Source organism: Sorghum bicolor, chromosome 10, assembly GCF_000003195.3.
Source record: "Sorghum bicolor cultivar BTx623 chromosome 10, Sorghum_bicolor_NCBIv3, whole genome shotgun sequence".
Lineage (NCBI taxonomy): Eukaryota > Viridiplantae > Streptophyta > Magnoliopsida > Poales > Poaceae > Sorghum > Sorghum bicolor.
The window spans coordinates 54184369-54323831 of NC_012879.2; the positions used below are offsets into that span (position 1 = coordinate 54184369).

At 43.3% G+C, this 139463-nt stretch overlaps 16 protein-coding genes across 20 annotated transcripts; 8 read left to right on the plus strand and 8 right to left on the minus strand.

Annotated features, from left to right (window-relative positions):
- On the plus strand, positions 2736-3604 carry LOC8067678 (protein GLUTAMINE DUMPER 6). The gene is made up of 2 exons (XM_002437272.2): positions 2736-2917; positions 3008-3604. The coding sequence occupies exon 2, from the start codon at positions 3067-3069 to the stop codon at positions 3433-3435; it is 369 nt and encodes a 122-aa protein (XP_002437317.1). The 5' UTR covers positions 2736-2917; positions 3008-3066; the 3' UTR covers positions 3436-3604.
- On the plus strand, positions 6924-7727 carry LOC8083486 (protein GLUTAMINE DUMPER 5). The gene has a single exon (XM_002437273.2). It carries the CDS (start codon positions 7036-7038, stop codon positions 7387-7389), a length of 354 nt encoding a protein of 117 aa, XP_002437318.1. The 5' UTR covers positions 6924-7035; the 3' UTR covers positions 7390-7727.
- On the minus strand, positions 20185-21979 carry LOC8083487 (phytosulfokines 1). The gene is made up of 2 exons (XM_002438662.2): positions 21693-21979; positions 20185-20554 (listed from the first exon to the last, which is right to left on the minus strand). Exons 1-2 carry the CDS (start codon positions 21870-21872, stop codon positions 20423-20425), a joined length of 312 nt encoding a protein of 103 aa, XP_002438707.2. The 5' UTR covers positions 21873-21979; the 3' UTR covers positions 20185-20422.
- LOC8067679 (transcription factor RF2b) lies at positions 42913-43964 on the plus strand. The gene has a single exon (XM_002437274.2). It carries the CDS (start codon positions 43082-43084, stop codon positions 43676-43678), a length of 597 nt encoding a protein of 198 aa, XP_002437319.2. The 5' UTR covers positions 42913-43081; the 3' UTR covers positions 43679-43964.
- LOC8083488 lies at positions 46731-48160 on the minus strand. Its single transcript, XM_002438663.2, has one exon. The coding sequence runs from the start codon at positions 47977-47979 to the stop codon at positions 47068-47070; it is 912 nt and encodes a 303-aa protein (XP_002438708.1). The 5' UTR covers positions 47980-48160; the 3' UTR covers positions 46731-47067.
- On the plus strand, positions 48284-51626 carry LOC8067680 (sodium-coupled neutral amino acid transporter 1). The gene is made up of 6 exons (XM_002437275.2): positions 48284-48569; positions 49215-49650; positions 50050-50202; positions 50300-50503; positions 50585-51050; positions 51140-51626. Exons 2-6 carry the CDS (start codon positions 49227-49229, stop codon positions 51270-51272), a joined length of 1380 nt encoding a protein of 459 aa, XP_002437320.1. The 5' UTR covers positions 48284-48569; positions 49215-49226; the 3' UTR covers positions 51273-51626.
- LOC8083489 (protein ABHD17C) lies at positions 56579-61252 on the plus strand. Its single transcript, XM_002437276.2, has 6 exons — positions 56579-57163; positions 59114-59150; positions 59276-59512; positions 59583-59630; positions 60160-60593; positions 60705-61252. Exons 1-6 carry the CDS (start codon positions 56835-56837, stop codon positions 60772-60774), a joined length of 1155 nt encoding a protein of 384 aa, XP_002437321.1. The 5' UTR covers positions 56579-56834; the 3' UTR covers positions 60775-61252.
- On the plus strand, positions 67310-69666 carry LOC110430961. Its single transcript, XM_021449259.1, has 5 exons — positions 67310-67721; positions 67870-67916; positions 68003-68135; positions 68678-68727; positions 69165-69666. Exons 1-5 carry the CDS (start codon positions 67595-67597, stop codon positions 69450-69452), a joined length of 645 nt encoding a protein of 214 aa, XP_021304934.1. The 5' UTR covers positions 67310-67594; the 3' UTR covers positions 69453-69666.
- On the minus strand, positions 70685-73889 carry LOC8083490. 2 transcript variants are annotated; one of them, XM_021449255.1, is made up of 3 exons: positions 73316-73889; positions 71489-73219; positions 70685-71404 (listed from the first exon to the last, which is right to left on the minus strand). In XM_021449255.1, the coding sequence occupies exons 1-3, from the start codon at positions 73386-73388 to the stop codon at positions 70866-70868; spliced, it is 2343 nt and encodes a 780-aa protein (XP_021304930.1). In that variant the 5' UTR covers positions 73389-73889; the 3' UTR covers positions 70685-70865. The 2 variants fall into 2 exon arrangements, with proteins under 2 accessions (XP_021304930.1, XP_021304929.1); XM_021449254.1 differs by having other exon boundaries at positions 70685-73219.
- Positions 74218-78493, minus strand: LOC8067681 (nudix hydrolase 2). Of its 4 annotated transcripts, none has more exons than XM_021449256.1 (9): positions 78132-78490; positions 76526-76755; positions 76047-76112; positions 75580-75717; positions 75326-75403; positions 75187-75237; positions 75043-75077; positions 74626-74734; positions 74218-74496 (listed from the first exon to the last, which is right to left on the minus strand). In XM_021449256.1, the coding sequence occupies exons 1-9, from the start codon at positions 78352-78354 to the stop codon at positions 74299-74301; spliced, it is 1128 nt and encodes a 375-aa protein (XP_021304931.1). In that variant the 5' UTR covers positions 78355-78490; the 3' UTR covers positions 74218-74298. The 4 variants fall into 4 exon arrangements, with proteins under 4 accessions (XP_021304931.1, XP_002438710.2, XP_021304933.1 ...); XM_002438665.2 differs by having other exon boundaries at positions 76526-76746; positions 78132-78489; XM_021449258.1 differs by lacking the exon at positions 78132-78490 and adding an exon at positions 76812-76839 and having other exon boundaries at positions 76526-76746.
- LOC110430757 (protein STRUBBELIG-RECEPTOR FAMILY 8-like) lies at positions 80850-87192 on the minus strand. The gene is made up of 16 exons (XM_021448671.1): positions 86490-87192; positions 86239-86371; positions 85459-85530; positions 85309-85374; positions 85165-85236; positions 85003-85074; positions 84186-84257; positions 84045-84110; positions 83883-83948; positions 83481-83794; positions 82909-83168; positions 82357-82631; positions 82123-82258; positions 81883-82022; positions 81585-81741; positions 80850-81340 (listed from the first exon to the last, which is right to left on the minus strand). The coding sequence occupies exons 1-16, from the start codon at positions 86581-86583 to the stop codon at positions 81197-81199; spliced, it is 2139 nt and encodes a 712-aa protein (XP_021304346.1). The 5' UTR covers positions 86584-87192; the 3' UTR covers positions 80850-81196.
- LOC8067682 (plant UBX domain-containing protein 4) lies at positions 89245-93576 on the minus strand. Its single transcript, XM_002438666.2, has 4 exons — positions 92905-93576; positions 91003-91291; positions 89935-90030; positions 89245-89845 (listed from the first exon to the last, which is right to left on the minus strand). Exons 1-4 carry the CDS (start codon positions 93495-93497, stop codon positions 89486-89488), a joined length of 1338 nt encoding a protein of 445 aa, XP_002438711.1. The 5' UTR covers positions 93498-93576; the 3' UTR covers positions 89245-89485.
- LOC8067683 lies at positions 95990-99183 on the minus strand. The gene is made up of 3 exons (XM_002438667.2): positions 98106-99183; positions 96741-97041; positions 95990-96640 (listed from the first exon to the last, which is right to left on the minus strand). The coding sequence occupies exons 1-3, from the start codon at positions 99003-99005 to the stop codon at positions 96504-96506; spliced, it is 1338 nt and encodes a 445-aa protein (XP_002438712.1). The 5' UTR covers positions 99006-99183; the 3' UTR covers positions 95990-96503.
- On the minus strand, positions 107386-109679 carry LOC8067684 (triacylglycerol lipase 2). Its single transcript, XM_002438668.2, has 8 exons — positions 109200-109679; positions 108972-109112; positions 108773-108886; positions 108512-108655; positions 108373-108413; positions 108164-108243; positions 107938-108033; positions 107386-107816 (listed from the first exon to the last, which is right to left on the minus strand). Exons 1-8 carry the CDS (start codon positions 109512-109514, stop codon positions 107494-107496), a joined length of 1254 nt encoding a protein of 417 aa, XP_002438713.1. The 5' UTR covers positions 109515-109679; the 3' UTR covers positions 107386-107493.
- Positions 128681-130408, plus strand: LOC110430700 (ethylene-responsive transcription factor ERF037-like). Its single transcript, XM_021448523.1, has 3 exons — positions 128681-128872; positions 129336-129556; positions 129605-130408. Exons 1-3 carry the CDS (start codon positions 128776-128778, stop codon positions 130169-130171), a joined length of 885 nt encoding a protein of 294 aa, XP_021304198.1. The 5' UTR covers positions 128681-128775; the 3' UTR covers positions 130172-130408.
- Positions 136507-137073, plus strand: LOC8067685 (ethylene-responsive transcription factor 12). The gene has a single exon (XM_002437277.2). The coding sequence runs from the start codon at positions 136507-136509 to the stop codon at positions 137071-137073; it is 567 nt and encodes a 188-aa protein (XP_002437322.2).

Sequence of the window (139463 nt, forward strand, 5' to 3'; positions counted from 1 at the left end):
CATAGATCCCTCGTGAGCCATAAACACATAAATCCCAATGCTAACCTAGCCTGCAAACCCTAATAACCCACATATGCCATGATTTCGAGAAGAGGAAGAGGAAGAGGAAAAGGAGGAGGAGGACCCAACTTGTTACTGGTAGCCACTAAAACTCAAGTGCATGAATTGAATAAGGAGAAGAGAGAGCTACACAAGGAAGAAGAAGCCTCACTTGCATTTGGGAGGATAAGGCTAGGAGCAAAGAGTATCTCTAAAAGTCTTTGTTACCCTTTCTATAGAAATCCTTATGTAGAGTGTCATTTGAATAAAAAACGCTTTTTATATCTTTTCGCCATCCAACAACTTCTCTATATGTTGTGCACACTTTGGAGAGCCATTCTCGCTCTCTATCTTTGACTAGCGAGGAACCAGGAATATACAGTGGTAATATTTGGATATCTAAAATTGAAGAAGTTGTTGGATGGCTTTTTTGACCAAAATCTCTATTCCTATCAATATAGAAGGATATAAAAAGACTTGTACAATTGCTCTAGTGTGGACGTGAGATACCATTTGTTCCTAATGATGAAACATTCCTAGCCTCCAAGGTTTGATCGCCATTGCCAGACGTAGGGCATGTCATTTCTAAACACAAAACATTTGCCAAGCTGGTCAAATTGTTTTTTGAGGTGATTTTTGGAACAGTCTCTACTCAAGGAACTCCAGAAATCATTGTCTAGAGATAGGTGTGCAACCACCTCTAGAAATTAGTTTCTAGAGGCAATTCTAAAAATTAAATTATTTAGGGATGGACCCAATGATTATTTGTCAACAACGAGGGCATATACCAACACTTAGAATTGCTACGTCCCTTCCTATTTGGCATTTTGGGCATTATATAGTCTGTTGAAAATGAATCTAGCCCCATCGTAGGTTTTGGTGGATTAATGACACAATCAAAGGACTAATATGTTGACAAAGTGATTGAGTAGGTTTTAGAATTGTCTATACTAGGCTTTGTGTTACTAATCATGAAGGCAGTACACAAAGCTTCCCTCTTCTCTCCCTTTCTCTCTCTATGTCTATGGAGCTTGGTTTCTACGAAGACACCTATAACATGCTAGCCACTTATTATAAAAATGGTTACCTTCATTAGGGCATTATGAAAAGTCATTTTATAGCCTGAATCATGCCAATTGTCTAAAAATGAAACAATCTCTAAAGGTGATTTTATATCAAGGTAAATACTTTCTTTCCAAAAGTGTGCAGAGTTGCTTCGACATGCATGCACTAGAAGACAAAAAATGAAACTCATCATACCTAGAGACGACTAACTTGGAAACGTAGACCTTTACTATGTAAGGGTTTAGGGCTTTGGAGGAGGGAAGAGGGGGTTCTATGGTTGCGAGCTAGCTTAGAAGAGGGCTTCATGGAGTGTGGCCACTCAACTGGCGATGGTGGTGGGCGAGAAGGCGGCAGAGGGTGGGATAGCAGTGTCGCTACCCAATGAGCGGTAGGGGAGATCAGTTGTGCGGTGCAGGTGGTTAGGATGGCCGGAGAAGAAGTAGAGGATGAGGACTGGAATTAGTGGCGGTGGCAAAGAAGGGGGTGGAGGAGGAGGTTGGTTGCGAAGGCGACAATGTGCTAATGGAGCCAACAAGAGGTGGTGGAGGTAGGGGTGCTCTGCCTAGAAAGAAGATGCAAGATCAATTTAGTGATAACGACGGTAGAGAGCAGTGGTGTGAGCACCTCCAAAGCCATGGGGTGAGGGTGGTAGCAGGGAAGATAGATCTCAGAGGGAAGAAGATAGTAATGGAAGGAGGGTAGCAGTTGAGTACACAACTGAGGGTTTAAGTGCATGCACACTCTTTAGTAAAGTGCTTTATTTATTCAACACTAATGGAAAAAAGTTAGCATATGTGAAAATCATTTCTGTGTATAGGCTTCCACACGAAGAACTGGCGGCATCATGAGATTTCTCCAACCACCCACCCCACCCTGAGGCCGACACATAGCATAATATATAGCGTGACGTGAGACTGAATCTAAGGGTGTGCTTGGTAGCTTTGCCAAGCTCATCTTACCTTGCTCCGTTCGACTTAGCAAAGATAAGCACATCTAGAAATGCCCATCGGTTTGGATCCCTTTCGCTTGTCGGTTTCCTAGTCTCTTTTATTCTCTCTCAAGTAGCTAGAGTTCGATTCATTGAAGGGGAGGATCGATTTGTGAAGCAAGGACTCAGATTTAGCCCCAGCGCACAACGTTTAGAAGAGGAGCCACACAACGCACAAACGAATCTTGCTCGTGCAGGAGATAGCCTCCATGTGGGCAAGGATTTTCTTGCTCAGCCAGACGAGTTTGCTAGGCGAAGCAAGCTTCTCCAGTGCCACAATTATTGTGGAATATCTACTTGTAACATCTCACCGCATCCATAGTCGCATCCATAGTCGTAGGACTGCAGGCAAGTACACTTCTCTATACAACAGTTACTGCTCAAGTTAGTATATAAAAAAAGCTATATAGCTTGATGATATAACATGGATGTTATAATCTATCGTCATAAGTACTTTCATTAAATATAAAACCCTTTCTTTATACTTCTTCAAAAAAATACGCGTTCGCTATCACTATTGGTATTGTTAATTAATTATCTAAATAGACATATCAGGGTAGTACTTCCATAAATTTTGTTTATAACCAGACAAAGTACTTGTTCAGAATCAGGAGTGCTCCTGCAGAACGAAGTACGCCACCCACTCCATACATTTCCCCGGCCGGTTTCATGGCATCGTAGCTGCCCTCCCCTCTCCTGTCTTCCGTCCGGCAACTTGGCTACCGCCACCGCAGCATCACCACAGCTCCTGAATCCTGACGATGATGGCCTGACAAGGAGAGGCAGCAGGCGAAGCAAGCAGATCGTCGTCGTGGTTTCTCTCCGGTATACCTCCGATCCCCTCTTCTAGATCTCTCCGGTCTCCAACTCCATTCGCAGACTTGCATTGCTAACAAAGAAACCGTGTTTCCACAGCGCTGACATCGAAGCAAAGTCACAAGGAGATCGAGAGGAAGGTAGAGGCCTAGAGAGAGATGAGTTTGGAGGGAGCTGCAGGTGTGCCGCAGGCGATGAGCCTGTGGAGGACGCCGACCCCGTACATCTTGCTGGTCATCGGGTCCATGATGTTCCTCATCGCGCTTGTGCTGCTCGTGCTCATCTGCGCGCGAAACAGTCGTCGCTCCTCGCGGCGGCGCGGGTCGTCGGACGACGACGACGAGGAGGCGCCCAGCTCCGCGCGGATGCCGGTGCTCAAGCCGCTCGACAGGGAGCCCAAGGTCGCCGTCATCATGGCCGGCGAACGCGCGCCGTCATTCCTCGCCAGCGCCAAGCCGCTCCCGCTCGCCTGGGGCGCTGACGAGGCTGGCGGCGGCGGCGGCGCAGGCGCCGTACCGTACGTGTAGCCGGCCGGGCGCTGGACGACGCGAGCGAATCTGGTGGTGACGTGGAGCACTTAAGTCACCTTGTCGGGAGATACTGTTTCTTTTTTTTTTCCTCATTTCATCGGAGTTTCCGCGGTGTGTGTGCCCGTCGAACGCACCTGTTTCACTGTTAATTTGTAGTATCGGCAACTGTTTTCAGGTGTTTTTTTGGGTGCAGTGTCACAAGTTATCATCAAGCAACTTCACCGTACCTTCTCTTTTCTATTGCGTCTTCTAGAGAATATTTTATACAAGAAAAATACCTTAAAATCAATCTATATATAGTGCATATACAAACAGTGTTAAAATGAGCTCTTACGTCCTTTACGAACTGGAATCCCTAGCCTATGACCGATTCAACCTTGGTGACCTTGATTTTCCGTTTTATGGAGAAGAAGATTGCACAGTGTAATAAAAGATCTCTCGGCAGAACGGGTACCAACGTGCCGGCTGGCCCGACCCAAACGGATTCATCGTGATATATTCTACAAAAGTTGTCTCGGCAAATCATCAAGCATGATCTCGTTTAAGCACTTATATGTATTCTCTAATCTAAGAGCATATATATCCAATAGTCTTTTTAAAACTCATCCTCTAATTCATCACTTGGAGAGCTATGTGCATAAAATAGTTTTTTTTTTATATCTCAGTTTTTCTATATCTATGTACTTGTTCTCGTTTTCTATCTTTGATTAGCTAGTGAAAATTTTGAAATAGAAGACGACTACACTTAGATAACCATTTAAAAACTGTTGGAGGGTATTTTTTTTCACTAAAATATATATTTCTATCAATTAGGTAGTATCTAGAGAGTCCCTTAAAGTTGCTCTACTTAAGAACTTTCAGAATTCACTCTCATAAATGAAACAAATACAGTGTATGAACTTTCAGAATGCATCGGGCATGTTGTGGCACATCCATAGTCAGAACGGTCAAGCCAAAGGTCCAACGAATGCATACTTTGATAGATTAGCGAATTTGCCGGCAAGAGGGTGCAGGAACTAGGAACGACGACGCCCAATATAAAATAGTATCTTCAAATAACTAGCGATATAGAAAATAGTACCAAATACTTGTATCTTCAAATAAGTTTCTTATGAAACTACATTCCAACCTCGATCTACTAATATTTATTACGTATTATAAATATTCATTTATATTTGTCAAACTATAAAATATTTGATTGTTCAAGAAAGCAGAAGACATGTGTGTTTATTTTGGGATGAATAATGAGGGGCTGCTTTTCGCTACGTACCGTCGTGGAACGGATGACGGATCGGATATGCATGGATCAGTACCGTTTCCCAGTTGTGGCTTGGCCGGCCGGTATGGGCACTAGGAAACTGCGGGCGAGTATATATCCGTGTATCACCTGTTTATACAGACCGAGGCGATACATGGCACGCGAAACGCGTGAATAAATAAACGACGCACGTGTCAGTGTGACAGTCGAAATCAGAGCAAAACGGAACGACATGGAGCACCATATACACATGATGAATGGATGATGCACGTCAAACTGGCTGGGCCGGCATGGGGGTTTGGCCCATTTAAGCACGGTGTACTACTCCTACACGATTGCTACCGTGGGCCCATGACGGCTCGGCACGAAGCAATGGTGGGTTTCATGATGTTATTTCAAGACTGCTATATCATACGAAATAAAATAAAATTGGAATGAGACATACGCTCCATAATTTGCAACACAAATTTTTTTAAACCTAGTTAGTCTATAGTTGGATAATAATTATTAAATATAAATAAAAAATACTAAGATGTTCAAATATAAAAAGTTTACTCCCTCCGTCCTCCAAATAAATGCATTTTTTTACTCCTACGATTCATGTTTGACTATTCGTCTTATTTAATTTTTTTTTATACAAATAATAAAATAAATAAATTATTATAAAAATATATTTAACATCAAAATAAGTTATGAAAAAATAAATAATATTTATTAAATTTTTTTTGAATAAAATAAATAGTCAAATATAAATTATATAAGTCAAAGAAATGTAGTTATTTGTGGAACGGATGAAGTAGTATTGACCGCAGTGTCATAACGCATCCGGCCAGCCAGAGGTAGGCGCGCATCGCGCCGGCGTCCGCCGCACGCACTCCTATCTCTGCAGAATGCAGGCTTCCACGCACGTGCCAGACCAGACCCCAGCGTACAGCCTGCTCTCCGCCGCTACAAGGTTTCCACACGGAGCACAGCAACAAGGGCATGTCATGTGGCCGCGTGGGGAGGAATCGAATGCCGGGTGCGTTCGTGACGCAGCGACTCGGAAACGCCACACGCGACCGCAGCTGCCGGACAGTGCAAGCCAGTTCCATCCATCAGTCCGAGTGACGCATGGCTCGCCTCCTCTCCTCACGTACACTACTTTGCTAGTGCTACTCCCTGGTCTACTGAGTACCTCCTTAGACCTCGTTCAGTTTGCAAAAACTTTTGTTTTTTTTTGCTACTGTAGTATTTTGTTTTTATTCGACAAACATTGTCCAATCACGGAGTAACTAGACTCAAAATATTCATCTCACAAATTACAGGTAAACTGTACAGTTAGTTTTTATTTTTATCTATATTTAATGCTCCATACATGCGACCAAAGATTCGATGTGATAGGGAATCTTGAAAATTTTTACGAAGCCCTCGAGTAGAGAAGCATCGATATCTTTCGATCTGCATACTGTGGCCTTGTTTAGTTCCAAAATATTTTGCAAAATAAACATTGTAACTCTTTCGTTTGTATTTGACAAATATTGTCCAATCATGGACTAACTAGACTCAAAAGATTCGTCTCGTCAATTTCGACCAAACTGTGTAATTAGTTTTTATTTTTGTATATATTTAATACTTTATGCATATGTCTAAAGATTCGATGTGACGGGGAATCTAAAAAATTTTGCAAAATTTTTTGGGAACTAAACAAGGCCTGTGTTTATACAACTGTGTAACTTTTTAAAAATGAAAACAATTCTTTTCTTAGAAGGGAAGTCGCAAGGTTGTCTTGGTTCACTGGTTTCTAGTCGATCGAATGTTGGTTAAAAAAAATGTATAAATTAAAGCCATACACGGACATATACACAAATATACAGGCACACACAAAAAAAAGGTCGCCAGAACCAGAAAACGTGAAAAATATTTGGAATTGCATTTATAAAGTCAGTACAATAAAATATTTTTCCTAAAAAAAATTTCTACGAGCTGACCGCCCTCTCCTTGTGCCGTCCGTGCGTGTGCATGCGGCAGCTGGCCTCCAGCATGACGTGAGACGGTGCGAGAAAAAACAAAGCGCGCACGCACCCAGCCCAGCCGCCGCACCATCACACCCCACCTGAGCAGCAACGACAGCAAGCAGCAGCACTTGTTGGTGGGGGAGGCACGCAAGGCAACGCTTCTTCTCCCCCGTGCTCTTCCCCCTCTCCCTCTCCCCGCGGCCGGCCGGCCGGCCTATATATACCCTCCCCGCCCCGCCTCCTCCCACCTTCAGTCGCAGCTAGCCAGGCAAAGGCAATCTAGAGCAGGGAGAGCTGCGAGAGGGCAGCGAGCGAGCTAGAGAAAGATATATAGAGAGAGAAATGAGGCCGATGGAGAGAGTTGAAGGTGTGGCGGCGCCGGTAATGGCTGGCGGCGGCGCGCGGGCGCCGAGCCTGTGGAGGACGCCGACGCCGTACCTCTTCCTGGGGTTCGCGGTGATGATGGGGCTCATCGTGGTGGCGCTGCTCGTGCTCGTCTGCACGCGCCGCAAGCCGGCGGCGGCCGACGACGAGAAGGCGGCGACGGTGCGCGGGGTGCTGGTGCCGCTGGACCGGGAGCCCAAGGTCGTGGTCATCATGGCCGGCGACGCCCTCCCGTCCTTCATCGCCGTCGCCAGCGCCAAGATGCCGCTCGCCTTCGCCACGCCGTCCGCCGGTGCCGAGGAGGCCGTGTAGCACGCCCAAGCCCAACGGCGCGCGCGCGCGCAGGCGGCCGAGGAGCCGAGAGAACCCCGCGCGTCGCGACAGCTCGCGACGACGACGACGACGACGCTCGCGGGGGCCAATTTTGTCGAGAGGTTCTTTTTTTGCTTTGGAGTTCGGTGGCGTGTGACCACGTGAACCGTGAGGCCACCCAACCCCAGCCGCCGCCGCCGCCGCCGGCGGCAGCGGCAGAGGCAGAGGCAGCAGCTGGTTGTTTGGGCTGTTTCGGGGAAAAAAAAAAAAGGCTTGCTTCCAGCTTGAATAAACGCGCAGGGCCGGCTTTGTTTTGGCTGGAGTTCAGCTGGATCTCATCGATTTGCCTTCTTTTTTTCACGCGAATTCGTGCTGTTCCTGCTGCGTGCGTCGTCGTCGTCGCCGATCATGCTTCTTTCGACCAACACTATCGATCTCGTGCGTCGTCCAAGTCCATGATGACAAGGCGAGATCGTGTACGTCGTCCCGCCACCACGATGACGACGAGGCTCTCGCTCTGTTTTCCTCTGACTCATGGCCACCCCTGTCTGGAAAAAACAAATGCAATCTGACGCGCGTGTGCGGTGTGAGTGTGACCACCATCATCGAAAAAGCACCGTACCATTATTTCTGCAATTTCGTGAGGAACTTGCCGTAAAAGTTCCCGTGAGATGACTGAAGCGCCCACAAGGCTACATACAGCCACTGACCGGTTGGCCGGCTAGTTATCAAATTTTTAGAAAAAAAAAATGTTAAAATTTATAATATCAAATTAATACTATTAGATTTATCATAAAGTATATTTTCACAAGTTCCGTATTCTTTTCTATAAAGTTAGTTAAATTTAAAAAATTTGATTACATGTATTTAGGAGTTAAAACTTTGGAACAGAGGGAGGGAGTACTTACGAAGGGCAGGTGCTCGGCAAGTATCCCTCTCTCAATTCTAGTGTTCGAACCAAATTTAAGTTTTTAAAATATGACTAAATACATGAAAATTAGTATCAATATTCATATCTTAAATAGGCAAGTCACTAAAGAGACGTTTCCTTTGTAGTCCGGCAGACAAGGGCCAGCCCAACACAGGGATCATAGCCCCATGCATGCATTCAAAATCGGACTCATGGGAGCTCTTCTAATTCTAGTGTTTGGCAACTTTGCCAGAAATATAAACAAACAGACTTGTTTGGAACCCTGGTAAAGCTGCCTAGTACACAGGCAGTAGATCCAAGTAGTCAATTTCGCCCGCTTGGAGCGTGCACCATACAAAGCCGGTACCATATAAACATGCCTTAGCTAGCAAACAAACATGCCTTAGCCTGCACCATACAAAGCCACCATAGACGACAGTTCAGATTGTTGCTTGGCCCAAGCCACCATACAAACATGCCTTAGAGCTTGCTTGAAGACGACCTACAAGGTGAATGGCGGGCAGACCCTCACGTGGTGAACCAATCAGCTCTAACTTCTTACCCAAAAAAAAAAAGATCTAAGTGAAGCAGAAAACGAAGTCCAACTTTCTAACTAGGGCCTTGTTTAGTTCTGAAAACTGAAAAGTTTTCGGTACTGTAACACTTTCGTTTGTTTGTGACAGATATTATCCAATCATAAACTAACTAGGATCAAAAGATTCGTCTCGTGATTTACAGCTAAACTGTGTAATTAGTTTTTATTTTCGTCTATATTTAATGTTTTATGCATGTGCCACAAGATTCGATGTGACAGGGAATCTTGAAAACTTTTTGGTTTTCAGGGTGAACTAAACAAGGCCTAGAGTCAGTATACTTTGAGTACAAAAGGTTGAGTCCCTTAAAAACATGGAAACATGATGGATACTCTTGCTATTTGCTTTGTAAGACTGGCCACAATGTGTGTGTGTGTGTGAGAGAGAGAGGCATCGGGTAGACATATTGTTGTTGTCGATGTTTGCTTCTAAATCACATGACTCGAAGCATGTAGGTTCACCAGAGCTTGGAAGGTTAAACAATTATATCTCAGACATAGACAATCATCGAAAAGCAAGGGGGTGGTATTGTGTGTCGATGCTTGCTTCTAAATCACATGACCCGAAGCATATAGGTTCACCAGAGCTTGGAAGGTTAAAAAATTATATCTCAGACATAGACAAGCATCGAAAAGCAAGGGGATGGTATTGTGATCGGGGTCCACACACATGCAAGTATTGGTGCCAACACTGTGAGGATGGAAGAGCTCAGGCATCGGTGCTCGATGTTAGGTATAATTTTTTTCCGCATCGCTATGCTGTGGACAGTCTAATGTGAATTAGTAGCTCCCCTATTAATGTGTCTTGTACTAAATAAAACGTGATTACATCTCTTGCCAGCATTCATTTCTATAAGCTACAGCCTGTTCGCTTGAGCTTATTTGCCGAATATGTCAACCATTCAGTAATGTTTTCCCCTCATAACAAATCAGCGAACAATACTTTTATCCATAACTTTTCAGCCAAGCGTATATTTGATGTCATCTTTTGTACTTACAAGTATAGGCTACATGAGCACTCTTTTTTCATGTGCGAATACGTTGAACAGGTGATAATCGATTGCCAACTTGCATTGCGCGCTATCTTGTTCATGCAAACAGCTCGATCGATCACCTTCTTCATCATCAACACTCCGAAAGAAAAATGTTTATTTGTAGGACGCTGTCTCTTCATTCAGATTAGAACAACAAAGGCATATGCACACGTACAATTCCCATTTGCATTATTTATCATTCTTTAATATCATTGTATTGTATTATGGCACTAACTAATAGCTTTGGCCCCTCAGAAAAGAGACGTCGTATTCCCCTAAACAAAAAGAAAAGGAACGAAGAGACATTCGCTGAAGAAAAAGGGACGTACGTTTTCACGTAGCGAATGCCATGCAGCCGTGGACAAATGACGAGTCCACATGCCGTGTCGCAAGCAAATATGCGACACGTACGCTTGCATAGAATATGTGCAGCATTTTTATGCATCGTGCTAATTAATACTTCACCAAAACAAGGGCCCATAAACTTTAGCTGGCAATTAGGGTTTTTTTTTTCAGAAAAGGTCGATCGCCGTTAGATTTTGTTTAAGTGCACAAGAGTTTTTAAGGTCAAATTAATGCAAATAAAGTTTGCGACTTTTCCTCCACTTGTACGGTCAACAAGTGCAACCATTTATTTGTACTCTGCTGCCCCTGCAGCATTCTTTAATTTCATTTTTGTGTCCAAAAGTATTTTTCTTTTTGGTTACTACTTATCCGCTTGTACTTGTCGGTTCTTGTTGCAACTGATTTCTTGCTAAATTCGGTGGCTCAGTGTGGCAGCCTGGCAGGTCAGATCAGTCACTCAAATCCATAAAGAATTTCGGCGAGACTGTATGCATATGGCATCGATGCGTTAAAAACAAAGAGGCTAAATAATTAAGTGTTAGAAAATTTTGAAAAAACAGACACATATAATCTGTTGCTAATTAACAAGGTGATGAATTAATTGAAGCCATGTAAATACTATAATTCAAGCTTAGCTGATCGTGAGATAAGAAATAAAATAAACAAGTTTTTTGTGGCGCGCGCACACAAATCATTGCGTCCTCCTTATATATGTAATTCTTATCCACAAGTATAGCTATAGCTAGAGCGCTTTAGCAAAGGTGCTTTGACGACGACATTGTGTTTTCTTTGATTTGATGAACACCAAATATTTATTCCTCAGGATAATTCGGCAGATGAGTTTACAATAAAGCGACAGATCAGGATTCGTTCTCACTGATCGATGAATGAGTTCTTCCTTCCCCTGGCCTATGTAGTCTTTTCCCGGCCTTCAAGAGCTAGCTAGCTAGTGAACAAAATCCTTCTTTATCAGAAAAAGAAAAGGGAAATATATATGTATATGTAAGAAACTAAAGTGGGGGGGAATAATTGAGAGGCCTAAGATTAATATAGCAGTGGTGGCAATATGATAATGCGAGTCCATCAACAAAAATCCACGCACGTGGGGCCGGCCTGCCCGGCCGCTACTTTCCAAAAGGAGGCGCTCTCGGTGCGCCTAGCCTGGACTGGACCTGGAAGCGGCGCCTCGAGCGCGCAGAGGGCCGACGTCGTCATCACGCTAGCATATATAGCTTTTGTCGTCGGAAAAGACCGTCCTCTCCTCTCCATCAATCCTAGTTCAGTAGTCACACCATGCATGTACGTATATGTTCTCGCCTAGAAAGCCAACACGTACGTACGTAGACGTAGACATATACTACCTCCGTCTATTTTTTAATTGTCGCTTGCGTTTTCCCAAAAATAACTGCTGATAATTATATATTAAAAAATATTAATATTTATAATATATAATTAATATCATTTGAAAGATCTATGAATCCACTAGTTTTTTAACAAATTTATTTAAAGATATAAATATTGCAAGTATTTTCTACAAATTGAATTAAACTTGTGGCACGTATACCAACAACGGCAATTAAAATGGAACAGAGTGAGTATGTTTGCTAAGGCAGCTTCAACAATTGACTCTTAAGTTAGCTCTAAGCAATTTTTCTTATATTTTATAGAAGAGAGAAACATTAGCTCTTGGTCAAGAACCAAACTTTTGCACATATTTTAAGGTTATGTGTGAGTGTCATGTAGGACTAAAGTCGACATTATTGGAGAAGTTAGCTTAGAGCTAGTAACTAGCTCTAACCATTAGTGCTCTTATCACCAAATAAAAAAAGTATGCATAGTGACTACACATGAGCTTTAATTTTGTTTCGAATGTGAAATTTTATTTGATTAGCGTGTCTCAAGCAAGATATGTATACTTACAAAATCATGCATGCAATACATGCTAGTATTTTCTTTGTTCAGGTGCAATACTCTTTTTTTATATATAAAAATCTTGCACTTTTCCTAATGGTTACATGCCTGAGTTCTCAAACGATATGGTATCCACTCCTATATATCTTGATTTTTCCTCTATCTAGCTAAATCTTAGCTTCATATGCTCATGAGCCAACGGTGAAAATCGTTACTTGAAAACATACTAATATTTTAGGCACCTAAAATATTATAGCATGGTTCTTCTTAACCTATAGGACTGGATAAAATAACATGCATTGTACGACTCTCGTACGTCGCAAAACTTGTACAGCAATCTAGCAAAGTTATAGCATGGCAGATAAGCTTGTTTGACACAACTCAACTAGTAAATCTGTTTTTTTTTTAAAAAAAAATAGCTTCATGAGCAACTTTTTAGATGAAGTCGAGCTGTTTTGAAAAAAGTGTTTGATAAAATAGCTTCACCAACTACTTCATACATAGATGAGAGAGAGAAATGAGGGAGAGAGCTGCAGTAAGCTACTTTTTTTCAGCTTCATCCCAACTCATGTCTTTGTGAGAGGAGAAGAAAAACAGCTTCACCTCTTAAACTGTTTTAGAAATAAGTGTTTAGTAAAAATAATAGCTCATAATAACTCATAAAGTTATTGTAAGCTGTACCAAATACGTCGATTATATTTGCTAGTGGAAGCGGCGCAGCGTGAGTGCGCGCGACAACTTCAGGGAGAAGTCTACGACGACGACGACGACGAGCTTTGTGTTTGCGTGGGCGGAGCTTTTTAGGAGTTGGGGGCCGAGTCACGAACCAGAAGGCGCGCGGCAGCAGAGGGAGGAAGCAGCATCAGCCATGGCCATGATTGCCTCCACCAAAGCACTATATATATATATATATATATATATATATATATATATATGCACCACCAAAACCTTGGCTTTTCCCTTTGCCTTTTTATTCCTTCCTCCGATCCACTGCCGTGTGCTCGTGCAGAATATCCTGGAGCATATGACTTCCCCATGGCTGATGATGCTCCGTCACCCGTCAGATAAATCATCCTGCATAAGTGTGTCAACACTCAACAGCTAGCTAGGTCAGCAAGAGCTAGCTACCCCAAGGCCGGCCGGCTTTCTATATGGAAATTTGGCTAAGCTGCGCTCTATGTGATCTCGGCTTAAAAATATATTCTCCAAATATGTACCACACGCACTTGCTTCTTCCATTTTTTTAGAGTTATAGGGCCGCCCCCTAGTCTTTAATTTAACCATGCATAGGCAAAAGACTCCTTCCAAATTATAAGTTATTCTGATTTTCTTAGCTATATATAATTTTTAATCTGTAATATGTAACATAGCTAGGATTTGTAATAAGACTGGTTTTAATCTTTGATAACAGTCAGTCACTTGGCTCGTTGGAGAGCCCATTTTTAGGCTGCACTCACAGTTCTAGAACTGCATTGAATTGTGGCTAATACATCAAACTGTACCACCATGTCGTTCACGCGCTCGTGAGTGCAGTGCCAGTGATCGATGTTTTAATTTGCATCAGAAAGGTGGCGAGTCGACGCAAAAAAAAAGAAAGAAAATAAAGACAATGGTGACCGTCTGACCGGTGAGGATCACATATGACAAGGTATATGGCCTCCACAGTACCGGCTCTGAGTTTTTAGAGGCCTGGGGCGAAAGAAAAATTCGGAGCCCTTTATACATATAGGTAAGTCTTATTTAGTTAGGACTTGTTTATTTCATCCTAAAAGCCAAAAATTTTATAAGATTTTTGGTCACATCGAATCTTACGGCACATGAAGTACTAAATGTAGGCAAATCGCGAGATGATTTTTTTTGAGCCTAGTTAATTCATGATTGGACAATAATTGTCAACTAAAAACGAAAGTGTTTCAGTACTTAAAACAAAAAAAATTTGGGAACTAAACAAGGCCTAAGGAATTTTTTTGGTTTTGGCTATTGTAGCACTTCTGTTGTATTTGGCAATTATTGTCCAATTATAGACTAACCAGGCTCAAAAGATTCGTCTCACAAATTACAGGTAAACTGTGTAATTACTCCCTCCGTCCACGAAAGAGTCAATTTCTAGAGTTGTCCTAAGTCAAACTTTTTAAACTTTGACCAAATTTCTAGAAAAAAATAATAAGATTTATGGTATCAATTTAGTATCATTAAATTCATCATAGGATATATTTTCATATGATGTGTATTTTATGTCATAGATGTTGTTACTCTTTTTTATAAAGTTAGTCAAAGTTAAAAAAAATTGACTGGCACGGATTCTAGGAATTGACTCTTTCGTGGACGGAGGGAGTAGTTATTTATTTTATCTATATTTAATGCTCCATGCATGCGTCTAAAAATTTAATGTCACGAGAAATCTTAAAAAAAATTAGGAACTAACAAGGCTGTAGTTGTTGTTATTCTAGAATAAGGGTCTGATTGGTTCCTCTTGCTAAATTTTAGTCACTTTAGTAGCTAAACTTCCAAACACACTGACTAAAAAAGAGCTAAAATAGTTTAGTTACACTAGTCACCAAAGAGTAGCTAAAATAGTTTTAACTGGCTAAAATTTAGCAGGAGAAACCAAATAGGGCCTAAATATTCTACATCGTAAGCCAAAACTAAGTAGAAAAATGCTGAATAGTACTGAACAACATGGAATATCATTCAGTACTACACCCAGAATAAAAAAAACTGAACAATACTGAAACACAAATACTGAACGATATTGAATTTTGTCAGTATAACAATTCGGATGTGTAGAATAGTACTTGTATATATATATATACTCATAAATACTTAACTCTACATACAAAAGCAATATTCATATACAATAATTTTAATTCATATAAATGTATAAATACCTTAAAAATCATTGCATGGTTTATTGGTTTGCATACTTGGGGTGGGGCCTGTCTGGTTGGGGGCCCAGGGCGGCCGCCCCGCTTGCCCGCCTCCAGGGCCGGGCCTGGGCCTCCACCGTAGGTACCTTATAATTTGTTGCAGCATGCATGCATCGTCGTCTCCTTTGCGTCCTGGCTTTTTTCTCTCCACGGCTTTTGTTACGTCGATCGCCACTATGAATCGAGTCATGGATCTTTTATTGTTAGTGTAGTTGTGCCATATCTTAATTGTTTCTATTTGTCCTTGCCACTGCTCTGGCCTTTGTTTAGATACACTGAAAAACATTTTCTTTTAAGATTCTATGTCATATCTTTTTTTATGGCATATGCATAGAACATTAAATACAGATAAAAAATAATTTGTGAGATAAATCTTTTAAGTCTACTTAGTTAATGGTTGACCAATAATTATCAAATACTCCAAATTCAAAAAGTTTTTAGATTTAAACAAGGCCTCCGTCTATGTGTCCCCGCAAATTTGCCGAATTTTCAAATAAAACCCACTGGCATTATTGGTTAAGAAAAGGTTAATCAAAGCACGAACACTACTCCATGGCATGTGACTGTGTGAGTAGCTAGGGCTCCATTTAAGTGGCCTGGACTGATGCCTGTGTGGCCTCTCTGGTGTTTGGGAACTTGGAAGGATTATGCCCACGAATATTCCGGTCCGTTTTGGAGCCTTCGCTCAGCAAAGAACAAACAGTATTTGCTGTAGCCGGGTCTACGACTAGAGGAGGCCGGCTAGTAGGAACACAGTTGGCTAGCTAGTTGCCAGTTGGTGACCCTTCCAATGGCACCATGGCAGAGCTACGATGCTTGTTGCTATGCGCTCTAGCCGTACGTGGATCCATCGAGAGGATGAGAACGGTGACGAGGAGGTGTATGTAGTACGTACTAATAACCCTACTCGATGGTTTCATGCATGTATATGTATGGTGGTGTCCGGTCACCGGCAGCCTTTTTCCGCGCTTTTGTCCGAAATGCAATCGTAAAAGAGCAGCTAGCCACTGTCTCTGCTGGTCCTTCTCCTCCGTCGGCTCCTCCTGTTACTATTAGTACAGTAGAATAGGCTTTTCCTGGAGCAGCAGCAGAAGGGTGGCAATGTGCCATGACCCACACTCGATGGCACCACCATGTCGACACAAGCACGTTATACCCGGCGTGCCGGCGGCGACACCGCTCGGCCGTCCGTGTGCGTTCCACTCTCACCAGTCACCACCCGGGTGCGCGTGCGCGCGGCGACCGGCCGCAGCAGCGCTGCAGTGCACTACAGCAGACAGCACTGGATCATATGCCCGAGTGCGAGTGCGAGTGCCGAGTGGAGCGGCGGCCGCCGATTCGACCTTCCCGGATCGTTCGTCAGAGCGGAAGAACAGTGGGAAAATGAAAGAAAAACTTAGCCTTGTAGTGGGCCTGTTTTTTGGGCTGAAATGATACCCCACCAACTGGGTCTTGCCGGCCTGTCTTAGGCCTATTCATCATCACTGTAGTATATACTACACGGGCCCTGAATGGTTTTCCTCAGAAAAGTAAGAAGAAACAAGTTATTATTATATGACCTAAAATTCTGCTAAAAAGAAACTTATGACCTCAACTGTCGCGCTATCATCAAACGAGAAATCAAATAAAAGTAGCAAGACAGATCGAACTATATTTTTTGAGGAGGAAAAACAAAAATAAATGTGAGACTGTGACTATGTGAGTAATACTCTCAAAGCATCACTATTCTTTTTCTTGCTTTCTTATACATGGGTTAAGGTAAACTAGCCAACATAAAGGATCTGGTGCTAGCCACCAACAAGAAGGGTCATGTGACCTCCGCGATGTGGGTCAAAGGGCTTGCAGTGTCGAACACCGACAACGAAGATGCCTCTGAAAGGTGGTCACCGGTGCACAATCTGTATCATGCTTGAGCAAGAAGAAGGTTAGAGAATTTCCCCCTCTGGTAGATTAGGGTTTTAGGGTTCATCATATATGTTCGCTTCACTGTTTAACGTAGAGCTCTACTCTTCTTTAAAGGAGGTTCATGAAGATCTAGAAAAATAGACTAGATTTTGTGGGTTCTCATGCAACTAAAAAAAGAATGGGATGTGAGTAAGGTGTTGATGACCTAAGAATAGGTGGCCTACAGAGATGCTAGTTTATCATATTAAGCTCTAACAAAAGGTTTATAATTAAACTCATGCATTTTCCATGTGCAAGCATATACTTATATATTGCTTTTTTTTACTAAAGTTGCTTATGGTTGTCACTTTGTTGCAGTCACAGAATGAGGGAGAGCATGTTTGGTGTTATTGATTAGTTTGCATACATAGTTTGGGACGAACATATTGTTGTACGTGAATGAAAGATTAGTAATATAATAACTTATCACATTAAACTAATGTTGGATAAGCGCATGTGTTTCCAATGGCAAACATTTAATCTTATTAGACTTAAAATGGTATATGCATTACATAGACAGCCACTTGATTTGTTAGTCTTTATAGTATTGTGCATAGAATAGATGATTAGTTATAGTCTGGACAACTATACCTGGAGGTTTATGTATCTATGGACCTTCATATGATATGAGGATGGTAAAACGGGTTCATCAAGGAGTTAGATAGTCTTCTTGAAAATTGGTCTGGTCCCACTTATATTAGGGGTGATGAGCTGGTGTTGATTGGATTCGTCTCTTTAAAGATTAGGTTAATTTGTGTTGCTTGAAAATCTATGTCATTTAGGTTTGAAAAAGTAGTGGCATGGAAGAGATGAAAGCTAGACAGTGTCTCTTATTTGCTTTTCAATGGTTGCTGATATTTTTAGTAGGATGCTTATAAAAGCTGATTGAAATGACTTAATTTCATGTCTACTGCCTTAGATAGTAGAAAGTGGCATTATCAATCTTTAGTAGGATGGCTTGTAAAAGCTGGTAGAAATGAATTAATATCAGGTTCTATAATGTGTCAATTAGCATTAGAATTTATGCTAAGTGGAGGATGCCATTATATTAGTTGGATGAAGCATTTCCTGCTAAGTGGACCCTAAGTGGATTAAGCATTTCCTGCTAAGTGGATTAGGTGGGTTCAGCATGCCATTGTATTTGCTATCTTGCATTATATTTTCTAAATGTGTCAGTTAGCTTCAACCATGGCCTGCTCTAGTTGCTTACATTGCTATGTCTTGAATATGGATTGAGCGGGCAAATTTTGGTTGAACAATAAAAGGAATGGAGTGATTAACGTAACATGATTACGTCAACTACTTTGTGAACTATTTGGAAACTTATGAATGATATATGTTCTTTATCATATATTTTTTCTAATAAAGGTACCTGCTGAGAGTTAAGATGAGGAGGATTTCAATGACTTCAAAGAGAAGAATTCTAATGACTTTGAAAAGGAGGTTTCTGATGACTCTGGCCAAGAGGAGCATGATGGCTTAAGAGATGTCCGCTAGAGGATCTTGCTAGCGAAGAATGATATGAATGACCTCTTTGATCACAATTGCAAGGAGATAAAACACCATGCATGTAGGAGCTTCTTGAGCAGCTGTACAACTACATCGCTGAGAACATGAAGGTAGAGAGGAAGTACTACAAAGAAAAGAAGGGCCCATCCTACAAGAAATGTAGCAACAGTGAATGTTTGGTTGTTCTTTTGCCTATACAATGCAAGTAGTGACTACATGTTGTTGAACCTTTAGTGATAAGCCTAAAACATGCTAGGGGTCGATTGTGGAACTTGTTAGTGTGGAAGGATGCATGTCTGGAACTTGAAACCTGTAGGTGGCAACTAACAATGCCATCTATTAACTGTTTATATCGAACTTGATGTTGATGGCAGCTATCATGTCATCTATTACTTGTTTAACCGTTTATCTATGTGTATGTTTTTAGAATGGATCTGTTAGTGGCTATATGCCAAAAATATATAATAGAGACATACGTGGTTTACAGTCATCTCTATAAAACTTATGTGTAGAGGTGGTTGTTGTTCTTAGCAACCTCTACAAATCTAATTATTAATATGGCTAGGCACCTGTCTCTACAGATAGCCAATTTGTAGAGGTGGAAGAGTAGAGGCGGCTAGGACAACCGCCTATATAGAGGTATCCTAGCTACCTCTACAACAAAAAACTATAGTAGTAACTAGTATTTCAAATTATTAGTTCATTGGTTGATAACAACTTGCAATGTACTCCAAGTGATATCCTTCTCCTCTGCCACCGCTTAATGCGCCCTCACCGCCAAGAAGAGATCTGTCTCCTCCTGCTCCTATGTCGTAGATGCCACCACAACTAAAGGTAACTGCCAGGACAAAGGCGACACATCAAGGTCTACTAGATTAAAGAAATGTCTAACTCCTTGGTAAATCAAGCTCCCAAAACTCATGGGAAAACAAAGTAGATGGGTGGGAGCATAACTAGCCTAACGAAAAAGCCAGGTCACCAGGAGACACTTACGAAGGAAGAAAATCACTGCTTATTGAAAAGGTTAGGGAAACCCCGAAAGAAATATATATATCCATCAAACTACCACCGACAACACGTGAAAGCATCCAACAAAGCAAAAGGTTGACAGGTACATATCAAGAAATAGATAAAAAGGTGGAAATTAGGCCTTGTTTAGATCCAAAATTTTTTGGGATTTTGATACTGTAGCACTTTCGTTTTTATTTGACAAACATTGTCCAATCATGGAGTAACTAGGCTTAAAAGATTTGTCTCGTGATTTACAGGCAAACTGTGTAATTATTTTTTATTTTTATCTATATTTAATGTTTCATGCATGCGCCGCAAGGTTCGATGTGACGGGAAATTTTGAAAAGTTTTTAGTTTTTAGAGTGAACTAAACAAGGCCTTAGTCTGAAGAAATGTGCAGGACAGAGGAAGAGTTGCTACTATTAGAGCATGGAAATTTTGATTTGAAATTGGCAACTATTGCATACTAGTACGAGCATGGCAAAGATCTATTTGGGCCACAAAGAAACAGATCGATGAATTGTTGACAAGTATGCATGTGTCAACTAGATGAATGGAACAAAATGTAGAGCATTCTGAAGGACCAAACAATGTTTAGAATCCCACCAGAGATATTTCATCATAATATAAAGAAGACACGATATTTGGGTACCGAGGGAGTAGTCACTTCGGTGGCCCCTATAATTAGCACAAGGACGAAAAGCTTGATACCGGTACCATTTCATTTAGCGTACACTTAAGTTACTGACTGGCTAGCTAATTAATTATACACCCATACCACTGAACGCATAACGCCTACAAACAAAACTAATGTTCAGAAACTTAACACACGAGCTAACTAGCTAACAATTCATGGTTGCTTGACGTCTTGGGTGTATATGTAATCCGTGTGCATTTCTGTCCATTTTGACGTATCATCACACGGCAGTTCGCCCTTGTCTGCATTTCCTGTACCACCTCCCATAACGTCACTGCACGGTTCCTGCAGATTATTCAGTAAATAGCACACCAGTTATATTTTACATATTCTGCATATAATATATATACTTAATTATCTGGACTTGTGGTTGTGGATTAGCATGGATATATGAACATATATATACTACTACTGATAACAAGGTAATCCCCCCCCATCAAGTTGGTAATATATACTTGTGTCATCCAATCGCATGTCAAAACGTGGTCAGAGTATGCAAGTGCTTGGATCATGTGTAGTGTAGATAAGCATGTGAATATGTATCGGTAGCATCAAGAATGGTGCTGATAGATATCTGGGGCTGCTTCACATGCTATTGCCCTCCAAACTCTCAGCGCACAATGCAATCAAAAGTAAAATAACAGCAGCAGCCAGAATGATGCACTCTTCTTAATACTCAAGGGAAGCGTGCGTATATATATACTAGCAGGCAGCAACTCTCAGGGCTTATTTGGTACAGCTCAACTTCACTAGTAAAGTTGTTTTTTTAGAAAATAGCTTCATCAGTGACTTTCTATATGAAGCTGAGCTGTTTTGGAGAAAGTGTTTGGCAAAATAGCTTCACCAACTACTTTATGCATAGTTGAGAGAGAGAAATGACGGAGAAGCTGCAATAAGCTATTTTTTTCCAGCTTCATCCAACTTATGTCTTTGTGAGAGGAGAGGAAAAACAGCTTCACCCATGAAGCTGTTTTAGAAATAAGTGTTTGGCAAAAAAAAACAACTCACAACAGCTCATGAAGCTGTTGTGAGCTGTACCAAACATGCCCTCAGTCTTGAAGGAAGACCATGCCCTCAGTCTTGAAGGAAGACAAGAATATACGTACTGGCGTACTGCAGTACTGTATGTCTACGCGCAACATCCTAATTTCTCTGAACATGCGATGCACATGTAACTGAATGAGTACTTTCCCTGGATGAAAATCAGGATTCATGCATATAATATTACATACCCGTCGAACTTGAGCACAATTTTATATATAGTAAGGCAAGATTCGGATGAACCGACCAAAATATTTCACGCGAAAATATAACGCGCATGCGTATATTCGCTTTGCTGCAGTGGTGAAGTTTCAGTCTCAGAGAGGTATTTAGCATAGCAGTACGTACAGTAGCTACGAAGATTCAGAGAGACGACGCTTACCAGGGTGGTGCTTCGTCCAGCAGCAGCGCCATGGTTGCCAAGGCCACCATGTGTAATTTCCTTCTTCTCCTGCTCCGTCCACAGTAGCTTCCTGGACTGAACATCCTGGACTAGCAGCAGAGCCACCACCATGCACAGAAGGCAGGCCACTGCCATGGCGGTTCTCCTCCCGTGCATCATTGTGCCTTGACCAGAAACGAGAGACTATATGTATGCTCTGGTCTGATTTGATCTCCGTCCTTCCTTTGGTACAGCTTTCTTTAGTTCCTTCTCTCGGTCACTGCTGCTTTTTGCTACCATGGCCAAACAGAAGCAGCTGGAAGAACATATATATAGGCAAGCAATGGAGGTTGTAGACGACGAAGGTCGATGGACGTGTACGTACGTGCGTGGTTTATTTCTTGGGAAAATATCATAGGTGCCAGTGCGCATGCGCTAGCATCTCCGATGTGTGATGGTAGTAAAACCAAAAAATTGGTACGTGTGCCTCAGCTCGGCGCACACCGCATTGTTCATATTTGACTTTTGCAACTTTTGCATGCACCGAGTATCTTGCCAGAACACGAGGCCACCTTGTACGTCCGATCGAGGCCATGCACAAACCAACGCAAAATGTTAATGTGGTACGTTGACCAAGTGGAGGAATAAAGCCAGGGAGACACGAGCAAGGAAGACTGAGAAGACGAAGTAAATGGCATTGGGCGAAGCGAGTGATACACTAGTAGCAGATGTGCTCAAAGACAGCGATGAAACATAATTTTTTTATAGACGGTTTTAATTAAAGAACGACTGTGGAAAAAAATTGGTTTACCCGACTACAAAACTGTCTATGAAAATTAATTTTTACAGGCTAGAAATCATATATTTCTACAGGCGGATTTTTTAAGAAACCGCCTATAGAAATCATATGAACTTGAATTTTTTGAGCTTTTTAAATGACCTTGTTTAAAAAAACTGTCAAAATGAAAGCTGTAGATCTTAAATAGTTATGAAACTTTGTAGTTGATAATTTTTTCATTTAAAATCATCTTGTCATCGAAAACTACGTTTGAATTTCTCAAATTTGAAATTCAAATTTTGTAAATGACCTCGGATGAAGGAACTACCAATATAAAAGTTGTAGATCTTAAAAAGTTGTAAAACTTTATAGTTGACGATTTTTCTATTTGAATCCGTTTAGGACCTCAAATAATCAATTTATGCTTGGTTTATGATAGTATGCGGAGAACTAAACTCTAATACAGACACAACTGAGTGATAGGTGGAGTGACAGAGGAGGATACGCATGAGGGCGAGGTCTCAAGTTCGAATCCCACAGACCGCGTAGCACGTGATTTTACGTGAAAAAATGTGCAACTTGCGACTTCCCTGATATTAAAATATTTGTAGAAATGCATTTCCACAGGCAGTTCTCAGTTACCCGCCTGTGGAAAAAATTATTTCCACAGGCCACCAACACAGGCGATTCGTCAAACCGCCTGTATAATACCTCTGTGTACTAGTGATAGTTTCTAAAAAAATTTGCAAAATTTTTCTGATTTTCCATCACATCAAATCTTACGGCATATGCATGAAACATTAAATATAGATAAAAGAAATAACTAATTGCACAGTTTACCCGTAATTTGCGAGACGAATCTTTTGAACCTAGTTAGTCTATGGTTGGACAATATTTGTCAAATACAAACCAAACAAAAATTTTTGGAACTAAATAAGGCTTCAATGCTAGAAACCACACGTAGTTTCTATACCTATTAATTTTCATAGACACTACATATAAAAACCATAGCCTCGATAGATAGTTTTTATATAATATTTTTTTATCCAATCACATGCATTCTCTCTTCATTCTCTACCAATCACATCATTTATTGTCTTGGTTCTAGTGTAGACATGGTTTCTAACTTAGGCCATGTTTGGTTCGGAGAGTTAAACTTTAACTCCCATCACATCAAATGTTTGAACACATGCATGGAGTACTAAATATATGTAGACTATTTACGAAACTAAAAACACAACTATAGAGTAATTTGCGAAACGAGTCTTTTAAGCCTAATTTTTCTATAATTGGACAATAATTGCCAAATAAAACGAAAATGCTACAGTATCCGTTAAACTTTAACACCTCTAATCAAACACCCCCTTAGACCTGGTTTCTATGATTTTAACTCTCTCTTCAATAATTACCTTGCTACGTCAGCAAAACGCTTATGTGACAGTACAATTAATGTCCATAAAAACTATGATGGTTTCTGCATTGGAAATGCCTTAGTTTGTGAATATTTTTGCGTTTAGCTACCATAATATTTTTGTTTGTATTTGTTAATTATTGTTCAATCATAGACTAACTAGACTTAAAAGATTCATACAGTAAATTAGAGACAAATCATGCAATTAGTTATTTTTTTAATCTATACTTAATGCTCTATATATGCGTCTAAAGATTTGATATGAATATGACGGGGAATCTTCGAAAGTTTTGATAATAAGGCCAGTTTCAATAGAGGTTTCATGCACGCTAATGCAACACTATACTGATGAAGAGAAAGATGATGAAAGTTTCATAGAAGTAGAAATTGTTTGATGAAGATAAAACTTTTCTACATTGTTTTTCAAAATACAAGTATTTTAAAAATTAGACCATAAAATCCTATCGAGGCTGGCCTAAACGTGGCGGAGGAGACCTCTGCATCGGGAGGAGCACGATGAGTGGGAGGCCTAATTAATGGATTCCGATCCAAAGTCAAATCTCAAATCAGGTGCAGACCATGCGCAAAGCTTCCATCCCCTTCCCGGGTTGGCAGAGGCTGGACAACGATGCCTTTATTTTTCCACAGAAACCAAACTAGCCCACGTCTATACATTCACACGTGTGATCATGGTTTAAGGGTACTAACTGACTTCTGTTTAGAACAAGTATAATAATTAACTGTACTAAATGGCCTTTTACTGAGGAAGAGAAGACAAAGAATAGAAAAGAGAACTGAGTTGTAAGACCAGACTCTAGCTCCTCTAGAGAAGTCCCGCCAAACCTTTTTTTGGAGAAGCTGTTTTTAAGTAAAAATCAAAGGAGCCGGAGTCATTTTGGCGAAGCCACAAATTATGGCTTCTCCAAAATGGCTTTGGCTCCTCTAAAGGAGCCCCTCGTAAAAAGCCTTGCCAAACAGACCCAATCTAGTCAAGTTTCATCCTCATAAAACTGATCATTTCATCCCATTAAATTTTTGTAACCTCTCTCTTCATTTATATTATATCATATCAGCTTATTAATGTCTATAAAACCCTCACTAATGAGACTAGCCTAATTAAGTTTACAACTAATGCACGGGCTCTAAGAAAACTGTGACAAAAGTGGGTCATGTATTAATAATAAATTACTACAAAGTTCCAATGAGATTTTAAAAGACTTTGTTTCTCATTTAATATAGTGGCACATGGGAAAACTAGCTAAGTTGGCAACGTATTGATGAAGAGAGAGAGGAACATGGTTTCATTAGGATGAAACCTGACCTGCACCAATATCCGAGCGATGAAACCCCCACTGAGGGCATCGAGTTTCATTTCAAGGTGCTCGGTTCGATCTCCCATGCCAAGTTGCCAGCGACGCTCACGGTTTTCCTCTCTCAGTGTTGCCACCCGCCTTCCTTCCTTTTTTGCACCAACTCCAGACCTAGCCCACCTCCCTACAAGTGAGTGGCTTCTCAGCAGTGAGCAGTGGGAATTCATTGACAATCCACAGGGGTAGAGCAACCTCAGCAAACAACAACCTAGTAGGCTAGTTCCTTGGGGGCAATGTCAGCAAATTTTGGGGAATCCATAAGCGGAATGACGAGGGGCGACATGACAGGTGACAGGGCGGTGCCTGTATCATGCCATGAGAAGAAGGGCGCCAAAAACTCCATTTAGTCTCCCTCTTCTCCGTGAGCTCCACGGCCTCCGTCGGCTATGCCACTTCAAGCAGGATTTCTCTTCCCCTACAACTACTACTGCCATCAATTAATTCTTTCTAGCCTAGATCCAACAACATCTATGAAGCAGGTCACTCACCACAAGGAAATCAATTTTGCAAATATGTGATAATCTCACATGTCCTATTCGAATTAATTCCTATATGACTAGATTAGAAATCACAACTCATTGTTTAATGAGATGCATTAGCACATTATTAGCACCCTCATGTATAGTTCATGATTGGTCAGTGTTCCTATATGAGTAGAAACTCATCGTTTAATGAAATGCAATAGCGAATATGCTTTGTATGTTCATGATTTCTCATTGTTTAATGAAATGTAGTAGAAAATGTGTTTTGAGTACCTAGTTCCATATTGTTGAATTAACCATAGAGCATGAATTTCAATCGTTGCACTCTAGTCCAAGGCCCTCTTTCAATCTTATATATCATTTAGGTGACATAGTCTAAGGCTACATATATGGACTATATGGAGGTTCACTCAACTGTGGTGGAAACTATTACCTATTGCTTAGAGTGTGGAGTCAATGGTGTCAATAAATTCTTAGGAAAGGTGTATCTCAACTTTCTCAGGATATTGAACCTATGTGCTTAACAACTTAAGTTCTAGCCTAGGGGCTTGATGTTTTCCAACATGTTAGATCATTATGCTGAAGCCTAGTGTCTACATGAAGATAAACCCTACAAGCCCCTCTTTGGATGAGAGTGTCTTCAAAAAAATCTTACTAGTTTCTAGAAAATCTGGCTGAGAATTCTAATGTGAAAACCAATTTGCATGTAGTGTTAAGAATGATAATTTTGGTGTGAAAACCTAATGCCTTTCTTTCGCCTTATGTGTATATATTGGAGAGCGCATCTGTTCTGACCTTACTTTCATGTATGAGGCAACCATTCCCATTCACAACACATGGCATCCTCCACCATGAAATATCTTAGATGATTTCATCGCTGAGGATGACATCCTAGATAACTTACTAAAGCCATGGTGGTTCTAAAGGCTAGCATGAAAGCTCTTAAAAAAGAGGCAGATGATTACTTTACTCGCGCGGCCTTCTGATTACTTCACTCAAAGATTGTATGCGGCTAATTAGCAAGGGTTTACTCCATTACAGAAATGTACTGTGGCTATTCGCAAATTGGCTAATGGTAGCATCATGGATCATATCTCAATGATTATCTAAAGGTTAGAGAAATTACTACAACAGAGGCAATGGAGAATTTTGTGTAGCTATATTTATTGAATGATATTTGGTGTGCCCCACTATGGAGGATACTAAGCATCTACTCAAAATTGGTGAGAAACGAGAATTTCTTCGTATATCCAACAACATTGATTGTATGCATTGGCATTGTGAAAGATGCCTAACTGTGTAACACCCGAAATTTGAATTTCAATTAATAGAATTTAATTGGATTTATTTAAATATTTTTTTATGGGCATTGAATTTAGCAAATCAAATATTTTGTGGAGAATAAAATTCATCATAAGACCAACAACATGCTTTTGCATTCATGCTGAGAATAGCATTTATTTTGTGCTGCTGATATTTGTTGAAATTTATTTGCTCTCAAATTCTATTCAAAAAGCCTTTTTGGAATTTGTCTTGGAAAAAGAAAACAGAAAAAAAAAAACCCCCCAGCCGAACTTCCCCCCCTCTCACTCCTCGGCCCAGTCTCTCTGGCCTGCTTACTCCCCCACCCTGGCCCGCTAGCGCGGCCCACCAGGCGGCCAGGCCGGCCCGCGCGCACTCCCTCCTTTTTTTTTCCTTCCGCCGACAGCTTGGCCCCACGCGTCAGCCTCCTCTCTCACCTTCCCTTCTTCTTCCCAGCCGTGACGCGAGCAGGGGAAGCTTCCTTCCCGAGCCAAGACCGTAATCCCGCGATCCCTTGCCTTTTTCGAAGAATCAAACCTCTATAAAGTTCCTAAGCACCCCGAGGGACCCCTTTCGCACCCACGGAGTTCTATCCGAGCCCTAGCCGTCGCGTTCGTGGGGTTTTGGATCTCGCCGAAAGCCGCCACCGCGACCCGACATCCTCGCCCTCTCCCGGCTCGAGTTAACCACCTAGGTGGGTTCGCCTCCTCCCCCTCGATCTCCCGGAGCTTTTCTTTCGCGTTTTGGTGCTCGGGAGCGAGAGAACCGCGAGCTCCGACGTGCCCTCCCATGGCGCCGCCGCGGGGAGGCTCAACGCCGGCCGGTCCGCCGCCGCCGAAGCCCTGGAAGAGCCCTCAGCCACAGGATGGAGGATCAACGGCCCACGTTTGAAGAAAACGGTTCGGCGTATATTTTGCTAAAGAGTCCCTGGGACTTTCCAGGAATCCACCCGCAGCCCTTAGCGCCTTTGATGGAGTACGCTTTCTGAGTTTGAAAGCGTATTCAGGATCGGTTCAGCTCAGATTATGTTTCTAATATTTACAGTTTTGCCACTGAATTTATAATTCTTATAAAATGATCATTTTAACTCCGTTTTTGTCCATTCAAATTGCGTTAGCTTCGTATTTACGATCTCTACATGTTAGAAATATTGGTTTACTGTTTTGAAACTTTTTAATTCTGCAGTAGCATTTAATTAATTATTTCTCTATAGGAAATCTTAGAAAATTCATATCTTTCACGTTTTAATTCCGATTTTCGTGAACTTTACGTTTATGTGATCGTAGCGCTGCGTAGAATACTTTGATAAACTTTTATATTTGTTTTACCACTGTTTGGTGTATTGTTCTAATTATATCTTGTTTGCTTCGTGTATGATTGTCTACATTGGATTGCGTGTTGTTAATTGATGATTGGGATTAGACGGTGAGCCGTACGTTGGTGCTCAAGATCAAGTATTTGAAGACCAGCAGGCTCAGGAGAGCTTTGATCAAGGCAAGTTTAACTTGGGATCATCCTTGTTACCTATTCACTTATAACTACACATATATATCATATGCATGCTATCACCTTGTCGACCTTAGCAAAATCATAGATGATTGTTACATGGATTCCTTGTTACCTACTTGATATGCATTTGGTATAGATGTGCTAGTGCTTGATATAATCCATGATCTTGTAAGATGATTAATAGCTATGCAATGAACATAAAAGAATGACACATAACTGTATGAGATCTTGTCTGTACGTGATCACCCGGGATAACAGTGCAACCATGAGGGCTATAATGGCTCTGGCTTTAGCTCAGTATGGAGACCTTTTCTAGCTTGTTAGAGGTTACCCGAAAGGGCGGAGGGGCTGAACCGACACGGGTATAGTGCGAGCCCCTGTCCCTATGTGTATAGGCTGCGCGTCATTGTGCCATTCGGAAGGGGGGTATCTATATCTGCTCGCAAAGGAAACCTTGCGGCCCTAACTTGTTAGACGAACTTTTGAAAGGCTTCATAGTGATCCCTGCCGACCTCCCTAGGAAGGGGGTTAAGAGATTAGCTACCTCGGGCGAAAGGGTAAATCATGACTCATGGGTAAAGATGTACAATCTCTGCAGAGTGTAAAACTGGTATACTAGCCGAGCTCACGGTCAGGAGCGGCCTTGGGGACATCTACATTAAGATGATGAGCTTGTTATGTTATTATGTTCATTTGATTATTGTTTATGCTATGAGTTAATTATGCTTACATTTGATCATGGGATTAATGGATTGTTTAAGCTTCCTTGACAATTGCTCATTAATTATGAACATGCTATCCACTATTAAAAGCTAATTGCAGTCAAACCAGTGTCAGCTATTTGAGCCTCATGAACCCCTGGTTATACTTGTTGAGTACGAAATGTGCTCACTCTTGCAATTTCCCAACACCTCAGGATATGATAATGAAGATGACTGGAATGAGGATTATCGTTATGAGTACTAGGTTTGGAGTCAACCAGTCAACAGTGTCCCTGTGTGGAGCTTCCGTCGAGAGCGTTGTTTACTTTATGCTATCATTTTTGTATGAGACTATGTGATTCAATATATATTCCTCTATGTAATAAACACTGCAATGGTACATTTGAGATTTGTCTACTTATGTGTGCGACTGTTTCTGGGGCACATATGAGTCTTTTATGCATCCTATTTTGTTCTTAAAATATGGGTGTGACAAATTGGTATCAAAGCTTTGTTGACTGTAGGACGCAAACCTAGTTAGCAAATGGTCGAAAACTTAGGTCCTTATTTTACTTACTTCATGCTTCCCACTATGGCCTTGTTATTTGTTAAAAGTTTATGCTTCTCTATCTTGCTCTATTGTGAAATTATTGCATCCATCTGATCTATGTCTAAAAACTTTTTGTAGATGCCGCCCCGCACCCGTAGTGCTGCACGCATGGCTGCTGAGGAGTACCGTGCCATGTTCAACCTAGGCGGACAGCATGTGGATGGAGTTCCTGAGCTGGAAGATGAGGAATCAAGGGTGGAAGCTCAGGAAGAAGTGCCTGAGGATGAGGAGATGCAAGATCTACCTCCACCACAGTCTGCTAATGCAAGGATGGGATGGACTACTGAGCTGTGGATTCCAGAGGCAGATCCCAAGGATTTCTTCCATGAGAATTTGGTGCTGACATTGAAACACCATTACCCGGATTTGCAAGCCACACTGGAGTATAACTGCACTGAGCACAAACACCCGCTGAGGAGATCACTTTGGGTTGCAGAGCTGATAGTCAAGACACTGGATGCCACCAAGGGGATTCGAAAGGTGGAATCCAAACACATCGCTCGAATCAGCCGGGACACGATGAGAGAGAGCATGGCAGATGCAGCTTACCAGGCCTTGATCTTTTACCGGGGTAGACGCTTTGAGGATGTTCAGTACAATGCAACATACCACTATCCTCGCTTTGTACCAGAGAAGATGACTTGGACCATAGAAGTTGCAGATGCTTCACAACCAAAGCTTCAAGCACAAGTGGAGTTGACTTATGAGCTGACACTCAAGGTGATAGAGTTGGAGAATGAACTGCACCGTGAGAGGAAACTGATGGAGAAAGAGCGACGGGAAGCAGATGACCTTCGAGCGGAGTTAGGCCGTCCCAAACTTCATAAGAGGCTGCATGTTGAACCCATCTTGAAGGATGCTGCACCCGAGGAATAGAAAAGAACCCATATGTAATAGGAACGTTAGTAGTTTACGAGTTATTTCGAGTCTTTTGCTATTGTGGCGTGAACTTGGTGTGCTTGCTGATTTGTTATTATGAATATGTGTGATTTGGATTTTTTGTAATGAGTGCTGGGACTTTGTGGGCATGTCCACAAGTTCCCTAGTTAAGAACCTTAAGTAAGAATATGAATAAATAGTGGGTTGGGGTCATATCCTGTTTCTGTCTTTTGCTGTTTTCTGGAGCAGTCTGCAATGATTCTGGAATAAATCAAATTCTGCTCGTGCAATTTTCATCAAATTTTTCTGGGAAAAAGTAGACTTTCATATATTTCCAATGCCGCAAGAATGACCATATTATCTATTATGAGCTGTGAGTTATGACTGTTTAAAGTTGAGGTTTCTGCGCAGTCTGGAATTCTGGAACAGTTTCGGTTGTACCCAGTTTTTGGTTAACCTCACGTTGGAATCTGGTAATATGATCTAAATGAAAGTGGTAGACAATTTCTTTATCTTTCCAACGGTGTACAGCATGTATCCTTTTGAATTCTGGAACTCGAGATATTACTGATTTTCTGATCTGCTGATGTTGGATGTTACCCAGAAAATTTCAGATTCGGTTAACTCTTGTAATTGTCATGTTGGACATTACTAAGATGTGTTTATATACCTTGGAATGCAGATGGCAGCAAGGGGAAGAGGCAGAGGCAGAGGCCGTGGCAATGGCAATGACAATGGCAATGGTGGCAATGCTCCAATCACCGTGGAGGAACTCATGCAAACCCAAAATCAGATGATGCACGTTTTCATGCAGCACCTGCAGCAACAACCTCCACCAACACCACCGCCTGTTCATGTGAGGGACAAGCGTGGAGAGTTTATGAAGGGAAGACCTCCGGTATTTACACACTCAGCTGATCCCATGGAGGCAGATGATTGGTTACGTGCTGTGGAGAGGCAGCTAAACATAGCACAGTGCAATGACTTGGAGAAGGTGTTGTATGCTTCTGGACAGCTTCAAGGTGCAGCTCAGACATGGTGGGAGTCGTATCAAGCTGCTCGCCCCAACAATGCTTCTCCTGTCACATGGCTGGAATTCTGTAGGGACTTCAGAGCTCGACATATAAATGAAGGAGTGATGGAGCTCAAACAAGAAGAATTCAGATCACTCAGGATGGGCTCCATGACTGTAGCAGAATATCATGACACATTTGAACAGTTGGCTCGCTATGCTCCAAATGATGTCAGGGAAGATGCTGATAAGCAGCGTCTATTCATGAAGGGCTTGTACTATGAACTCAGGTTGCAGTTGGCAGGAAACACTTATCCTACCTTTCAAGCTCTTGTGAATCGTGCTATCGTGCTTGATAATATGCGGAAGAGTCAGGATAAGAAGAGAAGGATGCTGGTACAAGGATCTGGGAGCAACAACCGTCAGCGTTTTAGTTCCCATCAAGGCCATCAGCAGAGGTTCCAGGGACCAGTTAGTCAATGGAACCGTAACCAGCAACCCCAGCGTTTCCAGAATCAGTCACAGAGTGGGAACCAACGTCCTCCATTCCAACAACGTAACCATAATCAACAGCAGCATGGTCAGCAGACACCTCGCTCAGGGAACTCAAATGCCAACTCTACAAAAAGGAGTGCTTCTAACAATCCTACCAGGTGTTTCCGTTGTGGGAAGGAAGGGCATATGTCCTATGATTGCCCAGAGAAGTTTAATCCGCAGTACAACGACCGGAGATCCACTCCTAATTCAGCAAAGGTGAACAACGTGGCAGCAGAAACTGTTCAGGAGGGACCAGAAATCATGATGGGTACGTTCAGCATCAACTCTATCCCTGCTACAGTTTTATTTGATTCTGGAGCTTCACATACTTTCATATCGCAAGCATTTGTTAGAGTTCATAGCCTTCCTCTTGTTGCAATGAACACCCCTATGTTAGTTAATTCACCGGGTGGGACTATACCAGTTTCTTTACGTTGCCCCTCAGCAAGTCTTTCTTTAAGGGGGGTAGATTTTCCTATCAGTCCCATGGTTATGAGAACTTCAGGCATAGATGTGATCTTGGGTTTGGATTGGATGAAGCAACATGCGACAAATATTAACTGCAAAGAGAGAGTAGTGGTTCTGACAACACCAAAGGGAGAAAGAATCAGTGTTGATGTAACAATGCAAGCACCACTCACAGCTAAAGTGAACCAACTGACTGATGATGTTGATCCTCAGAATTTGGTAGTGGATGAGTTTCCGGATGTCTTTCCAGACGAATTGCCAGGTATGCCACCTGACCGAGACATTGAATTTATTATTGAATTACTACCTGGTACTGCACCCATAGCTAAAAGACCATATAGGATGGGGGTTAAGGAACTAGAAGAACTTAAGAAACAAATTAAGGAATTGCAAGATAAAGGGTTCATTCGTCCTAGTTCCTCACCATGGGGTGCACCAGTTATCTTTGTTGATAAGAAGGATGGTAGTCAGAGGATGTGTGTTGATTATCGGTCACTTAATGAGGTCACTATCAAGAATAAATATCCATTGCCTAGGATTGATGACTTATTTGATCAGCTAAGAGGTGCTTGTGTGTTCTCTAAGATTGATTTGCGTTCTGGTTATCATCAATTGAAGATTCGGAATTCAGATATACCAAAGACAGCTTTCACAACAAGGTATGGGTTATATGAGTATACAGTTATGTCTTTTGGTTTGACCAATGCACCAGCTTACTTTATGTACATGATGAATAAAGTATTTATGGAGTATCTGGATAAGTTTGTGGTGGTCTTTATTGATGATATTCTGGTATTCTCTAAAACCAAGGAAGAACATGCTGAACATCTGAGATTGGTCTTACAGAAACTTAGAGAACATAAGTTGTATGCTAAGCGTAGTAAGTGTGAGTTTTGGTTGGAGGAAGTTTCTTTTCTTGGTCATGTTGTCTCAAATGGTGGTATTGCAGTGGATCCTAGTAAGGTGAAAGATGTGTTGAATTGGAAACCACCTACCGATGTAAGTGAAATTCGCAGTTTTCTTGGTCTAGCTGGTTACTATCGTAGATTCATTGAAGGGTTCTCAAAACTTGCAAAGCCTATGACTGCTCTATTAGAGAAGAATGCTAAGTTTGTGTGGTCTGACAAGTGTCAAGCTAGTTTTGAGGAGTTCAAGAAGAGATTGACTACTGCACCTGTGTTGGTTTTGCCAGATCTGAGTAAGAGTTTCTCTATCTATTGTGATGCTTCCCGTCTGGGTTTGGGTTGTGTTCTGATGCAAGAAGGTAGAGTTGTTGCTTATGCATCTAGACAGTTGAGGAAACATGAACTGAATTATCCTACTCATGATTTGGAGTTAGCAGCTGTGGTTCATGCATTGAAGATTTGGAGACACTATTTGATTGGGCATAAGAGTGACATATACACTGATCATAAGAGTTTGAAGTACATCTTCACTCAGACAGATCTGAATTTGAGGCAACGAAGATGGTTGGAACTGATAAAGGATTATGACTTGGAAGTGCATTATCATCCTGGAAAGGCGAACGTCGTAGCTGATGCACTTAGCAGAAAGAAATATGCTAATGAGCTTCAGGCGACACCTGAATCTGAGGAGTTGTGTGCTGAATTTGCATATTTGAACTTGGGAATGGTAGTAAATGCTACGGAAATTGAGATCACTCCTACCCTAGAGGAAGAGATATTGAAAGGACAATTGGAAGATGAGAAACTAAAGGAGATAGCACAGAATGTGGCATTAGGCAAAGCACCAGGATTCAGAATAGATGACAATGGTGTATTGTGGTTTGGAAAAAGGATATGTGTTCCGGAAGTGAAGGCTATTCGTGATACGATTCTGAGAGAGGCTCATGAGTCAGCATATTCCATTCACCCTGGGAGCACTAAGATGTATCTAGATCTAAGACAGAAGTACTGGTGGTATGGTTTAAAGAGAGATGTAGCTGAGTATGTTGCTGTGTGTGATACTTGTCAGCGAGTGAAAGCTGAACATCAGAGGCCAGCTGGACTGTTGCAACCAATGAAGATTCCGGAATGGAAGTGGGAAGAAGTGGGTATGGATTTCATAGTGGGTTTACCACGAACACAGAGAGGGTATGACTCAATATGGGTGATAGTGGATCGTTTGACTAAAGTGGCTCATTTCATACCTGTTAAAACTAAGTACACTGGAGAACGCCTAGCTGAGCTGTATATGGAGAGAATTGTTTGTTTGCATGGGGTACCTAAGAAGATTGTGTCAGATAGGGGTACTCAATTCACATCTCACTTTTGGAAAGCAGTGCATGATTCATTGGGAACCAAGTTGAATTTCAGCACAGCATATCATCCACAGACAGATGGACAGACTGAGAGGATCAATCAGATATTGGAGGATATGTTGAGAGCTTGTGCTTTGCAGTATGGGGCTAGTTGGGACAAGAGTTTGCCATATGCAGAATTCTCCTACAACAACAGCTATCAGCAAAGTCTTAAGATGGCACCGTTCGAGGCCCTATATGGTCGGAAGTGTAGGACACCTTTGTTTTGGAATCAGACGGGAGAAACTCAGGTGTTTGGGACAGATGTGCTTAGACATGCAGAACAACAAGTGCGGACTATTCGGGATAACTTGAGAATTGCTCAATCTCGTCAGAAAAGCTATGCAGATACGCGTAGGAGAGAGTTGGCTTTTGAAGTGGGTGATTATGTCTATCTGAAAGTGTCACCTATGCGGAGTGTGAAGAGGTTTAATATGAAGGGAAAGCTAGCTCCAAGGTATGTTGGTCCGTTTAAAGTTTTAGAAAGGCGTGGAGAAGTAGCATATCGGTTAGAATTGCCGGAAAGTTTATCTGGTGTGCACGATGTGTTCCATGTGTCACAACTTAAGAAGTGTTTGCGTGTACCGGAGGAGCAACTACCATTGGAAGAACTTTCCGTTAAAGGTGACCTCACCTATGAAGAGTATCCGGTCAAAATATTGGAGACAGCAGAGAGGGTCACCAGAAGTCGGGTCATCAGAATGTGCAAAGTGCAGTGGAATCGGCATTCGGAAGCAGAGGCAACTTGGGAAAGAGAGGATGACCTGAGAAAATCATATTCATATTTATTTGAGTAAGTTCTGCTCAATCTCGAGGACGAGATTCTTTTAAGGGGGGTAGAGTTTGTAACACCCGAAATTTGAATTTCAATTAATAGAATTTAATTGGATTTATTTAAATATTTTTTTATGGGCATTGAATTTAGCAAATCAAATATTTTGTGGAGAATAAAATTCATCATAAGACCAACAACATGCTTTTGCATTCATGCTGAGAATAGCATTTATTTTGTGCTGCTGATATTTGTTGAAATTTATTTGCTCTCAAATTCTATTCAAAAAGCCTTTTTGGAATTTGTCTTGGAAAAAGAAAACAGAAAAAAAAAAAACCCAGCCGAACTTCCCCCCCTCTCACTCCTCGGCCCAGTCTCTCTGGCCTGCTTACTCCCCCACCCTGGCCCGCTAGCGCGGCCCACCAGGCGGCCAGGCCGGCCCGCGCGCACTCCCTCCTTTTTTTTTCCTTCCGCCGACAGCTTGGCCCCACGCGTCAGCCTCCTCTCTCACCTTCCCTTCTTCTTCCCAGCCGTGACGCGAGCAGGGGAAGCTTCCTTCCCGAGCCAAGACCGTAATCCCGCGATCCCTTGCCTTTTTCGAAGAATCAAACCTCTATAAAGTTCCTAAGCACCCCGAGGGACCCCTTTCGCACCCACGGAGTTCTATCCGAGCCCTAGCCGTCGCGTTCGTGGGGTTTTGGATCTCGCCGAAAGCCGCCACCGCGACCCGACATCCTCGCCCTCTCCCGGCTCGAGTTAACCACCTAGGTGGGTTCGCCTCCTCCCCCTCGATCTCCCGGAGCTTTTCTTTCGCGTTTTGGTGCTCGGGAGCGAGAGAACCGCGAGCTCCGACGTGCCCTCCCATGGCGCCGCCGCGGGGAGGCTCAACGCCGGCCGGTCCGCCGCCGCCGAAGCCCTGGAAGAGCCCTCAGCCACAGGATGGAGGATCAACGGCCCACGTTTGAAGAAAACGGTTCGGCGTATATTTTGCTAAAGAGTCCCTGGGACTTTCCAGGAATCCACCCGCAGCCCTTAGCGCCTTTGATGGAGTACGCTTTCTGAGTTTGAAAGCGTATTCAGGATCGGTTCAGCTCAGATTATGTTTCTAATATTTACAGTTTTGCCACTGAATTTATAATTCTTATAAAATGATCATTTTAACTCCGTTTTTGTCCATTCAAATTGCGTTAGCTTCGTATTTACGATCTCTACATGTTAGAAATATTGGTTTACTGTTTTGAAACTTTTTAATTCTGCAGTAGCATTTAATTAATTATTTCTCTATAGGAAATCTTAGAAAATTCATATCTTTCACGTTTTAATTCCGATTTTCGTGAACTTTACGTTTATGTGATCGTAGCGCTGCGTAGAATACTTTGATAAACTTTTATATTTGTTTTACCACTGTTTGGTGTATTGTTCTAATTATATCTTGTTTGCTTCGTGTATGATTGTCTACATTGGATTGCGTGTTGTTAATTGATGATTGGGATTAGACGGTGAGCCGTACGTTGGTGCTCAAGATCAAGTATTTGAAGACCAGCAGGCTCAGGAGAGCTTTGATCAAGGCAAGTTTAACTTGGGATCATCCTTGTTACCTATTCACTTATAACTACACATATATATCATATGCATGCTATCACCTTGTCGACCTTAGCAAAATCATAGATGATTGTTACATGGATTCCTTGTTACCTACTTGATATGCATTTGGTATAGATGTGCTAGTGCTTGATATAATCCATGATCTTGTAAGATGATTAATAGCTATGCAATGAACATAAAAGAATGACACATAACTGTATGAGATCTTGTCTGTACGTGATCACCCGGGATAACAGTGCAACCATGAGGGCTATAATGGCTCTGGCTTTAGCTCAGTATGGAGACCTTTTCTAGCTTGTTAGAGGTTACCCGAAAGGGCGGAGGGGCTGAACCGACACGGGTATAGTGCGAGCCCCTGTCCCTATGTGTATAGGCTGCGCGTCATTGTGCCATTCGGAAGGGGGGTATCTATATCTGCTCGCAAAGGAAACCTTGCGGCCCTAACTTGTTAGACGAACTTTTGAAAGGCTTCATAGTGATCCCTGCCGACCTCCCTAGGAAGGGGGTTAAGAGATTAGCTACCTCGGGCGAAAGGGTAAATCATGACTCATGGGTAAAGATGTACAATCTCTGCAGAGTGTAAAACTGGTATACTAGCCGAGCTCACGGTCAGGAGCGGCCTTGGGGACATCTACATTAAGATGATGAGCTTGTTATGTTATTATGTTCATTTGATTATTGTTTATGCTATGAGTTAATTATGCTTACATTTGATCATGGGATTAATGGATTGTTTAAGCTTCCTTGACAATTGCTCATTAATTATGAACATGCTATCCACTATTAAAAGCTAATTGCAGTCAAACCAGTGTCAGCTATTTGAGCCTCATGAACCCCTGGTTATACTTGTTGAGTACGAAATGTGCTCACTCTTGCAATTTCCCAACACCTCAGGATATGATAATGAAGATGACTGGAATGAGGATTATCGTTATGAGTACTAGGTTTGGAGTCAACCAGTCAACAGTGTCCCTGTGTGGAGCTTCCGTCGAGAGCGTTGTTTACTTTATGCTATCATTTTTGTATGAGACTATGTGATTCAATATATATTCCTCTATGTAATAAACACTGCAATGGTACATTTGAGATTTGTCTACTTATGTGTGCGACTGTTTCTGGGGCACATATGAGTCTTTTATGCATCCTATTTTGTTCTTAAAATATGGGTGTGACAAACTGCATGGGAGTAATTTACTCGAAGTGGTCAGAAAGTGCCAACAATAATTCTCAAGGCCATAACATCACATGATCTCTGGATTTGGCATGTGTTCATTCTACTATATTTATCAAGGAGCTAAAGGGACAAGCTCTAAATTCCAACACATGGTTAAAGGGAATCAGCACAACATAGGGTACTATCTTGCTGATGAAATACACTCAGATTGTATTTGTGAAGTCAATATCAATGTCTATCTCCATAAGGATAAGTTATATGCACACGAACAAGAAGAGGCAAGAAATGATATTGATCGAGCATTGATATATTGCATCATCGATTTTGCATTTTGAAACATCCAGTACCAATTTTATTTTGGCGATCGTTCATTGGATGGGAATCGAGTGAACGGTCAGACCACGTGTACAGCTCCCCTCCCGCTTTTTGCATGCGTTGACATCAGCGTTGATGTAGGCGAAAAACAAAGTATTTATTTTAAATTGTTATAACTTTTCAACCATGTATTCATTTAAAATTTGCTTGCAGTGGTGTGTTGTACGCGACGAGACGAATAAAATAGACCCCACTTGAATATGTTTCGAAGAATTTTTTTCTAGTATAATTTATATGTATTAATTTATGACATATAGCTTATACCATAAAACTTATAAATCTAAGTTGTACATAATTATAATTCTTGTACCTTCCTAAATAATTATATCGATAAGTTTATTTTGCAAAATATTATACATAAAAATTATATGCATAATTTTGTCACTTAGTAAGTTATATGTATAAGTCATCTGTGTAACTTCGTCATGTTGAAGGTACGTTGAACTTATTGCGTATAGATTCTATATAAAAATTATGTGTATAAGTTGTTCGTAGAAGTTATTCGGATAAATATGTAATGATTTTTTCTAAAAATGGAAAACTTTTAAAAAAGAAAGTTGCAGATTTTTTATACCAAAAATAGAAAGTCGTGGGTTGTCTAGGAATGGTTCGTTGGATTAAGCTGGAGTAAACGTTCGCTAATTAGTGGCGTCCTCGGAATCAACTCCATAATGTTGTGCTAGCTTGTATCATTCTACACAATATGATAGTTGAAGATGAAAATAAAGATGATCTGGAGAAGAGTATTTGAATGAGGTTCCAAGTATAGTGATAGTGATTGTTGAAGAACCATAATTCTCTCATAACAAATATGTTATGTTTGAAAAAGTTTTAAAAAAAGATGGTGATATTCGAGATAGATCAGTGCATTAACGGTTGAAGAAGGATTTGGTAGAAGATATTTTATCTTGAGATATATCTTGAGTTTGAGATATACAAAATGCAATCCCTTTAATATATATAATCATTTTAACATATGTGTATGCACCATGAATATTCAATTATTTTATATATTTTAATTTGGATGGCCATTTTATTTGTCGGCATGAGATATATTATAGTTATCAAGGTGACTATGTTTAGTTTATATATATAATTCCTAATGACTACATATTTAAAAGACACATTGGATCATAACATCATGCATACATTAACTCTTGTAGCTTGTCTTAGAAACAGCAAAATGAAACCCCACTGCAATTTTATTTCTTAAACTTAGTCTACAAAGCCGACGTGATAGTTTAAGAAATAGTGAAATAAAACCTACCATGAAGTTGTGATACCTCATGAAGTTGAGAAGCTACTCACTATTGCCACTCATTACACGGAATACTAATTTGATTTGTTTCTTTTCTTTCTATTCTTCTTCCTTGATGTGCTCGTAGCCCCACTGCCTGGCAGCGCTGGCTATGCCTGCCAAGCGTGGCCGTGCTAGCCTTTGAGTTTTTTTTTTTTTCAATTTATTCATTAGGAGAAAGAAGAAGAAGCAACACTGATTTGCAGGCCTAGGAGGAGGTCTTAGTGATGGGCTTTGGTTGGCTATTGCTGGGCCTTAGTTGACTGGCTGTTGGGCTAGCCGGCCTGACGGATCCACCATGGAGCCCTCACAAACGGTTTTTTGAGCACTAGTGGACTGCTAAGCTCTATAACCTTCCTTCTCATAGCTAATGGACTGCTAGCTTTAACTCCCCACGCTAGCTTATCAGGTATGCTACAATGGGATTGCCCATCGCAATCCTAGATAGGTCACTTATACTTTTGTTTCCCTTGTTAGTAATCTTATATGGTGCAAAAACATTCTCAATTTTGCCACGAGATTCCTTTTTCTAGGTGATGACGTTTGCGCCATATATTGTTTTCATCTTGCAAACGTAACAAAGAGAACAAGGGTGTACTGAAAGCTGAAGCCACTAACAATTGTTGATAACAAAAGGCATATGGATCGCTAAGCGCTAACCGCGCATCCATATCTTGTCCCATTTCTATATCAAAAGGTTTGGCAAGTAGATGGAAAAAACCGGCCATTTACGTCACTGAAAACTGTTTGTCAGCCAAAACCAAGGCAACTTGGGTAACAGGAAGGTTAGGTTTTACTTTCAGCAGTTGTTTTAGCATGGTAAACTGCACACATTGTCAACTGATGTAGAAGATTAACTGAATGTCTTAGACATCAATTGCCATTATTCCTGAATACTACCTGTGTCTACCTGGATAATCAGATAGAAGTGCTTCTAGATGGCATGGCAATAAAAACAGGATGGTGGTCTGAAAAGTGCTAAAGCAAATTAAAGTTTGGCTAAAACAGTAACCTGTTGTTGAGCTGATGGTGGTTGTTGAGAAAATTGGAAGACAATGCCTGGTGTTTTAAAAGTTGACGGTCAGCAAGAGTCACCATAAACAAGTTTTTGCCGTCAGATCAGATTAGTAAGCCCTGTTGTCTTACTAATTAAACCCCTATGGTACTCGTCAATTCCGCATATACATTTTGCTTTTAGACATGTCCCGTTGTCTTATAAGTATCACACACCAAACTGGTACAATTATTGCTGCTAATGGCACTGGTAGGTAAGCAAATCAAAACTGATGATATGCAAACTAAGCCTACAAAGCCTACAATCCTAAAGAACATTATCATATACATACGCTTAGATGTCGGTCGTTAACACAAAAAAAATATTCATAGATGAACACAAGACGTACATCAGCATGTGACAAACAAAAGTCTCCTACTGTGTTCAGAACTTCAGATCATGTTTGCAGCCATCATCACTTGTCAATCTGCTGATGTACATGGGGGTGTTTGGATGCTTTATATACCACTCCTTGCCTAACCTTGCAAAAATATTAGAATATAGAGCACTACAAACATTTGGTTTGCAAGGAAGGTTTTCTCGGATTCTGTACATGTTCTTGTTGGGTGCAGTGAGCCAATTCGGCTCACCTGACTTAGCTTGGCAAGGCGAGGCTAGCTCACACGAGCAAAGCAAGGTAAATCTAGGCTTGGAAACTGAACAACCTCCATGTGTTAAGGTATTCACATATGCTACCCATTCGGCCATGTATTGTTGCTAAAACTAGCTATTTGAATACAGTACATCGGATAAAATTAAGGGTCCATTTGAAGCGCAGGAATTGCATAGAAATTTCAAATAAATCAATTTATTTTTAGAGAAAACGTAGAAACAAGAAAAAAGAATTCTCGCATTCCAAAGGCCCCCCAAAAGTCTCTATATAGAAGGCCAAAGGATTGCCCAACAGTACCAGAAACCTCACAACCACATGTAACCCAAGGAAGTGCACGAAATAGTTGGGTACTGCTGGCATTATTTGTGGCGTCACTATACATAAACATCTTGCTATCATATCTTGCACACAAAAAAAAGGCGTGAAAGGGCAATGCCGTCGTCACTTTGTCACGCAATGAAAAGACTTGCTGCTAAATAAAGTACCTCGTGGACAAGTAAACTATTCTTGTCCTCACGCGTTCTTGAGCAAAAATAAAACCTTTAACATGATAGTAAGCTCACATAAAAAGAAAAGACGCGAAATTTCTCAAACAACGCTTCAAACACCAAAGCCCTCTGCTGCGTGCAAATTTCCAATGAAAGTAGTGGGCAGGAATTGCAGCGACTTCGTTCATGGCATGATTTTCCACGCGAGAAGACGACTATTTCTGAATAAAGGCCTATCTCCTCGCCATCACCCTACGATGATTGACGTGTACGGCTACGGCTTGGCAAACAAAATTTTGCAGTCGGATCCCAAAAATCGACAGGATAATCCTGCATGAAGACGCAACAGGACGCAAAAAGGAAGGTTCGCTCTCAGTCTCTCAGCACGATGCCAGAAACTTTAGGGCTCTCTGTGTCTGTGTGCAGTTTAAAGGAACTCACTCACCTCACCTCGATCGGTATATGTCTGTGTGTGTGTGTGTGTGTGTGTATATATATATACGTCGTCGTCATCTCCTCCCTAGCTCGGTCCCTCCATTGATCGGAGAAGACGACTCCTCCGATCCTTTAAATACGACAACCGCTAGCTTCCAATCATCTCCTCGTCATTGCAACTTTGCCGAGAGCTACCCTGCAACAGCTAGCTTCCAGTCATGCAGAGAGACGACATCGCGACGTTGGTGTGCCAGTGCCACACGCTCGGTGCAGCTGCAGCTGCAGCGGACTTCGCGAGCTTCTACATGCTGCAGCACGGGCACGGATCGCTCGCCCACGAGCCGTCCTACTCCTACCCGCCGGGCACCGCGGACGGTTCTTGGTGCGCGTACGGCGGCGCCGGCCACGGCACTGGCGCCAGCGCCGGCGCCGGCGCGAGCATGGGTGGCGCGGGCGAGCAGCTGGAGCAGCAGCAGGCGGGCGCGGCGCGCGACGAGCGGAAGGCGAGGCGGCAGGCGTCGAACCGCGAGTCGGCGCGGCGCGCGCGCGCCCGGCGGAGGGGGCAGCTCGACGAGCTGTCGTCGCGCGTGGCCGCGCTCCGCGCCGCGAACGCGCGGCTGGCCGTGGAGCTGAACCGCGTGGCGGCCGCGCGCGCGCGGGAGGCGCGGGAGAACGCGCGGCTCAGCGCGGAGGCTGGCGCACTGCGGGAGAGGCTCGCGGCCGCCGAGGCCGCCGCTGCTGTGGCAGCGGGGGCCAGGGACGCGGCGGAGAAGGGCGATGAGGAAGCGGCAACGCCGGCGGCCGAGCTAAGATGACATAGTAATTCACTGCTAGGACAAGAAGGATTTGAGGGAGACGACCAATTGCATGCCTTTGTGCATGGCTGGTTGTCGTGTGTTCGTAAATCGTAAGTATGTAGTCGTGGAGCTCTGAGATTTGCTCATTCCGAATCTCCCAACACTCTGCAAGGTACGTACAGTAGGATACTCGATCTGGCGATCGGATCGTCCACAAAGGTCGAGATTTTCATATACGACTGATGATTTTGGAATCTAATACAGTTACGAGGCCCTGTTTTTACTATAGAACTGAGTTCATTCATGTGCAATTAGCATAGCCATTGCATACTGGTAAAAGGGTGGTTGTATACTCCGATGTGAGATAGCCGCCGGCGAGCAGCACCGCCGCCGGCCCAAGCTTCCACTTCCACAGCATGTAGGCGAAAACTCAACAAATTATGGGCCTGGACATCATTCGGTAGGCTCAAAAGGGCCCAGTATATGCAGAACAGGAGAGTGGCAACGTCCATGGCAGTGGCATCGCGGGGAAGTAAAATTTGCACATGTCCTCAGAGCCACATGATTTGTTTTGAGATTCGTGCCTAGTAGATAATTTCTGTTAGGCATGAATCTCAGAGTAAATCCTATGGTTCACAATGCGAGGACATGTACTCTTAAGAAACTGTGTTCCATCGCATCGCCGCCTCATCTGTTTTGGGACACCTCCCAAGGACAGTACCAAAGCTGTGGGACTATGGAACCTACAAACGTCACCAGTGGCCAGAACCTACAATGCAAGGGGATCTAGAGCCGTGGCATATTTTGCAGTTCAAAGAAAACCACTGGGTGCCAACCACCACGAGGAACACCTGCCGAATAGCAAAATCTCGAGTCATATCATATCCAACCCAACTAGCACAGGTACAATGCATCCAAATCAGAACTCCTCGCTGACCATCGCGCTCACCTTTTCTCAGGACATGATCACATGAACGACATGATACTTCGCCTGAACACCAATGGCCACCAAAGGGAGTGCAAAAGCTACGTCCGTTCGCTGCATATTCAAAGCCATTGCGGCTGCAGGGATGCCAAAAGAGCTGCAGGCAGCTGCAGACTGAAGCCACAACAGACAGGCTAGCATATGGTCTCAGGATTCATAACTATGGTTCATTCAGTATTTCAGTGTAACTATGGTTCATTCAGTATTCCAGAAACACATTGAAAGATACAAACACAAATAGTTGGCACTCGCAATTCAAAGTCTTTCGGGTTATTTATTTCATGGCAGTCTATCGTATCTGACATAAGCATGAAACATATATCAGTTACTTGATTATACTCATACCTCACAGAAATCACATCAGTCTCATAAATAGTGGTGAAAGATACCATCACTCACAGGCCTTTGAGCAGTAGCAAAATACGGAAAACCTTCATATAATATACCTCAACCCAGGGGCGAAGCCACGTTGTGTTACCGTGGTGCGCTGGCACCAGGGTGCACCAAAAATTTGTTAGTAAATTCACTAATACTCACCATGTAATATGAGAAAAATTCATTTGTTGCTTGAGTGGTGCACCACCATAACATTGATGATAGCCTCGCCCCTGCCTCAACCGGAGCACAAACGAGGATGACAGAAGCACCCTACAATCAGTTGAGAACTTGGAAGGAAAACGTAAAACCACTGCTATGAAACTGTAAGGGCATTTATAAACTACTACCAGTACAAGAACTCTAGAAGAGGGCACACATAAATGAGGTCCGAAAGCCAAGACTGGAGAAAATAGTCAGCAGGCCAATGTTATCAAGATCACAGAATCTGTCCACGTTAAAATGCTATGAGCTGGCAACTAGAGTTCTAGACTAGAAGAGCATAAATTCATCTCAGTGCTGATGCCATATAGTAGCAAAAGCATAGAGAAACTTTTAACATGACATGAATGTTACGCCTCCTAGTTTTGTGGCAATTCATCAATTAGTTTCCCTTTTCCAGACATGAACAGCAACATACTTCATCTCATTACCACTATCTGCTGCTGAGCTAACACTATTGCTAGCACCAGTCATCAGAGGAAGTGAAAACAAACATGAACACAGCATAGTCCAGGAATTTCAGTGAACCATAGAACATGGGTAAATTTTTGAATCTTGAAGCACCCTGGAAACTACGAACAGACAGTTGTGTGGTGGCTTGCCACAACTGCCAGTCTCACAAAAATTGTAGTGTTTCTTCTAAGGCAGCAAACCATACCATGCTGTATCAGTCAGCACCTGATTTATGTTGCCCAGAAATCACATACTCACATTGTAACCCAATCAGCAGTAGTCAAAGATAATTTATCAGACACAGGCATTTAAGAAATATCAGCCAAATAAGCAAAATCTTCAGGTATACATCATGCACAGCTCGGATGAAGAGAACAAAAGACATTCCACAATCAGTGCAAAACTTGGGAACAATCAAGTGTAAAAGCTTAACAGCATGAACATTTATAAACCAGCAATCTAGAAGAGAAGAGAGCACACATGAAGGGAGATTCAAAAGCCAGAACAATAACAGAAGCCAACTTCACACGAAGGTCACCTGAATAATGATAAGAAGGTACCGCAAGTTGCCAATTAAGGTTTTAGAATAGCACAAACTCATCTCAGTGCTGATTGCTGATGCTGGCGATGAGTAGTACTGAATAACTTGTTGATGCTCAGTGATGTAAGCACTGAGTAGATTTTAATGTAGCATCTATGTTATACCTCATTGTCAACCCCTAAATAAGCATATTAAATTAGTTTCATCTCATATTTCAACAAGATTGTTTTCGTCCAGTGTGTTCCTGACAGTTAATCTAGATATCAATTTGTGTGAACATTGCATGACATGCTATTTACACAACGTACAAAAGTCAATCATTGTCAAAAATCAAGTGCACCAATTGCAAGAACTATTCAAAATTTGAGAATAACCATCAATTGCTAAACAGTCCTGGCATAGTTCACTTGATAAATTACTTCTCAAAGCACATCTAAATTTGTTGAAGTCAATGGGCCAGGATGAATAAATTGAGTTCTCAAGCACAGAAAACAAGCATTTAAAATGTTGATTCTGTAATTACGATGAATTTCATACATAGTCAGCAAAGTGTTAGCCCAGCAGTACAAACATGCTAGTACCTACCCTCTCAAAAGCAAGGAAGAATTTGCTATATTATTGAAACAACAAGATGTATGTACAAATTGTTAAGATGATTGTTCTTCCCATTCAACTCCCAAGCATAAAAGCTAAATCCTGAAAAATTTCAAGACCATAGAAGTATGATTCTAGTGGCGTGTAAACATCCTAATGCGAATTCAATGAGTGAGGTTTCTCGCTTCCATGGAATGATGGAATTGCATCCAAGACATACCACCAAGCAGCCCTAGCTCAAATTCGCATCGGTGTACGTGTACCCAACTGTGGGGTTGAGCCACCAGCGGAACGGCGCCTCGCCCTCCGCCTCTCGTACTCAGGGTCGTCAGTAGGCAGCTCGTACCGGCACACTGGGCACGTGTTCCGGATGGCGAGCCATGGGCCGATGCACGCCCCATGGTAGAAATGCCCGCAGGGCAGCCCTGTGGCGAGCTCCCCCTGTTCCATCCCTTCCTTGCACACAGCACAACCCTGCGCGGCCTCCTCGCCTCTGACGGCCACCACCTGGAGCCGCTCCACCGCCGCGCGCGCCGCCGGCGGGGCGCCGCCCACGTCCACAACGTGCTCCGGCAGAATCTCGAACTCGTCGTCCAGCGACGCCGGGAGCAGCTCCCACCCGACGCCGCTCCGGAAGATGCCTTCGAGCTCCGCGTCGTCATCGCCGAAGTCGAACGGAGGCTCGTCAGAGAAGATCGAGTCGTCGTCCCCGCTGTCGATGCCCTCCATCACGCCCAGCATCTCCCGCTCGTCGAGGAATCCGAACACGTCGGCGTCGGTCTCTCCTTCTAGTCCTCCCCCTCCCACTCCCCCTCCGCCGCCGCCGCCGCCGCCGCCCCCGCTGCCGACGCCGGGGGCAGCGTCCGCGATCTCCTCCCACTCGAAGCTAGCGGCGTCGTCCTCGAGGCAGTCCCAGAAGGGCGGGGAGCGGGTCAGCGAGGGGGAGAGGCCGCGGAGGTCGGGGTCGGAGTCGAAGGAGATGGGAGACCCCGGGGTGGGGGTTAGGGTTTCGGGATCGAAGCCCGGGGAGAGGACGTGACGTGGGCAGTCGAGATCCAGCTCGATGGACTCGGAGAAGGAGACGTAGGAGAGGTCTCCGAACCCGTCGTCCCCGACGTCGAGGAAGAGCTCGTCGTCGAAGTCCGCCATGGGAGGCAGCGCCGCCCGGCGGTGGGGATGGGGATTGGGTAGGGTGGTGCCGTGGTGGTGGTGGTGGTGCGGCGGCCGTTGCAGTGTGACGCGTGAGGCGTGGCGTCCCCGTCTCGCGTTGGTGTCGGGTCACTCGCGCCCAACACGTCTACACGAGACGCCTTCCTGCAGCGTTTACGCAAAACTTGGAATACGCCTTTCAGTTGCGTTTGCGTTCACTTGAGCCGATTACAGCAGGAAGCTCCAGGCCAGTGATCCAATCACCTGACACCACCTCGTCCTCGCGAGATTCCAAGGGGAGGGGGGGCCAGGCCAAGTCGGCTCTTGCGTCGACATCGACGGGGAGAATCGGCTGTGGGCAGGCGATGAACTGTAGCGCGTGACAGCGAGAGGTACTTTGATTGGATCCATTGTCCGGCCGGTCTGCGTGCATCACCTGATTGCAGCTCTGCATTTCCTGGCTATAAAGCGAAGGGGCCCTTGGGCTGGCCGCGGGGACTGGAGAGGGAGAGAGTCCTCCCATCCACAACTTCTTAGCTTTTGCGGGATTGAGATCCGGCAGGGGATAGAGGAAGCTGAATTTCGGAAAGGTGCGGTGTTCTCGGCTCTCTTCCCATCTTCCTTGCCTTGTGGTTTTGTTGTGGAACAGAGGATTCTTGCTTGGGTAGGATTGGATAATTTGAGAGCTCATTTCTCGGGGTTCTGTGGCTGTACTCGGCTTTTCTGAGGCCAGTTTAAGTAGATGAAAGTTGTTTATTTCAGTTTGAGTTGCTGAGTTATGTGCTGTCTGCAATGTTGTATTGTTTCATAGAGTAGTTGTTTTGTTGATGTGAATTGTGTTGGAAGAATGGATTTTGGGCGTGCTTTAGCAGGCCTACTTAACTAGTATCTACACCAAGACGATCATATACCATAAGATTTATTGTTATGCCATTTGGCTTTGGCTGTCTTCTTACTTTTGTTTCAGGAGAACTTATTTGGTGTGCATACTATCCGAATTGTTTTGTTCTTATAATGGATCTACATTTCCATTGTCTTAAGACACTGCTCATACATATATGAGAAGATTATTTTGGGTAAACAATATAGGAAATGGAAATCAAAATAGAGAGTGCATAATTCAAAGAAATCTAGATCTCATCATAGTTATATTCTAGTAAAAAACAATTGTAACTGGCTATTCTAACCAGTGATCTGTTTCTCCATGTTTCTGACTTGAAAGTTTTCATATCCAGGAGAACAGAAAAATGGGGATTGGAGATGGATCATCAAATGGGAACCAGCAACTGGTGCATAAGGAAATACGAGATGAGACAACGCCACTTCTTCCAGTCAAAGTGGAGGAGGACGAGGGGTTTCATGAGTTCAACGGAGCTTCATTCTCTGGGGCAGTTTTCAATCTCTCGACCACCATAGTTGGGGCTGGAATTATGGCTCTGCCAGCAAGTATCAAGATGCTGGGCATCATCCCAGGGATTCTGTTGATCATCATTGTCGCACTGCTCACAGAGGCATCCATCGACATGCTTGTCAGGTGCAGCCACCAGGGCAAGATTACATCATATGGGTGGCTGATGGGAGAGGTTTTCGGGCAGTGGGGGAGAATTGCGCTGCAGGGCTCTGTCATAATAAACAACGTTGGCGTGCTAATTGTTTACATGATTATCATTGGTACTCTTAAACTTAGCACTCTTCCATCTACTTCTAATTTTATTTTTGCACATTTGAGATGCAGTATGAGTACTTATCCTGGTATACCTTTTAGTCATTTTTAACTGACACGATGGTACAGCTCTTATCGGGCATGGCTTTGGAGCCCAAAATCAATTTTCCTAAGGATGTTCAGATAGAATATTTTTTTCAAAATTCATTCCATAGCTTTACATATGGGTTCCTTCAGTATATTGCTTTCTGTTAATTCAAGAAACTCACCTATGACCTTCCTGAAAATAGTTTCTCTCTTGTTAGAGAGAGAGCAGTAAATATTCCCATTGTGCAACACCTTTCGCCTTAAAATGAAAAATTTATGCAATGGACTGAGGTTAATGCTGGTTCTTAATACTTTCATAGGTGATGTATTATCTGGAACAACATCAGGCGATGTTCATCATCGTGGTATATTGGAGGGCTGGTTTGGAGCTCATTTGTGGAATTCTCGTTCCATTGTTCTTCTTGCCACAGCTCTTTTGGTGTTTGCTCCATTGGTGAGCTTTAAGCGTTTGGGTATGTATACATGTTTGCCTATTGAGAAAAATATCCTTCAACATATTCCCTATTGTTAGCTGCATTCTATTGAAGTAAATCTTGTTATTTTCTGCAGATTCATTGAGATACACATCTGCGTTATCAGTTGCCCTGGCAGTAGTTTTTGTTGTAATTACTGCTGGGATTGCCATCATCAAGCTCTTCAATGGAACTGTAGCGATGCCCAAACTTTTTCCAGAATTAGATGGTCTTAATTCTATCTGGAATCTTTTTACAGCTGTCCCTGTTCTTGTTACGGCCTACATCTGCCACTATAACGGTATGCACTATCATTACACAGATACTATTCTGATTGTTCAAATATTCAGATTCTAAATTCGTCATGTTCATGTTTCCACAGTTCACAGCATTGACAATGAACTTGAAGACAGAACACAGATCAAACCGATTGTGCGGACATCGCTGTTCCTGTGCTCCAGTGTTTACATTGCCACAAGTTTCTTTGCATATCTCCTCTTTGGTGAGGGCACACTGGATGACGTGCTTGCCAACTTTGACGCAAATCTTGGCATTCCATTCAGTTCAGTCTTTGATGACATAGTGCGAGTGAGCTACGCTGCACATGTCATGCTTGTCTTTCCCATTGTCTTCTTCGCCCTTCGGCTCAACTTGGATGGGTTGCTCTTCCCCACATCAAGGCACATTTCTCGTGACAATAAGAGATTTGCCATCATCACCATCTCTCTCCTCACAGTAATATATCTTGCTGCCATTCTCATACCAAGCATTTGGGACGCATTCCAGTTTACTGGTGCCACAGCTGCCGTCCTAATTGGTTTCATCTTTCCTGCCATGGTCATACTTAGGTAACTAAATGTTTATTCTTGGTGTATGTTGCGTACACTGGCCAAGCCACTTTGTATAATCTGTAATATGGTGACTTGAATTTCTGCAGGGATTCTTATGGAATCGCAACCAAACGTGACAAGATTCTGGCTGTAACCATGATCGTGCTTGCTGTTCTGTCAAATTCTGTTGCCCTATACAGTGATGCGATGAACATCTTCCGTAAGAAGGAAGTGGCCTGAACTTAAGATTTCAAAAGTAGTCAGTGGTGGATGAAGAATGATCGTAATGCAAAACTCGATGATACGAAGGAAGATGATGCACTTGGCTTCCGTGAAGAAAAAATTTATTTATCAGCACCTCGGAATTTGGCCACTTGAAAGAATCTGAAGCTTGAAGTTTCCTGGTTTTGTGTACACAAGTTGGCTCAGTATCCGAATTGAGCCGCATGAAATATATGTATATTCTATGCGAAGAGTAAGGCTTGGAAAAAGCTTTCTCCACAATAATGTACAGTTATGCCAATTTCTGAATAAATTTTGTGAAATGTGGACATGGGCGTCTTGTCTCGAATGATTAAGAATGATATGATTACATACGTCGCTACCGTGTTTGTTTTGCCTTTCTGCTGTAACCAAGGGGCAGCATTTTCTCGAGCTGAATCTTTCTGCGTGTCGAAAGGTCACGAGTCACGACGCCAAGTAGTCACTAGAGCCACATTATTCCAGCAAATTAAATCCTCTGTTCGGATTCTTAGGATCAAGAGGGCCAATAAGCATAGTGATAGAATCGTCGGGATCTCTAATTTCGATAGGCCTATCATGCTGTCACTAGCCACCTGTTTTATCAACAACAACAAAAAAGTAGCAACATGTTTTCTGTCACTAGCAATCTTGTTTCAAGTAGCAAATGAGCACCCCTAGTGTAGGACTAGGATTAGGGTTGATGAGTTTGTTTAGGCAGAAACTCTTCACGTAACGACAGTCCAATCAAAGTATGAAGATAGATTAATTACAGGTGGCGCGGTTACAGCCACAAGTTCCGGCGTTTAGGCAGGAATCAATCAGAATCAGTTCACTGAGAGGGACTCAAATGATGACATGGTTCAATGAACAACACAGTTTGATTTGTGTTTTGCAAGCTACCTCATGAATTTTCTATTGTTTGTTCTCCACATCAGTCTACAGCAAAAAGTTGGTTAAAAGAGTGATCAGCAGGTTCACTAAGTCCCTAGGAGTCTAGCACTTACAATTGTTTATTCTCCCGCTAAGCCCATCTTGTGAGCATCGTTTCAACTTGGAACTCTCTGTTTCCTTGTACTCTCAACATTTCTGATATCTTCCCATATCAAGCATACTCTAGCGTGAACCGGCCAGGATTCCAAACATCACATTTTGGCCAATTTCGCGTTCTCTTTTGTGATTTTTCTTTTTATCAGATACGGCAATCCTAAATTCTAGTTTGCGCTGTCTTCTTTCCTCTGGAAACCTTAAGACAATTTTTGTTTTTGGGTGCTTCACTTCAACTCAATACATGGATATATGCTCAATAATGTTAAATACTTATGAAGATTTAAAATATTTCAAGAGCTAGTATATGGCAAAAAGGTCATTAAAATATCAATGATTTTTTGATGTTTTCGATCAAGACCGATAAAGAACATGATACCAAAATCACAAAACATCTTCTTAGCTATTAGGTTATTTTCGTGTAACATATTAGTATATTGCATATCCCCTGGTTCTAAGTCTTCGAATTTACATAGATATTTGTATTTTCCGTATATGTTTTTTAAGATTGTATCTTTGGCAACAAACAGTGCTTTCCCAGATGTTGCATCAAGTTTCAGAAACCAACTGCAAACCAGATTCTTTATAGTGGCTATAATTTTGATGTGTTGGTCAATTTGGACACCCAAGAATGACCTTATTTTCAATGGAGACCAGCCGACTGTTCACAATTGCAGGAGGAAATTCTTTTCAGAAATCAGTTTGGTTCAACACAGAGTCAAGCAGAGTCTACAAACAAGCTTTAATTCATGGATCAGCACCATAAGCCCAGATGTTCAATTAGTGTTCTGGTCGTTTTCTTTGTTTCCTTCCTTGTTCCCTAGTGTTATTTGACTCTCTTGTAATTCAATCGTCCTTTTAAATTTGATGAAATAAAATCTCTGTAGGGGCCAAGGTCCCTCCAGTTTCCTACTTTTTTAGTTGTGAGCTAAGTATTGACGACGTCTATGGTCACTGACCTTGAGATTTGCTAGTCCTATATTTTGGAGGTGCTTAAAGATATATATTATGCATAATACTTCAATAGGAGTGGTATGCGTACATTCGGTACATGTATTTAGAGTGCATTTGTAGATTTTCGTAACAACGTTTGGAATCCATATTCTCATCAGAAACATTTCTGATGAATCAGGATTAGTTTGTAGAATTATGTTTGACTAGCTGGTTGGATTCTTGAAACTAGAACTAAAATGAGGAGAAAACAGGTTTTATATGTTTCTCTGGACTTGTACAAAAATGAGAATCGGTTTCAAGTTATTCTCCCTTAAACATATATCTCTCTATGACGTTTGGCAGTGACTCAGTGACAGTGATCCTAGTAATTCTGCTGAGCTGAAAGATTTCTCACTGTCAAAAGCATCCTTAAGGCACTCACAATGCAAGACTCTATCACAGAGTCCAAGACAATTAACTACATATTATTTATGGGAGCTTTGTTACTGTACTTGGAGGAACCACCGGTTCCTCCCTAAATAAACATTGTCAGACGTTTGTCGCCAAATTAATTAATTAATTATAATTAAGGGCATTTTAGTATTTTTAGTCTATGTCATTAACTCTAATTGATACTGTTTTTTTCCACAAAATTGAGAGATCTTCCGTACTGCCTCCCGCATCGCCGCCGCTTTACCTCACTAGGATCACCATGGTCCGCTTGAACGGCCGGCCTGCTGTCATCCGCATGAATGGCTTGGCGTCGCCCGCCTAGGGGCTGAGCTTGCCGGCGCGCATACGATGGAGGTGGCTAGGGGCAGGAGAGCTCAGTTCGTCTAGGCACCGCCTGCGGTGGTGCAGCTCGCTGGCGCGCGGCGGCCGAGCAGCTCGCGTGTCCATGCCGTGTGGCCAAACTCTTCTCCCCCTGGCGCAGGCGACGAGATTGCTCGCGCTTCATCGTCGTTGACCGATGTGGAGCTCGCCGCCGCCGTCTTGATGGGTTCTCCTTGCTGACTGTGTTCTCAGTGAGATGAAGACAGCGACGAGATTGGTAGAGCTGCTGCCGCCAACGTGTTTATGGGAACGACCGAATGGGGCAGGTGCCGCCGCCTCCGCCGAAGTAAAAGAGATTCAATCCATGTACAAGTACAACTATACCCTTCCAATTTAATTAGAAACTATAGTTCCGGACCCACTGATTTTAGGTTCCGGCCCACAACTTAAGTTCCTGTTGATTGGTTCCTTATAATTTTTAACCATTAGATCTTCTAAAACGAACGGCTCTCATTATTTACAAGCACAGTAAAATTTCTCTTATTTATGGTATTTTGCTGATGTGGCAGTATATTTATTGAAGAAAGAGGTAGAAAAATAAGACTCCAAGTCTTATTTAGACTCCAAGTCCACATTGTTTGAGGTAATAAATAATTTTAGACTCTATGATAGAGTCTGCATTGTGAGTGCTCTTATTGTCTACGTGACTGAATGAAGAAGATTAAAAAAAATTCAAACGCACTCTAGCAGCTGAGTAGGCTTCTCGCTATCTCTCGATTATAGGCCCAATATAGTTTAAAAAAAATTATAGGCCCAATGTACTCAAGATTCAGGGCTTTACCCAATTTTGTCAAATGACCCAAGCGAAACGTAACGGAATTCTCGTGACATGCAGTAGAAACAAATCAAAGTGTCTTTGGACGGCTTAGATAGATTGGAGTAAACTAGATTATTTTTAAAAATATATTTATATTTAGTCTAAACTATAAACAAAAATAAATTATTTAAACACACTTTAGATTTCTTAAAGCTAGAACTATGAGCTTTTCGAACTTGACCTCTACCCACAGAGCATAAGTAAAAAGGAAAAACAAAGGTAGGAAAAATAGTGACGCGGAAATGCTCTTGCGGCTGAAGTAAGCAGATTCCATCGTAACGAGACTAATCACTTAAAACATTCTCTAGTATTAGTCTAGCATTGAACTGTATACATGGTACAAACATTCCGGTAAAATTTTCAAGATGCGATTACCCCCTTGAATGAAAGTGATACACTGGAGTTGGACAATTGAAGCAGCTAGCTGCGAATTGTATCCAGATGTTTCACATCCACTAATGTTCTTTGCTTCACACGTCAAATTTTCTTGGTCTGAAAAATCAAAACTAAAATTATTGTTGGTTAATTTATTGTGAGAGAAAAACACTGCTGGCCGGTAGAAAAAGTACGGTTGAAAAGAAAAGAGAACATGCACAGCTATAAGCTTCACCGTTTGACGATTTGCACTGTTTACTTGAAGATCACTTGAACCCTGCTCGCTTGACCTGCAAATTGTTGCCATATGCAGTGCAGGATGCCTTTGCTGAGCTGGTTGTTTACGTGTGAAGCGTCGTCGGCCATTAAAAATGTTGTTGCATTTTCCAACGAGATGCCATCAGTAACATGCAACCCCTTGGCTCGTGCCTTCTGCCTCACATCATCATATATTTGAATGTAAGGTCTTGTTTAATTTACATACATGAAACATTAAATATAGATAAAAAATAACTAATTACACAGTTTGTCTATAATTTGTGAGACGTTTGAAATAGAGGTTGTTTGTGTCTCTGTTTTGCAAAATGTTTTTGGAACTAAACACCAAAATCAAAAAAATTGGTGTCAGATTTTTTGTAGGCATTTTAGAGTTTTGGGGTTTAAAGGTTTTTGCATATAATTTCAGGTACTAAACAACCCCTTGACTGAAATGTGGAACAAGCAAGAAACAAGCAACCTTGTCTCTGACACTCGTTTCAAAAGACATACTGTCACATCACATGAGATGATCAAATTAAACGAGCATAGAGAAAAGGGAGTGTTTATCGTTAGTTGATGATCATGACTGTATGTATGTATATATATAACGAAGAATGATCCCACTAACGGTACAAAACCAACTGCCAGGTGGGGCCAGCACAAACTGGGCCCACTTATCAGGGACAGGCATTACTAGCACCTCGAGTCAGCAAGCAAAGCAAGGACACACGCTTTTTCTGAAAGCAGCAGCCGCGTCCTTTGCCGTTGCCGCCGCCGGCAGCGCTAAAAGCGAGTCGCTTCACATGCTAGCAGCCCTCCGCGTCTTTTATTCAGGCCGCGCCAAAAAAACCTTTTTCTTCCGTTTTTCCACCGCAATGCCTCCAAATTTGCCCCAAATTCGCGCGACATTGGGTTTCAAAACCCAAACCCCTCCTCAAATTACGGTCGCCAGCCAACTAATCCAGACGGCGGTGGGGCCCAGTCGGTTCGCATTAACAAACCGCTCCCCGCCCCCGTTCCACTGCTCCGCTCAGCTCCGTTACCCTTTTCCCCTCCGATCGCGGCGGCAGCTTCCGCGAAGGCCTCCACTGCAAAAAAAACCGAGCTCGCCACGCCACGCATCTCCTAGTCTAGTTTTTTTTTTTTTTTCTCCTCCGCCTCGAGTCCCGCCACCTCCGACTCCGAGCCTGCCCCGCCGCCCCCGGGACCGGGAGCCCCATCAGTCCCTTAGCTCGCTCGCCCGCTCGCCTTCCGCTCAGTCCTCTGCTTCCGCTCCTCCGCTCCCAAGTCCCATCCCCATGGGCGCGGTGGCGTCGACGGTGGCGGCGCGCTTCGCGTTCTTCCCGCCGACCCCGCCGTCGTACGGGGTGGAGCCGCCGCCGTCGCCGGCCGCGGCGGCGGCGGACTCGGAGGTGGTGGAGCTCAGCGGGGTGCCCGTGTCGAGGGGCCGCGGCGTGGAGGCGCGGCGGCTGCCCACGAAGCGCGGCACCGAGGTGGTGGCCATGTACGTGCGCCAGCCCGGGGCGCGCCTCACGCTGCTCTACTCCCACGGCAACGCCGCCGACCTGGGCCAGATGTACGAGCTCTTCGTCGAGCTCAGCGCCCACCTCAACGTCAACCTCATGGGGTATGTAACGAGTGCGCTCTCTATCCCTCGCCGCGCTTTGCTGCTTCGACTGGACTGCGTCGAGATCCTATCTGTTAGTATTACGCTGTGATGCTGTGATGTTAGTATTCGGTTGCTTGGTAAACAGGAATACATGTTTGAGCTCATTTTTAGGACGGTATTGGAGGTTTTGTTTAGAACTTGCCACTTGCCTGCTTCCTCGTGATTGTTCGGGTGGCGGGTGCACTTGGGAATTGGGATCCTACAGTTAATCGTGCAATGTTGGGATCTCTAGCTGCTTTAATTACGTAATTAGATGCTTAATGTTGTACAAATCTGGCATGTCATTTGGATTGAAATTGTGATCCAGAGTTTATCTTAACTGGTTGGGGGGAAATTTAGTGTCCAAGGTTGTGCATGTATTATTTGGATGTATGTTTCTGGAAGGTAGTCTTTAGATTCTGTTGCTAGATATACTTGTTTGTGAATTAATGTGTTCTTAATTGTTATATAAGTCGGGAATGTCCCAAACTGCAACAGTGCAGCTTATCTGGATGTGTGGTTCGGAGAGTTGTGCTGTTCTGGTATACAGTAGATGGATTTCATTGAAGCTGGTAAAATGTTTGCTATTGAATACTTAAGTTGACTGGAAAGTTTGGATGTTGATGTGCTGTACTATTGTTTGAGGGGCACGTCTGCTTCATTGCCACTTTGCCAGTACTGGAGTTGTTTGGAATTTATTGGATTAGGGGAAGGAAGACTGTTCATTTATATTGGCGCCTTTGATTGTGAATCTTGTTTGACCTGTTATTGAGTTTAATAATTCCAGTAGTACTTAGTAGTTAGTACATAGAAATGCTACGCTAGTTGTAGTGGGACCCATGTTGGTTACCATTTTCTTTGCTAGAATTTGGATGACATCTGGGTGTCAGTTGCTCCTGATCAAGATGACCATCCATTCACTTACCTGAGCTACTGGAAGCTGTGCACATTTTTCTTAATAAATCAGGAGGTGTTGGACCCTACTAGTTAATATATAAAAATAAATAAAAGAGAGTTTTACAGGAAATGAAAGAAAAACACAAAATATTACAAGAATCCTTCAAGCCAGTGCTCAATTTCTGTGAATTATTTTCTGTGCTCTATGGATAACCAAGGTAAATACCCGTTTGAAAGTCTCTTCACATCTTCGGATGTTTCGTTGAACGTTGTTGAATATCAGACCATTTCAGACACTGCAGATATTCTAACTCATTACAGTAATGTGTCCTGCGTCTGGGGCAACTAGCCTTCGGGGTGTTTCTCGGCCCATGCGCGAGAAGTTTCTTCTCAATGCAATGCTGTGGGGGTGGTCTTTCCCCCGTTGGTTGATTTTTTTTTTTTTTTTACTTTGGTTACAACAGTTGTCCATTGATTTTTCTAGATCCAAGTTTTGATATTATTTGAAATTTTGGAACTCTTGTTCATAGCTTTTGTTCTGTAGAGATTTGAGTGAATCAGGTTTTACTGAGGGAATTAGGCATTTCTGGTTTGCTGGCTATGTTTAATAATAGTGATGGGATGAGCTGTCGGTTAGAATAACTTAGTCAGTGGATCCAACACGCTATGACCTATTTTTAAATCTTGCAAATGGAGGATTTGGTCTGCTCTTTTATCCCACTTTATTTTTCTGGTTGTTCATTTTGTTGCTTAATGAATATATGAATTCCATTTATCACCACATTATAACTTTTATCCTATTTTACCCTTTTTGTTGTGTGTAAGCTGGCTACAATTTAATATGTTGTTTGACTCTAATTGGTGATTGATTGCTAGGCATTATCTATGGCTGTTTTAACCTTTCTATTGTGCTCATGATATATTTGCTTTTCATTTCGATGCTCGTCGGTCCTGATCGTTTCAATTCCTTTGAATTTTGTATTCCTGCTATGCTCCATGTTAGTAACTTCTAACCTGTACATTTTTCTACAGTTATGATTATTCTGGGTACGGACAATCATCTGGGAAGGTATAAATTCAGCTTTTATCTAGGAAAGTACTTTCCCTTTACCCCTCTTCTCTGATGCTATTTTATGAGTTCCTCCTCTTGTGCATGAGCATGACTTACCAATTTAATTCCATTTGATTCTGCAGCCAAGTGAGCAAAACACGTATGCTGATATAGAAGCTGTTTATAGGTGTCTTATAGAAACATATGGAGCCTCTGAGGAAAACATCATTCTATATGGTCAATCAGTGGGGAGTGGCCCTACTTTGGATTTAGCATCCCGTTTGCCTCATTTACGAGCTGTTGTTCTACATAGCCCAATTTCATCTGGTTTAAGAGTGATGTATCCTGTAAAGCATACATATTGGTTTGACATATATAAGGTGATTAATTTACTTGATTTCTTTTAATTTGATCATATACTTGATCTAATCTCTACTAATTTATTTACAGAACATTGACAAAATTCCTCTGGTCAAGTGTCCTGTATTAGTTATACATGTGAGTATTCCTCTGACAGCAAGTTTTCTTTAATAATGTTTAGTTCCATGTGCGCACATGCATGTGTCTTTATTGCCATTAACTTCTGTCTTGCATGTAGGGAACTAGGGTTCAAGGCTTTATATATTTGATGGTTAGATGCCATTTTCACACTTTGTTTTTTTTCAAAATGTGTTCCGAGTTTCAAGCTTTGTTTTTATCAATGTTACTCTTGCTTGCACTTGTATGAAGCTCGGTGGGAATGTTCCTGAAATTTTATTAAGATCTACACTTTTGAGGTCAATAAAATGGACTACATATTGGGCATTATGTCTGTACCATCATACAGTATAGTGTTGCACTACTTATTCTAGAGTTGTACTGCAATAATACTATTTCCAGAATTCAGATCATAAGGTGCCTTTTGCCTTTCAACACCTGTACCAACTTTCTGCATATAAGTTCTGGTTATGGGTGCCATACACAAGGTTTTTTTTTGGAAGTCAACACAAGGGGTTTTAACCAAGTCAATAAATTATTCCATGTGCAGGGTACAGCGGATGAGGTTGTTGACTGTTCTCATGGGAGGGCACTATGGGAACTATCCAAAGTGAAATACGAGCCTCTATGGGTCAAAGGAGGGAACCACTGTAATTTGGAATTGTATCCAGAATACATTAAGCACCTGAAAAAATTTGTCAATGCCATAGAGAGATCACCACCAGTTAAAGATGAATCTCCGGAGAGTTCAGGTCCTTCAGATCCTAGTGAAACAGGATCCGAAAGTGCGGAGAGCTCACGGAGAAGCACAGATATCCGGGAGAAACCAAGATCAAGCATTGATCATAGACCTAGCATTGATCGACGGGAGAAACCTAGGGGAAGTATAGACAGGAGAGATAAAAGCAGAAAGAGCGTTGATCAGCTTGACAAACCACGGGCTAGTGTGGATCAACCTGACCGGCCGCGGAAGAGCATTGATCGGTTTGTATATACATTTTTATGCTTTCTACTTTACATTCCCTTGTGGAATTTTGTTGCAAGATGTATTCTGTTTCCTGTTCTCCTGACCCTTGTAATGCCTTGATGCGACAGCTTCGGGGGTATGATGAGGTCAGTCAAGTTGTGCAATATTGACTGTTTCACTGCGGCTTCTGGGAGCTGAAAAAGATCTGAAGGTTAGTACAGTACTTGGTAGTGCCTCTTAGCCATCTGTATGTATTCCAAATTTTATAATTTATTATTCAATTGGGTGTTTTTAGTGTGGCTGTTTAAAAGGTGTATTGGTCTAAATGAGAGTTTGTATCTCTTCCCTCTGAATTGTTTGTTCATTGAAAGGAAACAGCCATAGTTTCCCAACCACTTCCTTTTTTTTTCTTTTTCTTTCTTTCTTTCTTTTGTTGAAGCCATTTCACTTGTTACCTGATGAAGTCCGAAGAAAAGCCTCCCCTGCAAAGCAATGAGAAGCACTGTCTTTGCAAACTGTAACTATGTTGTGCTATTGCACCTTTTTGTTTTGTTTTATGTTCCACATTCCACAGAACCGCTTCATAGCTGTTGATCGGACTTTAAGTGGGAGTTTTCTTTTCTCCTCTTTGTAGTCATGAATGAATGGAAGTTTATCTGGTGGTCGTTTACCATTATCTCCTCGGTGTTCTATTACTGCCCGGTTTTGTGGCATCCTTCCCTTGCCACGCAGTCCGGGAACTTTCGTAGCTGCGGGACATGGAGGGGCTATTTGGTTGCTAGCCATAATTTGTCACACTTTATCTTAGGCAAGTTTGATCAAGTTGACAAGTGTTTGGTTGACAACTAAGTTTAGGCATGGTTTTTTTAGGCTCCACATGTCATAAAGTTAAAAAGTGTGGCAAGATTCTTTTAGGCATGGCAAAGTGTGACAATCAATTTACTAGCCATACTTTTTGTGGCTTGCCACATTTAAGTTAGTTGTGGTAAACTATGGCTAGCAATTAAACACCCCGGAGTCAGCAGCAGCTGGCTCCACGCGACGGCGAGGCTACCTTGTCTACGTCAACGACAGCAACGAGGCGGGGGGCTGCCGAGACGTCGATCGGCCCCGACCCACATGCGACGGCCGGCTGCCGTGCGGCCAACCGGCAACAACGGTAGGCGGTAGCGGTGGAGCGCGATTTGGGATGAAAACGGATCGGATACGAACGGATATCACTGATATCATATTTGTTTTCATATTTTTGGTCGGATTCGGATTCGAATACGAATAATACCAACCATGTCGGATAAGATATAATTGGATGTCGACATCACAAATATACGATTTAAGTATTCGGATACGGATACGGTATCGGATGATGAATATTCGGACTCGAATACGAACAGATCTAAACCTCTCTAAACGAATTCGGTCTCGAATACGGTCGGAAAATATCCGTACCGTTTTTATCCCTACGCGACTGCGCGAGCGAAGCCGCCGGGTCCGCGGGTGCGCCCACATGCTACCAGAGAGGCCGCGGCGTTGAGGCTGGCACTGGCTCTCTTTTCACTCTATTTTTAAGCAAACTGGGGATTCTTTGGTGTGAATAATGAGGCTTTGTTTAGATTCATTTTTTTTTTTAGATTTTGACACTGTAGCACTTTTATTTTTATTTGACAAACATTGTCCAATCAGAGTAAATAGGCTTAAAAGATTCGTCTTATGATTTATAAATAAACTGTGTAATTAGTTTTTGTTTTCATCTATATTTAATGTTTCATGCATGTGCTATAAGATTCAATATGACGGAGAATTTTAAAAAGTTTTTAGTTTTGAGTGAACTAAACAAAGTGAGGATGTGTACGTGCGCACCTAGGGCTCGCATGGGCGTTATGGAATGGGCCAATGGGCTGTCTGGCATCGGCGCATGGCCTCAAAGGATCAAATCCAGCAGCCAGCCAGTTTGGGCTGGCTTAAGCCCAACGCTCATCGGTCATCCGCTTATTCCTTTTCCCTCAAACGAAAAAAAAGGGAAGAAGTCCAATTAACTCCCTCCCTAAAGGGTCATTCGGTTCTCCTCCTTGATATATAAAACTCCTAAACTTTTGGAAACCATTCACTTTTACACTTTGGCAATTTTGATGGTGGTTTTGCTGATATGGCGCAACGTCAAGGGGTAAATCAGATTTAGCAGTAATTGTTTGTATGTACCCTTATCTCTTTTTCTATCTTGAAGGAAATCTCCTAGATTTAGCAGTAATTGTTTGTATGTACCCTTAACTAGCTTTCGCATTAGGAAGCAATATCCTATGTTTTCATAGAATCTTTTTTTATAAATACTAGGGGCGAGCTCATATAGGATAGAATGCCAGATAAGCTCATTTCCTACACTAATTATCTTTACAAAATATGAATTATGCATTGATGATTGCTTAAACAAATGGTTACCTAAGAAGTCATCAATTCTTACCAAGAGACATGGATATAACAAACATAATCATTATCACTATAACAAAATAACTACATAAAATGTGTAAACAAACATCAACAACACAAATGCTGACATATTTTCCCTTAAGCAGTGGCCAAGCCAGCTTGTGTCTTATGACTCACAGGTGGGTACCACATATTTTGTGTTATTAGGCCTTGTTTAGTTCACCCCGAAAACCAAAAAGTTTTCAAAATTCCCTGTCACATCGAATCTTGCAGCACATGCATAAAGCATTAAATATAGACGAAAATAAAAACTAATCACACTATAAATCACGAGACGAATCTTTTGACCCTAGTTAGTCTATGATTGGACAATATTTACCACAAACAAACGAAAATGCTACAGTAGCGAAATCTAAAAAATTTTCACATCTAAACAAGGCCTTAGTCTTCAATAGTTAGTTAAAAGAAGAAATAAAAATAAACTCTGGAAAAGGGCCTCAAACTTCTCCCTCTTCCAATGACTCACACAGATACTGACACATTTTTCCCATAAGCAATGGCCAAGCTAGCTTGTGTCTTATGACTCACATGTGGCCATGTGGGTACCACATATTTTACGTTATTAGACTTCAATAGTTAGTTAAAAGAAGAAATGAGAAAAGAAACTCACTAGAAAAGGGCCTCAATAAGGAAAACTTCTCCCTCTGCCAATGACTCAAGAAAAACACATTAACAAAAAAGTAAACTATGTTTCTTGCTAGCATGGGAAAAATTTACAAGTGTTGCACGATAGAAAGAAGCCTTAAGAAAGCAAGGATTGTCTACTGTTTATACACCTATGAGCCTCCATTGCACAAATCCAATCCCCATTTCTATCAACAATTTAAAACTCACAAATTCCATTATAAACAACATAAACAAAGAGATAATAGATGTCAAAGCAAAAGTTCTAGTACCATAGATTTCTAAGTCTACTTTCATAAACTTAAGAAACATACAAACAACATAGTAATAACAAGACCTGACACTAGAGTATGACAAGATTTGACAAGATAACAAACATATATGGTGGACCGATGGTAGACATATAAAATTGATAGCCAAATCTAATGCCACCTTGAACAAAGTTAATAAAAAAACAAATTTTAACTAGAGTAAATGAATGTAGCTTATGCACTATATCAACAAAAATAATCTATGCTCGGGTCAAGAGGTAGGTTGATCATTTTGGTGGGGCTATTCTTTTATGTCCATCGCATGGTATATTAGCTTGGGTAGTAAATAATCTGCCATAGAGTGGTAACCTTTCTCATGCATGATTTCAAAGTTGGTCTTTGATCTGCTAACAATTCTCTTTTTCAACTGCTGCTTTTCAAATTGGAGTAAAGTTCATATACTTATCATTGAGTAAATTTTCTAAAGTCTTTTTATCTTTCTCGGTCAATTTCACTTAATTGTGTTTGTGTAACTATATTCCTAATTCTTTAATATCATTCAAAGAAATCCTAATCTACATCAAAGACGGAGCTATAAGGTTAATTTTTTTCATCTGCCAAATTTATAGAGTCCGTACTTTTTATTTAGACACTCAGATCTAATGGCAGACATTGGGTGTGCATGATATTTTTTTAAAAAAATCTTAATATTATTTGTAATAAATAAATATTAGCAATAAAATATATATCATTATTAATAGTTTTTAATACTTGTTCATATGTTGGACTCATGTGTATTCGTATATGATTTCTAGTACAAACACGATAATCTTGTCATATTAAAAAATAAGATAAATAAGATGGCTATCTTATCACTCTATTATTTATGTTGGCTTGTTATGAATATAAACAAAAAGTCAAAAACACATCAATGTACGCACCTATTTATAGCTGTTTATGATCACTATGATATTGTAGGAGTTAGTGGTAGGATTTTTTTTTTCATTTTTCCCCGAGATTTTGTTCTTCGCTCCTAACCTCTTGAAGAGGAGTAAGTGCTAATGTATTTGCAGCTAACGTATCTTCTACCTTGTAGAGTTGGTTCCTAATTTTTTCCGATCGTTCTGCCCCCTAGAAACTTATTAGGTGTAGAGATTAGACTGAGAAAGTTATTTATTAGGTGTACAGATTAAACCTCATAAAGTTATTTTTTTTACAACGGACGGAGTACGTTTGTAGGACAGTATCTACTCTCTGATTGTTTGTATCAAATGTGTATGTGTCCATCCATTTTTTTACTTTGGAAAAATAAATAAATAATGTTTTTTATGAAACGGGAGGGGAAAACACTCCTACTGAAATTTATTAGAAGAACAGTAAATTCTCTCACTAAAATCTATTGATGAAACCGGCGAAATTGTTGCTTTAGGAATCAGAGAATCTCGCTGCCCATGTCCATTTTTTCCCCCTCTCATTGTGAATGTGTACTCTACCAAATACTACGTGCTATTGCCAGCAAAATCTTGGAACTCACTCGTACTGGTACAACTCCAACCCTCGATTCGAGCTACGGCTGCCGCGAGGAGGAAAATGTGTCGCAGCCCTGCCGCCACGATCGGATCGGAGCGAGCGACGACGGAGCGCACGCCCTCGTGCTCCGCATCCCCTGATCCCCTCTCTCTCTCTCTCTCTCTCCCTCCACCTCCATCGACGCCGCCTCCCCCAGTCAAATTAATGCCAATGATGATGATGCGTCCGCCGGCGCCCGAGGCCCCGGCGCACGTTCGCCCGGCGCCGCTACCGATGGCCGGCGCTCTCCCTCCCTCCCTCGGTTTTCCTCCATTGCCGGCTCTGTCGGGTGGACCCAGATCGGACCTCGTAGCCGGCCCCGGCCGCGGGAGGTGCACCGGCACTGCGCGCGGCGGTCCACGGCGTCGCCGAAAGCGGCGGCGGCAGCGAGCGTGTCGTGTCGACCATCCCGCGCGTCCAAACGCTGTTCGCGCTGGCAGGCTGACGCATGAGAACGTTTTGCTCCAGCCGATTTTCACCGCTCCTTCCATATAGGAAATTTTTTCTTATGGGGAGAAATATCAAATTAGTCCCCCAATTAAGGCACTGTGACCTCTACCCTGAATTTGATTGTTCGGTTTTCTCCCATCAAATATTTTGTTTTGTTATTAGTTCAATCTACTCTTAGTGAAAATCTGTTTTTTTTTTCATTTACAGATTGAGTTTTAAGTTAAAATTTTTATTGACAACACAAGTAATGTAAAAAAAAATATGAAATTTTGGACGTCTTGTAATAAAATAATTCTAGAGAGCAGAGACACAATATTGTATAAAAAATGTAAATTTGCATACTTTTCAACTCCAGTCGAATTCAATTCAGCATAAGCTGCTCTGCCAAAATCGCTGTCGTCCTCAGTAATTATTCAGGAACTTCTGTTACTGGAAACTTCAAATCTACCAACAACAGGCAACAGTTCCGCATCTCACTTTAAGACCCAAATTCAGGACTGTTCAGGGGTTCATGCGGTAGTGTCTAGGGCAAAAGTCATCAGCTTAATGATTGTATCACAAATACCGTATGACAAGCAAATCCACCAACATCCGAAGAACAGATTACCGACGACCTCGGTCAGTGGACAAAAATGGACTACGCAGCGCGGTGATCTGAACCATTTCATTCACTTGAGATGCACGGAACAGGCGAACCGCAATGCCGAGACATTGGCATGCAGCTGGTACGACTTGAATCCCAGAAGACCGCGTTGACTGTCTCTCCAGGTACAGTATGGCCGTATGAATCTTGACACCAGTTGCAGAGAGGCCTAGGACCGTACAATCAAGGAGCAGAACCAAAACCCAAGCTGGCATCCTTCTGGTCATGCTTTTCCAGGCCACTTGCCATGCCCAACACCTGAAAAGAGGAAAACCATATGATGGACGGTTAGTCTATGCTCGAATCAAGTGACTGCAACCCCGTGAAAAGAAACAGACCAAATTCAACCAGCTGAAAAGATTCTCCATGCTCTTCACTCTCCCAAGTTCCCCGATTCAATGCTACCGACAACGGTGGCCAAACACAAGGTTTGCCATTGCGTGCTGAGGGTGTCTGTACGTTTCACACACCCACCAATTCACCACCAGTTGTTTCTAAGTTACTATCACCTAGGAGTCTGACGATTCAATATGGTTTACGATACATGTGGGGGCACCGAGGGCATTGCTTAAGAGCAAGGGAGGTGAAACTCTAGGTTCTGGCCTTGTTGACTGAAAGCCTTTCTAGTTGGCCACTAACTTCCTCACTTACGATGCATTGGCAGCACCGCGGCATAAGGCCCAAGGCACTCAAAATCTTCTATCTCAAGTAATTTGCCGATCCTTGAAGCACTTTTACTGTGCATGAGATCCTTGGAAACTAATGCTTGGCAAATGGCAATGGACAAACTTTGAGATCTCCTAGGCACATGAATATACTAAAGCCAATAAGAAACTGCCGAGGTAGCTAATTGTCTATGGATTAAAAGTACAGGTGCAGCATTCAATGAATATAAGAGATATTGCAACTCTACTTTGACCAATGGAGTGTCCATGTCTCTGAAGGCCTATAAAACTACCTTTCCTTTGTTCTGCTTTCTCCTTCCATTTCTGTTAGTTAAATGACAGACATACCTAAAAGCAGGGCTAAACAGTTAGTTATGCAGCCGTTAAACTGTATAAGCTTCTTGCTTGGGCTGGCCATCCTCTCGGCCACCCTTGGCCCCTTCGTCGCCATTGCACATAGAGGTTAGACATAATCATCTCTCCTGCATTTGCAGCTCTGCCTGCTTTTAACCTTATTCTTCTAGTATCTCTAAGACTTCCCAGCTCATTCCCTTCTCAGTTTAAGCATGCATGTTTGATGAACTGACACACCTTAACCGCCTGTTTTCAGAATTACTGTCAGTTACCGGCAGCAAGGGAGGAGCAGAGATCAAGCTGGTAAGAATCTGAAGCAATGTCAAGTAATAAATTATGTAGCCAGGACTCATCCCTGACTACAGAAACTAATGATGTGTCGAATGCAGGAACTCAGCGTTGACAAGATCAGGACAGATGAGGAAGTCAGAAGCAATGTATTGACAGGTCGAAGGATGGCTTTTGGAAATGCAGTCATGGAGCAGAAGGAAACAAAGAATTCTGGAAGCAGAACAAGCTCAGGTGCAAAATATTCTGTTGGAAAATGCAGTCACGGAGGAGGGAAGGATTTGAGTATGAATTGTAACTTTAGAAGTAGAAAACCTCCACCAAAGGTTTACTTTGATGGCCACATTCCCTTCACTGCTGATTACCGTTCACCCCGGAAACACCCTCCCAAGAACAACTAGAAGTAGATAGGGATAGCCAAGTAACTATAACTAGCTTGTTTTCCTTCCATTTCTCTTTTGGTTTGCCATCCTATGTGTCAAAAATGGCTTTTCCTTCTTGTTAGATACATGTGTTTAGTTATGACTAAAAAATAACTGCTCCTTTTCCTATGTCATGAATCATGATACTTATGTTAAACTTCTTTTGGGAAAAAAAGTTCAGCATTTATGCACCATTTTATTCAAGCTGGACTTGTAATTTTCAATTTTCTAGATGTTAAAAGTTTGACAAAAAAAACTAAACAAACAAAGGAAGAAAATCCCAAGAAAAATAACAATGAACTACTACATTTCCATTTTCTGTTCAGTTTGAATATTTTTACATTCTTAATGCAGGAGAGAATAAGAATTACTCAACTAATTCACATGTGCCGTCAAACATAAAGGTGATCTCTTCCTCCTTCCCAACATTACATCAACATGGTTTTTTGAGTCAAAAGATGGCATGAATTTAATTTTTATAGTAGTCACGTGAAATTTAAAGCTGCAACTTCATTTCTAATGCTGATATCAGAGTGCGCATACCAGAAATAAATAGACATGCACATGCGTACATTTCAGATATGTCAAAGGTCTAAACAATATTGTCAAATAGTAAAATGGGAGAGTAAGTTTGAGGTACCACATGGCCACATCATGTTCACACTGCACACTACTCTATACACTAGACTAATATTTTCCAGGAACACGGACATCCCTTTTGAATATATTAAACCTGTCCCAGAAAGTCATAATAGCAATTACCACTGTTTGTCTTCTTATTTTCCTTGCATTTCCTTATTAGTGGTATAAGCCACTGCTAATTCCTAGTGAAATGTCTCAGGATAGTAGTAGCTCCGGGATGCAGGCAGGACCATCCAGGAACAGAGTAAAATTAGAAGGAAGCACATCAGTGACAGCACTGAGCAATCCAAATCCTCAACATCTAAGAACATTGCCATCGAAGCACCTCAGGAATTCAAATTCAGGCTCCAAAAATGAACTGAGGGATTCAGTAGTTCACAGAACCTTATATAAGGAGAAAATGCTAGAGGCCAGTGATGAAGTTCTAAAATTTCTTAACAAGGATTACCATGCCTCTCCCCATAAGAGGAAACCTGTTCACAACTGAGAAGGGACAAGATGCTTATGCCAAATCCTAGTCTTGTAGCCTAACTTAATGCTCTAATGATGAGCCAGTATGATATACTGCTGTTTTACTTCATCATGTGTAACCCGTTCATGCTTATCTACGACGGTTTTCTCCAGTGCGCCACATACTATATGAAGCTATCAAAATCTTGAAACTCAGCCTTAAGAGATATAAAGGCATAGTCAAGCCCACAGTAACCATCTTATGAATAGTTCACAAGCGACAGCTTATGAATAAAGTAATTAGTTATGGTTAGATTAGAGGCTAAATAAAGAGTATGTAGGAGAAAACTATCATTGCCCAAGTCTTGTAGACAAAAAAATATATAACATGTGTTTACTGCCTGATCCAGTTAGGAACTTATAACCCAGCAATTACCACTGTATTACGTTACAACCAGCAAGTCAATCGAGCAGGGCTTGCAATTCTTGTCTGTCAAATGAACTTGAGTTTCAGCAGATATTATCACTCATATATAAAAATAAAAAGGGTAAAGGGAACTTTTAGGCAGCCTTACCCTTGCTTATTTTGTGATGAGGCTGATTTGAACCCAGGACTCATTTATTTATATGCAGGAGAGAAACAGCACAGGTCTATTGCTTCAACATTTGAGGATGTTTTGGTTTCTCTGAGAGATGAGCTGCACCTTTGGAGTTTGGCTGGTGCTCGAGGAGTTTCACAACTCCTGGCACCAGCGCCTACCAATGAGTGAACTCTTGGTTTTTCTTTAGGTCAAGGGTCAGGTTTCTTAATTTGCTAGTGAGAGGTTCAGTACTAAGTTTGAGTGTATTGTGAGTGTGTGGGTGTGGGTTTGTGAGTGGTGCTGTAAGACCACTTTTTTTTCATTCTTTTTAATATAATAATGATACACAGCTCTTCTGCATGTTTGAGAAAAAAAAAACACTGAAAAGATTAGCCCCAGCCATGGACTTGGCATGTAACTGGACCATTTTCTTCCAATTAATGCAACAAGACCACCTAAACCACGTAGACAAACAATGCCTAGCACCACTCGTTGTTCACCTTCACCTAGTGCCAAGCACATTTAAATTTTTTTTCCTTCTCGGATGACACAGGAGACCTGTGTGTCATTTCATTAAGAAGAGAGAATAAGTTACAGGGGAGAGAGAGAGAGAGACGAGAGCATTTTAGAATATTGAAGAACTGCCAAATAAATTGAACTCTGAAAGTCTGAACCATTCACCGAAAGGAGCAACTTCAAATGGTAGGCTAATTTCTATTTAAAATAGTCCACAAGCATACCACTCAAGCTGTGTCTACAAAATCATACTATGATTGTATAACCATGTTTAGATTTACAACTACTGCATGAGTCAGTACTCAGTACAAAGCCTTCAACTATTAGAAAATCGCAGGTACTATATCATTGAGTCATCTAATCAGGGAACCAAAATCAACAGATTGAAGGGAGATGTGTCCCAGATATATATCTTTAATATGCTGGGTGCACAATCCAATTCGTTTGCCATCCAGAATTCCATCGATTGATGACGAGAAACCTGTCCTCCATCCAGGGAAACGTTGTTTCTCCTTCACATGAAGCACATACATACTTGGTGATGCAGATTGGCAGCCCATAACAAAGCAGTTGAATTGTCGAGTAGGGACTCTAACTCTTGACAGTGTTAGCACAACTAAACCGCTGCCAGAAATGCCATACACCAAAGCTTCATCAGTAGAAGCCACAGAATAACTAGATTCTAAAGGCTTAATTATTGCCTCGAAATCCTCAACCATTGGAATGCCATGATCATCAAGTTCAAACCGCTTTTCTGTAAGTTTTTCATACATCCTATACTTCGCAGATAGTGTCCTGATGCAGGATTTTCTGACACATTCCACAAACATAAGCTGAAGTTCTTTAAAATTGTCGACTTCAGAAAACCATCTTATCCAACGATGAATTATTCCTGCAAACCAACTTACTATTAACTCATCATCTTGCAAGACAAGGGCTGAAACATGCCTAGGGAAACCTTCGAGATTAATTATACCATAGCGATGAAGGCACTTCTGAATATAGCTAAGAGGTGCATGAATTTTAATGACACTGCCATCAGTGCAGGTACTAGTTGGTTCCTCACTCTTTAAATTGGACAACAATGCTTCCGTTGCAGCAGTCTCTGATGAAATGTAATCTTTAGCTTGCTTCTGAAAGTTGTAAAATGCATCCCTAAGGTCTTGCGGGAGTCCTGGTTCAGCAATGTATTTTGATAAGAGAACATCCTCATTTAGCTCATTTTTGGCATTGACATCCTGCATCCATACCTTTAGCAAAGTTTTGAACCAGTGATCTGTCTTCATTCCCTCTTTCCTAAATTGTGCAATGTGATCCAGTAAAGGGGTGCTAAGGCCAAGCGACTTGATCTCACTCTCTTTTATTCTTCTCAAGCCATATGCCAACCACTTTTTTCCTACTCTAAGATTCATAACATCCCAAATCTCTTGCTTCTGAGAAGCAAACAAACGAATCTTCTCCTTCAGCTTATGCACAGCTTTCAGTTTAGCATTTTCCTTCGTTTCTACTCTGACCACAAAACCAGCAAACTGTAAGCCCCGTGGGTTCCTTCTGATCGGCACAAGATGAATTTTATCAACTTCCAAGTAAAGTGATTTGTTTAAGTAAGCAACCATTTCAGATTTCATATCTTCCGCGACATCTCTGGATCCAGAAACTGCAACAAAAATCTCATCCATATATCTACAAGCATGTAGCTTTATCTTTGTCTGACAATCTGTTTGATCTTCACCATTTTCATCCCTTCCCTTCAGTTGACTCCGAAACCAGCGCCGCAAACTTGACCCACGGTCTTCTGAAACATTTGTTGCCTCTAAACCAAGGCCTTCATGTTTCAAGCAAATCCTGAATACCTCATGGTCAAAACTGTCAAGATATATGTTCATCAGGATTGGTGCAAGTACTCCTTCTTGAGGCAGCCCCTGACCCTTAGGGTACCCACCAAATACCAAATTGATCACCTTGGCATCAAACATATCTTGCATGAATGCAACTAACTGGGTGTCATCGATCTTCTCCTGTATTAGCGAAATAAGCTTAGAGGTCACACTGCTATCAACCTCCTTGTGCAACGGGACAGTAAAGCACCAATCTGGAACCCCGATTTCATCAGATATGAACCTGAGAGCTGAGTGATATCCTCGCCCACTGCGACAGCCATGTGATATTTTTGAGAACTGAGGCCTGTAGACAACCTCAAGCACCACCCTTATCGCTTCCTGAACCACTTTCAAGTTCAGCCTAGGAAGAACAAGGTGTCCACCTCGTTTTCTCTTCGCCACCACTGAGAAAGCATTCGCTCGGACATCAAACTCCCCGTTCCTCAGCTCCTCTGCCAGCGTAACAAAGCAGACATCGTCCTTTGCAGACGCTAGATCAACGTTCGAATTCAGGCGCACGATGTCGTACGCATCCTCCAGCGTCGCAGCATCCGCCACGACCTTACCCATGAGGCCGTAGAACTTGCCGTCGAGGAACTGCTCCTTGACCCTCTTCTTGATGCGGAGCTCGGCCAGCCGCTTCCGCTCCATCCGCGTGAGGGGCTTCCTCTGCCTCTGGACGGCCGCGGCAGACTCCTCGGCGAGAGAAGCCAGGCTCTTCGCCAGAGACACCGGCGGCGGTTCCACGGCTTGCTCCGCCGCGTCCTCAACTCCATCGAGCGAGGAGGGATGCGACCTGTACCGCCGAAAGCATGCCGCATAGTCTCCTGGTTCCAGGAACAAACGAAAAAGCAGAGCCGTTAGCACCCCGCAACGGTTCGACGCCGGGGGATGGAGTTGGCATGAGCAGAAATGCGAGGCACCTTTCCGTTGAGGCCGCTGCGTGCTGCGCCTGGAGATCTCCCGGAGGAGGCGGCCGAGGCCCAGGAAGGACATGGCGTCAAGCGCGTCCAGGTCTAGCGTGGCATTCCGTCGAACAGGAGCTGTGCGCGGCGCCGCAGCGGAGACCAGGTGAGCGGCAGCGTTTGCCTCCGCAGGATGAATCGTCCGGGCCACCGGGCCTTCGCCTGTTTATAAAGCTGGTGGGGCCTAACTCTCTGAGAGACTGGGACCCTTCTGTCTGTCTGTTGGTCCGCCACAACGCCAGAAGGCCCAAAAGACAGCGTCAAGCCGTGCCATCGACAGAGTAAAGCCTGATCTCATAATAGTCGCCCAATTACAAAATTAATTAATTAATTTTAAATAAAACCAAAATTTTAAAAGGGAGGTTGCATGCACCAGTTCACACACAGACCTAACAAAAACCAGTCCAACCAGCGTTTTTGTTTTTAATAAAGGAAACCAGCGTTTTATTTTCTGTACACGGAAGACCTACAGATACAAGCCCTGTAAAGCTGTACTTGCATTGCTATACTCCTTCGAATCACAGCCGTGTAGTAGACGACGTACGGTCACACATGAAATGCCCAAGGCTGAGCTACCGATTTGTGAACAAAATAATTAAGGATGAGGACGGTACTCCGAACGGTTACCCACGGTTCTTCTCCTCTAGTGTAATTAAATAAACTAAATAAAAAAATGAGAGAAAAAATTGTCATTAAATTACACTAGAGAAGAACCGCGGGCCTTGTTTGGATGTAGTCGGATTCACACCAATCCACATGTATTGAGGTGGATTGGAGTGGAACTTGAACTAAATTCCACTCCAATCCACACCAACACACATGGATTGAAGTGAATCCGACAACATCCAAACAAGGCCTCAAGCATGAATGATCAGTCCGCTTTCACACACCAAAGAGAAAATTTCAACTATCCTGAATTCCCTGTGTCATTACATATTACTCTATCCTGAGGCCCTGTCCAGGTCCCTCCGGTTCATGTAAAATAAGGACAATTTGTCTGTAAATGCTGATTTTATGGAGATTGGCGAAAACCCTGCATATTCCTTGTCAACTTTAGCCAGGCCTACTTCGAGGATGTACTTCACAAGCTCATGTTTCTGGACAAATGGTTGCGCCGCAAATTCCTCTATTGGCATCCACTGCAATGGAGAAGGCAGTATCAAAGCAATTGGTCAAATGGTGCCTGAGTTTGAAGGACTGAAGTAAACTTTTAATATTATGGGGGGTTTTCTGTTTGAAATAAACATTAAAATTTTGGTTCCAAGTACCTGGCATGCCTCTATTTCCGAGTCTTGCTTTGTAATGTCATATGAAAGTGGTCGTAGCAGGCACACGAAAAATAGATCTGATTTATCAAAAAAAGATTTGTGGCTCTGCCTGCAAATGATGGAGAGATGTTTTATTTCAAACTGAGCACTGTGCCATCACAATAGATTGCGTCAAGAGAATGAAAAATAAAGGAAAACAGGGCTTAGGAAAATTTCATATTGAACGGAAATGCAAAACACTGCCAATTTTTTTCTTTCTAAAAATGTATGCACATGTTTTGTTGCACAATACATATCTTTTTTGTGTGTTGTTGGAATGTTCCGCAAATGGGCAATAAAGCTAAATGTGACAAGAAACTTGGTAGATCAGTACTAGATAAATATAGGAAGAACTGGGACCAGAAATCCAGTCGTTACCTGAAGGCCAGCACTTCAACAAATTCTGCATCAATCTGAGGATATGATCCAGAAAGGTAAAAAAAAAATGAGCAACCAATGGCAGCATTTAATCAAACTAATCTATTGGAAACAACTTGGACTTCTGCTCACACTAGTACATACCCCTGTCTCTTCTTTTACTTCTCTTACAGCTCCAACATTAATATCTTCCCCCTGTATATACCAATATCTTGTGAATTATAATAGGGCAAGTTGGTGAAGAATTTACTTAATATATCTACATGTTCAGTGCAGAATTTACCGGTTCAACTACGCCAGTTGGAAATTTCCACACACCTAGGCCTCGAAGTACACCACTCTTTTCTTGTACAACCAAGACCTACAAAAAATAAGAATTTCAGGGTATGGAAGATAAAAGGCTTTAACTATGGATAATGCCTAACAGAATGTCCTGTGTCATAACTCATAACGATTGATATGTGCTTTAGAGTTTGTAAAGGAGGTAACAGAACAATGACAAGCTAAATCCTAAAAATTATCACATTCATTTTTTACCTCTCTTTTGTCATTCATTATAAAAGCTCCAACACCAACGCGGTGGGTTGCGTTTACTGGTAGTGTATGTGTTGTATTTGGAAGCCAGTATGCAAGCATCAAGTAAGTTTCCTCTGCATGATGGTACCAGAAACCTTCCTACATACACAATGAGGTAAAAACATTTTTGACACAAACTGAATATGAATCCTTCCATACTGTTACACTATACTACACAGTATGATCTTTTCCAACTATTTCTCTTGAAAAGACAAAAGGTCATCGAAAAGACATAGTTACCAAATTGTGAGCGTTACCAACTACTATTAAAAAAAACTGAATTCAGGTCATTCAAACAGTGTAATTAAAAAAAAATAACCCAATATGTAAAAAAATACTTCATTTTGAAATATACAAGTTACATCAAGAATACAGGATCAAGAAACTAGTTACACTAGTATAAACATGGAAAAGGTGAGTTTAATTACCTCTACAACTGGTGGAATAAGGTTGGAAAGGGCGATGGGCAATTTGATCCAGACACCTCTTATTCCCTACAATGAGGAAAGTACAGTAATAAATGTAAAGCTCTTATATAAAATTATATTTCAATGACTAGTAAGTGCAGGCTATGCATTTGTAACCGCATCTCTCCTTCTTGAGGTACCCATGAATAACTAGAATTGAAAATAATAATGTACAAATACAGTAATCTCCACATATCTATGTCACATGCCTTGCATATGGTTGATGTCTCCTCAAGGCTCATAGAAGATAAACAGTGCACTTAATAAACATTTAAAATAGTTACTAGGTACGGCAACAATATTTTCACCTACCAATTCTACCATATATAGGTGCTTCCATGGATCTTTGCAGTAAATTTTCCACAGTTCAAAATTTTAAATGTTGGAATATTTACTTGGCATGATAGGATACATGGTAACATAGATGCTGAGGGGATCACCTGCTCCCTCCATTTCGCCAGCGCTGCTTTCAAAGAAGCTGAAAACACTGCAGGATCCATTGGGGTCGCCATCTCAATGATGACACCTCCATGTTTGTCATGCACAAAAGGTAGCGGCTCAATACCCCCACTCTTCTCAGCCATCGACAACTCCGCGGCCACTGTTGAATTCGTGGAACTTGACATGGCTCTGTGGCCCCGTCCACCACTCCAACTTCTCCCTGCACCAACTAAATTTCAGAAAGAAAAAAAATAAACTCGGAGACTGAATTGTGCCAAAACATACGTTTATATAGCATGAGCTGATAAGCACAGCCAGCTATGCAGACTGCAGCAAGGTGTGAACAGTCATCACGATTCCAGCTCCTCAGCCCCGTACCACGCCCAAAACGAATTGACAAGACGGACAGGGGGTGTGGCAAAGCTTGCCGTACTGTAATTGAGGACCGGGTTGAAAAAGGCTGTTGGCCACTAAATTGTCCCCGTCTCCTCTCAATTCACTATCCATCGTGGTTAGTGTTGGCAATGGGTAAATCCCCATCGGGTATGAACTCCCCAGACCCATCCCCGTGACAATAATATGACACCACGGGTATCCCCATATACACTGATGGGTGAGGAAATTTCTCCAAACCCATACCCAGGTGGGTAAATTAGACCCGGCGGGTCACCCATACCCGCCAAACATCAGCAATTCACAAGCACCAGTCACGTAGTAGCAATTCACAAGCATCGTCACATAGCCATTCACAAGCATCCTTACATAGCCACCTCACCATATACCTAGCAAATAGCAACATAATAATTTCTGCTGCAACCACTAGTCAGAACATCATAATAGTTCATTGTCCATACAAATCACGTAGTAGAGAGTAGTACTTTGCTAGCACTACATAGGGTTTCAGTGTCTGGGCTGCCGGTGGACTGGTGGCTGGTGGGCTTCTTTAGTTTTGGGCTGGATATTTTTTACCCATGGGTAAATGGGTATGGGAAATACTAGAACGTCCCCATACCCGCGTACCCAATGGGTGAAGGGTTTGCTCCGTTTGTATACCATGGGTACTGGTTTCACTCCATATTGGTACCCTAATAGAGTAAATACCCATCGGGTCGCGGGCCCCCATTGACATCTTTAATCGTGGTCACCTTTGTGATCCATCCATCCACCATCCCTATTTGATTCCTTGGTGCTAGATCTTATAAAAAAAAAAACCCCGCGGTATCCGAGAACATGGGAATGGGCACGGCCCACGTCTGCAGCTCATCCGTACCATACACCGGTCCACTGTTTCCAGTTCGCGTGCGGAGCTGGTCGGGTATCAGATTCTAAGGATCAGATGAGCAGGACGCGCGTGCAGGATCAGAGGAAGCTCCCACATCGATGATTCAACAGAATCGACGCACAGCGCGGCTTCTCGCATAGTAGAGAGATAGAAAGAGGAGGTACCAATGGATCGATCGAGGCAGAACTAGAGAGGGTGTTGGATTTTGAAGCCGCGAAATGCTACCCGACGGGGCGTCCGGATTGCTACGCCTACGCGTGGCCTGCCGGCGAGGCTAGGGATCGCACAGATGCTGGGGTGGGAAGGTATGTACGTATACGCACCTCCGTGGCCGAGGGGCGCGGCGCGGGGGCGAGACGGGCGGCCGCCGAGGCCGCGGAGGGACCGGGGCCTGGATGAGGCGGAGGCGAGGCCTCGGCGGGCGTGGTCCCGGGCGGCGGCGACGCGGCGGTGCGGGAGGAGGAGGAGGCGGTGGCGAGGCGCGAGGGGCACACGCGAGCGCGTGATGATGGTGGGGAGGGAGAGCGAGAGCGAGTGGGCCGCCATCCGCACCCCCCTCCCGCTTTATTTTGGAAGGGGGAGGGGCGAGGAGGAGCAGGTGGAGGTCCGCGCTGCAGGAGCAGGTGGCAACTTGCAGCAGGCAAAGCTGGCAAGGGAACAGAACAGCGGCGCGGTCAAGACGACGAGCAAGCGATCGATGATGACCTGGCCGAGGGGAGGGGAGGGGAGGCAGGCCGCGGGCCGGCGGGCGGGGCGGGGGACTGTACCTGCGTGGCCGCTGTAGCCTGACGGGTGACGGTGGTCCAGGACCGAGCGCCGGAGCGTGACTGCATGTGGTCCGCTGGTGGGCAGGCGGGCGACGTCGCTCTCCGGCACGGCCGCACGGCTGCTGCCTTTGCCGCGGGTGAGAGTGGCTGGCCGCCTGGCCCGTTCCTGGGGTGCGTGATCTGGCCATTTCGCCGCGGGATCGCGCAAGGTTTTGGGCAGCTGCGGCGGTGCGCCGGTGAATCGGGAATCGGGATCGCCGGCGTGCGGCGTGGCCCTCTGCCTTTTGAGAGTTGGGCCTCGTTCAGTTCCGAAATTTTTTTTTGTTTTTTTGGAAATGTAGCACTTTCGTTTTTATTTGATAAATATTGTCTAATTATGAATAACTAGGTTTAAAAGATTCATCTCGCGATTTACAGGTAAACTGTGTAATTAGTTTTTATTTTCGTCTATATTTAGTGCTCCATACATGTGCCGCAAGATTTGATGTGACGAAGAATCTTAAAAAGTTTTTGGTTTTTGGGGTGAAATAAACAAGGCCTTAAAGAAAAAGTTTTTGGTTTTTGGTTTTTTTTCACAATAAACCAGCATCAATATCAGGCAGTCAGCCAAATAGAGAATGTAAAATTTTACAACAATAGCATTTAATTAATGCTATTTAAAAAAACAATAGCATTTAATGCTAAAAAATCTAAATCAATGGTAGAATTAAAAGGAATCTATGAGTTTTGGTGGGGATTATAGATTTCACAGCTATCGAATGGTTTTTTGTCAGGAGCCTGAGACCAGGGTTCAAAATTTCGACGAAATTTCGCCGAAATTTCGCGAATTTCGGTAATTTCGGTGGTGGCCGAAAGAAAAATCCGAAATTTTATTATATACTAATACATGTGCTATATAACTTTAGACTCATATTTTTTTATTGTTTATATTGCATATTCTTCTATTCAATAGATGTGTAATCATAAATCATATTGATACTTGTTTAGATCTATTTTTTTAAGATAAAAGCATACTTCATGTGCTAGTCTCTAAAAAAATTTCGGCGAAATTTCGACCGAATTTCGCAAAATTCGGTAATTTCGGTGGTGTCCGAAATTTTTGGCATAACGAAATTAAAAACCTTTCCTGAGACTGTGATGGGCTGATGGCCACTGCCCAGTAGGCAGTAGGCAAAGCCGGTAGGTCGCCGCCCTAGGCTACGCGAATAGGGATAGCCATTGCCCATTGGCACCCGGTCGCTGGTAGTACGCACATGCGACAGCGGAAGGCTACGTGCATAGTATCGCTAGTCTTACGTGTGAGTGCAAGCCTAGCTGAACGGACGTTCAACAACTCTCGTCTGTCCACTCCAATCGATCGAGCTATTCGTAGTAGGGGATGGGAAAAGATTTTAGATTTTGCTATTGTAGCACTTTTGTTTGTTTGTGACAAATATTGTCTAATTATAAACTAACTAGGATCAAAAGATTAGTCTCGTGATTTACAGGTAAACTGTACAATTAGTTTTATTTTTGTCTATACTTAATGTTTCATACATATGTCGAAAAATTTGATGTAACGAAAAATCTTAAAAACTTTTTGGTTTTCGGAGTGAACTAAACAAGGCCGGCTTGACCGATCGACTGTCGTGACAACACGCGTGTCGAATCCTTCTTCCAACCGCTCGTCCGTCGGCCGCCTGCCAACCCAATCTGTTCCAAGATTCGCTCCCTCGGTCACCAGAGCACTGCTGCCCTGCAGTAAACGAACAATTTGCAGTCGAAATGACCCGGACGACGACGGTGCACAGGAGGAGTAGGGGCCCATTCAGTTTGTAAAATTATAACATTTTTATTTGTATTTATTATTGTCTACTTATGAACTAAACAGGCTCAAAAAATTCATCTTGCAAATTACAACTATATAATTAGTTTTTATTTTTATGCTGTAAAATTCGATATAATAGAAAATTTTGAAATTTTTTTGGGAACTAAACAAGGTCCCAGTACTCGGCAGTCAGCATAGTGGCGGATGGTGACACCAGCACGGATATCCCAAAGCCGTCGGCATCGACGAATCCCACCACGTTTGACATCGGCGCTAGCGGCTGAGCTCGACACCATGGCCTGCCTTTGCTTTTGCCTGCATGGTCCATGCGTTCCATGCGATAAGCTTGCCGCGCCGCAAATCGGAGGAGCTTGGCTTTGCCTCGCCGTAAAGCAAGGCTGCAGGACGGGCAGGTCACCGTCTGCGGCTTGTCAAAGAATTACACATCAAAAAAGACACGTTTTTCCCCCTTCTATATATATATATATATATCGACCACTTGCAAGAGCGCACTCTATACATGACACTCACAGCTCACGAAAAAGTCCCGGTACACTCCAAACGCTATCCATGTCGCTCAAATGTCATTTACATTACATACAGGTGACTGGCCACTAACAGAGGACAGAATAACACGTTTCAGTGATCCAGCTTCCAGCAGCACTCAACTCCAAAGTAACCTGACTCAGTCAGGTGCTGCCTCAACCCCCAATCTGTTTTCTTTTGTTTGCTCTCTTTTTTTTTTGGTTTAAACATATATATAAACTGTGCAGTGCTTTGTAGCTATACACACAGTATAGCTGCTGAAGCAACTTCAGAGGACGTCGGCTTCGCGGTCGGGGACCCTGTACGAGTAGCCCAGATCGTCCGATTGCCGCCGTATGATGCTCGCCCTCTGCATCAGCCGCACCAGCTGCTGCACCACCTCCGACATCGGCGGCCGGAACTCCGGCTCCGACTGCAAGCAAAAATGCATGGCCATCTTAGTCCACCTCTGAAACTATTTTATGACAGATCGACTTGCTGCTGTTGGACGATCGACTGGACTCGATCGGTGGTCACTAACAATGATTGTTGTTTCAATTCAAACCGGGAACTGGTGATGCGATGCGATGCGATTCGATGCAAGAACAAGCTAGGCTTTAACAAAGGAGGAAGGAGAGATGGACTTTATGCGGCACCAAAGATAATAAAGAATGTACCTGGACGCAGATCGCGATTATGTCGGCGAAACGGGAGAGGGACTTGGCAGGGTACAGCCCATCCAGTGCCGGATCAACCATCTTGGCGAGTAGATCGATGTCGTGGAGCTGCGGGGTTGCCCATCTGACAAGCGACTGTTCTGACCTCCCTCTGGAGCTGGTAGACACATACAACAGTCATCCAAATCGCAACAAGGGACAGATTGAATTGTCAGCTTCGTCTAGCTACCAGTTGCACTCACTAATAGTCTAATACTGCAAATGACAAGATCAGAAATGATGGCAGGCATATTATTACCTGTCTAGTGGCTTACGGCCTGTCAACAGCTCTAGCATCACTACTCCAAAACTGTACACGTCGCTCTTTGCGGTGTATGTTCCTGACATGGCGAACTCAGGGGCGCTATATCCAAAAGAGCCAACCACTTCAGCTGAAACCTGGGCCCCGGCCGGCATAACATAACAAACATATTCTTAGCCCAAAGTAGCAGCTAGAAAAAAAAAATGTTGATGATGATGCTTCGTCAGAAACAATTACCTCTCTCTCAGGATTCGGTGACAGAGCAGCAAGCCCACAGTCAGACAGATGTGGACTGTACTCTTCATCAAGCAGGATGTTAGATGACTTGAAGGTCCTGTGTACCACGGGGGGTAGGCACACCTCATGCAGGTACCTAGAGAGTTTGATGTTACATGTGGTACAATACTACCAGAATAACATAGTCTTCTCTTGGAATGAAAATAGCAGATTTTCTTGAATAACATAACATACTCTAAAGCGCGAGCAGTGCCTAGCGCTATCCTTACGCGGGTGTTCCATGTGAGTTTCTTGCTCGTCCCATCATCAGAGAAGTGCAGTATATCATGTAGTGTCCCGTTTCCAATGTACTCATACACAAGAAGCCTTTGTCCATGCTCAACACAATAGCCTGTAAGAGGCACAATGTTTGGATGTCTCAGCCGAGAAATGTTCGAGACAACCTCGAGAAAGTTATCTTCTTCATACAGAGACAGCGAAGCACTGTCTATCTTCTTCACGGCAAGTACCTGTCATCACAGGCATGATTTAGTTTCAGAATTATAAGGAAACAGAAGAAACCAATAATCAATTAACATAAGCAATGCTATGTCAATATATATGACTGTATGTCGTTGATAATGCAAAAAAATGGTAAAAATAATCCAAACAGTAAAATATGGAAACTAAACCCTGACCAAGTCACAGCGTTTCACCATTGTATTAGATATAAGGAACAGGGGAAGGGGATACAAATGGCACAGCTCAAAATTTTCAATTAGGTCAAATATTCAAATATCCTGTTACCTTCCCATTAGGAAAATCAGCCTTGTAAACACGACCAAGCGAACCCTCGCCTAGGAGAGAGTCTTGACAGAAGCTATTCGTAGCAACTTGGAGAGCAGCAACTGTATATGAAGTCACTGTCACAGGAACCTTTGGCTTTTTGGCACTAGAACCATTTGTACCATGCACTCTGTCCGGAGTCATCTTTCCAGCAGGTTGGAGATCTGAAGTTGCTACAACAGCATTTTCATGGTTGTTGTTCAGGACTTCCCTATTAGATGCTGCAGCAACGAAACACCAAGGAATGCAAAGATATCAACAATTTACCAATTCAAGTCACACCTTCCTTGGCTGTTGTATTTTCACTCTTTTCTTATTTATAATTATGACAACAGCAAAATCGTGAGCTGCTGATCCATTTTGCTCACCTCACTAAATTACTAGATCCTGTGGTTTTAGTGATTTATTTTTAGTGTTCCCTATTTAGCTGAGCAATACCACGATTCGGATCTGATGAATTGTGAATCACTAGCTGATAATAAATGCTGGTAAGGTAGTAGAACACTACAATGCAGAAAGAAATAGGACCATACCTCTTTCTATGTTTACTGCAAGAGAACCCACATTATCTTTTGGTTCACTGCTCTCATCATCATTTCTTTTTCGGGCATTGTGAAGGCAGAACACCAACACGAAAAGAACACATGAGGCAGCAGCTATTGAACCAACAGCTATCCCTATAAGAGGACCTGTTTGCATCTTCTTGTCATCTTGATCAATAGGAGTCTCTGGGATAGTTGAAGCACTAGGTCCTTGAGGATCGTTTGGCTGATCATGTGGATTCGGAGGTGGCTTCAGAGTTGGTGGCGGGGAGGCAGGCATATTGACAAATGAGTTTCCTCCAACTCTGTGGTTGCAATTGCACCAACACATCAGCAAGTATGTACTTGATGATTAAAATAGAAAACAGAAAAGTAAAGCATACTTGTGCATACATTAAATTTGGAATTGAGCTGAATTCTTGAGGTATCATGCCACTGAAATTGTTGTTTGCAATATTTCTGTTTGAAGGTTGACCAGAATACGTAACAAATCATCAGATAAAATTTCATGAAAGGAAAGTTAGCAGTCATATCAATATGTGGGAAGCTACTTACAGTGTTGCAAGGCTTATGTTGCTGAGGACATCAACTGTGCCTGATAGTTGATTATTTTGCATATAGCTGCATAGCAGGCAAGAAGAAAACAATCAGAACCATGAAACAGAAATACAAATGGGGGAAGATCTGAATACTTACAGGCTAGAAAGTTTTGACAGGGAGCCCATTGAGAAAGGAAGATTCCCCGTCAGGTTGTTGAAAGATATGTCGCTGTAAGGATTTTAATTAGCATAAGATGAATTCATAGGGTTTAAGAGCAGGTAATCATATATTGCACTAACACTAATAAAATCATCATCATCCTCACTTAAAAATGGATACTCCTTCCGGTCAAAATAAGTCACCCTAGGATCACTGCGTCAGACTATTATAATTTTCAACAATAATGTCTATATGATTATTAGATTGTCCACATGAAAATGGTATCAATAGTTTTTTTCTTGAAAAAACTCTTTTTATTAGATTCTATAGATACCTCCTATGGACAGAAATAGAAGTCCATCTAGCTTTGTCCTAAATCAAATTAGTTTAACTTTAACCACCAATTATCCAAAAATCTATATACATTTACATCACAAGATTGTCATTACTAGATTCATTATAAAAACTAGATTTATAATATGCTGGTTCTCCTCTTGGTGGAAATAAGCGTTCAGGCGTTCACGAAAAAAAACTAATATTATAATATAGATAAAATTTCATTTCAGATAATATATTGTTATGACTTAGGACAGACCTAGATGGGCTTATATTTGTGATGAAAAGAAGGTTACAATTTTATTGGTGGCAATGTTATATTTTGAATATTGTATTTGTGCTCAAAATTACACTTATATTGTTTAATGAAGAGGATATTCAATACTGAATCAGTATGTTCATGACTAATAATTTCAACCACACAATATTCAAGTCAAGCTTGCAATGCATACGAAAACAACAGCTCTGTAGTCCTTACAGTTCTGAAAGTGAATTGAGGCTTCCAAATAGTTCACCAATTTCCTGAAATAACGAGTTGTGGCTGAGATTGCTGCACACAGTGGTTCATTGCAGTTAGATTGTGTTAACTAAAAAGATCATCACAGAACGTATTGCATCTTTGCAATGGACAGCAACTTACAGGTACTCAAGTGAAACCAAGTTGGATATAGAGTACGGAAGATTACCCGAGAAGTTATTTTTCGCCAGATTCCTGCATTCGCTTTGAATCAAATCTCAAGAATCAAATAGCATGAATAAACATGTACAGGTTGGGAGGCATTACAGATAGGTAAGGTTTGATGGCAACTGGTAAGGAATTGCATCATGCAAGTAGTTGTTACTTAAGTCCCTGCAGGTTTAGAAACGGAAGGTATAAATTATGAAAAGGACACGAAAAAACTGAACAACTATAATCTTAAATGTTAGCTCCTACATTGTTTTCAGAGCCTGTAGACTTGACAATTGATAACCAAGAGTACCATTCAGCTCCATACCAGAAAGTTTGCTGCAAAGCGTGGAAAGAGACAGAGTACTTCAGTTTTGAGCACCTCCAGTTGAGGCAAGCAGTGATTGTGAATAGAAAATTGAAAATGATAGAGTCCCCATGCATTTTGAAGGTAAATATTTCTACTCTGCAAACTTTATTTGTATACTGTCAAGGGCAATTTTGGATAATAAAAAAATGAAATTCAGTTACAAAATTATGCCGAACAGCATTTACTATCTTATCGGAGCAGGACAACACAATGTATGACCATAGCTCTCATCATAGCAAGCATGGAAAAGCAGTGCGTTATTGTATCTATATTATCCCCAGGACCAGTACAGTGTGCTGATTGTTATTATAATATCCGTTTGGCCATAACAGCAGTGGTGACCCATTTTTTTGTGGAAAAAGCAAGGCAGCAGCAGCAGCAGTGGATGCATGTACTTGTAAATGCTAGGCAGCACTAACAAACTTTTCAGCAAGCATGAGAAAAAAGGTTCAGATAATTGATCAGAGGCTTTCTCAGTGCCTTTTTTTTGAAGGAGCTGGAATGAAGTGGGAGAATAAAAGAGTAAACACCGACGTCTCCATATAGTCATACTAGATAGAATCACAGCTCAGTGTGACCGACAGAATATCTTGTCGTTTTCATCGCTAGAAAGTCTAGATTTGTTGTGTGTGTGTGTGTATGTGTGTGTGTGTGAGGCCGAGAATCTCTTTACATACATTGAGGTGACGGCGGAGCCAGAGCAGGAGACACCCGTCCACGCGGCGCCGCAAGGGTCGCCGCCGCTGGCGGACCACCCGGTGAGCTGCGCCGGGCTGTTCCAGGAGCTGTAGAGATTCCCCAAGGCCGCAACTGCATGCAAGAACAACCAGAGCACCGATCACGCAGACGTAGCTGCTAAAATACATTTCAGGAAACCAAGAACGCCGAGCCGGGGAACGCGGCGTGGTTTTTGCTAAAACTGCATTACCATCGGCGGCGTCGGTGTCGGCTTCCGCCACCGCCACAAGCGCGACGAGGAGGAGGATGCCGGCCGCCGGCGTCGCAGTTCTTCTTGACCTCATCCCGCCCTGCCCACTTCCCTTCTCTCCCTGTATCTGTATCTGAAAAATCTCTTCCGGCTTCAGTGCTAGCTCCTCTACACGGCCATGGCGATGGTCACCATGGGCATCATGACATCACCACCTCCCCCTCCCCCTCCCCCTGCTGCTCCACCACAGCTTTATCAATCAGCCACAGCTCAGACACGCGCGCGCGCGCCTGGGAATGAAAGAAGCGGTCGCTTGCTTGCTTCAGGCACAGCCGAAGGAATGCAGTGTGGTGTCGGCAAAGCTTAATTCCTCTCTCTCTCTCTCTCTCTCTCTCTCTCTCTCTCTCTGCTGTGCTGCTGGCCGCAGTGTGTGTGTGGTGTGGTGTGGTGCGGTTTGGGTACAGCGTGGGTTCCGGGCGGCTGGTGTATCTAAATGCAGCTGGGAGAAGAGAATGGAGATCGAGGGGCGGACGGCGTGATTGTCACTGCTACCAAATGTGGAGTGCGACCGGGGTCTCGCATCGCATCGCATCGCTGCTCGTGCATGGATGCGCTGCTGCCTCTGCCTGCCTGAGGAGTGAGGACGAACGGACGATGGCGAGCTCTAAACTCCTCGAAAAAGTGGGTGCTCGGAATGACGGGTGCCTGCCGGATTATCATCATTGATTAGTATTAGTATTCGTTGGGTGGAACATCAGAAAAACCATTAGTCAAGCATGCTGGGTCCGCAACCCCCCAAAAGGTTTGTTTCATCTTCATCATGGAGGGCAAAGAGGCAAAACCGACCGACACCTCTTCTTCTCCGTCAGCCCACAAGGCAGTGCAGTGCCAGTGGATAGTTCAAACGAACCAACAGGGGAACGCAGTTAATTACTGGCTAGCAGTACTGTGACAGATAGTGTACTACACGCTTCAAACGTCTCTAGTTGCTGTCTAAGAGATCCAGATGAGTTTGACTTCACCTTCTGGAACTGGAGCATATATATACATGTTGGTACTGCACTTTTTGAGTACTCTCCTGCATAATATACATACAGACTCGATTCGATCAGTCTGTTCTGCTAGTAGCTAGCGCGTCGAACGTTGGCATCATAGCAGCAAGTGATGATGGGAACCCTCGCCCGTGCACGTCCTGCTAGTGCTAGACATGGCATGTGCCGAATCTGACGCCGACGACGCTTAATCCCGGTGCACCAATCAGCTCACCGCTTAAAGCAAATGTAATCGAGCGCCCGTGACTTGGGGTGGCCTGCGCGGTGGCCCCGCTGCCCGTGACAGGTAGGGCCCTCCTCCAAAGGACAAGGAGGGCCTGGCTGCCAACCAAAGACACTCGTCGAGAAAGAATGAGCTAGGCAGCGCCATGCAAGCAAAGCGATCGAGCTCCCGGCCGGTTTGTCCTGCCCTGCACTGTGCCAGCCCGTGTGATGAGCCAGCACCCCCGATTCCCCCAGTCCGCCCGCTCCCGCGAGCGACTCGCCGATCCACCAGACGCACGGGCCGCGGCATGTGGCGTTTGCTCGCGCTCCGGCGTCGTTTACTCCCGATTCGGCGCCAGTTTTACAGCTGAATTCTATTCATTCCTTCCGTCCGCGCGTCGGCGCCCGGCGGTCGGTCTCCCAAGTCTCATCTCATGGGCTCATGGCCAGCCGGGTGTCGCCACGTACGGAAAAGGGGAGGAATTGCTCGGTGGACAACGCCCGCATCAAGGGCTCAAACCGTGATCCAGGATTCCGGATGCATGGGACGCCATGATGCCTGCCTCACCCAGTGACCACACAGTCCAGTAGTCCACACTCCACAGTGATGTGGGACGACGACACGCACCGGGAACTCCACACTCGACAGTGATGTTTTTTTTTTTTTTTGGGGGGGGAGAAACACACTCTACAGTGACGTGGGACGACGACGCGCGAATCATTGGGTTCATTGCAGCGGGGCCTGAGGGCTGGACAACTGGGGGCAGAGGAGCGGACGAGGCTCACCGCTCACCCACCTGCTTGACGGGCGATGATCACTCTATGCTAGTCTTAATGGGTTTTAATATAGGTTCACGAGGAATATGCTGACGTGGGACTATATTAATAAAAAGAGAGATGATAAAAGTTTAATAAGAATAATTTTTTTATGAAGATAAAACTCAGTTTTCAAAATCAAAATATAGAAAAATTCATGAAACTTCCATTGAGAATGGGAAGACACGAGCTACCGTCGCTGCTTGACAAGCCACGTCGCAACTACTGGACTACGAAAGGAAAGGAAATGCACGAAAAGGGCACCGGATCGACGGGACGGAATTGCCGGAATGGGCGCTGGGGTTTTCACAGTTCAGGTCACCAGATAGCAACGCGAAACAGGAATGGGTGCGCAAATTATGGTCAACCAAATGTAGCGCATGAACAAATTGCAGTTATTTAACGTTGGAAAAGACTAGCGATCGACTAGACCCATTATGAAGCGCTGCAGCACCAAAAATGAAAGGCAACGACATGTAACTTGTTAGCATATTGAAAGCTGGACGAGAACTCACCTCGCAGATCGCAATCGTCCGGACATCAGTAACCGCAATAGGGAATGAATCGGCCATCTGGTGCAACCAACGTTGTCCACAAGTGCCGACATTCTACCAACCAGGGGGGATGAGATAAGAACAAGAGGGGCAGCACTTTAACCCACCAAACGCTGAAGGGGACAAGCAGGCCAAAGTAATACGTTCTGTACTATATGCTTTAGATGAATGTAAGATGGGGGACACCCAGATCTCACTGTTTTTACACTCCCAATACCAGAAGTAGCTACTGGACGACGAAGCCATATAGAAGGTTAAATGCCAGGTTTGATGAGAAACAAAATGAAGGAACAGCAAAGCAAGGGAGGTGGTGATAGCTTCAGATGCCTAGCGTGTTTGACGGAATAGGGTCAGCACCTGTTTTCCCCAGCTAGACCGACTGAATGATCACCGAGTTGGCGATGCCGGCTTCCTCAATGGTCTTGGTCGCGTCCTCAAGCGGCTTTGGGGGGAACCCGGCCTGCAGCGTGTAATCACTGGATGCAGGCCTTGTCGCGTCGATAAATGACCGCACGTCGCCAATTGTGTGGCTTGTGTTGAAACGGGCAACCAAGCGACTGCCATCTGCAAACCTGATTTGGAGGGAGGTTGATGGCAAAGAATCATCCACTGTGATTGTCCGAGGAGCAGGTACACTACTGGAAGCAGCAGCATTGGAAGTATTATTGTCAGAAGGTTCCATGAGGGTCCTGCGTTCCCCTTCAAAAGGAGCAGCATGCTTGACTGGCTCCTGTTATCAAGGCAGTGATACATATCGTTAATTAGGTTAGATGCTTCAACAATTGAAGCAATCAAACATCTCAGACTAATGACACTTACAGTAAATTCTTCTTCCTTCCGGACAAGATTCACATTCACCTTAGATTTCCCATCAGCCGGCTCAAGCTCAGTTGGGCAGACAGAATCCTTGATGCTCTAGTAAAAAGAATACGAGGGAATAAAGAATATCTTATTAACAACCTGAAGGAGATAACAAGTATACAAGAAGACACGATAAAAGACAGTAAACTACAACGTACCAAAAAAAATATCTTATTAATGTTGAAACATACACTATCCACCTTTCATCTACAGCTTACCTTCTGTCTACAATTTAACGCTTCTGTGTCTAGTACAGAGCCAAGAGGCGCGAGTTTGCAACACAACTAAAGCAATTTTAAGGGGAAAAAAATAACATGGCCCTCTTCCACCACTTTGAATACCTGGTGGAACCTTCATATATGAGGTAAGTGCTTAAGTATATATAACTCAATAAGAATAAGCATTTGCTTAATCCCATGGCCTATGCCTGAATTCGTTGGTTCATAAAACTTGACAAATATAGGTCAAAGTGTTAATTACAGTTTTAAATTAGGTTGAACTATCATATCCTGACCAGATACCAATTCAGGCGTGAATAAGACTTCGCTGAGAAACAGATTTCTCAAACAGAAACAATCTGCCCCTTGTGAGAAATTTGAGGGTACTGGCTATTAAAAATTTCTCTCTCACCTACTAAACAGCTCCTGCCCCATTCATATATAATTATTATTAGGGGACCAGTCTAAAAACAAAACAGTTGCAAACCATTATGATGAAAACCAGCAGAAGTAATAGTACTTGTTCCAAGTGAAAAGAAAATACAGTTCCATATGATCCCTTGATTCTTCTAACTGATTAATTACTCAGAAATCTATTGCTCAATATAAAGTCTGACACACATCGTACTGTACTGGGCTATGTGCCAACAGGACAAATACATTAACTAGAAGTACCATTCTGGAGTTAAAATAGGGGTAAACAAGCTATATATACGTTTGAAGAAAAGGTGGGTGGTGCCTCACATAAAATTAGGCATAGTAAAGCAGAAATGTGATAAGTGCAGTAGCACAGAACACAGTTATTTACCTTCAAAAAGGACGCATTTGCTGGATCATCGAAACTTCTAAGTGGGCCATCGTTTACTGTGAAGCCATTCCTCCAGAAGTAGATGTTATGGACAATTTCTTCTGGTGGCTGTGGTGCATCACGCTCTACAGTTTCACCTGTCAGAAGTCTGCCAGTCCCAGTAAAGTTCCTCGAACTAGATCGCCGGCGAGCCTCAAACGGACCTTGCTTAGCCCCCTTCCTTTTAGCTTGCTTGAATACCTCATCTGTGTTGTTTTTACGTTTTGATCGATCTCTAACAACCATTCCACTGAACACAAGAAAAAGGTAAAGCATAAAATCTAGATGACTACCAATATATTAAGGGTGTGCAGCATATGATTAAATTACCAACCATTGCTATATAATTTGTGTATAAGAATCAAAAGCATGGATCCCGTGCCAATATACATTAGAGTAAAAAAGAACTGACTAAAAAGCCGATAAAACAAACACCATCGGACAATGCTTGCACTCTTTCATATACAAGATTCTACATTACAGCTTCCAAATTTGTAAAGTGTACAAATCAATGAGGCAAGTCAAAACTGTAATCCTGGTTAGTTTAATGAAAGAAGTGGCAAGCAAAGACGAGATCCTGCCAACTTCAAGGGTGTTGTAATGTGGTTGATGAGAATATAACTTATTTTTCTCAGAAAAGACATGATATGATATGGAAACAGTCAAACAACAGGAAAAAAAAATGTAACAGTGTCAAGGGTGGGTAAGTTGTTACTATCTTACAACAGAACTAGGACAGATGTGGTTCTTGGTCATATAATAATGACGAAAACATCCAAACTAAGTTCTATAATACCATTGTTGGTCCTCACTGGGGTTAACTTGAGTAATCCAATACACACTAATATCTTCATTTGCATCCTAGATTAAAAGGAACACAGGTCGTAAATATCTAAAAGCAGCTGTACCCAAACAAGATTATCATAATCCACCCCAATGCTAAACAAGTAAACGGAGGTTAGATGTCAAGAATCAGGACAAGAAATTTTATTTCAGGCCAACTGAGTTAGCCTCGAGTTCAGCTGGTCACACCCCGGTTTGAGTTGTGGGACAGCCAGCTGGAGTTCAGTTCAAACCCCGGTCACCTTTGCTTCCATGTGAAGCAAGGTGCTAATCTAGCCTCTGACCCATCACTTGAATGATTTCAGAACTCAAGTCTACTGCTAAGAATAATGAGATCATGCTATGGGTTTCCATCAAATTTTGCGAATGTTACCCTTCACAGATAGTTTATTCTTAGGTTTTTCTAGCTAGGGTAAACCAGTGGCTTCTGATTGCTGCATAGCAAGCCTAAGCAACTCTAAAATTTGACATATTGATAGATACAGGCTAGATACCCAAGTTTTGAACCTCTTCTCATGATTATAAACTTGAAAAGTCAAAACCAACACATAGACCTCCAGAACAGTACCAAGCATAATATCTAGCACCTTATCATTATAACATAAACTCCTAGCCTATGGACGGTCATTGCACCATTATCAAAAGTGCTGCAACATGGTCTGCATTGTTTATTTGTGGCTAATGGCTAGTGTTATTAATGTTGAAGAACAAATCAAGCAATCTAGAGGAACTAGAGATGAAGAACAAATCAAGCAATCTAGACGAACTAGAGATCAGAACACCTCGATTGAGCAGAGTATGAGTCAGCTTTAACTGCAGCAAATGGGGATTAATCAGAAACACGAAGCCTTCTCCACTTCAAGCACATTTAATTATAGCATCATCCCAACACAATATCATCCCACCAGCAACCCATTTTGAACTTAAACAAGACAACCTAAAATCATAGAGATGAGTACCTCGATCTAGTTGTGAAGGAGACAACTATCCCAACCCTAGAGATTAGAGATTATAGATTACCTCGTCTCGCCGCCAGTGAAGTACTCCGGTGGTGGTGCCCATTCATCGTCGTCTTCGGAGTTCTCGTCGGACCCCGCGGTTCCCTTGCCACCACCGAGATCGGAGAGCGTCCTCACATTCCCCCGCGCACTCGCACCACCCGCCCTGGCCCTGCTGCCGCTTCTGCTACCGCTCCCACCCCGCGCGTCGTGGCTTTTCTTCTGCCTCTTCACAGGCCTCCTCCTCTCCTCTTCCGCCGCGGCCTCAGCGGCGAGCGCGGCGTCCTCATCGTCTCCGTCGTCGCCATCGACGTAGTCCTCATCATCCTCGTCCTCGTCGCCGCCGCCGCCGACCACGTAATCCTCATCCTCGGTGTCCTCCCCACCTCCGGCTGGTGCAGCTGGTGGCGGGGGCACTGGATCGGCGGCGCCGGCGTCGGGTTCGCCGTCCGCGGAGTCGTAGTAGGAGCGGACGGCGGATTCCAGGGCCCAGTTGTGGCTCTCGAGGTAGAAGGCCGCCTCCTGGGGGGTCGCGGAGGTCACGCCGCAGAAGGACTCCACCAGCGATTGCGCGGCCGCTGCCGTCGGCGCGCGGCCTGCGTCCCCGGCGGCCATCTCGTCTGCGGCGGCCGCGTGTCGAGATGGTCTGGCGGCTGGGGCCGGGGTTTGGGGTTGGCCGGTTGGGGGGTCTTCCGTCTCGTTTTCCCATTTTTTTGGGGTGCCCTTTTATTTTGACCTTCTCCGTCCGGGCCGTGGGCCGTGGGCCTTAGGCCGTGGCGTGCGAAAGGCTGGTTATCAGTAGTAAAAGATGGGCCTCTATTATGAGAACCTGGGCTGCGGCCCGTGAGTTTGAAAACGAAGAAGTTCATCTCACACATTGGTGAAAGGAAGAAGTCGACTTTAGGTCCTCAACTTTCGCGAAAGTCTACTTTTCATCCCTGAACTTCAAAACCGAGTAAAATACATCCCTCAACTTTTTAAACCATGCATATTACGTCCCTGACATGGTTATGAGCGGTTTTCAAGGCAGTTTTGTTTTTTTATTTTTATTTATTTTGGCTAAATATTTGTAAAATTATAGTAAATCACATAAAATTCATAAAATAGAAAATCTGATTTTGTTGTACTCCAGATAAGTAGATCTACACAGTAAACATATAATATGGTATGCTTTAGTACAAAGTTTTTGTTGTAGCTTTAGATCTGTGTTTTTCCATAATTAATTAGAATAATTCATAGCTATAATTTGTATAGTCTAATTGTGGTTATTTTTTATGTTGGGCTAATTATTATATGTGTTAAACTGTGGTAAAAATTTCATAATCATTAGATCATGTGTAACTTAGTTATAGATTTATTAAGATTTAACAAGCATAAACCTAAATAAATCTACTTTACGTCCCTCAACTTTCGCAGAAGTCTGATTTTCATCCCTAAACTTTAAAACCGAACAAAATACATCCTTCAACTTTTAAACTGTGCACATTACATCCTTGACCTGATTCTGAAAGCGGTTTTACCTTTTTCTTTTTATTTATTTTGGCTGATTTTTTTGAAAAATCACAGTAAATCACATAAAAATCATAAAATAAAAAACTCAATTTTGTTGGACTTCAAATCAGTAGATCTACACATTGAATATATAATATAGTATATTCTAGTACAAAATTTTTTGATGCATCTTTAGATCTATGTTTTTCTGTAATTAATTAGACTAATTATAGCTACATTTTCTATGGTCCAATTGTGATGAAATTTATATGGTGAGCTAATTATTCTATGTTTGAGTTATAGTAAAAATTTTATACTCATTGAATCACGTATTACTTAGTTATAGATTTATTTATGTTTATGCTTGTTAAATTATAATAAATCTATAACTAAGTTATACATGACCTAAGGAGTATGAAATTTTTACCATAGTTTAAACATATAATAATTAGTCCAACATAAAAAATTCACCACAAGTGTACCATACAAACTATACCTATGAATTATTCTAATTAATTATAGAAAAAACAGATCTAAAGCTACAATAAAAAATTTGTACTAAAGTGTACTATATTATACGTTCACTATGTAGATCTACTTATTTGGAGTCCAACAAAATCAGATTTAATATTTTATGAATTTTATGTGATTTACTATAATTTTACAAATATTTAGCCAAAAAAAAAACAAAACTGCCTTCAAAACCGCTCATAACATGTTCAGGGACGTAATATGCATGGTTTCAAAAATTGAGGGATGTATTTTACCCGGTTTTGAAGTTCAGGGATGAAAAACAGACTTTTGCGAAAGTTGAGGGACCTAAAGTGGACTTCTTCCTTGGTGAAACAATCTAATGATTTTCAGTCCAAAAACAGTTTTGCCTCGTCGAAGTATTGTTGGAGTCCGAGTTTAATCACAACTCACAAATTAGGTATTAGCCCTCCTTCAACTATGAAACACTGCAAATTACCCTCGTATCCATCAAATTACCCTCTTTTCCATCTATAAAAGGGACTGTTTGGATGAGCTAGAGCAGTTACTAGTTGGGTTAAAAATAACTCAAATTAGCTAAAATTGGCTAGCTAGTAGGCCAAAAATTAGTACTAGAGCTAGTTTAGATTAATTTTTAGCTAGCTAGTGATTAGCTCTTCTATCAAGCAAGCTCTAAAGATGGTTTCGCACTAACATCGTGTTAATGTAATAATGAAATTTCCACTAACATGCTAACAAGGATGTGATATTCTGATATGGCAACTAAAATAAACAAAAAAAAGATAAATGGGACCCACATGCTAGATTCAGGACCCTATTTCCAGGCCTACTGCTAAGGAAAGGCTCGAATCAAGCCAATTTTGTTTAGATCTAGGTCCATAGTGTTAGAGATGAGGAATAAAATGGAAAAAGTATACCTCGTATGTTAGCCCACGTCAAGGCAACGTTAGCATATGGAGTGGGTCAAGCCCATTTAGATCCAAAAATGAGATCTAAAACCAAATTTAGGGATCCAAAAAATAATATTTTGAGAGTATATAGATAGACTCATATAACACCTCTTGCCAATTATACAGAGACCGGTTCTGAATTTTACTCAAGAGAAAATATACGAGACTAGCAAATCTTGAACTAATTTCATAACTCCCAAAGATAAAGAAAAAAGAAACCAAGAACCTTTACAAATGTATAAAATTCTCTCTACAGCATGTTGTTGGCTTACAACAAGAGGTTACGAAAACCTGCAATACCAGTACACCACGCTGTATGACGCACACGGAGCCTATATGCACGCCCACTAACGAGACTGTACAACACACAGTTACAAAAGGGCTGTTGACACGGGCAATCACAGATTCACAGATCACAATTTACACACGTCATACAAAATCGCTATCATGCACAGGCGTTGAGGCGTACATGCTCAAGCTGAACGCTCCCGTGCCAGCAGCCCGGTTCACGCGAAAAAGCCTCCCCCCTAACCCCCTTCTACAAATGGCCGAAAGACAAAGCACATCCAAATCCATCCCCAAAAAAGGCAACCACGACATGCGTCAACTCTCAGAAACGACCACCCGGAGTCCCGGACGTTGGACACAGGACACACCTCTCCTTTTACATTGTCTTTCTTTTTTTTTTTCACGAGAAGCCGATGGTCTTACCGAGCAGCCACAGGAACAGCGTCCACTCGAGCATGAAGATGGTATGCAGGTACGACCGGTCCAGCGTGAACCCGAACACGGTGATCCCGGCTCTGTTGTTCTCCAAGTATGTCACTGCAAGGGAATCAATCAGTCATGGGATGACAGGAGCAGGGTAAAGAAAAAAGAATAAACTGTAGGTAGGAGGAGAGGTAATTGTAGGCTGATTGATTACCAAGTGCCTGCCTCTTTTGGAAGGAGATGACATGCGCATGCGGCATATGAATCTTGGTGTTCTCCAGGAGATCTTCGTCGCCGGTCTCCTCGCTGTACTCTGTGTCGCTGTCGCTCTCGGGTTCTTGCTCGATCATGGAGTTCTGGTTGGACCCGGGCTCCCCGTCCTCCAGGACGGGCTCGATGGTGCAACAGGCGTGCCACTTGGTGGTGTGGCCGGTGAGGGCCTGCGCCTGGTGGGTGATCTTGGCGGCGCTGCTCAGGATTATGATGAGCCCGGACATGAGCACAACTGAACATAGCTGAAAAAAATGTGAAGAAAACAAAATATTAGGATATCCCTAGTCGTCAGTCAGGGAGGAAAAAGATAGACAGCGATCGAAACATTGAATCGTTCTTAGGATTTTGAAACTGTCGTTGGAATAAATACGCGAGCTTGTGCTACCATAAATCCATAAATCGCAGTCTGACTCTGAAACTGGAATTGTGCTTTTAGTAGTACAGGCTGGAATCTCTGTGGAGTGTGCAAGGATGTGAGTCCGGGAATCCTACTCTCTGACCTGGCATGCTTTCAAAATGCTTCTAACTGGAGTATATAGTTGTTAAGCATTCTCTTTCAGATGAAGTGTCGTCTCGTGTAAACTGCAATCTATGTTGACTCACATTTGTAGTAATGCAAAAAATAGCTGAAGTAAAGTTGCAACAGAAACTTGGAATTTAGCTGCTCTGCTTGTGATGTAAACTGTCAGTACCATTATCAATGTCCTTACTCACACGGCTTTGGCAGAGTGTTTTTGCATGTTTACCTCCAGAATTGAGAGGAATATAGGCGTGTAGCGGGAGATCTTTTCAGAATCAAGACCCAGCGCCAGACAGATCATAGCTAGCTAGTTGGGCGCGTATCACATCACGCCTCAGTTTCTCTGTTTCTGACACCACGCTAATCAGTATTACTAACTAACGAGCTATTGGGTCACAACACAATACAACCATCCATAATTCCCAGTCCAATTCGCGTTCAGACCACCTGTTGTGTTTTCCCCATTTGATTAGGCCCGATTCTTGATCCCTCCACGTAGGCAATCCATCAGTCATCTCAAAGATTCTATATTGTCCCAGTTGCGCCTTTTTTTTTAAAGAAAAAAACGTGAGGCATCGGCAATTATTGATTCCGTCAAAATTAAGAAAGCAGTCTCTGTAAAGTTATCTCTCTCCCTCCTTAATCAGGTTCGCCGTAGGAAACATAATTGGACGAATGAATTTGGGAATTCAAAAAATTGTGCCTAATCGAGCGCAGTGCAGTTCATAAGAATTTGAACACAAAACCGAGCAATTCAGCAGTAGTAACTTAGTAAGGACTACTCACCGCGAGCTCGCCGGTGTTGAGGAGGTCGTCGACGGAGTCGCGTCGCGTGGTGAGAAGCACGGATGCGAACTGGCTGGCGGTGGCGATGAGCAGAGCAGCGACGATGAACTTGCGGAAGCGATGGCTGATGACCTTGAGCTGCTTGCGGATGTCGAGGTGCTCTCTGAGCACGGTCTCCACCCCAGCCCGTCCTTCCTCGACCTCCTCGAGCAGCGATCCGGCGAAGTCCTCGAGCCTGAGCCCCTGGAGGTGGCAGATGAGCCGGAAGAGGACGCAGGTGAGGAGGTAGACGGCGCTGCGGTACATCCAAGACGCCATCTCGAGGGAGCACGCGAGGACGTCGCTGAGGACGTCGTTGGCGAAGAAGGGGACGCGGTCGGCGGAGGTGGCGTACCACCAGGCCTTGTAGGCGGCCTCGGCGGCGAAGCAGGGCGCGACGAGGGAGGCCAGGAGGCGGAAGGAGAAGGCGAGGCGCGCGGTGTAGTTGAGCCTGACGCGGTCGCTCTTGCCCCGGAGCTTGTCGAGGTGGAGCAGGCGGCGGAGCCCGACGCGGCGGAAGGAGGAGGAGAGGCAGAGGAACCCCGCCGCCGAGGCGGCCGAGAGCGAGAGCTGCACGACGGCGGAGAAGGGCCGGCGGGAGGCCCGGAAGGCGAGGAGGAAGTGCGCGGCGGCCGGGACGATGATGGCGAGGACGAGGAAGAGGAGCCAGGAGAGCGCGGCCTGCGCTGGGCCCGACGAGTGGTCCATGCACACCCACCGCAGGCAGGAGCGGAACCACTGCAGCTCGTCGTCGGCGCGCGACGCGCACCGCTCGAGTAGCACCCCGCGCTTCAGCGCCCGCGGGAGCAGCGGCTCCGCCGACGCCACCGCCGCGGTGGAGGCGCTCAGCCGCCGCCCCATGGGGACCAACTGAGCAAGAGGGAGGCGATCGGTCGGTCGATCAGCTCTGGTCGGTCGGTCGGCCGCGCTCTTTCGTTTCGTTTGCTTGGGCGGGCAGCGTGGCCGTGGGTGGTGGTGGCGGGGTACAGTACAGGTGGAATGGAATGGAATGGGAATCCGAGCCCGAGCGGGAGGAAGGAGGCGTGGGGTTATATAATGGTGGCCGGCGGTGATTGGGAACGGGGTTGCGTGCGCTGGGGACCTAGGTATCTGTATCTCTGGTCCGGTGGTGGGACCGCGTGGAATGCAGTGCAGGTGCGTGGCGGGGACACACAGGACGGCGGATGCCATGGGAGTGGCGGAGTTGGATGCTTCTTGCTTCCATCAGCAGAGCAGGAGCAGAGGAAGGAGGATTCACGGAGCAAACGGCGATTTTCTTTCGGTTTTCACGGCAGGATGGCGACTTGTGTTTGACGTACAGCTAAAACACGGCGGTACCTGGGTCTCGGCTGTCTCGCATTGCAGCATCGGTATTGTTACTGAGGCTTGATTAGTTCTGCACTTAAATTTTTTCACCTATCACATCGAACCTTGGTACATATGTATAGTTAAAAGAAAATGAAAACAAAAAAAAACTATAAGAGCAAGTATTATAGTGGGCCGGCTAAATGCTGAGGTGGATGAGAGAGAAGATGAGAGAGAGTAAAAGCGGGCCGTAAGCTTACAGCCGGCTCAGACACAAAAACCAAGAAAGTTTATGAGAGGGACAAGTGGACCATATATTAATAGTGATGAGCTAACCATTATATGAGTAGACTGCAAGAAGACTGTAAAGAAAGCTTACAGCCAGCAGCTGGCTGTATTATTAGCCTTGCTCTAAGGGCACTCACAATGCAAGACTCTATCACAGAGTCCAAGACACTTAATTGCATATTATTTATGATATTTTGCTGATGTGGCAGCATATTTATTGAAGAAAGAAGAAGAAAAAAATAAGACTCTAAGTCTTATTTAGACTCCAAGTCTACATTGTTCGAAGTAATAAATAACTTTAGACTCTATGATAGAGTCTGCATTGTGAGTGCCCTAATTATATAGTTTATCTATAAATCAGAAGATGAGTCTTTTAAACCTAATTAATTTATAATTAGACATCAATTGTTAAATAAAACAAAAATTCTACAGTATGTAAATCTAAAAAATTTTCGTAAGTAAACGGGGCCTGACTCGTATAACCACCGTTTTCAGATTAGTGTATAAGCAGGGTCATAGGGTATGCTGCAGTGCTTGCCCACTTGCAATCCTGTTTGCAGTGCGTCATCAGTTCGAACAGGCGGGATTAACATGTGTCATATCATATCGTTCGGGTACACGTACACGTGGAGTACACTACACGACCTGACATTGACATACATCCTTTTGGTTTGTAGTGTCCGCAGTTGAACTGCGAGGTCTCGTATATATGGGCTTCAAATCAAAGACTGCAGTGGGAGATGCCATCACAAACTTTCAAACAAATAATCAACCAATTAAATTAATCGTGAAACCGAGATATTTTCTCAGGCCTTGTTTAGTTCCAAAATATTCTGCAAAATGGACACTGTAGCTTTTTCGTTTGTATTTGACAAATATTGTCCAATCATGGACTAACTAGGCTCAAAAGATTTGTCTCGTCAATTCCGACCAAACTGTGCAATTAGTTTTTATTTTTGTCTATATTTAGTACTTCATGCATGTGTCTAAATATTCGATGTGACGGGGAATCTGAAAAATTTTGCAAAAATTTTTGGGAACTAAACAAGGCCTCAGTGACTGAACAAAAAGAAACCACTGCCCCGCACCGCACCGCACTGCATGCCAGGGAGAGCCCGAGACCGACGCTCCCCGTCAGCTTCGTCGCAGAACCTGCGGAGTGCGGGCACGGGCAGCAGCAGCAGCCGCCGCCATGCCGGCCCATCCGGCAGCCGCTTTCGTTTCCGGCCCCGGGTCTCCGGGCATCCGCCGATTGTTGACACGATTCCTGCGGGGGGATCATTTGTGGCCAAGCGTTTAGAGAAGCGCAGCGACGTATCAGACCGGGGCCCCAGGCGGATGATCGACGGCATCCCGGACACGGCGGAGCGCGGGGGACCGATGGAGACCGACGATCCCGCTCCCGCACGCCTCCTCTGATCCTCTCCCTCGCACACGCGCGCGCGCCTCAGGCGGTCGTCGCGGCAAAAGGCACATCGCGATTCGGCGAGGCGAGGCTCGTATTCGGCTGCCTTTCAGTTTTCAGGCTGCCTGCCTGCATGTGCATGCCGCCTGTGCACCGGCCCTACCACTGGCGGAGCCACCGTCCGGCCATCCGGGCGGCCGGCCGGGCTCCACATCAAATTATAAAAGAAATCTTCTTTATATTTATATAAAATTTTATGATTTTATAGTTAAATATTCTGGACCCTACTACCGGGCGCGCAGAAAGCGGCTGTCCGTGTCGACGCTTGCCGCTTGGCCTGTGCCAAGGGCAACTTGGCCGCGTCTGTTCGTGCAGGAAAGGAACCGTGCTGATTTTATGATATGCTGTATATAGGTTACGATCAGGGCTCGGCAGGCGAAGGCGTAGAGTGATGATAACCTTGTGCAGTTATTATGGAACTTGTTTCATTTTCAAGGTGTACCGAGAAGAATCCAGCGAGAGAGGGCGTTCAGGAAGAAAAAAACAATTCCGAAAAAAAAAAGAAAAAATCGCTGATCCTGAGCTCGTGAGGTACAGAAGTTTACAAGTCCAGACGTGTGCTGACTCCAATCATCAGTACAGTAGTTTTACGTGCGTGACACAGACACGGACTCTCTCCAGTGTACTACTGCTACTATAACTCAATCATCACGGAATACAACGATCTTGGGCCAATGATCACAGAGGTTACGTGGTATGCAACGTGATTACGTGAGAGATCGTACGCCGCTCGAAACTCCCCCGTTCACGAACGGAGAGATGCAATGATTTTCTTGCACGGAGAAGCAGAACCAACGACGCGCCCGCGCCCGCCGCGCCTCCCCCGGCCCGCGCTGACCGGTCGGTGCGCCGAAGAACACGGGCCAGGCTGTGCCCGATCACAATAATGTGTGCTGATCCACACAGCAGACAGCACGGGAAGATCTAGGCCTTGTTTAGTTCCGAAAATTTTTGCAAAATCGACACTGTAGCACTTTCATTTGTATTCGACAAATATTGTCTAATCATAGACTAACTAGGCTTCAAAGATTCGTTTCGTCAATTCTGACCAAACCGTGCAATTAGTTTTTATTTTCGTCTATATTTAATACTCCATGCATACGTCTAAAGATTCGATGTGACGAAAAATCTTAAGAATTTTACAAAATTTTTTGAGAACTAAACAAGGCCCTACATATGATAGGGTATCTCACTTGCCTCGCCCAGTCAGCCCCGCGCTAATAATCAGGAGCCGCGCGCGGCCGTGCGGCGTGCGCCCGCGGCACAAGGTTCTCGACGCGGCGGCGGCGCGACGTGTCGCCACGCGCACGCGCCGCGGTTCCAGGGTAGGCGGAGGCTGCGCGCGCGTCCGGATTCTATCGGTCGGCGGAGGTGAGATGTCGTTTTGCCGGTGGCCTCATGCTTCGGCTTCTCCCGCGCTCTCAAAGTGGACGGCTCGGCAAAGCGACACAACGACGGTGCTGAGTCACGCATACGAGCACTACGCCGCTGCCGCACCCGTAAGTAAAGAAATCGCGAAGCCTTTTTCATTTGTTTTTTTTTTGTTCCCGTCTCGGTTTGTGTCCATTTGTGTTCGTGGCATCGTGCTGTGTCCCAATTTGACAGCTACTCCCTCATTAACTGACTGACTGACTGATTGATTAGTGAAACATGGGATGGGAACCAGGTGTTTTTATCTATCGTTGGTTGGCTTATCAGGCATGTTGTAAGACACAGACAGTACGTACCGGCTAAGGCCATGTTTAGTTGGTGAAAAGAAAAATTTTGTGACACTGTAGCACTTTCGTTTGTTAGTGGTAATTATTGTCCAACCATGAACTAACTAGGCTCAAAAGATTCGTCTCATATATTTCGATCAAACTGTGCAATTAGTTTTTATTTTCGTCTATATTTAATACTCTATACATGCGTCTAAAGATTCGATGTGACAGAAAATCTTTAAAAATTTTAGATTTTGGGGTGGAAGTAAACAAGGCGGTGCTTATCAGATGGGATCAGGAGTTGGCAGGCACCACGCACCTGTTCATTATCCCCCCGCTGAAAACTCTGAAGGGGCTGGGCTGCTGTGCTTGACACGAACCCGTCAGAACGGCCCCTTTTCTTTCAACTGAGAAGAGGCCACACCTGTTGCCAAAGGCGGCAACGGCAAGGCAAGGCACCAGGGGACTTGTCGATGAAACATGTCTCGTTACTAATTGCAATTTTTTTTGGGGGTTGAATTAGCCGGAAAGGCCTGCCTGAAACCAATTGACTGGGCTGATCTCTCCAGGGAAAAAGAAAGGGAAAAAAAGAAAAGAAAAAAACAATTGGCTGGAGCATTATTCAGGGAGGGATAATCTGAGGTCAATGAGGAGAAATTATTCAAAAACCCATTTCCCTGCCCCTTTGGGCGGTCAGATAGCAGCACAGATAACTTCTTTTGTCGGCAAAGGAGGACAGCCACACATACTTATCAATGAGCTTCTGGCTCAATTTGGAGAGCCAAATTCTAGGTAGGACAACTCTTGGTGGCACAAAGAGGAGGAGACAGAATTTGCCAGAGAAAAGAAATGCACTAGGGGGCACTTCTGTTTTTCTCTCCGGAGCATGGAAACTTTCCTCGCAAAATTAATTACTTGAAATGGTCGTGGTTCAGCATGCAAGCAAGGAAAATAAATAGCATAACGCGATTATCAGTAGTAATAAGGCCCTATTTGGTTCCACCAACTAAATTTTAGTTAGCTAAACTTTAGTCACTTTAGTAGCTAAAGCTCCAAACACATTGACTAAAAGGAGCTAAAATAGTCTAGTTCCTTTAGTCACCTAAGAGTAGCTAAAATAATATTAGGGCCTTGTTTACTTTCCCAAAAATTTTGCAAAATTTTTCAGATTCCCCGTCACATCGAATCTTTAGACGTATGCATAGAATATTAAATATAAATGAAAATAAAAATTAATTGCACAGTTTGGTCGGGATTGACGAGACGAATATTTTGAGTCTAGTTAGTCCATAATTAGACAATATTTGTCAAATACAAACGAAAGTGCTACTAATTATATTTTGCAAAAATTTTTGGAAGTAAACAAGACCTAGCTAACTAAAATTTAGCAAAGAGAACCAAATATGCATTATGAAACGGCATTATTGCAAGCACAAGCTTCTCCGGCTGTCCACGACCTGCGGGCGCCAAATATCTCAGGTCCCATGCCCATCAGGTTTGAAATTGATGGCAACAGTTGCCATTCCCAGCTCAGCGGCAGGCAGCTATCTACCCACCAGCCACCACAAGGAATTCAGATCGAGGACACACGGGCCATTCTTTATTTCTTCGTTCGTTCATGAGGCTATCCGTCAAAATGTTCTGGTAGGCCGTAGGCAGTTCAGAACGACACCTGGGCTCTGCTGGCTCTTTTGGTGGCGACGCACGGGCCACTCTTTCTGAATTCTGAATTCTGATTTCTGAGGGGAAACCAGGCAAATGAAAGTGTGCACCTGAGCTGAGGCCTTGTTTAGTTCCGAAAAAATTTCGGATTTCGCTACTGTAGTATTTTCGTTTTTATTTGACAAATATTGTCCAATCATAAACTAACTAGAATCAAAAGATTCGTCTCGCGATTTACAGACAAACTGTGTAATTAGTTTTTATTTTCGTCTATATTTAATGCTTCATGCATGTGCCGCAAAATTCGATGTGATAGAGAATATTGAAAACTTTTTGAATTTCGGAATGAACTAAACAAGACCTTTCTTTGTCCAACGGGTGCAGTATACAGGCCTGGGCCAAGCTTTAAATTTCCAGAACAGTACGCGATTTGGTTTAGAACAGGCCTGGACTAGCAGTGGCTGCCAAGCCGATGCAGGGTACCAAATGTTGCATCGAGACAAACAAACTGCTATGGTCCGGACGTCTGGCGCCAGCAATGTGTCCAGACGTCGAGCCTTCCACTCGCGCCACATAGAAAAAGAAAAAGAAAAAAAGAAAATTCCATCGGTTCCTAACCAAGTCACCTCTGCCCCACTCGCTCTGCACGGAAGACCGTTCTTTGTCCGTTTTCTCCCAACCAACTCACCCTTGCCCCACTCGCCCTAAACAGAGGACCGCACTTTGTCCGTTCCCCGCACAAGGAGCCCATCCTCTGCCCCCACGAGAATGGGATCTGTCCCGCCCCTCGCTTTGTCGGCCCTGCCGCTAACTCGTCCCTACAACCTGTCCCAATACTTAACGCTGCAACACAATATGCATAATAGTGCAACAACACCTGACATACTACTACAACAAATAGGTTGAAGTAGCTAAAACATCATAAACATAGTATTACAACAAACAACGAACAACTGCTGCAACAACATGCAAACAACTGCTACAACATACAAATTAAAATATTGGATAGAACAACTGAAACACCATGAATATAGTATTACAACAACAACGAACGACTGTTGCAACAACATGTAACAACTAATACAACAACATAGGTTGAAGCATTGGATGGAGCAACCGAAACACCATAGACATAGTATTACAACAACATCGACCAACTGTTGCAACAACATGCAACAACTAATACAACAGTGCGGATTGAAGCATTGGATGGAGCAACTAAAACATCATAGACATAGTACTACAACAACACCGAACAACTATTGTAACAACATAAAACAAACTACTACAACATGCAGATTGAAGCAACTGAAACAACATCTCAAAACACAATACTGCAACAACGACTAAAACCTATTGCAACGTCTAGAGAGAACCATTGCAACAATGACGAGATCTGAACCCGAGAGCTCGCCGAAACCCTATCCTAGTGCAACATCACCTGAAAATTATATTGCAAAAAATCAGAGAACACCATTACAACACGCGCGAGCACTGAATCCTAAGAGCTCGCCGGAACCCTAGCCAACACAATATCCCATAGATCTAGATCCAGAGGAAGAGGAGGAGGAGCAAGAGGTGGAGGAGCAGAGGAGGGCTCAGATCCAGATCCACAAGAGGAGAGAGAGAAAAGGGAGAGGAAGGCTTCGGATCCAAATCTCTCCCCACCTACCTCGTCGGAGCCGCGCCATTGTCTCCATCTCTAGATGCATGGAGGTCACGAGAGCGAGAGAGAAAGAGTAGAGAGGAAGGGAGTTGCGCCGTTCACTGAAAGCTGCCACCGTCGCGCTCTACTCCGGTGGCATGGAGGGCGTGTGGGTCGCAGGCTCGCAGCGGGGAGGGAGGGAGAAAAAGAGGGAGGAGCGGCTCGCCGATAGCACGGTAGAAAGTGCGAACGCATGGTGCGAACGGTGGGAGTGGCAGCGAGATGAGAGAGAAGAGTGGAGATAAAAAAATGAGCAGATAAAAAGGCGTGGAGGAACAACAAAATGAGTGGACAACAATGTTCGGGCGGACGGATATCATTATCGATCAACAAACGATGATGTAATATTGGCGATGAAAATCCTTGTAAATAGATGGGCCAATCATGCAGTATATAGGGCTGGGCCAAGCTCTAAATTTCCTTTTTCAGAACAATACTCAAATTGGTTTAGAGCAGGCCTGACGCGATCTTCCCCTCAGAAAAAAAAAGTCAAACGCGATCTACACTGCATTACAAATCCGGAAGGAAAGCATAACGCAAAAGGAGAATTCAGTAGACTTTTATAGAGGAGCAATAGACTCAGGCCTTGTTTAGTTCCCAAAAAATTTTGCAAAATTTTTCAGATTCCCCGTCACATCGAATCTTTAGACACATGCATGAAGTATTAAATATAGACAAAAATAAAAACTAATTGCACAGTTTGGTCGAAATTGACGAGACGAATCTTTTGAGCCTAGTTAGTTTATGATTGGATAATATTTGTCAAATACAAACGAAAGAGCTACAGTGTCGATTTTGCAAAATATTTTGGAACTAAACAAGGCATCAGAAAGTCTAAACCTGTCAATTGAAACATTTCTTTCTTTGCACTGGGCAGCGTATATGATTTGGGCCAAATTTCAGTGTTCAGAACCCAGCGCCAAACAAAATGGAAAAGAGGTTGAGTTCAAAGTTCAAACCCAGTGGTCACCTCCTCACAATTTCAAAAGAGTCTTACAAGCCATCAACTTTATATTTGCTTACGGCAATATAACTCCACTGTAGCATAGCCTTACAAGATGCATCTATAAGAGCACATGCAAGATAATCCCGCTTCCATACCGTCAGAGACTGGGGTTTACCTCAAACTTTCACATACGGTTTTTTTCCCCGAATTACACAAGTATGACCTGAAATAATTGCAGTATGTAGCAGCTTTATGACAAAATGACATGGAGTAAGTTCTTAGTGACGCTTGAAGAATTCCACCATGGGCTTGTATATGAGTTGTGGAGCATTGTAGCCCATGACAAAGTCGCCGTGCGCGTAGTCAGGCATGTACATCACCTCGATGTCATCGCTGTCATGCTCTCTGATGATCGTCCGCAGGAGGTGCCTGGTGTCAGGGACGTCGCCGAGGAAATCTTGGCCGCCATGGGTGAAGAACAAGGGGACATGCCTCGGGATGGACGAGAGGTCGTATGCTGGGGGCCGTGTCTGATTGTAGTGCTTCATGTTCTCCTTCTCGTTTCCGTAGTCGTACTTTCTGATCGATGATTTCCTGACCACTTATATATGACACACATAAATTTTAGTACATAAAGCTACTGGGCTTTGGGCGACAGATTCCTTCGTTTCTGATAAAGATTCTTTACGCTGATTTCTAAAAAAAAAGAGAGAGATTCTTACGCTGCGACATGTGAATCATGTTTTTGATAGAGGTTGATTGTGGACCGTGCTGTAGGAAGATGCATGTAGTCGAAGTATTGAGGCAGCAGTCCGGTCCTTTCGTCATTCAGGAGATCAAATTCATAAAAACCACAGTTAGTATGATCACGGCCAAGGCATTATTATTTATCAGCATCATATATATATTGTTTGGAATAAATAAGTAAGGTGGAGGTAACACTGATACCTGCTACAGCTGAAAACAAATCATAACAATCGACCTCTGGGTTGACGCAGACTTGTCCTAACAATTCTTGTGCCACTAGCCTGTCATGCAGCAGAACATTTTTAGCAGTTAATAAACTTTCTACTGAATGTAATTTATGTTCTTCCTAATAACAAACACAAGAACCATCCTTAAAAAAAAACACAAGAAGCTGTAGAAGAGATGCCTACCCAACAGGATTGAACTCGTGGTAACCTAGCATGTGAATTGTCTGCATGATACAAAAACATAGATATAAAACATTGAACATATGGCCATGCCTTTCTAATCAACAATAAGAATACGGAGGTTCGTTCTACACTGCTTTACTTCTGCAAGGAAGATACGAGCCGCCAGCAAGATGAGCTTTGATTTCATCCTGTTGAGATAAGCAATTGGGCAGAGCAATGCGGCTGATCGCACTACGTCTGTTACCTTGTTATCTGAGAGGGCTGCAAGCATAATCAAGGTCCCCTAGAATAAAACAAAAGTTTCAGAACCTTCTCCCAGTTCCAAGACCCAACTCGATGGTATACTAAATAATAAGGCCATATGCATTTCCTTTAAAAAAGAGGGCCTATGAATGATTACCAGGGAGTGACCAATATAGTGGATTTTCTGGCCTCCTGTTTGGTTATAGATAAACTGAAGTACAGCAGGAAGATCATAATCAGCAAGTTGGTCCCATGTCCAGTCCCAAAAAGCCTGCAAAGAGGTTCAGTATTGTTTCAGTGAAATATTTTGACATACGGTTTCTTGATCAAATTCAATCCAGAGATGCGAACGTAACCGGGTCTTCTGGGGTGAGGGTGGTATGTCTGCGACTGGACCTTGTTCCACGACAGTTGGCGATCCAAACATCAAAGCCACCATCTGCCAAAATGAAGCCTAGTGATTGTTTTGGTGTGCTCAGTACCCAACAGAAACCATCCTGTTCAATCAGCAAATTCATTTTTTCAGTTGTGAACAGGATTTGAATCACATGCGTTGTGTTCAACAATATATATAATGTGCTTACCACCATCAGCCCATGGAATAGTAGTACTGGTTGCCTCGTATTCTCAGTCGAGTTACCAGTAGCATTAGAAAGACCATGAGGAATCCTCTTTAGGCTAAGAATATAGCCATCGTCTGTTGTTACATTATATTCTTCACATGGATAGCCATAAGCTGCTACCCGTGAGTTGCACATCCCTAAAGGGTGGGGCTGTGGGGGGCATTGATCATCACTATTAATATCATTTGTAGAATTCTGCATCCTCCATGAGAGAACACTTTGCAGGTTCAAGGCAATGAAAAGAATCAGGAAGAGTAGATAGATATCCTGAGCCATCTCTATTGAGAAATGAGAACTATATGATTTTTGGCACTAGAACTGCAACTTCTTCTGTCAAACCATGAACTCTACAGGATATATATATAAGCTACAATTTTATGTGCTTCCAAGAATAGGTGGGGTGGGGGGCAGCTGCAGGGATGGCCTCTAAATGACACTGAGTTTGTAGCTTCATCACTGACTTGTAAGGAACACTAATTTATAGAACAGTCTGTGCTATGTATGGGAGTTTCGTTTCTAGTTATTGGTTGTTGTTTTCTCTCAGAGAAGCATGAGCATGAGAAAATAGTCTATCACAGTAGATCTTGTAAGTATTGAATGTGAGATTGAATAACCATAAGCTAATCAGGTGAAAAAACAGAAGGTTATCATAATACAATCATGCTATCTTGATGACGAGAATGAATCGGCCGCTAGGTCTCTCACTTCACAACAATTCTGTGATCCCAATTCTGTTCAAGACCACTAGGAATGTTGTAGACGAAAAGGTCTTCTTCGGGTCTGTTTGGTACAGCTCACAACAGCTTCATGAGCTGTTGTGAGCTGTTTTTTTTGCCAAAACTTATTTCCAAAACAGCTTCATGGGTGAAGCTGTTTTTCTCCTCCTCTCACAAAGACATAAGTTGGATGAAGCTGGAAAAAAGTAGCTTATTGCAGCTTCTCCCTCATTTCTCTCTCTCAACTATGCATGAAGTAGTTGGTGAAGCTATTTTGCCAAACACTTTCTCCAAAACAAGTCAGCTTCATCTAGAAAGTCACTCATGAAGCTATTTTCTAAAAAAACAGCTTTACTAGTGAAGTTGAGCTGTGCCAAACAAGCCCTTCGTCTAATTAAAATCATGGCAAATCTCTTGCTGTCCTTTTTTTTAAAAAAAAACTAAGGGCTTACAGAAAGTTACAGAAGTACACCTTTGTTAGAACAAAAACGAGAACAATCTGAGTTTGGTTGGGCCTATTTGGCAACTTAGTAAATTTTTACAAAAAAAATTAAGTGTATATAATTTCTTCTGCACTAGAAAACCTGTACATCCTCCATTCGAAAAGACATGACCTACTTATTGAGGGGCATTTTGGTCTTTTGCCTTCTACGTTGGTCTGTGTGAGAGTTTTAAGCATATGCTTGGTTTGGGGACTATGGAGGATGGGATGGCCCATCCCTATTTTGTGGGTTGAGATGGTCCCAGTTTCTAGTTTGGTTGAGGGTATCTAAAAATTAAGATAAGGACTTTGTCACGTGGCAATATGTTAGCATCCTTATCTTCTTCCTTGACCACAAAGATTCACCGACAACCAAGTCGAATCGATGTTTTGATTTGCCATTCATGCTGACCGGCTGCAAATTCTCATGACCCATGACGCAAATTGCAAGCTCCAGCACGGCCTTGCCATCATCATAGCTTGTTGCCCATTGTATTGGCTTGATGTCAATCCAGTCTGGCAATAAGCATATATTGAAGCTGGGCGTAACACAGATTGCAGCCAAAATTAAGTCTATGCTATATCTAGGGGAGTGAAAGTGGAGGGAGATACAACTTAGGTGGACTAATAGTGTTTATGTGAGATACACAGGAGATTAGTCCACAGGTGATTATATGATGATGGAGGAGCTCATTGCATATGAGACATGACATGGAGTCATGTGACCAAGGTGGAGAAGATCAAGATGAGGCTTGGCTTGATGGACCGGTTGCAAGAGTGAAGGGCAAGTCGGAGGCTTTGAAGCGAGGGACCGCGTGTGACGGTGAAGCTTGAGCAAGACTTGGCGCCGATGGACCGAGGCAACGGTGAAGAGCAAGTGAGGTCAAGATCGATGAACCAATACGGTCATGTGATGATATGAAGTGGATCATATCATTTGGTGATTGGTTGGTGCATGTGTTGCATCAACATTGGAGGAGATGGAATGGAAAGCGCAAGGCAAAGGTATAACCTAGGGCATTTTCATTTCACCGGTCATAGGTGTGTAGAGAAGTTTATGACCGGATTTAGGATAGATGGCCGTACTATCAAGAGGGGCAAACTTGTTTGCATATCGGTCATCTAGTGCCACTTGAGCGATCTAACTTTGCATACGTGTTAGGATCGAGTGGCGTGGCAAGTTTGAGAGGCTAACTCCTTTGGGAAAATGTTTGTGAAAATGCTAACACACATGCACATGGTGGTGTACACTTGGTGGTGTTGGCACATTTGCAAAGGAGGTGGTGTTCCCAGGGTTGAGAGAGGTGTGGGTTTCTCTCTCCCTCCCGCCGAGCTTGCGAGACGGGATTCGGCGCACTTGAGAAAAATAAGTGTATATTTTCTATTGCGCCGGTGGAAAATTTAGAGAAGTCGCGGGAGTGTTTTCTCACTGAGAAACACTCACCGGACGCTGAGTGCGGAGGCACCGGACGCTGGCCTCAGCGTTCGGTGAGCTTGACCCTGCTAGGGTTAAGCACCGGACGCACTCTGAGAGCGTCCGGTGGTTAGCGTCCGGTGTGAGGGGTTTTTGCAACCCTCTCTGTGCACGAGTCCGGTGAGCGCACCGGACCGTCCGGTGCCTAGCGTCCGGTGAGGTCGCGAGTTTGACAAACTCTCTGCGCACGAGTCCGGTGAGCACCGGACCGTCCGGTGCCCATCGTCCGGTGGTGCTGTGTCTGGCGCGAGCGCGTGGTAGCCGTTGGTGGCAACGGTCGACTTCAACGGCTAGTGACACATGGCTGACGCCTGAGCACCGGACGCTGGGCGTTGAGCGTCCGGTGGCTCCCTGTCAGCGTCCGGTGCCCACGTGTTTTGCCCAGTGAAGGGGCAACGGCTAGTTTAGCCCTTGGGGCTATAAATAGAAGTGGTGGCCGGCCTTGGCCGGTGCTGAGCACCCTTGGGACTTAGTGTCCATGCTTGGGGAGTGCTAGTGAAGCCTCTAACTCACATATGCTTGATAGTGATCATCCGATTGTGTGAGTGAGCGATTCTAGTGCGTTGCATTGAGAGATTGCATCGAGTGGCACTAGGTGTTCGTGTTGCAAGCCGGTGGTGCTTGTTACTCTTGGAGGTTGCCACCTCCTAGACGGCTTGGTGGCTTGTGACTCTGTCGAAGCACGCAAGGAGATTGTGCGGTGCTCCGGAGAAGAGATTGTGAGGGGTACGGTGCTTACCCCGCGGGGATCGCGAAGAGCAACTCTAGTGGATTGCTTGTGGCTTGGAGGATCCCCATCTTGAGAGTGGATGTGCGGCACCCACTGAGGGTTTGGCTTTGGAATGCCAATTAGCTCGTGATCCATCAAGTGGGTGTATCGCCACAACGAGGACGTAGCTTGGTGGCAACCAAGTGAACCTCGGTAAAAATCACCGTGTCAACATTGTCTACTCTTCTCGGTGGTTTGCATTCGCTATACACGAGCTTGTATTTATATTCTTTATATACTTGTGCTTGTGTAGTTGCTCTTGTAATTAGTTAGCTTGTGTAGCTTGCTAGTTGCCTTCTTGCTTGTGTAGCTAGAAGTAGTTCCCTTGCGTGACTAATTTGGTTTGTGTAACCTTGTTAGTCACATTGCTTAGTTTGTGTAGCTAAGTAAGTTGCGCTCTCTAATTTGGCATTAGTTGCCTTGTTATTGAGCTTGCTAGTGAGCTTAGGCTTTGTGCGCTTTGCCTCACTAGTTTGTGTAGGAGCTCCCTCGGTTTGCAAAGTACTAGTTGCATAGGTTTGTGTGACCTTGCTCCTAGAATTGGTTAGGTGAGCTCTTGCTAAGGTAGCACCTTGCTTGCTTGTTTAGGATCTTTTCAAGGTGCTAGAGAACTTAGATAGAGGGGTGTAGTCTTGGCTAGACCGATAGTTTTAATTCCGCATTTGTTTCGGTTAGCCGGCGTAATAATTTTTAGAAAGGACTATTCACCTCCCGTCTAGTCCGCCATCTCGACCCTTCAAACGTCCTGTGTGTGCCTGACACCGCAAGCTGCATCTGTGGTGCTATCGTGGAGCACTGCCATAGGGACACCGGTAAGGAGCGCTGCAGTGCTTGTGAGGTCATCATCGCAGAGACTCCAACATTGATGCAACATTTGGCTATTTTAGCGGAATACAGTGGCAATATGTAAGGGTGTGTGTGTGTGTTTGCAAATACACCCTCCAAAAATTGTAAAACCAGTGAATTTGATTAAAATTCCACTATATATATGCACATTCCTTTAAGACATGTCTATGCACCTACAAGACAAATGCACCATCTCTAATTTGCTCTAACTTCACCACAGGTGGTATAAGTAGGCGTCCAACATTTGAAGAATTTTCGAAAAACCTCTAGATAGCATAAGCAAGTTCATAATAATTTTGTTGAATAAGCAAGGCAAATAATTGGTTTCTCAAAAAAACCATGCACAAGAATCAACTTGATTTATCTCATATTTATGTAGCAAAGCAATCCCGTGGTGGCTAGCTGACGGCTGATCTGGCAGGATGGCCTTACACTATCAATGACCACTATGCGTCTGCTGCCCAACACCACCTCTATGGCTCCAACCCATGATGGCTTGACATCGGTGCATGGGACACCATGACATCGCCACCGACAAGCACAACACAATGGAGCCTATCCACAAAGAAGCCAATCTCCGAGTACTGTTCTAGGGCACACCGCCATTGATGAATACCTAACACCAGGGTTACATAAAACTTTGGATTAACACCATAATAGGGTGGTTAACCCCTTCATTGCTTGTCCTAATTATTGGCTAGGGGTTCATGGGGCTACACCTAGCATATGCGCTCATGTGTCCTCGCTAGATCCTGACCAGAGGTCATGAGACCCGAGCCTCCATTGCCTAGGGGCTCTAGCTGAGTGAGTTAGCTCGATAGTAGGCTAAAGCCTAGGGTAGCCTAAGCTCTCATCGGCCATGGTCCCCCCTTCCCCTCTGAATGGGGCTCGATAGGCTAGCTCAAACAGATGCCTTGGAGTCCTCAATAGGACCCTACCACACAACATGAGCTTGACACCTACGCAAAGAGGCACAATGTGGTCAACTATGTCAGGGTGTTGTTCCCTCCATCTTATCATGGAGTTGCTTGCCTATTTTGAGGAGGGGATGTTGACATTTTTTAGTGCAACCACCAAGTATGGAGATAATATCCATTCCTGGCAATGACACTAGAAATGCTAGTTGATATTTCTTAGCACCATCACTAAGATTTGGATAAACCTTAGCAACACCACCAAGGAACACCAACATGATAGTTCTTAGCGATTATAGATCATTGTAGTATTTCACCTAGAAATATTCGGGGTATCATTATTTATATTTTCCCAAAGGAAGGCATGGTGTAAAGAGTCCAACATGGATATGAACAAGATTACATGCTTGCATTGTGAACCAAGGTTTATTACAAGGGTAAATATGATATTTTCAAGATAGTGGACACACACTTGGGCCAACCTCAAGGATAAAAGAGAAATAAAAGAATAAAAGAATAATCTTAAGTGGAGCAGGCTTGCTCTAATATAGCCATACAAAGAATAGTTTATGATCATACAAATTATATGGTTAGAGGCAGAAATAAGTGTAAGATGGACAAAGAGATCTCTGAGTACTGTTTTGTCAGCAAGCGCGAGAGACTTTAAGACTCCTACACAATACCCGAATGTGGGCGATTACAAGGGATGAACAAGGCTGTCACTATCTGCCGCTTACCCCTCAACAACGTCATATTCGAAGGTTCCCATGTACAAAGAAACTACCCATATCCCTCCAGGACTCTGACCCTACGGACCGACAAGCATAGGACATGGGCAAACTCGAAGGAACGATGAATAGCCACCTCATACTTCTATTCATATAAATTATATGAATGATTAAGCATACTGTTCTACATATTAAGATCATAACATAGAAACCTATGCTAGTTCATATGTCAAGATTATAACATGTAGACTATGCTCTAGTTCATGAGCACAACTTATATTGATAAAACGAGAACAAGATTCTGGAAGAACTCTTCACATACCAAGATTTCTCTTCTTCTAAGGAGCCAACTCTCCTTGATAGCTTTGCTAGCTCCAAATACTATTAAAAAGTAGGGGAAATTTGTTGTTGGACATGCAAAGTGCTTGTTCTTTGCTGGTGGACACTCAGTTTCTCGTTTTTTGCCAGGAGACAATGTGGTTCTTGAAAATTTGGCCAGAGGACACCGCACCCCCTTTGCAGTCGGTTTTGGAGAGAGAAATTTTCGTTTTGGACATTGGGTGCCCCTGAGCCAGGGTTGGGTTGGGTGCCAACCTGGTCTGGCTATCTTAACCTGGTGCAGCCAAACCAGGTTGGCACCCAACCCAACCTGGCTCAGGGACACCCAGTGTCTAAAACAAAATTTTCTCTCTCCAAAACCGGCTGCAAAGGGGGCGCAATGTCCTCTAGCCAAATTTTCAAGAACCATAGTTGTCTCCTAGCGAAAAATGAGAAACTGAGTGTCCACTAGCAAAGAGCAAGCACTTTGCATGTCCAACAACAAATTTCCTAAAAAGTAAAAGGTTACAATAGAGAAATGGAGGTGTCGAGGCTCAAATAGTGTGTGTTACTACTCTACAGTCGGGTTAGGTGAGATAGAATAGGAAACTACCCTAACCGCCTTTGCATGTCGCCATGTAACTGCCAGAGCAAGCCAGGCCTAAGAGGCAGCCAGAGGGGTGTAGCCGCACTCTTGGTGCACCCGCATCCTGGTGGGGCTGCCTCACGACTCCCTTTGTGTGGTCGGTTCCTAGGTGGTCTTAAGCCTCAATTGCAACAATGGTTGGCCCATATTTGATGGTTGGATGGGCCTCCTTCTATTTTCTTGGCCTAGATATGCTTTACGCTTTGCCTGATTGCACATTTTGATCATATTCCCATGTATCTCATGTATGTTTCCTACAAAACACTAAGTCTCCAATACATGTAAAACTATTTCAATAGTAAGAGCATATGTGTGTATAAGATGTTAGTTTCCTCCTTTTTGGACTTAAATTGGTAGTTGGTTTTTGTCGATAAGAATGAACAACAGGGGCCCCACCAATCACTGTAGTTCAAGCATGAAAATTTAATCTCCGAGTGAGCTTGTTCCTAAGTACTTCTTTTTGTGATTATGATATTAGATTGCTAAAAATGATATTATTATTCATAGGAAATATGGAGAGATAAATAAAGTCCTTGGAGAGATTCGTGAAGATGGAGAAGACCAGTGTAGGCATCCAAGCCAAATTGAAGGCTTAATCTATATCAAGTCTAATATCTCCAATTTTTAGTTACATACTAACGTTTCAATGTTCTACATATGCATAGAAATAGATAATACTCCAACAGCCATGGTCCCTCATCAAAAATCCATGAGAATCAATGGTAATTATCAAAACAAGTGGGCATATAGAATCTGTCAGAGTGCCGCGTTACTATCTTTTGAGCCGCTGCACGGTATATCATGTAGGAGTTCATTAGAGAAACATCGAGTGGTCCTTGGCTCTAGTAGCCACCATCCAAGTTAGGATTTAAGTTCTGCTTAGATTAATTAATATGTCATCAACTATTTTTCTTGTATTCCCTCCATCTCAAAATAAACATAGGCCGTTTCTCATGTAGTCAAACTTTTTAAATTTGACTATGAATATAGAAAATAATATCAATATATATATACCTCCAAATAAGTTTACTTTAAAAACATATATCTTGTGCTTAACCTAATGATACTTATTATACATCATAAATATTAGTGTGTTATATATATATATATATATATATATATATATATATATATGATTTGACTCCTTGTGAAGCGAGATATGCATTCATTTTAGGACAAAGAGATTATTCTATTTTGTGGAATCCCAACTTATGAGCTTTATTTTTCAACAAATTCAATTGCATTCTTTTTTGTTCTTACTTGTGTTCTTGATTTGTATGTAGGTATTAGCCTTTGTGACGAGGTCAAGTGAATAGTGCAAAGTTAATAACCAGAGGACATATGATGTTATGGTTGTAGGTTCGGATCTTGTTAATCGGTGACCAGATTGTGAGTGTCAAATCTCCATCAAATCAAGAGTTATCTTCACCTGAGGAAGATTGGGACCCTGTTCCCACCAGCAAGAACTGTTAAGGAGAATTCCAAAAGTTATATTATGGCTCCAGTCGAAATTGTGCTTTCACCGGTTGTAACAAAAAGATCTAGCTTCTTTTTTTTTTTCATTTCATAGCAAAGGTTTTATCAGCTGTCCACTTTGAATGAATGCATAGAAGCTGTGATGTAAAGCAAAGAATCTTTTCCTCCATCTTGAACGACCTGTCTAGCTATTTCTAGCTTGTGCAGTTTTCTAACGTTTCCTTAATTTCTTCCAGCCAAAAGATAGAAAAAGCTAGTAACAACCATTTTTTCCAAAGAAAAAAGTACCAACCGCCTTCCATTAAAAACTTCGGAAAACACATTTAGGGCTTGTTTACTCTGGAATTGTTGTCCTGGAACTATTCCGGCTGCAATGATAGGCTTATTTGTATGAAGATTTCCTCAATCCAGGCCAAATGAACGAAGTCTTAGCCTCGCCTAATAACAAGTCAAGTAACTCGAAAGCTCAAGGTGATGGTGGGCAAACTTTGTGCCTTCTTCCTATGGCTAGTATACGTATGGGTTATATGTAGCAATGCAAACATGTAACACCCAAAAATGTGAATTTCAATCAATAGGAATTAATTTGATTTACAATTTTAGAAAACATGGTTGTGCATTACATGCTGGTGCATATTTAATTTTGTGTTGTTGCCTTCTGTTTGATTTTAGTTGCATTCAAAACTCTCCTTGAAAAGGCTTTGGAAAAATATATTGGAAAGAGTTTAAAAAAAAAAAGAAGAAAAGAAAACAGCCGTAGCCAGCCCCGGCCTGCCCCCTTTCCCTCCCTCACGGCCGGGCGCGGCCCAATTCCTCCTCCCCGCGGCCCAGCAAGCCGCGGCCCAGCCGGGCAGCAGGCGCGCCCCCTTTCCTTTTCCCTCTCTGGCCGACAGCTGGGCCCTGCCCCTTCTCTCACTGCGACGTGGGACCCAGCGCGCAGCGCCCTTCTTCTCCCTCGCCGTAGCCGAGTGGAACTCGGTGGGAGCAACCGAACCAGCGTGATATTCCAAGATCCCGAAACTCTCGCGATTTTTTGCCGTTTTGTGCGCTATAAAGTCCCTTTCCAACCCCGCGGTCTTCCCTTGCTGCGCGGCTGCCGAACCGAGCCCTAGACGCTCTAATCGGTGCACGTTTGGATCTCGCCGTGTTGAGAGCAAGCCGCCGCCACGACGCGCCGCTCTTGCCCCTCCTCGGGTTAAACAACTCCCCTAGGTGAGTTCGCAGTGCGTTTCTCCATCTCCCCATGCGCTCGGCTTGAACTTTGGTGCACCAAATCGAGAAACAGGTGAACTCCGGCGAGGTGGGGTGCTCCCGGCCATGGCGCCGCCGTGATGGTGCCCTGTTCCGGCCGGCGTTCATCCCTCCTTTCCCCCCCCGAATGGATCAAGACCCTCCGCTTCTAATCCAACGGCCGAAATCGACCGATACCCCTTCGCGTGGTCATTTTGCTTAAGAGCCCCTGGGAAATTCCATATTAGAACCCGCCATCCAAAGCGCCTTCTCGAGTTTACGCTTTTTATTTTCAGAAAACGTATTCTTCCTCGGTTTGAACTGGAATACGCCTTCTGCTATTTACAAGATTGCCACTGATTTTAAATTGCTCATAAAATATTCATTTTAATTCCGTTTTTGTCCATTCAAATTCCGTTAGGTTCGTAATTACATGCTCTACATGTTAGGAATGTTAGTTTACTGTTTTGAAACTTTTTAATTTCCTGGTACTATTTAATTAATTATTTCTCTATAGGAAATCTTAGAAAATTCATAACTTCTACGTTTTAAATCCGATTTTCGTGAACTTTACGGTTGTGCGATCGTAGCGCTGCGTAGAATATTTTGATAAACTTTTGCATTTGTTTTACTACTGTTTGGTGTATTGCTCTAATTATATCTTGTTTGCTTCGTGTATGATTGTCTACATTGGAATGCGTGTTGTTGATTGATGATTGGAATTAGACGGTGAGCCGTACGTTGGTGACCAAGACCAAGCAGTTGAAGACCAGCAGGCTCAGGAGAGCTTTGATCAAGGCAAGTATAACTTGGGATCATCCTTGTTACCTATTCACTATTAACTACACATATATATCATATGCATGCTATCACCTTGTCGACCTTAGCAAAATCATAGATGATTGTTACCTGTACTCCTTGCTACCTACTTGATATGCAGTTGGTATAGATGTGCTAGTGCTTGATATAATCCATGATCTTGTAAGATAATTAATAGCTATGCAATGAACGTTAAATGATGACAAATAACTATATGAGATCTTGTCTGTAAGTGATCACCGGGACAACAGCGCAACCATGAGGGCTATAATGGCTCTGGCTTTAGCTCAGTATGAAGCACTTTTCTAGCTGGTTAGAGGTTACCCGAAAGGGCGGAGGGGCTGAACCGTTTTGGGTATAGTGTGGCCTCTGTCTGTATGAGTATAGGCTGCGAGTCATTGTGCCATCGGAAGGGGGGCTCTATATCTGCGCGCAAAGGAAACCTTGCGGCCCTAACTTGTTAGACGAACTTTTGAAAGGCTTCATAGTGATCCCTGCCGACCTCCCTAGGAAGGGGGTTAAGAGATTAGCTACCTCGGGCGAAAGGGTAAATCATGACTCATGGGTAAAGATGTACAACCTCTGCAGAGTGTAAAACTGGTATACTAGCCGTGCTCACGGTTATGAGCGGCCTTGGGGGTTCTTGCTGCGACGACGATGAGCTTATTAAGTTGTTATGTTCATTTGATTATCGTTTATGCTATGAGTTAATTATGCTTACATTTGATCATGGGATTAATGGGATTAATGGATTATTTAAGCGTCCTTGACAATTGCTATTTAATTATGAACATGCTATCCACTATTAAAAGCTAAATGCAGTCAAACCAGTGTCAGCTATTTGAGCCTCATGAACCCCTGGTTATACTTGTTGAGTACGATATGTGCTCACTCTTGCAATTTCCCAACACCTCAGGATATGATCATGAAGATGACTGGAATGAGGATTACCGTTATGAGTACTAGGTTTGGAGTCAACCAGTCAACAGTGTCCCTGTGTGGATCTTCCGTCGAGAGCGTTGTTTACTTTATGCTATCATTTATGTATAAGACTAGGTGGTTTTATGATATTCCGCTATGTAATAAACACTGCAATGGTACAATTGAGATTTGTCTACTTATTTGTGCGACTATTCCTGGGGCACATATGAGTCTTTTATGCATCCTATTTTGTTCTTAAAATATAGGTGTGACAAATTGGTATCAAAGCTTTGTTGACTGTAGGACGCAAACCTAGTTAGCAAATGGTCGAAAACTTAGGTCATTATTTTTCTTACTTCATGCTTTCCACTATGGCCTTGTTATTTGCTAAAGGTTTTATGCTTCTCTATCTTGCTCTATTGTGAAATTATTGCATCCATCTGATCTATGTCTAAAAACTTTTTGTAGATGCCGCCCCGCACCCGTAGTGCTGCACGCATGGCTGCTGAGGAGTACCGTGCCATGTTCAACCTAGGCGGACAGCATGTGGGTGGAGTTCCTGAGCTGGAAGATGAGGAATCAAGGGTGGAAGCTCAGGAGGAGGTGCCTGAAGATGAAGAGATGCAAGATCCATCTCCACCACAGTCTGCTAATGCAAGGATGGGGTGGACTACTGAGCTGTGGATTCCAGAAGCAGATCCCAAGGATTTCTTCCATGAGAATTTGGTGCTGACCTTGAAACACCATTACCCGGATTTGCAAGCCACACTGGAATATAACTGCACTGAGCACAAGCACCCTCTGAGGAGATCACTTTGGATTGCAGAGCTGATAGTCAAGACACTGGATGCCACTAAGGGGATTCGAAAGGTGGAATCAAAACACGTCGCTCGAATCAGCCGGGACACGATGGAGGAGAGCATGGCAGATGCAGCTTACCAGGCCTTGATCTTTTACCGCGGTAGACGCTTTGAGGATGTTCAGTACAATGCAACATATCACTATCCTCGCTTTGTACCAGAGAAGATGACTTGGGCCATAGAAGTTGCAGATGCTTCACAACCAAAGCTTCAAGCACAAGTGGAGTTGACTTATGAGCTGACCGTCAAGGTGATAGAGTTGGAGAATGAACTACACCGTGAGAGGAAGCTGCTGGAGAAAGAGCAAAGGGAAGCGGATGACCTCCGAGCGGAGTTAGGCCGCCCCAAACTTCATAAGAGGCTGCATGTTGAACCCATCTTGAAGGATGCTGCACCCGAGGAATAGAAAAAAACCCATATGTAATAGTAACGTTAGTAGTTGCGAGTTATTTCGAGTCTTTTGCTAGTGTGGGGTGAACTTGGTGTGCTTGCTGATTTGTTATTCTGAATATGTGTGATTTGGATTTTTGTAATGAGTGCTGGGAATTTGTGGGCATGTCCACAAGTTCTCTAATTAAGAACCTTAAGTAAGAACATGAATAAATAGTAGTTTGGGGTCATATCCTGTTTCTGTCTTGTGCTGTTTTCTGGAGCAGTCTGCAATGATTCTGGAATAAATCAAATTCTGCTCGTGCAATGTTCATCAAATTTTTCTGGGAAAAAGTAGACTTCCATATATTTCCAATGCCGCAAGAATGACCATATTATCTATTATGAGCTGTGAGTTATGACTGTTTAAAGTTGAGGTCTCTGCGCAGTCTGGAATTCTGGAACAGTTTCGGTTGTACACAGTTTTTGATTAACCTAACGTTGGAATCTGGTAAAAAGATCTGAATGAAAGTTGTAGACAATTTCTTTATCTTTCCAACGGTGTACAGCATGTATCCTTTTGAATTCTGGAACTCGATATATGACTGATTTTCTAAACTGCTGATGTTGGATGTGACCCAGAAAATTTCAGATCCTGTTAACTCTTGTAATTGTCATGTTGGACATTACTAAGATGTGTTTATATACCTTGGAATGCAGATGGCAGCAAGGGGAAGAGGCAGAGGTAGAGGCCGTGGCAATGGCAGTGACAATGGTGGCAATGCTCCAATCACCGTGGAGGAGCTCATGCAAACCCAAAACCAGATGATGCACGTTTTCATGCAGCACCTGCAACAACAACCTCCACCGACACCACCACCAGTTCATGTGAGAGACAAGCGGGGGGAGTTTATGAAGGGAAGACCCCCAGTCTTTACACACTCAGCTGATCCCATGGAGGCGGATGATTGGTTACGTGCTGTGGAGAGGCAACTGAACATAGCACAGTGCAATGATTTGGAGAAGGTGTTGTATGCTTCTGGACAGCTTCAGGGGGCAGCTCAAACATGGTGGGAGTCATATCAAGCTGCTCGTCCCAACAATGCTCCTCCTGTCACATGGCTGGAATTCTGTAGGGACTTCAGAGCTCGACATATAAATGAAGGAGTGATGGAGCTCAAACAAGAAGAATTCAGATCACTCAGGATGGGCTCCATGACTGTGGCAGAATATCATGACACCTTTGAACAGTTGGCTCGCTATGCTCCGAATGATGTCAGGGAAGATGCTGATAAGCAGCGTCTATTCATGAAGAGCTTTCTGTTAAAGGTGATCTCACTTATGAAGAGTATCCGGTCAGAATATTGGAGACAGCTGAGAGAGTCACCAGAAGTCGGGTCATTAGAATGTGCAAAGTGCAGTGGAATCGGTATTCGGAAGCAGAGGCAACTTGGGAAAGAGAGGATGATCTGAGGAAATCATACTCATATCTGTTCGAGTAAGCCCCGCTCTATCTCGAGGACGAGATTCTTTTAAGGGGGGTAGAGTTTGTAACACCCAAAAATGTGAATTTCAATCAATAGGAATTAATTTGATTTACAATTTTAGAAAACATGGTTGTGCATTACATGCTGGTGCATATTTAATTTTGTGTTGTTGCCTTCTGTTTGATTTTAGTTGCATTCAAAACTCTCCTTGAAAAGGCTTTGGAAAAATATATTGGAAAGAGTTTAAAAAAAAAAGAAGAAAAGAAAACAGCCGTAGCCAGCCCCGGCCTGCCCCCTTTCCCTCCCTCACGGCCGGGCGCGGCCCAATTCCTCCTCCCCGCGGCCCAGCAAGCCGCGGCCCAGCCGGGCAGCAGGCGCGCCCCCTTTCCTTTTCCCTCTCTGGCCGACAGCTGGGCCCTGCCCCTTCTCTCACTGCGACGTGGGACCCAGCGCGCAGCGCCCTTCTTCTCCCTCGCCGTAGCCGAGTGGAACTCGGTGGGAGCAACCGAACCAGCGTGATATTCCAAGATCCCGAAACTCTCGCGATTTTTTGCCGTTTTGTGCGCTATAAAGTCCCTTTCCAACCCCGCGGTCTTCCCTTGCTGCGCGGCTGCCGAACCGAGCCCTAGACGCTCTAATCGGTGCACGTTTGGATCTCGCCGTGTTGAGAGCAAGCCGCCGCCACGACGCGCCGCTCTTGCCCCTCCTCGGGTTAAACAACTCCCCTAGGTGAGTTCGCAGTGCGTTTCTCCATCTCCCCATGCGCTTGGCTTGAACTTTGGTGCACCAAATCGAGAAACAGGTGAACTCCGGCGAGGTGGGGTGCTCCCGGCCATGGCGCCGCCGTGATGGTGCCCTGTTCCGGCCGGCGTTCATCCCTCCTTTCCCCCCCCGAATGGATCAAGACCCTCCGCTTCTAATCCAACGGCCGAAATCGACCGATACCCCTTCGCGTGGTCATTTTGCTTAAGAGCCCCTGGGAAATTCCATATTAGAACCCGCCATCCAAAGCGCCTTCTCGAGTTTACGCTTTTTATTTTCAGAAAACGTATTCTTCCTCGGTTTGAACTGGAATACGCCTTCTGCTATTTACAAGATTGCCACTGATTTTAAATTGCTCATAAAATATTCATTTTAATTCCGTTTTTGTCCATTCAAATTCCGTTAGGTTCGTAATTACATGCTCTACATGTTAGGAATGTTAGTTTACTGTTTTGAAACTTTTTAATTTCCTGTTACTATTTAATTAATTATTTCTCTATAGGAAATCTTAGAAAATTCATAACTTCTACGTTTTAAATCCGATTTTCGTGAACTTTACGGTTGTGCGATCGTAGCGCTGCGTAGAATATTTTGATAAACTTTTGCATTTGTTTTACTACTGTTTGGTGTATTGCTCTAATTATATCTTGTTTGCTTCGTGTATGATTGTCTACATTGGAATGCGTGTTGTTGATTGATGATTGGAATTAGACGGTGAGCCGTACGTTGGTGACCAAGACCAAGCAGTTGAAGACCAGCAGGCTCAGGAGAGCTTTGATCAAGGCAAGTATAACTTGGGATCATCCTTGTTACCTATTCACTATTAACTACACATATATATCATATGCATGCTATCACCTTGTCGACCTTAGCAAAATCATAGATGATTGTTACCTGTACTCCTTGCTACCTACTTGATATGCAGTTGGTATAGATGTGCTAGTGCTTGATATAATCCATGATCTTGTAAGATAATTAATAGCTATGCAATGAACGTTAAATGATGACAAATAACTATATGAGATCTTGTCTGTAAGTGATCACCGGGACAACAGTGCAACCATGAGGGCTATAATGGCTCTGGCTTTAGCTCAGTATGAAGCACTTTTCTAGCTGGTTAGAGGTTACCCGAAAGGGCGGAGGGGCTGAACCGTTTTGGGTATAGTGTGGCCTCTGTCTGTATGAGTATAGGCTGCGAGTCATTGTGCCATCGGAAGGGGGGCTCTATATCTGCGCGCAAAGGAAACCTTGCGGCCCTAACTTGTTAGACGAACTTTTGAAAGGCTTCATAGTGATCCCTGCCGACCTCCCTAGGAAGGGGGTTAAGAGATTAGCTACCTCGGGCGAAAGGGTAAATCATGACTCATGGGTAAAGATGTACAACCTCTGCAGAGTGTAAAACTGGTATACTAGCCGTGCTCACGGTTATGAGCGGCCTTGGGGGTTCTTGCTGCGACGACGATGAGCTTATTAAGTTGTTATGTTCATTTGATTATCGTTTATGCTATGAGTTAATTATGCTTACATTTGATCATGGGATTAATGGGATTAATGGATTATTTAAGCGTCCTTGACAATTGCTATTTAATTATGAACATGCTATCCACTATTAAAAGCTAAATGCAGTCAAACCAGTGTCAGCTATTTGAGCCTCATGAACCCCTGGTTATACTTGTTGAGTACGATATGTGCTCACTCTTGCAATTTCCCAACACCTCAGGATATGATCATGAAGATGACTGGAATGAGGATTACCGTTATGAGTACTAGGTTTGGAGTCAACCAGTCAACAGTGTCCCTGTGTGGATCTTCCGTCGAGAGCGTTGTTTACTTTATGCTATCATTTATGTATAAGACTAGGTGGTTTTATGATATTCCGCTATGTAATAAACACTGCAATGGTACAATTGAGATTTGTCTACTTATTTGTGCGACTATTCCTGGGGCACATATGAGTCTTTTATGCATCCTATTTTGTTCTTAAAATATGGGTGTGACAAAACACATGAGGAAAAGTTATTGAAGCAATGAATAATTGTGAACCCAAATGGTTTTCCCCCCTTTTCTTTGGTTTAGCTCCCGACATGGTGAACTGTTAAGTGACAATTCCAAAACAAGGAATAAGAAACATGGATTGTTGGATCATTAAAAAAAGCTAAACCATGGATATCAAGAGCTAAACCGAAGGATGGGAAAAAAACCCATTAGGTTCGCAATTATTCATTGCTTCAAATAACTTCTCCTCCCGTCTTTGCTATACATAACCATACGTATACATATACGTGTACTAGCCATAAGAAGAAGGCAGGAAGTTTCCGCACCATCATCTTGTGCTTTCGAGTTACTTGTTTATTATTAGGCGCCTAAATGGTTTTTAAGAAGATTTTAATGGAAGCCGGTTGGTAGCTTTTCTTTGGAGAAAAAATGATTATTACTAGCTAGTTTTTTCTATCTCTTGGCTGGAATAAAGGAAACTGCACAAGCTAGAAACGGCTAGATGGTTCGTTGAGATAGAGGAAAAGATGCTTTACATCACAGCTTCTATGCACGCATTCAATACAAAAGGGCAGCTGATGAAACCTTTCCTACAAAATGAACAAAAAGATGACAGATCTTTTGTTACAACTGGTGAAAGGATGATTTCAATTTGAACTAAGCCATAATATAACTTCTTTTTTCCTCTTCTTCGGTCCTAATTAATCAGGATTTGTGCGCAGTTTCCTAGTAAACAAAGAGAATGAGCTAGCAGATCTATCTATATCCATGTGTAAAAAAGAAACTAGGCGTGATTTCACAAGCTTTTATTTGGTGGACGAAAACCATAACCAACCAAGTAGAGATATAGATATAGAGAAATCCGCCAACTAAATTAAGAAATCGAAAGAAGATTAAAAAAGGCTCTTACCAGATGTGGCGTATAGATGATAAGATGCTTATCGACTCTGTTATTTCGACCAAGTTTGGTAGCACTCTACTTCACTCCACAAGAATCAAATAGGGTAGGTGCGGAACTTCATCTCAGGAGGCTGAACTACTACGCTCTTCTCTTACCAACGTCATGCGAGAACCCTTGTTCTCGCTAAGATTGAGCTGACATTGCTCCAATGGCTCACTGTCATGCTCACTTAGTGTTGTCCCCCCGCTATTGCTCTTGCTCATATCCATCCCCCCTCCTTCACGTTGTTAGCTCCGCCCCACTTTGCTGAACCAAGCTCTCTCTATCTATGGCCACACCAACGTAGTAGAGGGCAAATCAAGGCGACGGATAGGGCAAGGCAGCATGTAGAGGAGAAATGAAGACATCGAGCCATTTGTTCGAACTCGGTTATGGGATATATATATGAAGTGAATGTCCTAACGCCGTCCTGGATATAGATTCACACTCACTCGTACAAGTGAACGATATTGTATGTTACTCTCAACATACTAATTAAATCACGCATCATCACTTAGAAAACGGCAATCACGCAACCAAAAATAAAATGTACGCAAATATCATGATTAGAATATTTTCTTCTTCTAACCCTAGCAATGCAAACAATTAACCTGCCATTATCTATCTTTTTTTTTTTCTTGTGTTTGTCTAAGGGTAGATAATATTGCTTAATTAACCCCAGCAATGCAAACCCCCCTTAGTTGTTTGTGTATCCATTCTATCCATGACCTGACAATATTGCTCACCATTTTACTTTTAACACCACTCGAGAGATTTCATCTAGTGTCGTGCTGCCTGGTTTGGTGCCGGCTTGCAACAAGCAGCAAATTCATCAGCAAATTCATCAGCCTTTCTTCATGGAAATCATTGTTGTCACCATGTGTTAGTCAATTTGAACAGTTAGTAATGATGCAATCTTCAGAAATATTCAACCTTCTATTCAGAACTGCAAGGCTGTTTTCAGGAAAGAATTTTCTCAGGTTATTCTAAGAGCAAAGAATAATAGTTTAGCTCCTTTGTTTTGTCAATGACTAGAAGCTTATATGTAATTTGGCTCATCTTTTTTCTTTCTTTCTTTGTTTCATGAGCCCCATGTATTACTGCCTGTTTTATTCAATAAAAGCACAGTAGTGTGGAAACCCCTCCTGTTTACATAAAAAAAACTAGACAAATGGCGTGCATCACGTACGTTGCCTTGCCTTGCCACCGATGGAGCACCACACCGAGATGCAAGCAAAACCGCGGCGGCCATCATCACCTATAGCTAGCCGCGGCGCCGCCCTTTGGTTTGCGAGGATAGGGATATCGTCGCTATCCTTTGGCTCGCGTTCGCGTACGCGGCCGGGCCGAGTCCGTTGCAGTTGCAGATACATCCCAATGCAACGCGCGCGCGCGGCGCGCTGGACGCCCTCTTGCGGCAGGCTGAACCGGGGGCGGGTGCGGCGGGCGGCGAGCGGCGAGCGAACACAGCGGGCATAACGAGGCGCGCGATGCAAGGAAAAGGCAAGCTCGCCGGCCGTAACGCTCGAGTCAAGCACGGTAAAAAAAGCTATCGATATGGCATATTTGGCATGGAGCTAATGCGCAGGCTGGGGCGGCCAGTCGAAACACGAGGGAGCGGCAGCGGCGAGCCGCCGGCCGGCTGTGGCTTTGTGAGCCCTTATTGTAGGAGTCTTTAAAAACGCAGTCGTCGAACCCCTGGCACAGCACACACATTCGCATCGCTCGCCTGCACACATCCATCCGGCAGGTGGGGGGCGATCGAGTTCAGATCGAGCGAGCGAGGATGCAAGGCGGCGGAAACATCATCGTGGAGTTCGCGAGGCGCGCGGCGGCCTTGGCGAGGTTTGAGTGGGCGGCGCGGGTGGCTGCCCGGCGGCAGGGTTTTCTTTTTCGGCGAAATTTCGCCGAAATTTCCGAAATTTCGCATTTTTCAGTGAGGTCCGAAATTTTTTTTGTATCGGTCAAATTTTTCGGTTAAATTCATGTTTCGCTTCAAAATTACTCCAAACAACAATAAAATGACCCACCATATCTTCTAGTCTTATCAAAGCCCTCAATTTCTTCAAAATTATTTAATTTTCTCACTCACATATTCCATGACACTAGCATATGCAGCTCGCCCCACCGTCAGCCCGCTATACTACCGCAATAAAATATTGTGTTATTTCGTTAATATTATATAAATTTGTGATGAGTGATATATTAGAAAGCTTTTTTAGTAAAATGATGTCAAATTTTTTAAAAAATCAATTTGAATTTATTTAAATTTCATCCGAAATTTTCGAAATGTCCGAAATTTCTTATTTATCGGCAGGTGCCGAAAAAATTTTCCTACCGAAAAAGAAAACCTTGCCCGGCGGCCGGTGAGGAAGTACCGCGGCGTCCACCACCGCGAAAACAGGTACTGCTCCGTGATCTGGAACATCTACACCCGGCGCCTGCTGTGGCTCGGGTCGTACAAGACCCCCGAGGAGGCCGCGTACGCGTGGGACGCCGCCGCGAGGCTGACGCGCGGGCGGCACTGGGCCAAGACCAACTTCCCTGAGCCGGCGGCCTGGGCGTGGGCGTGGGCGTGGGCGGTGCCAGCGCCCGAGGTGGTGTCGCCCGCGGAGCTCGTGCTCGCGCTCCCGATGCCCGCCACAGCGCCGGCGCGCCGGCGCGACGACCAAGCTGCGGCGGTGGCGGCTCAGGTGTCCTTCGACAACTGGCTGCTGTCTTCGTCGGCGGCCGCAGCAGAGCCACTGCATCGTCTGCAGGGAGCACCGGCGGTGGTGCTCCCGGACCAGCAACAACTCACGGCGGCGGCACTGCCACCGTTCACACAGTTTTTCCACCTTTCAGGTCCCGCCGCTGCTGCAGCCGCCAACAATGGCGGCGGCGCTGTTGTCAATCCTTCCAACCCGGGCGCCTATGTGTTGACAACGCAGAACGTCAAGATGCTGCCCACCAATCCGGCGACCACCGCACTAAGCGGCGGTGCCGCCCCTACCCACCACCGCGAGCTGCCGGTGTCGCAGGCCAGCGTGTCTGATCTGGCCGTCGTCGAGGATAACTTCACCTACGACGGTACGTCCACGTCTGCTGCACCTCCTCCAGTGCCTCCGCTCACTCCCAAGGATCTGCTGCTCCAAATCGGCCTGCCTGCTGCAGGTCGCGGCGGCCCGGGTGGGGCGCAGTAAGGAGAGACAGAAGCTGCGTCAGGTGCCGAGGGGCTGCCGATCGACTGCGATTATCTCATGCGGTTCCTTCGAGTACTCAACATGTGATCTTGTTTGCCGTCTAGTATCCATGATTATTAAGTATGCTTTTCTATTCCAAAATTCGAAAACAATGTGTTTGTATTATCGATTTAACTGTCTGGACTTGTGGTGCCTCTTAATCGTTTGCTTGGGTCATCAGTATGTATTGTTCTGTAGTATTTTGTAACTTGTTTCAGTTTCTCTGTGCTGTGAGCAAAAGAACAAAAAAATGTTGGCTGAAGCAAGGTCTGTTTGGTACAGCTTCGTTCGGCTCTCGCTCTTTTCTACAGTGTGTGTGTGGAGGAGTTAGAGCTCCACTGGTTGTTATGAATCTAGATCTGAAGTATTATATGTTTGTGTTTTGTTTAATCATATAGTATAGCTATTTAATTAGCCATCTCGTTATGTTTATGCTGGTTACTTATTGTGGGAATCTGGGAGATCTTTCCTTCAACAAGGGACAAGATCAACAATGTTAGAGAAAACATTTTCATGGTCGTTTTGGCACTACAGCTCTGCAAGGATAAGGTCAATAGTAATAATCAATGACTAGTCTTGTATTAACAAATCCAACAAAATTAATTTGTGCGTCACAGTAAGTTTGGTCAGACTAGTTACTAGTCAAAGTATTAAAATTGGTTTTCAAAACAAAGAGGATGTAACTGTGTACCCCTCCATTTAGGAAAACCTAAAAAGGTATAACGGTCGATTTGGTACCCCCTCCATATTTAGGAAAACCTAAAAAGGTATAACGATCGTTGGTTTGGTATCTAAACTGACTACAATATATCGTACAGTCTAATTGTGATGTTATGCTATTCTATAATACCGACCTTTTCATTTTGTTCCTTACCGTGTCAAATTATATAACCTAATTAGGTCCTATAGCCTGCTCTAATTCGATATCAAACAAGATTACCTATACAAGGAGTGAAACTGATCATAGCCTTATTTGGATTAGGTATAGTCTAGCATTAATATGTTAGTCATCTCCATCACGTCCCCTTCTTCCTCCCATTTCTGAGACTACTTTAGGTCTAGTAAGGGGCTTTGGAGTTGAGGCTGTGCTTGGAGAGGGAGGCAATAATAACAATCAACTTGGTTTTGTGAATGAGTTAACATGCCACAATGGAGGTATTATGGTTGGCCGGTGGTGGTTAGACTTGGGGAAGAAGGTGATTTTCAAGGCAATCTAATAATACTCCATGGCCTTGGACTGGTAGCCCTCCCAAAAATGGAATCCTAGATATACACCGGTGTATGTTTTCACACTAATTTGTATTTGTCACTTGTGATATTGGTTGATCTATTTGTTGAATTTTGTTTTTTTGTATACATGGTCCCATTTCATAGTTCAATGTGGTTCTCACTTCTCACCATGAAAATAATTATCAGTGGTCCATTGACAATGAAGGTCAAACGTTATAGCTGATGGCAAATACGAGCGACAATTGAAGATAGTGATACCAAACTGTCAGTCCCTTCTGGAGCTGAGGGTGTTGAGTCTTCAAATTAGAGGGTTAAACCTTTGAATTTTGGAGACCCTGCTACAGTTGCCCGCTAACTTTTACATGTTCTTTTCTCATCATGGTAGTGATCAATGGAGGAAGGAGATGGACATTGGAAAATACCAATCGTCGATCGATGATTGTAGAGTTAGACGAGTACTAGATGGTTGGTGCGGTCGGCGGTTGCTCGCAACTAGCATAGTATATATAAGGACCACATAAACCTCGTTTGTTCCTTCTAGAGTTAGGGGGCATTGAGTTCATCTAATAAGAGGGTTGATTCTTTGGATCCTTGAAGCCCAACCCTCAAGTTGTTCTTGAACTTTCAATAGTAGTTGCTCAATGTGACAACGACTAGAGGTGGTCCATCCACTACAAAGGTCAGAGGTGATGACCAGAGGTGGAGGAAGGAGCAGTGGCCATTGGTAGAGGCAGAAGAGTACCGGACAACCAGTGTGGTCGTTGGTTGTTGGCAATTGGCATAAGAAGCTCATGGACTTGCCTATCCCTTGCACTACCAAAGACATGAGCAATCCTATCAGCTATAGTTAATCCTAACGGTTTCCTAGAAACCGACAGGAAAGTAGTATAACTCATGTCGGTTGCGAAATCCCAATAGGAATGAGGAAGAAAATTCCTATCGGTTAGGGAATCTGTTTCAAAAACTGACGGGCTTCAGATTCCTGAGAGGCTTCAGAAACCAACTGGAATCCGTTTCTACTCGGCACGCAGTGCTAAAACTAAAACGCACGCGGAAAAAACAGAGAGTGGCACACTTATGTCCCGCTAAATTTTCATGAGTCCACTTCTTGATTGGGATACGTATAAAAGAAAATCCCTAACCCTAGCAAAATCTCCCCATCCCTGTGCCGCCTCCCACACCCATCGCGACCGGCCCCACGCGCCTTGATCATCGTGATCTACCGCTTTGCCTTCCCACTCCCGTCACGGGCCGCCCTTCCTTCGAGCCTTGGCCGCCTTGGCCGGTTCCTCCCTCCACGCCGCGTCTGGCTCATCCAATTGCGCCCGGGGTGCCGTAGCCGGCTCCTCAACCAGGAGCTTTGGGGTGTTGAGTTCTCGAATAAGAATGTCCAAAACTTTTTGATACTGGAGGAGGCCTTGCTCTAGTTGTCCTCCAATTCAAGATGAGTTGAGCATCAATCCTGATTTTGTTTCCATCTGCATCCAAAATTCAAATAAGCCAAGTCTAGCTTCCCCAAATTTTGTTCCCAAATTAATAGTTAGCAAACTTAATAGGGCCTAAGGCTATAGTTATTACTCCTTTCCATCCATCAATGTCCAGCATATATATATATATTATAAGGAAATAATTTAGAATTATATTTTATATTTTAATTTCTCTTCTGGTATATATATAATGTCAATTATTAATGAACATCGTCATAAATTTCATCCAAAGGAGACTTGCAAGTAGGACCCAAAAAATAAGGTGACCCACCATCAGAATTTTCTATTTCTAATGATGTGGGCTTCTTCTCTTAGTGTTTTATCATTCAAAATTTGTATAAACTTTTCCTACTAGGATCCAATGTAGTATGACTAGTAAGTGTTTTATTAGTACTTAAAAACACTAAGAGAATTCCTCTTTTTTTTTAGGTACCTCTTTTTTAGAGGATAAAAATAGGGATGACCTTCACCAATTCACAATAGCAAGGCAAGTTTCCGTGCCATTATCTTTTTTTAGGCAATTTCCGTGCCATCATCTTGCATTGTGTACTTCCCAGTTATTACTTGTAGAGTAAAGTCCATCAGCGGTCCCTAAACTTGTTCGGATGTGTCATCCCGGTCCTTAAACTCGTAAAATGACCGTTTAGGTACCTAAACTTGTTCGGTTGTGTCATCCTGGTCCCTAAACTTAAAAATCTCCCATATAGGTCCTCAAACTTGTTCAATTGTGTCATCCCGGTCCCTAAACTTGTTTTTAAGTCTTATCTGGGTCAAAACAGGACGAATCTAAAAACTCTATATTGAAAAATAATTCATAACTTTTTCATATGAACTCAAATGAAGATAAATTTTATATCAAAATTGTAGGCAGCAACATGATCTACAACTTTGCAGTTGAAAAGTTTTTAAATTAAAATCGTTTAGGTTCCCAAAATATTTTTTATAAGTTTATAGATTTTAAAATTTAAAATTTAAAATTAAATTTTATAACACTAAACGACTTCAAATAAAAAACTTTTCAACTACAAAGTTGTAGATTGTGCTGAGGACTATAACTTTGGTATAAAATTTGTCTTCATTTGAATTCATATGAAAAAGTTATGAATTATTTTTTATATAGAGTTGTTAGATCGCTTTGTTTTGACCCAGATGAGATTCAAAACCAAGCTTAGGGACCGAGATGACACAACTGAACAACTTTGAGGATCTAAATGGATGATTTCTAAATTTAGAGACCGGGATGACACAATTGAACAAGTTTAGAGACCGAGATGACACAGATGAACAAGTTTGAGGACCTAAACAATCGATTTGTGAGTTTAGGGACTGGGATGACACGACAGCACAAGTTTAGGGACCGGTAGTGGACTTTACTCTTACTTGTACTACTTACTCCACAATGCATTTTTTAGCAGCCTTTTATTATTCTTTAGCGGCAGTTGCTAGCTTGTCCCTTGTTTTCCGTAAGAAAGTTCATTTACATTTCTTTCACGAAAAGAGGGGGGAGAAACGTGAAAACTCTGGACAGGAAAGCGATAGACGGTTTTTCTTCTAAAAAAAGAAGAAATTGATAGACGGTTTGTCATAGAGATGTAGTAGAGCCATGATTTTTTCTATAGATTAGAAGACTCTATATAAGCATCCATTCAGTTAAAGGTAGAGCACTCAACAGTGCCTATCCCTAAGAAATGGCAAAAAAGCTAGATCGATCTCTTGTCACAAACGGTGAAAGTGTAAAAATTCCTATAGGAAACCAAACCACAACCTTTCCCTTTACCTTCTAGTATATACTCCCCACCATATACCCCAAAATGAGGGCTAGACTTTTTTTTTCCCTGTTTTCTAATATAAAAAAGAAAAAGTATTTGGTTGATGGAAAACCACAATCAATCAACTGAGATCAAAGATATATAAGAAAAATGAGCAAATAACAAACAAGTTCTTACCCGATTGGCGTTTAGATGGTATGCCGATTATTCGTAACCATATGAGGCTAGAAACATGAACATGCTCATCCTCGATCATGTGGCTTTTAGACAGGTATCACGCTTCTTCATAACCATGAGGCTAGAAAATATGAACATCCTCAACGTCACATAGTTTTGGTGGTAGTACTAGATATCTCTTTTTGTCGTAGTAGAGATTCGAGCCCTAGATCTGCTTCCATCCATAGAAGATCATAGATATCGATGAATTTCAGAGCAACAACATAGCGATAGACCAACACAAAGGAAGAGATTTGGGTGATTTTATTGCTAGGCTTATTGAGGGAAAGGGGAAGAGGCGAGGCGATGGATAAAGGAGGATGCAACATCGATGCATTTGTTCAGAGTCGGTTAAGATCCGCTTCCATCCATAGGAGACCATAGAAATCGATGAATTTCAGAGCAACAACATTGTGACGGACTAGCACAAAGGAAGAGATTTATTAGGCGATTTTTTGCTAGGCTTGCTGAGGGAAGGGGGAAGAGGCGATGCGACAGATATAGGAGGATGCAACGTCGATGCATTTGCTCAAAGCCGATTAGATGTATATATAGAGCGTGATCGAAGGCCATATACGACATGAACATCCGTAGCATCATCCTCACGACTTGCTTTGTCGTGGATTGCATCATACACTGATTTCAACATACCGCATTACGTTACTCAATTGTGTTATAATATAGCTATATTGATGTAACGAGGAATTAAGGTACACCGATCGTCGCGACCTCGTACTTAGGACGCAATGTTTCCTTCTCGAAAACCCTAAAACTCACATACAACTCTCCCTGTGACTCTCACACATTCCATTTTTTTTTTCAACCCTCACCAAGATGTTTGTTCATCATCCATCCATCCACGACAAATACTAGCTAATTAATTACCACTTCATTTATTTTTTACCGGCCAGGCTGGTTGGTGGTGTGCTGCATTGCCTTTCCCACCCATCGAGGACCACCGACGCAAGCAAGCAAGCCGCGGCGCCTGCGAGGATATCGTCACCATTTCTGGCCGTGCATGCAGAGTTGAAAACGGCCTAGGCCGGCAGGATGCAGCCCAACGCGGGCGCGGCTGGACTCTTGCGGGGGAACCGTCGCGGGCTCGCGGCCGATCGAGAACGCCCGCCGCGCGCATAACGAGCCGAGGCACGGCATGACGGAGAGAGAAGCTCCCGGAAATGCACGAAGCAAGCACGGCAAGCTATCGATATGGCGTGGGCCAACGCGATCGAGGCCAGCCGAAGCGCCAGTGGCCGGCGTGCAGTGAGTGACAGCCTTCGGCATCGGCACGGCATGGCACACACGCGACGCGAACGCGAGCTCTATATTAAAACCGCAGGTGCCCCTTGCCACATCCACATCAGAGGAGAGAGTGTGCATCTGTGGAGGCGAGGTATAGTGCTGCATCTGTGGCCTGTGCAGCCAGCTAGTGCAGAGGAGAGAGTGTGTTCGAGCCAGGATGCAAGGCGGCGTGATCGAGCTCGCGTGGCAGGCGGCGGCCGCGGCGAGCTGGGCCGAGCGAGGGACGCGTGGTGTGGCCAGCCGCAGGCTGCCGGTGCGGCCTAGGTACCGCGGCGTCATGAGGCGGGGCGACATGTACGTCGCCGAGATCATGGACGCCGCGGGCCTCCGCCCGGTGTGGCTCGGCTCGTACGCGACTCCCGAGGAGGCAGCGTACGCGTACGACGCCGCCGCGAGGATCGTGCACGGGGACAAGGCCAAACCCAACTTCCCCGAGCCTCCGGTGACGGCGCAGGTGGCAGGGGGAGGCGGCGGCGGCGTGCCGGCCGCCCACGCCGGGGTGCTCCCGCCGCTGGCGGGGCACGCTCGCGTGCGTGCGCCGCTCAACGGCCAGCAGCCGGCGCCGCCTCAGGCGTTCTACGTCCAGCAGGCAGCAGCGGCCTCTACACAGCACCGCAAGCTGCCGGTGTCGCAGGCCAGCGTGTCTGATCAGGCCGTCGTCGGGGATAACTTCACCGACGATGGTGCGTCCTCGTCGGCGCCTGCACGTGTCCTCCAGTGCCACGGCTCACCTGCTCCAAGTAGATCTGCCTGGTCGCGGCGGCCCGGGTGTGGCGCAGTAAGGAGGCAGAAGCCGCGCGTCAGGTGCCGACGAGGGGCTGTTATGATCGACTGTGATTATCTCATGCGGTTCCTTTGAGTACTCGACATGCATGTGATCCTGTTTACCGTCTAGCTAGTATCCAGGATGATTATGCATGTTTTTCTATTCCAATATTCCAAAACAATGTGTGTGTATTATCGATTTAACTGGACTTGTGTTTGATGTCTCTCCTGACCGTCGTCTGCGTGGGTCAGTATGTATTGTTCTGTAGTAGTTTGTATCTTGTTTTCAGTTTTCCTGTCGTGTGAGCAAAAAAACAAAAATAAGTTGGTTGAAGTATGGACCTATTTGATACGGCTTCGTGTCTAGCTCTGACTCCTTTTCTACAATGTGTGAAGGAGTCCTAGCTCCACTAAAGGGGCCAAAGTAGTCTTAAATCCAGATCTCAATAGTTTCGTCACCATGCATGTGTTTTGTTTACAGTTAATCATATTGCTAATTGTGATGTAATGTTATTTGAAATTAACACTTTTCATTTTGCTTCTTACTGTGTCAAATCGTATAACCAACTGATCTAGCAGGTCCGTAGTCTGTTTTAATTCGATAGCAAACAAGTTTACTTGTACAAAGAGGAAACTGATCATAGTCTTAGTTAGATTAGGCCTTACCATGCCAACCATCAGAATTCGATTGAGCTTGTTCGCTTGTCTAAAAAGCCATGGCTGAAAGTATTGTTCGCTGGTTTATTATGAGATAAGAGAAAAATATTATTGGCTAGTAGAAAAAGTACGATTTATGAGACAAACAAACGGAGCCGGTTCTTCCTCCCGTTCTACGACTACTTTAGGTCTAGTATAGGGCTTTGGAGTTGAGGTGCTTGGAGAGGGAGGCAACAAATACCAATCAGCTTGGTTTTTCTGAAGGAGTTAACATGCCACATTGGAGGTGTTATAGTTGGCCGATGGTGGTCGGACTTGGGGAAGAAGGTGATTTTCAAGGCCATCTAATACTGCATGGAGTTGGTATCCCTCCCAAAATGAAATGTTAGATATACCGGCGTATGTTTGCATATTAATTTGTGTTTGTTACTTGTGATATTAGTTGATCTATACCAGTGGAGGGTGCATGGCATGCAAACATCTACTAATGTTCAAAGAATCTTAGGTCCTGATGGCATCATTAATATTCACTCCAACCCAAAACTTAGGCACCCAGCTAGCTGGCAAAAACAGCAAAACGAGATGGAGCATTTCATGGACCATGATGATTGTCAACTGTTTGGCCTTGTTTGAAAGTAGTTAGCTTCACATCAATCCACATGTCTTGAGGTGGATTAGAGTGAAACTTGAACTAAATTCCACCGCAATCTACCCCAATATATATGGATTGAGGTCAACTAATAACATCCAAACAAGGCCTAAGTGAGAACTCCAAAACAAGGAATAGGAATCATGGACGATTGTTGATTCATAACGAAAAGGTATCAATCCTCACAAACTACTATGGATATCCGAAGGAAAGGGAAAACACCATTTGGGTTCATATTTGTAACACCCAAAAATTTACTCCTTTTTGAAATAGATGAAAATTTAATTTAATTGGTTATTTTTGTGCTCATGAAAATATAAGGAAAATAATATTTTTCATTAAATTAAAATTTATCATAAGCCTTAGCAACGTTGTTGTGCATACATGCTGGCACATAAGATTTGATGTAATGTTTGCTTGTTGCTCCTTTATGTGTTGAGTGCGCAATGTTTTTAAAATATGTTTTTGAGATCGATCTTCCTTCTTCGGCATATATTTATCTTTTTCTACAATCAAATTCCTTGTCTCTTAGCTCAAGATTTCATCCAGATTCTCTCAGAATCTTTTCTTTCAAATCTAAGTCACTCCTTTCAATTTCTCGTCCATTAGGAGATCTCTACAAAAGTTCTCGAGAATTTTTTTGGCCTTTTCTATGAGCATAATCTAATTTTTAGATGCTCCAAATTATCTTATCATGAGCTCCCAATACTTTATTTAGGTTCTTCATCTTCCATAATGTCTCCAATAATTTTTCCTAAATTTTTGAAGCTTCCGGAGTACTTTTGCGGCTTAAATAATAATTCTCGACTTTTCTAGAATTATTTTATCTATGAAATTAATTGATTTCGAAAATAGAAAAAAAATTCTAAGCACAATTTTCCACCGACTCTCTTAGGCCCATGTCTTTATTTACTAATGGGCTTTAATATTTAGGCCTATTAGAAAAGATAGAGGGTGCAATATCACTTAGTACCATATTGCTAATTGACGTTGAGGTGGAAAGTTCTTCTCCCTATATATACGTACTAACCCTTTGGGCAAAATACACCCAAATCACTTTAAGGATTAGCCCTTCATCTATCATTGATTCTCGCTTGAGAAATTCCACAAAGCCTCCAGAAGTCCATGCCCTAGATTGTCTTCCCCGAAGATGTTTCTATCTGCACAGCACAATAATC

What these genes read in the sequence shown, in the direction of transcription:
- LOC110430700 (XM_021448523.1), top strand. Translation starts at nt 128,776, where the DNA reads ATGCAAGGCGGCGGAAACATCATCGTGGAGTTCGCGAGGCGCGCGGCG. An exon ending in GGTGGCTGCCCGGCGGCAGG is followed by an intron (nt 128,873 to 129,335) that starts GTTTTCTTTTTC and finishes CTACCGAAAAAG; the next exon opens with AAAACCTTGCCCGGCGGCCG. An exon ending in AGCCGGCGGCCTGGGCGTGG is followed by an intron (nt 129,557 to 129,604) that starts GCGTGGGCGTGG and finishes TCGCCCGCGGAG; the next exon opens with CTCGTGCTCGCGCTCCCGAT.
- LOC8083490 (XM_021449254.1), bottom strand. Translation starts at nt 73,388, where the DNA reads ATGTCCTTCCTGGGCCTCGGCCGCCTCCTCCGGGAGATCTCCAGGCGC. An exon ending in GCAGCGGCCTCAACGGAAAG is followed by an intron (nt 73,220 to 73,315) that starts GTGCCTCGCATT and finishes TCCTGGAACCAG; the next exon opens with GAGACTATGCGGCATGCTTT.
- LOC8067683 (XM_002438667.2), bottom strand. Translation starts at nt 99,005, where the DNA reads ATGGGGCGGCGGCTGAGCGCCTCCACCGCGGCGGTGGCGTCGGCGGAG. An exon ending in TCAACACCGGCGAGCTCGCG is followed by an intron (nt 97,042 to 98,105) that starts GTGAGTAGTCCT and finishes CATTTTTTTCAG; the next exon opens with CTATGTTCAGTTGTGCTCAT. An exon ending in CCAAAAGAGGCAGGCACTTG is followed by an intron (nt 96,641 to 96,740) that starts GTAATCAATCAG and finishes ATTCCCTTGCAG; the next exon opens with TGACATACTTGGAGAACAAC.
- LOC8067682 (XM_002438666.2), bottom strand. Translation starts at nt 93,497, where the DNA reads ATGGCCGCCGGGGACGCAGGCCGCGCGCCGACGGCAGCGGCCGCGCAA. An exon ending in CAAATGCGTCCTTTTTGAAG is followed by an intron (nt 90,031 to 91,002) that starts GTAAATAACTGT and finishes TCTTTTTACTAG; the next exon opens with AGCATCAAGGATTCTGTCTG. An exon ending in GGAAGGAAGAAGAATTTACT is followed by an intron (nt 89,846 to 89,934) that starts GTAAGTGTCATT and finishes CCTTGATAACAG; the next exon opens with GAGCCAGTCAAGCATGCTGC.
- LOC8067685 (XM_002437277.2), top strand. Translation starts at nt 136,507, where the DNA reads ATGTACGTCGCCGAGATCATGGACGCCGCGGGCCTCCGCCCGGTGTGG.
- LOC8067678 (XM_002437272.2), top strand. Translation starts at nt 3,067, where the DNA reads ATGAGTTTGGAGGGAGCTGCAGGTGTGCCGCAGGCGATGAGCCTGTGG.
- LOC110430757 (XM_021448671.1), bottom strand. Translation starts at nt 86,583, where the DNA reads ATGAGGTCAAGAAGAACTGCGACGCCGGCGGCCGGCATCCTCCTCCTC. An exon ending in CGACACCGACGCCGCCGATG is followed by an intron (nt 86,372 to 86,489) that starts GTAATGCAGTTT and finishes TCTTGCATGCAG; the next exon opens with TTGCGGCCTTGGGGAATCTC. An exon ending in CTGATTTTCCTAATGGGAAG is followed by an intron (nt 82,632 to 82,908) that starts GTAACAGGATAT and finishes CTGTGATGACAG; the next exon opens with GTACTTGCCGTGAAGAAGAT.
- LOC110430961 (XM_021449259.1), top strand. Translation starts at nt 67,595, where the DNA reads ATGACAGACATACCTAAAAGCAGGGCTAAACAGTTAGTTATGCAGCCG. An exon ending in GAGGAGCAGAGATCAAGCTG is followed by an intron (nt 67,917 to 68,002) that starts GTAAGAATCTGA and finishes TGTCGAATGCAG; the next exon opens with GAACTCAGCGTTGACAAGAT. An exon ending in ATGTGCCGTCAAACATAAAG is followed by an intron (nt 68,728 to 69,164) that starts GTGATCTCTTCC and finishes GAAATGTCTCAG; the next exon opens with GATAGTAGTAGCTCCGGGAT.
- LOC8083489 (XM_002437276.2), top strand. Translation starts at nt 56,835, where the DNA reads ATGGGCGCGGTGGCGTCGACGGTGGCGGCGCGCTTCGCGTTCTTCCCG. An exon ending in CTCAACGTCAACCTCATGGG is followed by an intron (nt 57,164 to 59,113) that starts GTATGTAACGAG and finishes ATTTTTCTACAG; the next exon opens with TTATGATTATTCTGGGTACG. An exon ending in CCGCGGAAGAGCATTGATCG is followed by an intron (nt 60,594 to 60,704) that starts GTTTGTATATAC and finishes TTGATGCGACAG; the next exon opens with CTTCGGGGGTATGATGAGGT.
- LOC8067679 (XM_002437274.2), top strand. Translation starts at nt 43,082, where the DNA reads ATGCAGAGAGACGACATCGCGACGTTGGTGTGCCAGTGCCACACGCTC.
- LOC8083486 (XM_002437273.2), top strand. Translation starts at nt 7,036, where the DNA reads ATGAGGCCGATGGAGAGAGTTGAAGGTGTGGCGGCGCCGGTAATGGCT.
- LOC8067681 (XM_021449256.1), bottom strand. Translation starts at nt 78,354, where the DNA reads ATGGCGGCCCACTCGCTCTCGCTCTCCCTCCCCACCATCATCACGCGC. An exon ending in TGGCGAAATGGAGGGAGCAG is followed by an intron (nt 76,113 to 76,525) that starts GTGATCCCCTCA and finishes TCCTCATTGTAG; the next exon opens with GGAATAAGAGGTGTCTGGAT. An exon ending in TAATGAATGACAAAAGAGAG is followed by an intron (nt 75,404 to 75,579) that starts GTAAAAAATGAA and finishes TATTTTTTGTAG; the next exon opens with GTCTTGGTTGTACAAGAAAA.
- LOC8083488 (XM_002438663.2), bottom strand. Translation starts at nt 47,979, where the DNA reads ATGGCGGACTTCGACGACGAGCTCTTCCTCGACGTCGGGGACGACGGG.
- LOC8067684 (XM_002438668.2), bottom strand. Translation starts at nt 109,514, where the DNA reads ATGGCTCAGGATATCTATCTACTCTTCCTGATTCTTTTCATTGCCTTG. An exon ending in CCCTCACCCCAGAAGACCCG is followed by an intron (nt 108,887 to 108,971) that starts GTTACGTTCGCA and finishes ACCTCTTTGCAG; the next exon opens with GCTTTTTGGGACTGGACATG. An exon ending in CTCGTATCTTCCTTGCAGAA is followed by an intron (nt 108,414 to 108,511) that starts GTAAAGCAGTGT and finishes TGTATCATGCAG; the next exon opens with ACAATTCACATGCTAGGTTA.
- LOC8083487 (XM_002438662.2), bottom strand. Translation starts at nt 21,872, where the DNA reads ATGATGCACGGGAGGAGAACCGCCATGGCAGTGGCCTGCCTTCTGTGC. An exon ending in CTGGACGAAGCACCACCCTG is followed by an intron (nt 20,555 to 21,692) that starts GTAAGCGTCGTC and finishes AATAATCTGCAG; the next exon opens with GAACCGTGCAGTGACGTTAT.
- LOC8067680 (XM_002437275.2), top strand. Translation starts at nt 49,227, where the DNA reads ATGGGGATTGGAGATGGATCATCAAATGGGAACCAGCAACTGGTGCAT. An exon ending in CTACATCTGCCACTATAACG is followed by an intron (nt 50,504 to 50,584) that starts GTATGCACTATC and finishes ATGTTTCCACAG; the next exon opens with TTCACAGCATTGACAATGAA. An exon ending in CCTGCCATGGTCATACTTAG is followed by an intron (nt 51,051 to 51,139) that starts GTAACTAAATGT and finishes GAATTTCTGCAG; the next exon opens with GGATTCTTATGGAATCGCAA.